Source organism: Cervus canadensis, chromosome 6 (assembly GCF_019320065.1).
Source record: "Cervus canadensis isolate Bull #8, Minnesota chromosome 6, ASM1932006v1, whole genome shotgun sequence".
NCBI lineage: Eukaryota > Metazoa > Chordata > Mammalia > Artiodactyla > Cervidae > Cervus > Cervus canadensis.
This window is the reverse complement of record NC_057391.1, coordinates 55,758,737-55,864,151: the sequence shown is the minus strand read 5'-3', so window position 1 is coordinate 55,864,151 and position 105,415 is coordinate 55,758,737. Positions and strand designations below refer to the sequence as shown.

At 39.4% G+C, this 105,415-nt stretch overlaps 3 protein-coding genes across 11 annotated transcripts; 1 reads left to right on the top strand and 2 right to left on the bottom strand.

The window, feature by feature from the left end:
- Positions 1 to 3,003: 3,003 nt before the first annotated feature.
- LOC122443619 (histidine decarboxylase) lies at positions 3,004 to 27,347 on the bottom strand. Its single transcript, XM_043472019.1, has 12 exons — positions 25,606 to 27,347; positions 22,655 to 22,827; positions 18,867 to 18,980; positions 17,761 to 17,883; positions 14,701 to 14,835; positions 14,302 to 14,445; positions 13,096 to 13,162; positions 12,083 to 12,245; positions 11,900 to 11,990; positions 7,844 to 7,942; positions 4,299 to 4,400; positions 3,004 to 4,165 (listed from the first exon to the last, which is right to left on the bottom strand). The coding sequence occupies exons 1-12, from the start codon at positions 25,634 to 25,636 to the stop codon at positions 3,434 to 3,436; spliced, it is 1,974 nt and encodes a 657-aa protein (XP_043327954.1). The 5' UTR covers positions 25,637 to 27,347; the 3' UTR covers positions 3,004 to 3,433.
- A 14,101-nt stretch (positions 27,348 to 41,448) lies between these two features.
- GABPB1 (GA binding protein transcription factor subunit beta 1) lies at positions 41,449 to 102,870 on the bottom strand. Of its 9 annotated transcripts, none has more exons than XM_043472010.1 (9): positions 102,738 to 102,870; positions 72,061 to 72,168; positions 66,956 to 67,123; positions 65,203 to 65,397; positions 63,117 to 63,264; positions 62,651 to 62,764; positions 50,389 to 50,574; positions 47,482 to 47,597; positions 41,449 to 42,956 (listed from the first exon to the last, which is right to left on the bottom strand). In XM_043472010.1, exons 2-9 carry the CDS (start codon positions 72,166 to 72,168, stop codon positions 42,804 to 42,806), a joined length of 1,188 nt encoding a protein of 395 aa, XP_043327945.1. In that variant the 5' UTR covers positions 102,738 to 102,870; the 3' UTR covers positions 41,449 to 42,803. The 9 variants fall into 9 exon arrangements, with proteins under 9 accessions (XP_043327945.1, XP_043327949.1, XP_043327950.1 ...); XM_043472014.1 differs by having other exon boundaries at positions 63,153 to 63,264; XM_043472015.1 differs by lacking the exon at positions 102,738 to 102,870 and adding an exon at positions 102,677 to 102,699 and having other exon boundaries at positions 47,463 to 47,597.
- LOC122443618 (mitochondrial import receptor subunit TOM6 homolog) lies at positions 75,308 to 75,532 on the top strand. Its single transcript, XM_043472018.1, has one exon. The coding sequence runs from the start codon at positions 75,308 to 75,310 to the stop codon at positions 75,530 to 75,532; it is 225 nt and encodes a 74-aa protein (XP_043327953.1).
- Positions 102,871 to 105,415: the final 2,545 nt, after the last annotated feature.

Below are 105,415 nucleotides of genomic sequence, written 5' to 3'. Positions count from 1 at the left end.
GAGCAAACCCTGGTGGGCCACAGGCCTGAGGACGAGCCGTCCTGTACAAAACAGAACCAGGACCAGGCACCCCTCACCCCCATCCAGAGGATCCTTAAGCAGCCAAGGTCAGCCTAAGCATTTCACTTTGCTTTCAAGCTTACAATAGCCTCTGGATCCTGGAGCAAACCCTGGTGGGCCACAGGCCTGAGGACGAGCCGTCCTGTACAAAACAGAACCAGGACCAGGCACCCCTCACCCCCATCCAGAGGATCCTTAAGCAGCCAAGGTCAGCCTAAGCATTTCACTTTGCTTTCAAGCTTACAATAGCCTCTGGATCCTGGAGCAAACCCTGGTGGGCCACAGGCCTGAGGACGAGCCGTCCTGTACAAAACAGAACCAGGACCAGGCACCCCTCACCCCCATCCAGAGGATCCTTAAGCAGCCAAGGTCAGCCTAAGCATTTCACTTTGCTTTCAAGCTTACAATAGCCTCTGGATCCTGGAGCAAACCATTTTACCAGTTCAACCTCAGCACCAAATCAGGTACAATGGACTTGATGCAGTGTTTTTTCTCATATCAACTTCAAACCTCTGGAAATAGACTTTGGTTGCTAAAAGATAATCACAATTACACCATTGTCATTAATTTGAGAAAAGATGAAATTATTTATATGTATTTAGTCTTAATAAAAAGATAAAAGAGGGTAAAGAATCCATTATGTATTTGAAAAATAAAATACTTTTTCTAGTAATGTGCTCTATGTGGTTTTTATACACTCAGTTGTTCAATAAAATGAGCTGAGAAAAATCAAAAAAAAAAAAAAGACTCCCAGGTGATTCCAGTATGGGCAAAGTTCAGGGACCACCAATTGAGAACAAGGGTAATACGCAAGTATAAACTCTTGACAAAGATTCTTACCCTGACCAAAACTCTACCTAGGCTCCTCCAAGTCCTCTTCTCAACTGGGCCACAACCTTGGCTTATAAAGACTTGAACAAAATAGCAGCAGAGTTTCTAAGAATTCAAGGCCACACCCCTCGGATGATCCTACACCCCGTTAAAGTGCCTGCCTGAGAAACCCAAGGCTGCCGAAGTATTTACCACTTATTCCAGCCAACACTTGAAGATAGGGTCCCTATCTCCCAACCTCTGTGGAAGGGTAGGGGCCTCACTTCGATAAGCACCAGTTAGCAAACCCAGGTGGGCTTTCCATGGACCAAACCCCTCTCCTGTTTTTGGTAATTTTTCACTTCCCTAACCCTACTGAGCCCCTGCAGGCGTCCTCCCTCTAAAGTGTCCAGTGACCTCTGTACAAGTATAGTTAAGCCTAGTTCACACTGAACTCATTTTTCTATAACAAATAGTTATTACTGATTGAAAATCTGTTCTTACCAGGACTTCCCTGGTGGTCCAGTGGTTAAAAATCCGCCTTCCAAAGCAGAGGATCCAGGTTCCATCCCTGGTCAGGGAACTAGATCCCACCCACATGCCACAGGGCAATTAAGTCTGCGCATGGCAACTAGAGAGAAGCTCTTGCACACAACAAAGACCCAGCAGCCAAAATAAAAGCAAAAAATGTATCCTTACCATTTTAATTAGCAGCCACTTTATCTTTAACAGTGTTAATATAACCAATTTCAGAACTACTCCCTACAAAAGTACCATCTGAAATGGAAAGAACTCACCATGGGTAAGCTGCTTGGGAACAAAACTTTTATTTGACTACAGGGTCCAGAAAAAAAAAAAACGAAAATGCACAAGTTCCAAACCTAGAGAGGGAACATTTTTCTGTAATGAAGAATTAGAGAGGTCTGATGGATAGTCAGATTCTGATCAAGGACAACCTTGAACAGTATGGTCTGGTGGGAATAGCATGAAGATAAGGAGGCCTGGGCTTGCCCATTTATAAGTTGTGTGACCTAGCATCTCTATTTCCTCATTTATAAACTGTAAGTCACAGTGTCTGGCTCAAACTGTCTGCATTTTTCCTACCAAGGGCTTCTCCAAACTTGTTCTTACATTAAAGTCAGATCTTTAGCATACTAAAAATCTGTAAGTACATTCATTTAGGCTCCAGCACATGCCCTGGTTAATAAATCAATATTTTAGTGGTCAGAAAAAGAAACCATAAACAAAAAAATGACAACATACAAACTAGGAGAAAATATTTGCAAATAATGCGACTGACAAGAGCTCAATTTCCAAAATATACAGACAGCTGATACAACTCAATAACGAAAAACAAACAACCCAACCTATATAGACATTTCTCCAAAGAAGACATACAGCCAGCCAACAGGTACATGAAAAGATGCTCAACATCACTAATTATTAGAGAAATGCAAATCAAAACTACAGTAAGCTACCACCCACACTGGTCAAAATGGCATCATTAAAAAGTCCACAAACAATAACTGCTGGAGAGGGTATGGAGAAAAAGGAACACTCCTACATGTTGATGGTAATGTAAATTGGTGCATAAAAAGCAGTATGGAGGTTCCTCAAAAAACTAGAGTTGCCATATGACCCAGCAATCCCACTCCCAGGCATATCTTTGGATAAAACTATAATTCAAAAAGATACATACAACTCAATGTTCACAGCAGCACTATTTACAATAGCCAAGAAATAGAAACAATCTAAATGTCCACCAAAAGATGAATGGATAAAGATACAGTGTGTGTGTGTATATATATACACAACAGAATACTACTCAGCCACAAAAAAGAATGAAATACTGTCATTTGCAGCAACATGGATGCAACTAGACATTATCATACTAAATGAAGTAAATCAGAAATAGAAAGACAAATACCATATGATATCACTTATATGTGGAATCTAAAGTATGGCACAAATGAATTTATCTACACAACAAAAACAGATTCACAGACATAGAGAACAGACTTGTGGTTGTCAAGATGGGAGTAGGGGTGGGGGGATGGATTAAGAATCTGGAATTAGCAGATACAAACTATTATATCCAGAATGGATAAATAAAAAAATCCTTCCCTGTCCTACTACATAGCACAGGGAACTATATTCAAAACCCTGTAATAAACCATAATGGAGAAAGAAAAACAAGTATTTCAGTGGTCAATTGAGTGACACAGAATAATTTTTTTCAGAGACAAGCACAATTTATTTCCACATTATGTTTCATGAGACTTCAAAGTCTCAGTGTCAGAAGCTAAACCACAGAAGCTGCCCATCAATGCCCCACCCTAGACCCTTTCTCTCTGACCAGCCTGCTGGAGTCTTCTGGACCATGCTGGCTTAAATTCTCTATTTGAATCCTATCATAGGTCATGAACCTCTATGAGGTTCATGAGAAATCACTGGCTTTTTCCCAAGAAAAATGCACATACATATAAGCACATAAATTCAGAATCAAGTTTAAGAGGTTAGACTCCTTGAAACACATTTATGGACCCAGGCGGAACCCCCTGGTCTAAACCATTGCCTGCAGAGGGCAGCAGGGCAGCTGTAGCCCACACTGAGAGCTGCATTCAGGAAAGTTGGGGACACTGTAGAATTTGATTAGTTTTTTGAAGGCACTCTTCTTCAGCAGCATCATCTCTTCCGGGAACCTAGAAAAGATTCTGACCCGGGAGGAGCCGCCATTCTTCACAGAGCCTTCTGTGGTCAGTTGCTTTTGAGCACTCACAGGCACGCTATTGCAACTGAGGGAACGTACTGCCTTCTTCTTGTTCTGCACAGACAAATAACTGAACAGAAAGGACAGCTTGTGCTCGGTGACGTCTGGAGCCTCTTCAGAGAAGCAGTCATCCGGTGGGTGCTGCAGAGTTTCAAGATGGCGGCTCACAGGACTGGCTCCCACACGCGGAGGCTGCTTGACGATCTTGCTGAAATGGGCTGGGTCATCGCCTGCCCCGTTGACAGGGGGAAAGGACATCTCCTTGGCCAAGGCTTTGGGGCCCCTGGTTTGGAGGATGAGGTTCGCCCCCTGAGGGCTGGGTTGGGAAGTACAATGCTGACTCAGGATGAGAGTGGCAGCATCCTGAATGAGATTCCAGTCTCTCAGGATGTCATCCCTGGTGGTGAACTGGGATGTCACAGTGAAACGGATGATCAATTTGTCCTGGATAGTGGCTGGAATGAGGAAGAGACGGCCGGCTTCAGCTATTTCCTTTAACAAGCTTTCTGTGAGGCAGTTAGGACCCTGTTTGAAGGATAAAGACAAGAGCATACCACATTATTCCCAGTAAGCATCCCCAGAAGCCCAGTATTTACATTTCCAAGAGGCTGAAAGTCACCAAATAACACCCTCCACCTGAGACCGAAGATGGCATTACCTTCAGACGAAAAACCACCAGGCCAAGGTGCCTCTTGGCAGGAATTTCAAAGAAAGGGTCATTTCTGACCAGAGATTCAAAATACTTAGCCATTTCCGTGCCCTAGAATTGTGAACATCAAGAGAACTGAGATTATTAACAGGAAGAGAAGACTGTGCATAAACCTCACCCTGGGAAACAGGTTTAAAGCTATCACACCTTTGAACCATAGAGACCTAAATGACTTCTGCCTGAAATTTCTTCTCCATTTGATTTTGCTCCAAGCTGTAAAACCTCCAGTGGCTCTGTATTTCTTGTCACATTAGCTCCACTTTGAAAACTCATGTCTCAAGGCCCTCTTTCAACCCACCCCCAGAAAGAGAAGGCTTGAGGGATCCTAGTTTCCCAACCAAGGTTTGAACCCGGGCCCTCAGCAGTGAAAGCACAGTGCTAACCATGGACCACCAAGGAATTCCCAGAAGGCACTTGCTTTGCCATCAAGGCAATGGCCCTTCCAGACTGGCCAAGGGGGCTGGCAAGGGCCCACACCCAGCCCACATTCTACAGTCCCAGCCAGGTGCCTCTTGCAGGGTGCACATGCTCAGAGGAAGCAACATTTGTTTCTCCTGCACATAAAGGCACAATGTGGGCTGCTGACAGCCCTGCCCCCGTATCCTAAGTCTCCACCTTCCCCTAACCTCTGGAACATTTTCACCTCAAATGCCCTTTATCCTCTTTTTTTCTGATATTCCACAAAGAATATATTTTTACCTATTATCCTCATGGAGAAGGCTTTAAACCTGTTTAATGGGTACACAGTTTCTGCTGGGGATGAAGGAAAAGTTCTGGAAATAGTAATGACAGTTGCACACTTTGTGAGTGTACTTAATGTCACTGAATTGTGCACATAAAAATGGTTAGAGTTGTCTCTGCTCAATGTTATATGGAAGCCTGGATGAGAGGGGAGTTTGGGGGAGAATGCATACATGTATACATATGACTGAGTCCCTTTGCTATTCACCTGAAACTATTACACCATCATTAATTGGCTCTACCCTAATACAAAATAAGTTTTTTCAAAAAAAGAAAGAAAAAAAATTTTTTTAAGATTAAAGTTTAAGGAATCATGTTATCTATATTTTACCACAATAAAATAATTTTAAAGCTTTGTACCATATTGATCTTTCACTGAAGTTATCATTTTTAATTTCCTATTTTTTTCTTAGAATTATTAACTAAATAAGGCTAAAACTTGCCCTTTATTTTTTTTTTTGCCCTTTCTTTCATTTTTAAAAATTTCCCTACTTAACCAGAAGGATCTTAATAAACTATTTGCTAAGTAATTGCTACTACCTGACTCTCACACTGGCTTCTCTATTTCAAGAGAAGTCAAAAGTATTTAGCCAACAATCCTTTTGATTTGCTACATACCTGATCCAGAACCACTTTCTCTCTCCAAGGCATGGTCTGTTTAAAATTATCTCCAATCTCTGCCTAAGCACTTTTCATTTTCAAGTCCTAAAACTCTCTCTCAGGGGAAGCACTCCACTAAGTGTTTTCTAACTGTTTTATCTTTTGCAATTTACTTTCTAATTCTGTCATCATTTCCCCCTGTACCTCCTTCCCTCCAAACCCATTTCCTTCTTGCCCTACCAATTTGAGAACTTTCTGTGTAAATTTTTCTTAAATCTACATGAGTAAGACCTCTCGGGTACAAATCTAGAGATGACGGCAGGTGGAATAGTGAGGGAAGCTCCTGGGAGAAGCGGAAGTTAATCTCCTTCCATCATTTGGAGAGGAGGGGGTGGTTCAGGAGGGTGACACACAGGTGAAGGTGCAGAGGCACGCTGAGGATGGAGCTGGAATGGGCCAGGGACAAGCCTGAGCTTAGAGGCTGATAACCAGGTCCTTGAAAGCCAGGCTCCAGAGTCTGGCCCTAGAGCAGGAAAAAGGGAGCTGATGGGAATCGGGGACTTTGAGTTGGAAAGAGGCAGCATGAGGGGAGTGGGCCAGCACCTGCAGGTCAACATCCAGTCCTAAGTTGGAAGCAAAAGCATTTTCCTGACAACTTGTAGCCTCCACCACCTCATCCCCTAGCAACTACATTTCAGTCTTGAGTCTGAAGATCAATCTAGAGAGAGCAAAAGTGCTTCATGTCCCTCAATAGGCTGGGTGACAGCGGCTCATTGATCAGCACCCAGTAAACCAACACCTTGATATTAATAACAAATGTAAAATTACCAACAGTAAGCCAGTCATCCTTAGTGATTCAGCCATTTCATTTGGCTTTGTGTTTGTTAAAGGAGGAAGGAATTCCCTAGAGGAAAGGTGGACAGGAAAAGACACACAGAAGATCAAAGGATGACATTTTTGGATTAAGCCTGCTGCTTTTATTCAACAACCTTGTCTTTCTCATGGGCACTTGTAAAAATGAGAGGAAAACACTGCTGACAAAAATTCTTAGTTAAGTTCCACCCCTTCCAGGAAGAATATGACAGAACCTTAGCCATTTTGTCTAGTGCTGCTTGACAAAAATCTCAGACATAACACAGACTGCGCCCACCTGCCTCAGTTTCCTACCTGTGAAGTGCCCCTACAGAGGTGTCACAGTGAGACTGTCATTGCGAAATTTACCGACAAGGTTTAAATGTGGTCTGAACAAATTTAAACTTTTATTTTTAAGTAGTTATAAATTCACAGGTACTTGTAAGAAATCATAGAGAGACCACATGCTCTCTTACTCATTTTATTACAATGATGATAGCCTGCAAATTTATACTATAGTATCATCACCAGCATATTGACATGGACACAATCTATGAATTTTATAGATTGGGAGTTACCAATACTCACCTGTGTGTGTGCTTGCGTGTATTTTGTTCAGTGCAATTTTATCACATGTGCAGGTTTAATACATATGAAGGTTTACAAACAAACAAACAAAAACAAGAATGACAGAGGGACTGTACCTATCTCAGTCACCTCTGGGTCTCTTTCCTAACCCAATAATTTTTTTGTTGAATTGAGTTGAAATAAATTGTACCAAATACACCTTCAGTAAATACCTATTGACATAATGCAGGGAAGTTTGTTCCAGACTTTGTCAGTCTACATGTATAAGCCAGGAGAGCCAGGTTTCTGGCATAACCATGAGAGTGACTAACATTTCCAGACAGCTATAACGATCCAAGTAATTATTTAAAACACAGGCTCCTACCCTGGGGACATGCCGCCTTTTGATTTACTCTCTCTTTCTTTCTCTGCAAACCAGGCTCTCGGGCCATGCCTCCCTGGTGCTCGATAGTAGCAGAAGGGATGGTGAGACACTCAGGTGGGCAGGACAGACACCACCCAGCCCTTGGTGTCACGTTCTGCTCAGTGATCCTCTAGCTAACAAACAGATGGCCACCCTGAATAATCAAGTCCCAGGAGTTCAGGAACAGGCCCAGACATCTGAGTCATACATCACAAGTCCCTAGGGCAGGTCTGCAAAGCAGAAACCAGCCTTCCTCCCCACTAGGCTACAAAGAGAGCCCAGGCTCCGCCCACATCTGCCCACTACATACATGTCTGACATGCGCTTGAAGATTCTTCACCCCAAAGGACCGGATCACGAACCAGAGTTTAATAGAGCGAAAGCGCCGGCTCAAGGGGATCTGCCAGTGCTAGAACAAAGGAACACAGTGCACAGTGGTTAAAGACAGGGACCCCTGCTCCTCCCACACACACCCCCGGGCTTCATCACCTGTTGCCCACACAGCCCTCCAGGGATGCACGCTGTCACCATGACTCCCGAGCCTGTTGGTAAGAAGCCAGGCAATTTACCCGGAGGCCGCTTCATCATGTGACCAAACCCTAGTGAAGTTGGCCCTAAGAGCAGCACAGGTGGACACCAAGTCCATGACCCTGAACCAAGGAGAAGACATTTTGCTTTAAATGCTACTTTAAACGTTTCATCCCAGGCTGAAATTCAAGATAGGGTGAAATACAACTTTCTCTAAAAATAACCTAAGTTACTTGAATTGCAGAAAATAAAGTTTTGTTTCTATTACAAAAATGTAAAGTATGGGGGTCAAGAGCTCAGATGCTTGAGTCTTGAAAACCTGGGTTTCTCCTCCAGCTCTGCCTCTTGCTACCTGTGCCCTTGGGCACTGCTGCCTCACTGGCTCCTCGTGAGACAAGAATGAGCAGCACCTCCAGTGAAGTGGCGTGAAGAGAACCATGGTGAAGAGCTTCACAGGAAACTGTCAGTAGGTGTTGGCTATTTAGATGATAAAATGTGAGCCACCAGTCACAGCTGCATTTCTGCCTAGAACCAAGATGATGGTTATTTAATATTACTGTCCTGTCCTGATCTTCCCTGTGACATCCCCATGTCTTCAGGAGGCAGCATTCCAGTCCTCGGATCTCAAATAAACAAGCACATCTCGGCCTCTGTTAGACTCAAACTGACCCTTTGCTCCTGGTGACCAAGTCCAACAGAGCTTAAAGTTCAAGGTTGCGGGCACCAAAGAGCTGAAAACATTCAAACCAATTCCACACCGATCTCTAGGGTCTGAAAACAGAGCAAAGGGTTTGGAAAATATTTGCAATTGTCCTGATGAGTACTGTGAGTTCAAATGACCTCCTCCTCAAGTGTCAGAAAGCTCTGCCACAACTTATGTTGACTAAAAATAAATATTTGTTCCATCAAATATCTATCTAGTCCTTCACAGAATGGCCTAATCCTCAAACTGTGCACCTCTGCATCCTTCACCCCAGTGCCCGATTCAGGCACAGTTTGGACAAGACCCCTTGGTTGATGGACAATGTTTCTCTGTATCAAGTACTAAGCCTTTGATTTCCAAGCAAAACAGTCTAGTGTTGATGACCAGCTTGGGGACTTTCTCTACCAGCAGAGGGCATCAAAACCTGGCTACAGCACAAAAATCCCTGTGACAGGGAAAGTGTCAACTCTACCCTTTGTTAGATGGACACTCCAGATGTAGACTATTGAATGGATAATAGTGGTCTTCCCTAAAAATATAGTTTTCCAGATGGCTATGACCAATTGACTACAATAATTGACCAGCAAATTAAATGAGAAGCAGAGATGATTTTCATTTTGATTTCTTTACAGTCCGTTCATATCCCTCAGTTGTTCTCTTGTCACTATTCTGAAATCAATCCATGCTGACCCAGGAGGGTGATTCTAGCTGACATTTTCTATTGGAACAGGAAATTTGGACATGGCTCTTCTTTAACTCAAGGTATCCCCAAATCTTTTCTATGTCCTATCAAGGTTTTGCCAGTCTCCCTGCCAAGGACAAGACAATGCCCTCTCCACTAACTGTGGGGAGGAGGAAGCTTCCTGATGTCAGAAGAATCTAGCCCTGATTTTAGGTGGCTCCAAGGTCCCAGGGATGAAGTCCTCAACTCTTCTCTACAAGGTTGCTGCTCTATTTCTGGCTCATCTTAAAGTGGCTGAGCTTTCATTTAAAGTTTCAGTCACCTGGGTGAAAAAGAGCTTGAGGTATGGATCAGGGATCACAACGGACAGCAGCTTCACCTTTCTAGGAACTGCTTCAAGATTTGAAAATCAAAATCCATAAGATTAGAGGTGGGGGAGGAAAAAAATAAAGTAGCACCTTCTGGTTGTAGAAATATTCATAGTAAGATTCCCCTGGATCCGTGCTAAGAAAAGTTCAATTTAACATTTTTATGAGTGATCTGCAAGAGACAGAGCACCATAAAATCTCGAAACTGATGGGAATGAGCCACAAGAAGATCCTGGGATAGGGCTGTGGGCAAAAAACAAAAACACAAAAAGTAATATAAAACGCAAAATGGGCCAAAGTAAGAAAATGCTCTTAAGTTATGATGATCCAACTTTACTTACAGGAAAACAGGCATCATATCATACTCAGGAGAGAAACCCAGAATTTCCTATCCCTAGGAAATCCCTAGGAAATATCCCTAAAGATTTCTGGCCCTTGGGCTGCTGCATTTATTTAAAAAATGCTGAAAACCCACTACACAGGGCAGTAGCAATGAAAGAACCATTATTCTTCTATTTTTATCAACTTCTGGAGGGTCCTGCCCAACCACTGCAAGCTTATTGACTGAAATTCTAATCAAAAAGCTTTGAAAAAAAAATCTAAAGAAATATGAACTGGTCCAAGGGATGGTAACCAATATAATCAAGAGAGGATAGAGTGATTATTTTAGGACTAAAAGGGCTAGATGCTTCAGCCCAAGGCGAGAAGACAGAACCGTCTCTTCACAAAAAATGACTCACAGATAGCAGGCATTGCTCTTTGTGCTTCCCTGAATTCATTCATTCAATCCTCACAGCAAGCTTAAGAAGACAGTACTGTTATTATCACCCTCATTTTATAGATGAGAAAACCTAAATAGTTTAAGTCATTTGCCCAAGTCTACACAGATTAATAAATGGAGAAGCCAAAATTCAAACACAGGTCATCTGTCTTTGGTACTACATACTTAATCTCTTTACTATACAACAAATCTCTGCAGCTTAAAAGAAGAGGTTTTAGAAATGTCATGCCTACCATTTATTGAGCATGTACCACATTTCCAGTAATAAGTGATCTACATGTATGTTTCCATTGCAGCCTCACAATACCCTATGAAACCAGTACCACCATGCCCATTTTGCATATGAGAAAGTCAAGGCTGAGAGAGGTTCACTAAGTTTCCCAAAAGCCCACTGCTTGTATGGAATCTCAGAGCCAGTTCATCTCACTATCCCTCACTTTGGCTATGTTATATGTAATTTACTAGTTTACATCACTGGCTGTGTGCGTGCTAAGTTGCTTCTGTCATGTCCAACTCTGCAACCCCATGGACTGTAGCCCACCAGGCTCCTCTGTCCATGGGATTCTCCAGGCAAAAAAACTGGCGTGGGTTGCCATGTCCTCCTCCAGGGGATCCTCCAGACCCAGGGATCGAACCCACATCTCTTACATCTCCTGCACTGGCAGGGGGGTTCTTTTTCACTAGCATCACCTGGGAAGCTCTTACATCCCTGTCTCCCCTATAATTAAAGGAAGGACCCATCTTCAGACTGAGAAGTAAATCTGAAGCCATTATTTCCCCAAGAGACAGTACAGACTGAGGATGTGGGCAGCATCAAGAGACAGGTGCAGCTACTGGGCAGGCAGGAATGCTTGGAGGCATCCACAACTTCAGGAAGGGTACCCATTGCCCCATCCCCACCGTGTAGTTTCCCACAGTGCCTCGATGGGGACAAAAGGAGGACAGTGCTGTAAGCAAGGAGCCTCTTTTCCTGCCTGTGGAAATTCTCCACACTGCCCTGCTGCTGGGGAGTAAGCAGAAAAGATTACCCAGGACAGAGGCAGAAGGGAATTGGGAGAATTTTTTAATGCCACAAATACGTAGGAAACTTGCACCCTGCCTCAAAGGTTGGTCACATTTTCTAGGGTTTTTTATACAGTTTTCTGGGTTTCATTCTGTATGCCCAGGCAGTTTGAATGTGAAGGTACACAGCAACAATACTATGGGATGGGCTCAGAATGTGAGGGAAGGAGGCGCTCGGGGGGTCAGGGGCAGCCAGTTTTCCATCTCAGAGGCCACCAGGCTGTCCACGCCCGACCACTCACCATGAAGTCGGTGGCCACGCCCGAGTCGGCGTGCCTGAGGTAGACGGGGTCTACGCTGAAGGTCTGCTGCAGCTTGTACTTGTCCTTGACCCTGTGGGGTTCCAAATGGGCATCAGTGGGCTCAGGGCTCTCTGGAGGAAGCGAGGCCTTCCCACAGGCTGGGAGCCCGGCTGCCACACTCACCAGAAGCCGGTACAGTCAAAGTGCACCATCATCCACTTGGAAGGGTTAAAGGTGAAGGAATCGGCATACTCGATGCCCTTCAGAAAGCCCCGGAACTCGGGGCACAGGAAGGCAGTGCCTGCGTAGGCGGCGTCAACGTGGAGCCACAGCCCCTCACGGGCACCTGAGGAGGCAAACGTCACCTGCTGGGGGTGGCAGTGCAGGCGGGTGTTGGTTGTCACCAGCCAGCTAAAAGGCATCTTTCACCTGGCCCAGCTGCGAGGGAAGGACTGGGCAAGGATGCCCGGGGCAGAATGAGACACAGCGGCACGTGGGCACAGGGGGAGGGTGTCAGGGCAAGGCGTGGGGCTCAGGGAGGCACGGCCACCCCTATGGGGAAAGCCTACAAGCCTCACCCTGGCCTTTCCTCTCCCTGACCAGAGGGGCGACACCCTCTTGGGCTCCACTCAGAGCTTTCTGGAACAGAAACCAACTTACCACTGGCCCAGAGAACAAGGTTAATGCATCTAATACAAACATTAGAGAGGGAGGGGCTCTCTTTTCTACTGGGCTTCTCACTCGAGAATTCTGAACAATCACATTTGGGCTTCTTTTCTGCCTTTATTCCCCGTCCACCCCCACCCCCACTCAGGGGATTACTCCACCCTACCCTTTTCATTTTCTTAGCCGAGACTAGAAAATACTCCACTATGCCTCATTTACCCTGTGTTTTGGATACACCCTGCTTTAAGCAGATTTCAACATACAAGGGAGAGGGTTGAGAGACCTGAGGACCTCCCACTGCTGCCTCAAGGATAGGATGCAAGGGAGGTCAGCTCGGTCCCCCACTGGGAGAAGCGGTGACCTGGCTGCCTGGGAGAAGGCACTCGTGACCTCTGGTGACTCCTCCCACGCTCTGTGCATTGACCAAGGAGAGACAGGAGAATGCCACTGAGCTGGCTTCAGGCTCTTACTCTAGGGAACATGTTAAAACCCATCACTTGTCTTCCTAGCCAGACAGGGCAGACACTTACAGATGGGGCCCAGCTCTGACAGGCAGTCAAATGCACAGACCCCGGTGGTCCCCAGCGTCGCACAGACCTGGGAGAAAACAAAGGCAGTTAACATGGGAAGATAGGCTTGTGTGACACTTTCAGCCTGAAAAAAGATTTTGTCAGAGACATTATCTACCCCATGCATCCGACTGGAACAGGGGGTATTTCATACTATATTTTAACACGACCCACAGTAAGAAATTATGCACTGAAGAACTGATTCTTTTGAATTGTGGTGCTGGAGAAGACTCTTGAGTCCCTTGGACTGCAAGGAGATCAAACGAGTCAATCCTAAAGGAAATCAACACTGAATATTCATTGAAAGGACTGAGGCCAAAGCTCCAATACTTTGGTCAACTAATGTGTAGAGCTAACTAACTGGAAAAGACCCTGATGCTGGGGAAGATTGAGGACAGAAGGAGAAGAAGGTGACAGAAGATGAGATGGTTGGATGGCATCACCAACTCAATGGACATGAGCTTGAGCAAACACAGGGAGATAGTGAAGAACAGGGAAGCCTGGCATGCTGCAGTCCACGGGATCACAAGAGGTCGGACACAACTTAGCAACTGAACAACAACAGTAAGAAATATCTTTTATAGAGCCACCTAGGACATATACACATGTGTATTTGAAATAAAAGTTTTACCACACAATGCATATTCTCAATACAGGAAGGTACTCTCATATTTTCTATTCTATTTCTTGTTTTTCACTTTTAATGCTGGTTATGACCCACACACAGAGAAGGCAATGGCAACCCACTCCAGTACTCTTGCCTGGAAAATCCCATGGACGGACCTGATAGGCTGCAGTCCACGGGGTCGCTGAGTCGGACACCATTGGGCAACTTTACTTTCACTTTTTACTTTCATGCATTGGAGAAGGAAATGGAAACCCACTCCAGTGTTCTTGCCTGGAGAATCCCAGGGATGGGGGGAGCCTGGTGGGCTGCCATCTATGGGGTCGCACAGAGTCAGACACGACTGAAGCGACTTAGCAGCAGCAGCAGCAGCATGACCCACACAACTTATTTCCTAACATACCAACTCATACTTTGTAAAACAATGTATTTGAAGATCTTTTGGCTCTTATTTGCAGCCTGTTACTTACCTGAATTCTGCCAAAATTCCTTCCTCACCTTCCAACTCTACTGTTCTAAGCTGAGAATGTGGTCTGACTTACAAAAACAGGCACCAGGCCCCGTTCCCTGTCCTCCTTGATGGCTTTCTGAAGAGCTTCCCCTCGGAGCGAGAAGTTCTCATCCACAGGCAGAAATTTCATCTTGACCAGGGAAATCAGACCAGCCTTTTCCACCGAGGAGTGGGCCTAGAAGGACCACGGAAACCTGTTAGCAGAGTCATCCAAGCATGAACACTCCCAGAAACCACTGAAATCAGGTGAAGGGAAGCAAATACAGTAACTGATGTTTGTCTTCCCCCACGGTTCCTTGGAAAATCTCCCAGGCCTGAGTAGCCCTGAACCCAGTGAGCTTCTATCTACAGAAACAGGGAAATCACTCAAGGATTAAGACTCCAGAAGCCAAGCCCTGCCTGAAGGTTTGGCCTGTGTTGGGCAACTCACCTGGTCGGAGGCATAGGCCACAAGCCGGGCATTCAAGAAGGACTCGTCCGCCTCAGGTTCAGAGGCTTTCATTTCCAGGATTTTGTTCTTTCTTGCTGCCAGCAAGGCGATCAAGGTGGACTCACTGACTGTGCTCTGCAGTGGAAGAAGGGTTCACAGTGGTAGCCTCTCCAAGTGTTCTCTTGGCAAATTCCCCAGCTTCATGGGTGGGTGTGTGTGTGTGTGTGTGTGTGTGTGTGTGTGTGCGCACAGCTCCTGCCTAAGGGGCTGCCCTCCCCCCCAGCTCACATGCCTGTTCTCTATCTCCATTCACAACCTCCTATGCATTCCTGGGACACCTCCCTCTCCTATAACTTTTAAATTTTCAACAACACCTTTATAGGCCACAGGGACTAAAAAGAGAATGTCCAGAGAATGCTTGATACATGTCTGCTTGTAGATATCTGTTCCCTGTGTTTTAAAAAAAAAAAATTTTTTTTTTTTATGTATTCACTTGGCCAAAAATTTCACTCGGATCTTCCCATACCATCTTATGGAAAAACTCAAACTTTCTGGCCAACCCAGTATTAGGTGTGAAAACGGAGTTTGTTTCCACAGGGATATCCTAGAGAGGGAGGGTCCTGGCCCATGTGCAAGAGGACTTGGGCCTCAGTGTTGCTGCCGATGACTCTTGTGACCTTAAGCTAGTACCACCCCTCCAGAAGGCTCTTTTCCATTTATAAAATGGACAGCAACTCTTTAGCTGCTTCCCAGAGGGGACTATCATTATCCAAAATAGATTAGGTAGGATTTTGCTCTGGCCATGACTTTGGGAATCCTGGGGGCCACCTCAGCAACCTCACAAGAATCTTGATGTTTCTTGTCATTCATTTGGTCAGTCTTTGGTGTCCTGGCTTCTTGAAATCTTCAGGTGACCTACAGATGACCCTGCTGAAAAGCCTGGCAGACTGTGTCACAGAGAGTGGTATAGACCAGATCCCATAAGATATTCAGTGGCTGAAAATTACTCCACAATAAGGAAGCCAGCAGAATAGTAATAATAATATAATGATTCCACCTTCTATCCATACAGCAATTCATAGTTTACAAAGCACTTTCTGCCCTCCCACTTGCTCCTCATCAGACCTGCGTCACATGATTACTGTCTACATATGAGAACAGTGATGCTCAGGGAGATGACAGGACTAAAGCAAGTTCATAGAGCTGATGAATACAGGAGAAAGCACTGTTTGGATTTAGACAGGCCTGGGGTTTGAATCCTCATTCTTTCACTCACCAGCTGTATGACCTGGAGCAAAGTTTTAACTTCTCTGAGCTTCGGTGCTCTTGTTTCAACATCTGGGATGATGTTTAAATGCCACTATTTACCTACAGGGTTCTTGAGATAATTAGGTGAAAAGCAAGAGCATGCCCAGCAGACATTTAGCATGTTCTTCCAGATATAGTATCTGAAGCTATAACTATCTGCTAACAACCCAGAAGGTCTACAACATGCAGTAACTTGTCTTTCTTGTGAGGGTCAGATTTAATCAGCTCAAGACTGGAAGGAGATGCGACTTCCCTGCTGGTCCTAGTGCTTAAAAATCCACCTACCTACCAACGCAGGGGACACAGGTCTGAGCCCTGGTCCAGGAAGATTCCAACTAAGCCCGTGTGTCACAACTGCTGAGCCCAAGGGCCACAACTACTGAAGCCCGCACACCCTAGAACCTGTGTGCTACAACAAGAGAAGCCACCACAATGAGAAGCCCAAGCACCACAGCTAGAAAGTAGCCTCCACTCACCACAACTAGAGAAAGCCCATGTGCAGCAACAAAGACCCAGTGCAGTCAAAAATTTACAAATAAATAAATAAATAATTTTTTTAAAAGACTAGAGTGAGAGAGGGAGTCACTTAGCTAGCAAATGGGCGCAGCAAACATCCCAGTTCTCATCTCAGGGCAGCACAGCTATTTTTATTTAATAGATGAATTCACTGAATCCTAACATCCACCTTTTGAGGGAATAAAAATTATGATTATTATTTCTCTACCTAATCATAAAATCAAGAAAAATGACACATTACAGAATTCAAGAATTTGGGGCTTCTCAAAGGTCTTAGAACCAAACCCTCATGAATGTCAAGGGTTTACAGATGCAGAAGTACCTAGCAATGTGCACAGTCTATGGGAGGCACCCAGCAAGCTCCTCTGTGCTGCAACTGATCTTGACAAAAAAATTAATATTTGAAGAACTATCATTTGACAGATATTCAAAAGACAAGATTAGAGGGTAAGATAAATTGATTGTTAATTTCTCTCACTGATAAGGATCTCCTGGACCTAGGAGGGTGGGAAAGAAGTCCCTGCTTGCCTTCTCTTTTCCACTTACCATAAGGTGTACCACGGGGCAAGAGAGGGGAGTTGTCAGATTATAAACTAAGAAACTTGAATCAGGTGATCCCCGAAATGTGATCATGTGTTGACATTTTGTGTGTGTGTGAGTGAATGATAAGTCGCCTCAGTCGTGTCCGACTCTTTGCGACGCCACGGACTGTAGCCTGCCAGCCTCCTCTGTCCATGGGATTCTCCAGGCAAGGAAACCGGAGTGTATTGCTGTGCCCTCCTAGAGGGGATCTTCCAGACCCAGGGATCAAACCAGCATCTCCTGCATTTCCTGCACTGGCTGGCAGGTTCTTTACCACTAGCGCCACCTGGGAAACCCTCTTGACATTTTGTGCTGTGCTGTGCTAAGTCATTCAGTCATGTCCAGCTCAGAAGCCCTGTTGACATTTTAATCATTTTCCCAAAAAAGCTAAAAGAGTGGAGAGAGTGGTGGCTGCATTTAAAGGCAACAGAAGTCAAGACGGTAGTGACAGCAATGGAGGGAGCAAGGACTGTGGTGGGGTTGTAACGTCTGTGATGGTGTCGGTCATGACAGTGGTAGTGAGAATGGTCACAGCGGTGGCAGCGATGGTGGTGGTGTGAGTGACACGGCAGAAATTCCATGGAAAACATGAGAACTGCCTGGGCAAGTTTGGCTTTTCTTTTCCTACTTAGTCCCTATGCTATGAGGAGGCACCTGCAAGACGCCTCCCCCCTGGCTGCCGGGGTGGTGGTGCAGGAAGTGCTCCGGGAGTCCCAGCATTTTTGCCAGCCAGTCCATGACGTTCATCTCCAGCTCCGTGCACGCAGGACTGGAAGCCTGAAAAAGGGAAAGCAACTTCATCTGGATTGCTTCGGGGCACCAAGATGCCCCCACCGGCCCCCAAACACATCTGTCTCTGCCTTGACCTTCCCTGGGCCTACCCTATCTTGTCCCTGGAGAAGGGAGAAGGGACCGCTTTCAGGTCCTGTGTCCTATCCCTGCCCCATCCTCTGCCAGACCAAAAGGGGAAAAGAAACCGGGGCTTTGGTTCATGCCATCCTCAATGAGGTAAATTCTCCTGTGACTCCAAAACCTTATGGACAAACAGGCCCAGAAACTTCCATTTGGCTTCCATTTGCTTCCATTTGGCTCCCTAAGTCCCTAAAATATCCAACTGAAAAGCATTCTAAAGGCCAGGGGGAAGTTTTAGGACTAAGAAAGAAACCACTTCCTCCTGGAAAAGATAGCAATTCTCCCAGCTTTCAACCCACTGCACCCACACACCCCTACACACACACACACACACACACACACACACACACACATACGCACACACACACACACCCTATAATAGTCAAGGCTTAAAATACAGAGCTGTTCTAGGATTCTGGCACAATTTAAAGCTGATTGGTGCTTAAGAGCTTATTAAGGGAAGTCTTGGGAATATCCGTAACCCCTCAAAGACAGTGTCATCATTAAGTATCAAAGTGCTTAGATAATGTCACGAACTGGTAATAACCAGATGTCAGTCCAGATCTCATCTCTATCTCTATGAGCTGTGTGGTCTCAGGGAGATAAGTTACTTAAGCCTTAATTTCTTAATTGGTTCCTACAAAATGGGGCCAATACTCATAGTTCCATAGGGTTAAAGAATAAGGTGAGATCATTTATATAAAGCTTAAGCTCAAAGAATGTAGCTATTGTAAATATTTAACTTGAAACCCTGTTCAGAAGCCAGGACAAAATATGTCTGTCCCAGGATGTCCCTTCCTGCTATGCCCTCTTTACCACTGGTTATAGCCACAGCCACTGTTACTCACCCAGGTGAATCCCAAGCAGTTGATGGCATCAGCCAGCATGTCTCCCAGCAGTGATGGCCAAGAGGTGAGAGCTGGGTAGTAAGCATGCATATGGGGGCTTTGCCAGTGTACCACCTGGAGGCAGAGCACAGACACAGGTGGCACCAGGGGGCAGGTCCTGGGGCTTTCCTCCTCCAGAGACCCTCCCTGGCAAGGGGAAGCACCCACTCTAGAGATTGGCTGACACTTTTAAGAGAACCAAACAAGTGACACAAATCCATAAAAATAAGACATATTCACAGTTCTTGCTGCCCACATTTCTCCTATTCTAAGCTTGTTCATCAGTGAAGCATTTGCACATATGCAAAGACCAGAAGGGAATATACAAGATGAAAATCGCTATGGGAATCAGAGTTGTGGATTCTGTGTACTCTTTGCATTAGTCTCCAATGCTTAGCCCCCACAGCACTCCTATCCAGTAATAAAAGGAAGGGGAGATTGTGCTCTGTAGCAGCAGGTGGCTTATCTCATCCAGTCATTTGCAAAAGGCATCCCTAGCTCCCTGGGCAGGCAGCTCCTGCAGAGGTCAGTGTGCATGGGCTCAAAGCTGTCCTGAGTGGGATGTTTCGAAAGAACAGCATGTATATTATCTATGGTGAAACAGATCACCAGCCCAGGTGGGATGCATGAGACAAGTGCTCGGGCCTGGTGCACTGGGAAGACCCAGAGGAATCAGGTGGAGAGGGAGGTGGGAGGGGGGATCGGGTGGGGAATACGTGTAACTCCATGGCTGATTCATGTCAATGTATGACAAAACCCACTGAAATGTTGTGAAGTAATTAGACTCCAACTAATAAAAAAAATAAAAAATAAAAAAAATAAAATAAAATGCTATTAGCATCAGAAAAAAAAAAGTTAATCAAAAAAAAAAAAAAAAAAAAGCTGTCCTGAGCTTTCCAGTAGAGATGAAGAGAGGAGACCAGAGGACAGAAATTCCAAAGATATGGGACCCTGCTTCCAGATTAACCCTTGAGCCCACAGTTGGACTAACCAGATGAAAGGAGGAGCCAGTGGACTAAAGGAGTCCCTACAACAAATCTCAGAAACATTTTTTATGGCTCATCGGCCCCCTCTGGCTTCATCTCACCAATCTACAAACATGACCCATTCATATCTGTGATCACGTCATTGAGCAAAGCTGTGTTCCCAAAAGGAAGGCACTTATACAGACACCATGTTCCAAAACCTATTAATTCTTAGAAACCTACTAAAAGTGCATTTCCTCCATGATCCCTTCCCCAGCCCACATTGATCCCTTCCCCAAGCCCATGGAACGTTCTCATTCTAGATATTTTACCCTACTGAGAGCCCATGAGATAACATTGTTGTATATTACTGAGTTATTTCATGTGCACAAATCCCTTTAATCCTTCAAGAGCAAGGACAGTGTTCTGGAGAGTGTGTATAGCAGACAGAGCACAAGATTTAAGCCCAAGGACACAGGTTCCAGTGCTACCCGTTGGCTGTAACAAGCTCTATGACCTTGTAGATTTACTGTGAAGCTAATGAACTTAAGCATCAAGGTCCTATGTTTGCATGGGTCTCTTTCAAGATTAATTCTTCATTTTTTTTCTTTAAGGGGGCCCCAAATTTTGCATCCAATTAAGACCTCATAAAACCAGGATCCTCCCCTGTACCTCTCTCTCTCTCAACCTCAGTTTCTCACCATAAAATAAATCCCATCTCCTGGGGTTCTTGTGTGAATTAGCTTGGGAAGAAATTTGTAAAATGTTAAGCACTGATGTTAATGGTAAGCTAATCACATGGTGATAAACCCATCACATCCTGACTTGACTCTTAGGTCATAGACCTCTTCTTCTGAATTCCACCAGGTAGAAGGTATCATAGGTAATAACAACATCTTCCACTTTCTATGCTTTATCTTATTTCTCACAGTACTCCTATTAGGAGTTTCTACCATCATCCCTGTTTTACAGATGACAACTGGGGCTGGCAGAGAGAGACAACATCCCCATGATTGCATACATCTGGTAGGGACAGATGGCAGAAATGAGGACTGCCTGACTCCGGAGCCCAACACCTAAGCAGGATGGCACTCTGCCTTCTCCCACTGCCTCCCCCTTGGTTTCTCTAACCAAGGTTGGAATTAAGGCAAAAAGAGTTTTTCTTCTTCTTGTGTTTAGGAGGGAGAAATTGACTCAGTTTTCAATGAGGCACTGACCCATATGAGAAAGCAAAGGGCCAACTGCTTTCAGGCCAACTCTCAGAGGCTGGTGCAGCCTGAGAGATGAGATGAAAGATTGGGTCTTCATTATCAATGTGCTTAGTGACAGTATTTTGGAAACCTCAGAGAAGGGCTTCCACCTCCTGGCCTTATCAAGAGGCAATTGTCTGTTCTAATAAGATACATGAGATCAGATAAGCTAGAAGAATGCTTATCAAAACAGACAGACCTCTAGGTCCAGAAATGAACCTCTTTAACCACACCCCCAGCAACTGCTGGAATTTCTTTCAGTCAAATGAATCAGCTCATTTCCACCTCTTCTGACAGTTGCTTTCGGTCTCACTAGCAAATTACGGTTGGTGCCTCCGCCGATTACATTTTACAGAATGAAATCCATGAGATAATCTTATCAGGAAGCTAGCCTTCCTGGTAGAGCTTTGCTGATATAGAAATTTTCAAATGAGGCTTGTGAAATAGGCTGAATGGTCAGAGACAAGCATTTGCCTTTGTACAAATTTGCTATCACTTTCTGTGTTTGAAGACTCTCTTGCCCCTGCTTCCAGGTATACTTCTGGCACATCTAAGTCCCAAGCTCTTTGGGGGTGACGGGAGCAAGTATCAAGTCATGCTGGGGAAGGGCGGCTGGACACGTGGGGATCAAGACACCAGCACCCCTCGCAGGGAGAACTGTCACTTTGGAAAGACAACTAACCTGTCCAAGCCTCAGTTTGGGGATAAAACCAGTCCACAATGTAGCTAGTATGGTGCCTGGCACACGGCGTGGAGCACAGTAAAAGGCAGCCCCTCGGTGGGAGGAGCACAGTGCACAGCTCCTCACCTGGCTTCGGGGTACCATCACAGCCCACGGTGGCCCCAGCACAAGCCCCAGGCAGCAGCCAGCCTGTCAGTTCCCCGGCCCCCGTCACACTGTCACCAGACTGTGCCCGTTGTCACTGAGAGTATAGATGACTCAAGGGGAGCTCCTCCCTACTCCTGAAAAGCAGATCCATCAGGAGATCTCCTTTGGTCAGGAAAGATATGGTTCCCACTTCAGAGGGGAAAGTGACCAGGACTCACTTGGCTTCCTGGCCCTGCAACCTGACAATCAGAATGCCCTCAGAGGGGGGTGTTCTTGGCTTCCCTCATTCCCTGTGGCAAGTATCAGGATTCCATAGGAGAACCCCCAGCTCTGCCAACGGGAGCACCAGGAATCAACTCCCACCGCCCCTCTCCACCCTGCTCCCCACAGTCATCCTTCCCCCTCTGGCCCAATTTTCACCGCTCACCTCATCCCATCAGATCTCCACCCTTCTGTCAGACAGGCCCTAGGATGCAGTTCTTACTCCCTCCTGCTCCCCACCCAACTCTACAGGTCAGTCCTGGCACCAGAAACCTAATTTCAGTCTAAGTCCCTGCCCTCCATGTGCCCAGGAGACAGGCTGGGATGTTGGTGTTCTAGGGGCTGGGGGTCATCTCACGTTTACCCAAAGCAGGGTTTCCAGGCCTAGTGCCCACCCTCCTTCAGCCTGACATCCAGAATCACCCTGAGGTGACTACATCTCACCCCAGGCATGATGATTCGCTCAATGTCCCCGAAGATGCTGTCCCAGCTGTCGGGCTCCACGGGCGCACTCTCAGGCAGCTGGGCTCGCAGGTAGCCAGGCCTCACGTCCGGAGTCACCCGCCGTTCCCGCACGGTGGTCAGGTACTGGCAGATGTAGTCCACCATCTCCTTTCCTAAAAGAGAGGCAGAGAGGCCAGCCTCATGTCCCCTGACTGGGCCTGGCTAACCCATGCCCATCACCCTTGGGTTAGGGCCAGAGACTTGGTGAGGAAGGAGATGGATTCATGGGCTGAGTCAGGGAGGGTCTGACCCCCAGCACACAGCTTATCTTCAATTAAAAAATTAAGAAGTGTGCAAAGGAGTAAATGAATGATGCAGAGAGTATGTGACTATATAAATGAATAAGAGGAAAAATTTCCAAGGCCTCAAACTCTAAAACCAAGGTAAAAAAGTAAGAGTGTTAGTTGCTCAGTTGTGTCCGACTCTATGCAACCCTGGGCTTCCCTGATGGCTCAGCTGGAAAAGAATCCGCCTGCAATGCAGAAGACCTGGGTTTGACCCCTGGGTTGGGAAGGTCCCCCTGGAGAAGGGAATGGCTACCCACTCCAGTATTCTGGCCTGGAGAATTCCATGGACTGCATAGTCCATGGGGTGACAAAGAGTCGGACATGACTGAGTGACTCTCACTTTGCAACCCTATGGACTATATATAGCCTGCCAGACTCCTCTGTCCATGGGATTTCCCAGGGAAGAACACTGGAGTGGGTTGCCATTTCACCAAGGTAAAGTATTTATTTTTCCTCCCCTTCCCTTCTCCATATCAACCTTGAACAGCTCTCCCACCTTTGTTTTTCTTTTCAGAAAACAGAGTATTTATTCATCACCTTACAGGTTCAGTATAAACACTGTGGCTCTTTCTAACCAGAAATTACACACACACACACACACATACACCCTATACTCTTTGTTGGCACAAATGGCAAGCTTCCACACCAGGTTCTGATAAAAGATTTAAAAATTCTATTAGTTCACCATTTCCATTCCTCACATTTTTGGACCTGTGAACATCTTTGAGAATCTGATTAAAACTGTAGATTTATACACATATGATTTTGTATATAATTTCTGAGGTGCATGGACTCCCCAAAGTACAACCACAGGCCCAGACGAAGAACGCTGCACTAGTGTGAAATCTTGGGGAAATGCATGACTATGTCTTAATCAACTTATCTCCCTCAATTCTGTCTCCACCAACACCTCAGCGCCTGGAACAGTTTTCAGATGCTCAAAAAATTTTGTCAAATGAATGAATAAAATAAGGAAGAAAACTCAGACCTTATAAAGCTAATGTGGGATACAATTAAGCAAAGCAACAATTATTACGAAAGATTCTCCTTTACATGTTTTCCAAATAATCTAGAAATAAATTTTATGTATTTCATACATAGATAGATTTTATGTCTTAAGAGTCAAATCATGTGCCCTTTTTCTTATATCTACTTCCAGTGAATAACCAAGAATAAAATCTGTAATAGGAAAATGTGGTACATTGATTGAATATTATACATGTTCTAAATCTTCTGAAAATTCTACCCTAAGACTTCACTGTAGTCTTTCCTTTCCCTACTTTTTTCTTAACTGCAATCATACCTACCCAAACGTTTGATCCCTGAACAAGTGTGATATGTTCAAGAAGTATACTTCATTCAATGAGGATTTAACAGGGAAAAAAATAAATATATAAGGAAGAAAAACACCCAAGTCAAATACTCGAAGTCACTGCAAATTATCTATTCTTTCTTCCTTCATTTCTGCAGAAAAGGGTCTCTATCTTCAGAGCCTCTGTCTCTTTCTCTCTGTCATTGTTTCTCTCCCTCTCCATCTCTCTCAATATCTATCACTCCTCCTTAGGACTCCCTAGGCTCCTTTCTCCCTGCAAAAGAGAGAGAGAGAGAGAGACAAGGAAAGAGAATCTGATGGCTTCCCAATGCATCAGCTCACGAAAAATTCTTATGAACAGAACTAGCCCCTGTGAAAACTCCCAGTACCCTTCTCTCTTCTTTGTGCTCTCCTCCAACCTTCCCACAGCCTGATGCCTCTTCACGACTGCAGCAGCATCCCCCCAGTGCTCTGAGAGCCTTGGACCTAGCCCTCCACTTGTCCAGGGACTGTATGGAATGTTTTTGTGTTCCACACACAGGATAAATGTCCACAGGAACCTGTTCTCGGCTGAATGCCTTTGGAAAGCAATGGAATAAGCTAATGTCCACTGAAATGCAAAGACATATCTACTTAGTGAGTTATATCTGGGTAGACGAGAGGAAAAGTTGAATTTTAATATAAGACCATGATTTACCGCAAAATAACCTACTAGTGGGGATGAGGATATAAACACTTACAAAAGAGAAATTATAAGCAACTCCCTATTTCCCCTCTTAGGACAGCCATGCCTGAAAAACAGGATAACCATCTGGTTTTGCTCATCACACAAGGTCTGAGACACAGTAGGTGCTCTTTAAATATGGAATGAATGACTAAATGAAAGAACTCTCCAGGCAGTCGCACAGAAACAAACAGGAAGAAAGATGAGATTTTTGCAGTGACTGCAGAATACTAAGAGGAATTCTTTTCTCTTTCAGAAAATGAATGATTCCCCTTTTTCCCATTTAGTGGGTCAGAAATTCAAATGCCCTATTCTGTGGGAAAGTGGAAAGAAAGAGCGTGGCTCAGCAGTGTGGACATCCATAAGTCAGTGCCTGACAGGGATGATGAACAAGAGGCTGGGAAAAGTTTTAAACTCTTATCCCACATTCCCGTCTCAGGAAAAATTTTGCAGAAGCCAACTCTCAAGAGTCAGCTCTAATGCTCCAGTCAAAAGACACCCCAACGCCTAAGTAGCAGTTTCTAGAAGAGTGGCCACGGGGAAAAGGCCCAGGGACACCCGTGCTCACCTCTCTCTCTGTACTCTTCAGGCTCCATCATATCCCTCACGCTCAGGGCTGGCTCCTTCTTGCAGAGGACACGGTAGAGGATGCGCTCCTGGGTAGCCCTCTGTGCGCCCTTTATTTAAAGGGTTCTCCTCTCTTCCCCCCTTAGCTCCACCCCTCAATGTCTCTTCCTCTAGGTTTAATTAATTCCATGCCTTCTTCCCCCAGTCCTTGTTGGGAGCAGAGACCACAATTTTAGCCGGTTCAGAAATCTAGGATAAAAGGCATGTCTAATTAAACAGGGCACTTAGCAGGCAGCCTCCAGGTGGATATGGTAAAGAGCCCTCTTTTCTTTCTGCCCCTGGATTCACACAATGGAGCATGAACCTCACACAAAGCTCCCAGCTCTGTAGCCCAGAATGAAGCCAAGTGGTGCTGCAAAGGTTGTTAGTATCATTCTTGCCACTGGGTCCCCATCTGAGGCCAGGAGGGAGAAACAGCACTTACAGAGATGCTGTTCTGCTGGCCACACGGATGCTCAGGAACAGGCAGATGTTATCATCTAATACAATGGATTTTTTTTTCTATTATTACTACATAATACTTATTGCTGTAGAGATAAGAAAACAGATAAGCAAAAAAAACAAAAATGGAAACGTCACTGAGATTTAACACTTGAAGTACTTAAAAGGCTGTGTGCTTGGAAAGGGACATGTGGAAACTACTGTGGGGGAGGGGAACACTACTTCTGGAGCTTGATTTCTGAGTAAAAAGAGATCAAATGCGTTCAGGTTGTCAAAGAGAACAGACCATTTGTTTGCCATCTCCATCTTCCCTGTCCCCCGGGTGGAGTTTAATGGTTACTCCTCCCATGGCAAGGCCCCTCACGCTCCTCTTTCCAGCTCTCTGACTGCTTGTCTCCTCTGTCTGGCCCTTAAGTGTGGGCATGCTTCAAGGGATTGCCATCCCCTCATCCTTATCCTTATGATAAGGCCATCATAAAGTGGCCTTATCCATTTCTATGACTTCCCCCCCATTTCTATGGCTTTAAATGTGAACAGCTGAGGGACTTCCTGGTGGTCCAGTGGCTAAGACTCCACACCCCCAATGCAGAGGGCCGGGAGTTTGATCCCTGGTCAGGGAACCAGATCCCACATGCCACAACTAAGAGTTCGCATGCCTTAACGAAGATGGACGATCCCACGTGCTACAACTAAGACTCAGTGTAGCCAAATTAAAAATAAATAAACAAATATTACCAAGTGATATTCTTATAGATAAAAACCCCATGTCAAATTCATACCATGAGGCCTTCCCAGGCTTCTGAGTTTGAAACCCTTACATTTAACTGCCTATCAGAAAAATCTTGCAGAGCTTTTAGGCACAGCAAACTTAACATGTTACAAAACTGAATTTTAGTCTTTCCCTAAAAAACCTGCTTCTTGTTCAGTCTTCCCCATCTCACTTCATCCATCCATCTATTCAACAGAATATAATAAAAGGGAATGAGCTATTGATAACAGCTACAACATGGATAAACCTTGAAAACACTACATTAAGTGAAAGAAGGTAGTTATACAGAACTACATATTATATACCATTTACATGTAATGTCCACAACAGTCAAATTTGTAGAGACAAAAGGTAGAGTACCAGCCACCAGAGGTTGACAGCTTAGGGAAATAGGGTTTGGCGGTTTTATGTTTTTTTGTTTTTTTTTGAGAAAGGGATGATTTTTTGGAAAGATTAAAATGTTTTAAAAATTTTGTAATGGTTACACAAATCTGTGAATATACTAAATGCATTGAATTGTATACTTTAAATGGGATTTACCATGACAAAGGAGACAAGAATATACAAGGGAGAAAAGACAGTCTCTCCAATAAATGGTGCTGGGAAACCTGGACAGCTACATGTAAAAGATGAAATTAGAATATTCTCTTATACCTTTTGTGTTAGTCACTCAGCTGTGTCCTCTTTGCGACCCCATGGATGACAGCCCTCCAGGCTCCTCTGTCCATGGAATTCTCCAGGCAAAAATACTGGAGTGGGTTGCCATTCCCTCCTCCAGAGTACCTTCCCAACCCAGGGATCGAACCTGGGTTTCCCCTGCACTGCAGGTAGATTCTTTACCATCTGAGCCACGAGGGAAGCCCACAGGAATAAACTCAGAATGGATTAAAGACCTAAATGTAAGACCAGAAACCATAAAACTCACACAAGAAAACATAGATGGAACACTCTCTGACATAAATTTTAGCCATATTTCTTTGGATCTGTCTCTTAAAGCAAAGGGAATAAAAGGAAAAAACAAACAAATGGAAACTAATTAAACTTAAAAGCTTTTGCACAGCATAGGAAACCATCAACAAAATGAAAAGATACCTACTGAATGGGAGAAAGTATTTGCAAATGATTTGATCAATAATAGATTAATGTCCAAAATATATAACTCAACACCAAAAAAAAAAAAAAAAGATATAAAAATGGGCAGAAGACCTGAATAGACATTTTCCCAGAGAAGACACTGAGATGGCCAATAGGCACAGGAAAAGATGCTTCATTTCATTATGCAAATCAAAACCACAAAGCAGTATCACCTCACACCAATCAGAATTATTATCATCAAAAAGTCCACAAATAAAAAATGCTGGAGATGGTATGGAGAAAAGGGACCTCTTCTATACTATTGATGAGAATGCAAATTGGTGCAGCCACTATGGAAAACAGTATGGGATTCTTTTAAAAAAAAAACAAAAAAAAACCCTAAAAAGAAAGCTACCATATGACCCAGCAATTCCACTCCTACACATAAATCTGGAAAAAATGAAAACTCTATTTTAAAAAGATATATGTATCTCAGTGTTCACAGAAGCACTATTTGCGATAGACAAGACATGGAAACAATCCAAGTGCCCATCAACAGATAACCTGGTTCAAGGTGGAATATTACTCAGCCATAAAAGAATGAAAATTTGGCATTTGCAGCAACATGGATGGACCTAGAGAATATTATGCTTAGTGAAATAAGTTGGAGAAAGACAAATACTACATGATATCACTTACATGTAGAATAAAAAAAATAAGCTAGTAAATATAACAAAAAAGGAAAAATAAGTAGGAGGGTTTAAAGTATGCTGCTGCTGCTAAGTTGCTTCAGTCGTGTCCAACTCTGTGCAGCCCCGTAGACGGCAGCCCACCAGGCTCCTCTGTCCCTGGGATTCTCCAGGCAAGAATACTGGAGTGGGTTGCCATTTCCTTCTCCAACGCATGCATGCATGCTAAGTCGCTTCAGTCATGTGTAACTCTATGCAACCCTATGGACAGCAGCCCACCAGGCTCCTCTGTCCACAGGATTCTCTAGGCAAGAATACTGGAGTGGGTTACCATAATAAAGCATGATGAAGCACAAGGAAGTGGAGGAGCAGGAGGATAAAAACCTCAGGAACATAAGTTCTTTGATGAATAAATGTCCTAGTAGATTTGGATCCAGTGATATTGTCAACAATATAAATTTTTCACAGGAGTAGGAAAAACAGTAATATTGACAGTGATAATAGCTGATGTTTATTAAGCACATGAAAACTGAGTTAGGAAGTTTCAATGACAAACTGCAAGTTATTTTTCTCTTCAAGTGTTGCTTCTGCTCCTTCTCTTTCATTCTTCTGCAACTCCAGCTATGCCTATGTTAAACTTTTTAACCAGAATCTGTGTATGTATACATACATATACTACATAATATGTGTTATATAAATTATATATTTTATATTGTTTTGTTTCCCATCTTCTTTTCCCTCTGAGTTTCAGTGTGGCAATTATCCTCTGATCTAACTTTGACTTTTCTCTTCAGATGTATCTAATGTGATGATAAACCTGCTTATTGATTTTCCTGATGTCAGTTATTGTATATTTTTCAGTTGTAGAATTTCCATTTGGTATATTTTTCCCCATAATTCTTATATTCAACAGAGGACACACCCAGGACATATAAAGAACATGCAAAAATCAACTTTAAAAGACAGTATACCCAATACAAAAATAGATAACAAATTTGAACAGGTACTTCTTCAAAGAGGATATCTAAACAATCAATAAATGTACAAAAGATGTTCAATCTCACTGGAGATCAGGGAAATGAAAACTAAAACCACAATGGCATATTACCCTAAAACCCAAAGGGCTAAAATGAGAAAGACAGCAAATATTAAGAGCAATTGGGAAAAAAAGAGCAATTGGAGCTCATACACTCAGGTCAGGGCATAAATTGAAACATGTATCCTGGAAAATATTCTCTCATATTATCTTCCATAGCTAAACATATATATATATATATGTATATATGCTAAAAGAAAGTGCTCACTTTCAGGTAATTAACCGACAAAAATACTCTTATATGATCAACGTAAGAATGTGCAAGAATGCTCACAGAAGCAATTTTCATAACAGGTAAACACTGGATTCAAATGGTCATCAATGCTATGGGTAAATACATTTGGATATGCCAAGAGTACATACAGTATGCTTCCATTATGTGAAGTACAAGCTTATGCAAAACAAATACTTGATGTTACGAGACAAGATAGTAGCTACCCTTTACAAAGAGTGCCTGGAAGGAGACTCAGAGTCTCCTGGGATCCTAGTTTTGTTTCATTTTCTTATCTGGATGCTGGTTACATGGGGGCACTTAATTTGTGAAAATTCATTGAGCTGAAACTTAGGTTTTCTTTATTTTTCTCTATGTGTGTTACACTTAAAACTTACGAATCACATTTTATTAGGGCTCTGGCCCATAGTTGGTGGTTGTATTCTTTACATGTGTGCTAGCAGGTAAATTCTTTTTCTTCTAGCATGCCACCTCAAAATGGGTATTTACTCTGTTTTGTTGGAATCTATGAGGTTCTATTAATTAATGAGTTTTTGTGGGGACTTCCCTGACGTCTCATGGTTAAGACTCAGTGCTTCTATTGCAAGGGGCATGGGTTAGATCCCTGGTTAGGGAACTAAAATCCCACATGCCATGTGGTGTGGCCAAAAAAAGAAAAAAATTAATGAGATGTTGTAAAAGACAGTTATTGAAAGCAGTATATAGGACGCAAGGTGTTATTATTAATATTTATCAGTGTTTTAAGAGGCAACCTCTTGTCCCATGGTCTCCTCCTTTTCCACTGGGATTAGGTATGTAGCCTAGAGTCCTTTCCCACTATTCTCATTTTTTTCCATGTACTTGTATTGGCATGGAAATACTGGCATTTCTTACTGCCCTTAGTAGCTACGTAAAGTATGCAAAAATAAATTAATTTTTAAAACCTACAAAAATGGTTGGTTTGTTACAGTTTTCAATCTCTTACCAAATTTTAAAATTTCAACTATCATTTTATTGAACATAATAAACATAGTTTTTTTTAATTGCTGCTGAATGATATAAAAGAAGATATGACTATATGTCCTTGGAGAGTAAGACTCAACACCAGAGATATCAATTTCCCCCAAATTAATTTACAAATTTTAACACAACCCCAGTGAAAACACCAACAGGTTCTTGTGGTGTTCTGTTTTGAATTCAGTAGCCATTTTTACAATTAATAAGGAAAAATGAATAAACTAGAATAATGAGGAAAACTCTATAAGAGTAACAAGAACGTTCTGCTCTTATGAAGAAGGTATTAAAATACTTTATGAAGCTTTAATAAGTAAAACTATACAATACTGGTATATGAAGAGACAAAAAGAACAAATAATTAAAGACATATAATAAACATGGCATCTCAGATCAGGAAGGTGCTTAAACAAGGGGTAGTCATCCAGAAAAAAAAAATGAGTTGTACCCAGTCCTCTCACCATGTACCGTGATAAGTTCCAAAAGAATTTAAAATGTAAATGTAAAAAATAAAAGCATAAAATTACATGAAACCATTGCTATAATCGTTATAGCAATGTTATAAGTGTTATAATATATAACACTTTCATGTGTGTTAAGTTGCCTAATCGAGGTAACACTTTCATGTATCCTAAGTTGCTTCAGTCATGTCCAACTCTTTGCAACCCCATGGACTATAGCCCACCAGGCTCCTCTGTCCATGGAATTCTCCAGGCAAGAATACTGGTGTGGGTTGCTATGTCCTCTTCCAGGCCCAGGGATCAAACCTACATCTCTTGTGTCTCCTGCATTGGCATTCTTTATCACTAGCACCACCTGGGTAGATGCATATGTCTGAGGTCATCAAATTATTAATATATACATTAAATATATAATGCATTTTTGATATGTCAATTACATGCCAACAAAGCAGTTTAAAAAAGGAAGATGAGGGGCTTCCCTGGTGACTCGGTGGTAAAGAATCCACTTGCCAAAACAGAAGACACAGGTTTGATCCCTGATCCAGGAAGATCCCACATGCTACAGAGCAACTAAGCCCATGAGCCACAACAATTGAGCCCGTGCTCTAAAGCCCAGAGCCACGACTACTGAAGCCCTGCACAGCCAATAAATTAAAAAAAAAAAAGATGAAAATTACATGAAGAAAATTTAGATGCTTTTCCGGTTAACCTCAGAGTGAATAATATGTTTCTAGCTATGGCTCAAAAGCCAGAAATTATACATTCAACTGTATTTAAACAAAAACACCCATAAGGAAAGTCAAAAGACACTGAAAAACGGAGGAAAACTACTTGCAACTCATAATACAAGAGCAAGAAGAAAAAGACCAACACTGATAGAAAAGATTGGGCAAAGAATAGTAAGAGAAATTAGCATAAAGAAAAATACAAAACCCATAACTGAGAAAATCAACTTAAATCTATACTCAGCTACTACATTATACTTATCAGAATAACACACTGTTTGCTAATATAGTCTGTGGGCAGGCCGACAGCAAAACAGGTGCTCCCATAGAAAGAGGTGGCAGGGCAATCTGGAAATATCTGTAACACTGCAAACGTACTTGCCCTTGACCCACCTCTTCCACTTTAAGATACCCCTGTGCAGCTGTGAAATGACAAGCATACAAGGGGCTTCTTTGCAGCTGAGTAGGTAGTAGCAGAAGACTGGAAACAACGTAACTGTCCATGACTAGGAAACTAACTAAGGCACTGTACAGTGCAACTCTACAGAAAAAGGAGCAGGCTCCAAGGGCTGAGGGAAACAGCACAGTGCACAACAGAGGGCACCATTTGTGAAAAAAATGGGGACAATGAGAATGGAGCATATATTTGCTTTTATGCGACTCCCTACAAAAAGTAAAATTGAAATTATTAATAAGTAGTTAATAATGGTAGTTACCTGGAATAGGAGTTGAGCAGATGGGCCTGGAGGTGAGAAGAGGATCTTGCACAGCTGTCTTTTATAACTTTTATTTTTACAGTATTTATTTACTTTCTCATTTAATGAGCATTTACTACCTATTTTAATTAAACTAAATTTTTAAAATAACGTGATGATAATAAAATGTAACTTTCTTGGGACTTCCCTGGTGGTCCAGTGGTTAATAATCTACCTTCGACTGCAGGGGATGTGGGTTCGATCCCTGGCCAAGGAACTAAGGTCCCACATGCCCTGGGGCAACTAAGGCCGAGCACCTAAGCCCACACGGCCTAGAGCTCCATCTCACTCGCCACACTCATCCTCACAGTGTACGCCTCCTTGTAACTCTGAGCATAGACTCATCACGCACATACCTCACATTTAGACATGGGACATTTAAAAATTTAATCATACTGCACTCTAGGGAAAGAATTGTTTAACATTCTAATGGCTGCATTATATTCTACCATATGCATATACTGGAACCTTCCACCAATCCTGTATCTGGACAATTAAGTTTGGGGAATTTTGTTTGTTGCTATTAATAAGATTAAAGTAGAACAATTTTGCACAGTGAGATATTTCTCTCAATAAATTCCTAGAAGTAGAATTGCTGAGTAAAAGTTTTGGTGGGTTTTGCAAAATGCCTTCCAGGAAGAGTAAGTGTATCAATGTTTCCCCATCTCTCCACACATAGGAACAGTGCGTTCTGTTATTTTAGATGTGAACAGATTATATAAAATAAAAGTTATAGTAATAACTTGTTAATTTTATACAACTTGCTGTTTGGAATGTTTTAAATTCTGCTTAAGAGAACTGAGATGTGATGTCTTCCACATTTGGTCTATCCTTTTCACTTTTAATTGAATTTAGGAAAGTAAGAAGCTTAGTGGTGTGTGCCTTAAAGCCAGGCAACAACAGAAATAAGAGCCTAGAACTCCCAACTTCACTGAGAAACTCCACAAAGATATATTATGCTTGTCTGATGAACGGGGGAAGTGTGAACTGCAAATAAAGTGGTGAAACTGCCACCAAGGAAACAAGATTTTACTGGAAACAAAGGAAATAGCAGGACTGAAGACAGAGAGCTGTGCCTCCAAGGAACTGCTTAGAACTGAGGAACTGGTTTCACTTTCAGCCATGTAATGAAAGGGGATTGCTGTGCCCACAGTAATGGTATTTTGCCCCCTGAAGAAGCACTGGGCACAGATGTGATACAGATGTAGGCTAAGGCCAGTCTAAAAGAGGTTACATGATAGGAGGGAAAAGGAAGTCCAGCTTCCTCCAGGAAGCAACTAGTTGTACAAAGAGCAATCAGGCTTAGTTGCTCACTGGGGAAGGTAGCATAAGGATGGAGTGGACAGACAAACACTGCCTTAGGACAGCAGAAAATCACACCTTTGTGTCCAGCCTTGCAGTTTTAATACATACGATTTGGTTCCATCTTCACAACCTAGTGAAAGCCATCTTCTCTCTCATCCTTGAGAAACTTAGTCTCAAGGAAATTGAAACACTTGGCTAAAATTACATGAAATAATCATCTAAGGGACCAGGATCTGAACCCAGGATTATCTGCTCCAATATCTATAGTCTTTCTATCACAACAGGCTGCTTCTCTCAACTTTGGTAACTACAGCTTTTAAGACACCAGAGCTTTAGGGTCAGGGCTAGTGAAATTTTAATTTTTGGATGTTTTGCTATAAATGCTTCTGAATGTTTAAGTACACATCACATGCAATAATTCAAACATTCATTGTCCTTTCAAATACAATTCAAAACACAACTGTAAAATATCAAAAGAAAAATGTAGTGCAAGAATGGGAAAAAATTACCTTGAGTAGTATATTACATCCTCTAAAAACAGTAAGTGTGTAAATGAAATTTTTTCTAATTATCTGGAAAAGTGTACATAATAAAAAGGAGATAGTATTCAACTAAAAGAGAAAAAGATTCAAGCTGTAAATTAAAACTTCATTCCACCTTATATATAGGCTCCTTGAGTATTACACTGATACAATACTCTAACTCAGCCTGGCATTGGGGTTGCACATAATACTTAGTAAACATGTACTGATTGAGACAATTTTAAAAAGGTTTTTTTAAGTCAGACACTGGGGGAAACTATTTACCTCCAGCAAAAGATTAGTTTCCAGAAAAAATAGTAAATTTCAACAAATCAATAAGAAAAATACACAGTAAATAACAGGCCATGAATTAGCAATTCACAGAAAAATAAATGCTAATGGACAAGAAACAACAGGGAAAAAATGTTCAGCCTCACTAATAATAGGGAATTACAAATAATGAGAACAATTTCAGACCAATGTACACTGGCAAAATAGTGTAATAAAATCATGTGTTTGTTAGATGTGGGGAAGTGAGAATTCTTGTCTCTATTCAGAGCCACTCTGGAAAGCAATTGGACAATGTCTGGTAAAACTGCTGACCCATCATCTAACAATTTCATTTTCTGGAAAACCTAGCACATACATGTACAAAGATAACAAACATATGAGGATATTCATCACAGTACTATTTACAACAGCCAAAAATAGTGATATATTTATACATAAAACAAAGAAAAAATACACATGGTATACAGTAAGTCCCCTACATACGAATAAGTTCCAAGAGCAACTTCAGTCCAATTTGTTTCTAAGTTCAACAAAGTTAGCCAAGGTACCCAACTAACACAATAGGCTATATAGTACTGTACTGTAATAGGTTTATAATACTTTCACACAGATCATATGAATATAGAAAACAAACAGAAAATAAAGCATTTTTAATCTTACAGTATAGTTCCTTGAAAAGTATAGTAGTACAGTACAATAGCTGGCATACAGGGGCTGGCATGAATGTTTGCATCTTTGAAAGTTTGCATCTTGAAGATTCATGTGTACGGGACTTACTATATCCTTATTTAATTTTATATAACAGTCAAAATGAATGATTAGATATTCAGGTATGAATTAATGTCTAAAATGTTAACAAACTGAAAAAGTTGATAGGCAGAATGACGTATAAAATGATAACTTTAACAAAGTTTAAGAACCACAGAAAACTCTACCCTATGTTTATGAAATTTGGCATGAAGAAAAAGCATGAAAATGTAGGTAGAACAAAACATCTCAACCTCAGGATAGTGGCTGTCTTCTAGGAGAGGAATGAGATGAAAAGGGGAGATAAAAGGACTTCAACCACATCTGTAAGATTCAATTTCTTAACTGAAAAGGTTTGAAGCAAAAAAGGTAATTTTTAAGATTTATTAAACCTTGGTGTAGGTATGTGGATGTTTGTTAAATTATTCTCTATGCCCTTCTATATGTTTTGAAGCCTTTATTAAAACAAAAAATGAGTACTGAATTTTATCTAACAAAAGTAGTAAGCATTCTTAGCATACTTTAGCGTTTGATGCCAAGAGTCTATTATTATACACAGAGGAAAAGTTTGGAAGTAGTCACTTCTCTGGCACACTGAAATATCTTATAAAAAGAGAATACAGGTTCATTTAGGTGAAAACTTTCTTAATGTATGTTATTTTTCTATAGCAAAATATGCAAAAGCAAATTAAACTTAATTCTTGAGAATATAAGGATGGCAAGTATAGGATAAATATGAAAAATAGTAATACAAAAGTTAATGCTTTATTGACTTTAATCTGGCATACAAGAAAAATATTTTCTTACAGAAAAACAAAGAAGACACTAAAATTCATAAAATTCAAAATCATAATCCATGTAATTATAATCCATAAGACTAGAATTGTATTTATTTATATACATAGAAAACATATTAGCCATGCACATGAGATCAAAACCACTCAAATGAAAACCTGCGTAAGCAGTTAACAGAGAATACTGGGCAGAGTCACAGAGATCAGGTCAGAATGTTTCCAGGAGGAAAACAGCAGTTGTGGGGAGAATTACAATACTTATCTAAAAATGAAGAGCCCCAAGAACCATATCCAAACTATTTGACTATTATTAAAGTGAAATCTTTTTAAAGGAGCTCAGGGTATCAAAATGATGTAAAAAACTCTAAGACTATCTATATACTTGGAAAACAGTTTCAATAAGTCACAAAAATATTGATATCAAAATTCTGATTTGGAATCAGAGGTATATTTTCCATTATAAATTATACAGAGTAATCTGAGAATGAATCCAGAGCCTACGTCAAACTGAGTCCATGTGCCCTGAGATGTTCTCACCTAACATAGAGAAAGCAAATAGCAAACATCATTCAAAACGACAAGAGACTAGTTATCTATAATGAAATCCAACTACAGTAAATATGACTTAATGAAATAACAAATATATTAGTTAGTTCATTCCTCAGTTGATCTGACATGATGGAAGGAGATATTTACTCAATAGAAGCTAGGTGAATAGAAAATTTTTTTTCTCTATTTGCTATATAAGCCTGAGTACTGATGCCTTGGGAACCCATCCATATGGATATAAAGGTTCCTACAATTGTTTTGTGATTTTATCTGAAAAGGGTTTTCTTCTTGATACATTTTGGTTTTTCAGGTATTAAGACACAAAGAAATTTTACAGATTTTTATCTGGAAGAAACTTTGTATGGAGTAATAAAAAAAAAAAATAATCATATCAGCATAAAGCATCCGTGAATATGTCTGTCAACTCATCAGTTCCTGTTATGTGCAAGGGTTTCTTCTAGTTTTCAATAAATAGTATCATAAATGACTATGTTGAAGAAACATACTAGCACAGATTTTCCTTAGCAATATGTTTTGAATATATTTTATATACAGATCTTTTTGCTAAAAAACATGTAGTCCAAATTAAACGGGATTTCAGATTTATTTCCTTTGGTCTTCAGCTGTTATTTTGAATGTCACAGAAGAAATCTCTCCAAGTCCCAACCCTCAACCATCATAAACAAATCCAGAGCTAGAGTAAATGAAAAACTATCTTGCTGTTGATATTAGGAAAGATCAACATTAGAAAATAACTTCTAATAAAAATAAATCACATCACAAGCCCTTTGGGGAAGTAATTGAGAAAGAAATAAAATAACAAGAAATGAAAATTAGTTGAGAAGTGCAGTCTCTGCATACACCAGTTGTCAGAAGAGGCTTCCTGAAATCACCACAGATCTAGAATTTATAATCTCAGAGTTCTAGCAACCCTGCACAGTGAAGTCTTAATTAAGTAATTAGGCAATCAAGACATGTAATGAACTCAGTGTCTAACCAGTACTATTCCAGATGCATGGGAAAGAAACTAATGCATTACCAGGAATTAATTCATCAGGCCCTCACCTTTAGGACATTAGGGCTTCATTCTGCAAGGGTCTGAGTCTCTCACAGAACCCTAGTTGAGAAGGGCTGCTCAAGAAGGTATCCACTCATTTAAAATCAGTATCTGATGCCTTTCATGAAAATATAAACAGAAACACCCTTAACCCAATGCAAAAATTAATATCACCATGCATCTTTGTTTCTCACACAAATACTGCAAATGTGTATTGTTTTCTAAAAAAGAAAATAAGGAAGGTGTTCATTTACACATAAGTGGAAATAATTAGCTATCAATGTGGCAACTTGATGACCATTAACTATAAATCCATCATTATGTACTAGAAACACATTAAATGTGGATTTCTGAAAATTATTATTGTTAATATTTTATTCTCAGTTCTTTTAAACCTCTGCCCATAAGACCACTGAGAATAAGTAGAATACAAAGCTTTTCCAGCCCACCTAAAAACAGAAGCTAAAAAGAGAAAAGAAAAAGCATACCCTTTTTTAGTTATAAATTCTTGTCTAAGTTTTTATTTTATAGTACAGTGAATCAGGCATAGATGATTGAGCAATTAAACAAGTCCAACATAACAGATTCTGAAAAAAGTGGACTTCCCCCAAAGTCACAGCCTCCTGTACAATATTGTGAACCTCTGTCCATAGTTCTTCGAGCACTGTCTACCACATCTAATCCCTTGAATCTATTGGTCATCTCCAGTGTAAAATTATAAGGGATTAGATTTAGGTCAGACCTGAATGGTCTAGTGGTTTTCCCTACTTTCTTCAATTTAAGCCTGAATTTTGCAATAAGCAGCTCATGATCTGAGCTACAGTCAATTCCCAGTCTTGTTCTTGTTGACTGTACAGAGTTTCTCCATCTTCGGCTGCAAAGAATATAATCAATCTGATTTTGGTATTGACCATCTTGTGATGTCCATGCGTAGTCATCTTTTGGGTTGTTGGGAATGGGTGTTCCCTATGACTAGTGCGTTCTCTTGACAAAACTATTAGCCTTCGCCCTGCTTCATTTTGTACTCCAAGGCCAAACTTTCCTGTTAATCCAGGTATCTCTTGACGTCCTACTTTTGCATTCCAATCTTCTATGATGAAAAGACTTCTTTTTTTTGATGTTAGTTCTAGAAGGTGTTATAGGTCTTCATGGGTCAACTTCAGCTTCTTTGCATCAGTGGTTGGAGGCATAGACTTGGATTACTGTGATGTTCGTTTGCCTTGGAAATAAACCGAGATCATTCTGGCATTTTTGAGGTTGCACCCAAGTACAGCATTTTGGACTCTTGTTGACTATGAGGGCTACTCCATTTGTTCTAAGGGATTCTTACCCACAGTAGTAGATATAATAGTCACTTGAATTAAATTCACCCATTCCCATTCACTTTAGCTCACTTTTTCCTAAGATGTTAATGTCCAATCTTGTCATTTCCTGCTTGACCACGTCCAGAAACAGTAAGGACCTAAGAGAAGCAGAAGAAATTTAAAAGAGATGACAAGAATACAGAGAAGAACTATTTTAAAAAGGTCTAAATGACCCAGATTACCACAATGGCATGCTCACTCACCTAGAACTGGATATCCTGGAGTGTGAAGTCAAATGAGCCTTAGGAAGCATTACCAGGAACAAAGTTAGTGGAGGTGATGGAATTCCAGCTGAGCTAATTAAACCCTAAAAGATGATACTGTTAAAGTGTTGCACTCAATAAGTCAGCAAAGTTGGAAAACTCAGCAGTGGCCACAGTACTGGAAAAGGTCAGTTTTTCTTACAATTCCAAAGAAGTGCAATGCCAAACAATGTTCAAACTACAGTACAATTGCACTCATTTCACATGCTAGTAAGATTATGCTCAAAACCCTTCAAGCTAGGCTTCAACAATACATGAATTGAGAACTTCTAGATGTACAAGTTGGGTTTCAAAGAGGCAGAAGAACCAGAGATCAAATTGCCAACATTCATTGCATCAAGGAGAAAGCAAGGGAGCTCCAGAAAAATGTCTACTGCTGCTTCACTGACTACACTAAAGCCTTTGACTGTGTAGATCACAACAAACTGTGGAAAACTCTTAGAGAGATGGGAGTACCAGACCACCTTACCTGTCTCCTGAGAAACCTGCATGCAGGTCAAGAAGTAACAGTTAGAATCGGACATGGAACAAACTGGTTCAAAATTGGGAAAGGCATACAATAAGGCTATACACTGTCACCCTGCGTATTCAACTTATATGGAGAGTTCAGTTCAGTCACTCAGTTGTGTCCAACTCTTTGCAACCCCATGAATTGCAGCACACCAGGCTTCCCTGTCCATCAGCTCCTGGAGCTTGCTCAAACTCATGTCCATCAAGTGTATGTAGAGTACATCATGCAAAATGCTAGGCTGGATGATTCAGAAGCTGGAATAAAGACTGCCAAGAGAAATATCAACCTCAAATATGGAGATGATACCACTCTAATGGCAGAAAGTGAAGAGGAACTAAAGAGCCTCTTGATGAGGGTGAAAGAGAAGAGTGAAAAAGCTGGCTGGAAACTCAACATGAAAAAAACTAAACTAAGAAAAAAATTAAGATGGTATCCAGTCACATCCCTTTATGGCAAATAGAAGGGGGAAAAGTGGAAGCAGTGACAGACTTTGTTTCCTTGGGCTCCAAAATCACTGCAGATGGTGGCTGCAGCCATGAAATTAAAAGATGCTCACTCCTTGGAAGGAAAGTTATGAACAACCTAGACAACATATTAAAAAGCAGAGACATCACTTTGCCAACAAAGGTCCGTATAGTCAAAGCTATGGTTTTTCCAGTAGTCACATATGGATGAGACAGTTGGACCATAAAGAACACTGAGCGTCAAAGAATTGATGCTTTCAAATTGTGGTGTAGAAGACTCCTGATAGTCCTTGAATTGCAACAAGATCAAACCAATCAATTCTAAAGGAAATCAACCCTGAATATTCACTGGAAAGACTGATGCTAAAGCTGAAGCTCCAATAGTTTGGATGAGAAGAGCCAACTCACTGGAAAAGATCCTGATGCTGGGAAAGACTGAAGGCAAAAGGAGAATAGGGCGGCAGAGGATGTGATGGTTAGATAGCATCACTCACTCAAAGGACATGACTTTGAGCACACTCCAGGGGACAGGGGAAGACCTGGTGTGCTGTAGTTATGGAGTCACAAAGAGCTGGACATGACTTAGTGACTCAACAGCAAGGGTGGAATATTGCCATAATACACAGAACAAAGTTTTTAATGTGTGAAAAAATGTGGTCAAAAATATAAGTCTACACTGAACATATGTGGAAAAGATATTTAATTGTAAAATAGAAAAGTAGGCCAGAGTACAGTTTTAAGGGTAACTGCTTCTTTATACAGTATAGGTAATCTAGAAGGGTCTTAGGGTTAAACATTTTCATAAAGCAATAAAACATTAAAAAATAAACCAAGAAAAGAGCTTGAAGTTATGTTTTACAAAAAAAGCAACAGTATGTCAGAGTTTAATGTCCATACATTTGTGGAATTCAACAATACTGTGATGAGAGCCAGTCACAGCACAGACTTACAGCTTTCACAGGGAGAAGTAAAAGTTATGTTAGACATATCTATAGCATCACTGTAGTACAAAAAGTTCTTGTTCTACATACAAAAGCATTTTTTTTTTTTCTGTAAGAATAATTTCCTGGGGGGGAAATGAGTCCATGAAGTATTTCAGAAACCCATATGTTTTGAGTTTTCCAAAAACATTATCTTAAAATCCAGTGCCTTAAAGTGCTTTCATGTGGAAATCATGATGGAAGGCACAGAATAGTTTCACGTCCCCACTACGAAATTTTCAAAAAAGCATAAATTTTGCAGTTTGCAAATTCAAGGTATCTTGTAAGCTGCTCCTTCCAAGAACATTGTCATTCCAATAAAACCAGCTGCTAGCTTACTTAGTTTCAAGGACCTACAGACTAAAAGGGTTTCTTTCTTTCCTAGTAACTTTCATCATCTTTGTGGGAAAAATAATACCTATGCAAGTGATGCATTCCAAAATTATAAAACATGCAGAATATGTACAAACAGAAAGTTTTAAAAAATATTTGCTTCATATACATGTAAATCTACTTGGGTATAGCTGAAATTGAACAAATATAAAAATCTGCTTTCTAAAAAATGTTTTCAGAGAATCTGAGACAACTTAAAGCTGTACAAAGATTTCCTGGTAGAAATCTTCTCTTCATATAGAAGTTTATACCGACAGGAGTAATTCCAGCATCAGTCCACCACATAATTATTACACATTTGGTCTAATCAACAACGATCACCCTTAAAACTGTTCCATTTCTGAGAAATTAAGGTTTGTACTAATATCAAAAAGAATTCACAAAAACGGTGGCTTATTGTGTTTTTGGATCTCTTCAACAATCTTTATCAACTCATTTGGAACTGTAAAAAAAAAAACAACTATTTACAGAATTCAGTTTTAAATACATTTCACAACTTCTAAAGTTTTATGTTACAAGAACTCAGAGCTCATGGCTTAAGTCCAATTATCCATCTGCAGTCTCTTCAATTATCCTGTCTTCCCATGACTGCACCTTATTGTGTACAGTTCAAGATTGTATTCTTTCTTGAGCAAAAGTAAACTCAAACTATATGTTCATTTCAATTAAACAGCTTCTTTATTAGTCTGAAGACGTGTCATAGCTTCTAATTTCTGTCTGTAGGCCTCTGCTTCCTGTTCTTTCTTTAGAAGTTGCTGTCGGTATTTCTGTGCTTCTCGATTAGCTTCATCCAGCTGTTTCTGAAGAGCTTCTCTCTCCTAATTAAAAAAAAAAGTGTTTTTTTTTTCATAACTGCACAAATACATTAACACATTCAAGCATATATCCTACAAATAAAGAAATCTATAGTAGTTAAAAGTAGCTATCTATTGCTATTTCTGAGACATCTTGCCTTTTCAACCAATTCCCTTATAATTAAAGCCCTCATTTTGAGCTTCTCACTATGAGATAAAGATTAGTTTCTGACCTCAAGGAAATTATTTGCTAATTAGAAATAAAACTACCATGATGAACCCAAACTGGGTACCTGTACTTTTATACCAACTATAAAACTAGTGAAAAACTTAAATAGGGAAATATATAGCCATACCTCTTTACATCTTTATCTGTGATGTTAAAAAGCTACTAATTATAAAAGAAATAGTATTTATTGAAAACCCATTATGTATGTTGATTAACAAGGTGATTTCCAATAATAAGTCTCTAAGATAGATATTATGCCCATTTTATAGATGAGAAAAATGATGCTCAGAGATGATGTAGCTTTCCCATAACACAATAATAAGGAGTCAGGTTTATGAGGTTCTACTATTACTTTGTTTTAAGACTATCATTTCCTATGATAGCAAGCAAGATTCCTCACCTTCAAAATGAAGAGGGCTGGTCTAGATTAGTATTTCCTAAATTATACCATTTTACAAACCATTAAAATATTAATTTCTCTATTGTGATTCATTATATATTGTAAAACACGTGTATTAAGTTCGTGAATAAACTGAGGGCGAAACACAAATCTGGTCCAATGAAAATGATATTCTTTCTCCTCCTCCTAACTCTGCCCTTATACAGTTGTCTAAGGGAAAACATTTCAACTCCTTTCCCATACCTCCAGTAAGTATATGGACAAAAACTCAACTTGCACAGGCCCAAGCTCAATCTCATCTCAGAAGCACAAGCCCTCTGAATGAGGTGGGGGACAACAGCAGAACTAATAGTCATAAAATTAGGCCAGGTTCACACTTAACCAGAGAAAACTGAAGGTAAAGGCAAGGGGTTGGCATCTTGCTGGGAAAGAGGATACTATAAGGGTCTCTTCCACTCTCTCCTTGACCCATGTCCATTGGGAACACCAAAAGTTTCCCTTCCCTTCACCATTCACATGGTCCATAAGAAGGAACATGTATAATAGTCCTGCCTTCCTGTGATCCACTGCCTTCCTTACACTGGGAATGAAGCTAGATCCAACATTAGTTTTTCCCATGAGTCCACCAAAAGTTGGAGTGATTGATTACACATGTAGTCTCCAAATTGTCCAATTACATAAAATGTACAGTAGAAGAAAGATGTGTCCGTCATCTCCAAGTTAAGAAATGCCTAAGCCCTACCCTGCTACTCTTTTCTCCTTACTACAGGCAAGATGCCAACCTCATATAAGCAATGGACACCGGTCCCTGGCAGTGAACTGCAGGACTTTAGAAAGGGTACCACTTTGCTCTGGTAGGAGAACACACAGCTGAGCATTTAAATGTTTTACCATTTTACCTGTCCTAATAAGATCCTTTGCCAGTCAAAGTTTTGAATATGGATTAAAAACTTACCCTGATTTGGTAGGAAATATTAGAAAAGATAAACTTCAAGGTACCTTATAAAATTAGCTATTTATTCACATTTAGACAGAGCAAGAGACTCACAATTATTTCAGTCTATGAAACCAATAAGGAAGATATTTGTCTTACACTACAACTTCATGCCCAACAATATATTAATTAGGCAACAGAATAATGGAACAAAGGCTTTGAATTTGCTTTCTTATTTCCAAATATTCTCAAATTTTGCTTCAACTATTAGAATTATCTTTTAACAGTTTTATATGTGATTTTTTAATATTCAAATTTATTTTACTTTACCTATTATAAAGCAAAAAATCATAATAGTGACTTATCTTCTACCATACCTCAGTGTAACTTTTAGAAGATAAAAATAATAGCAAGTTACTAAGCATTTACTATGTGCTCACCACTGTACTAGTCCTTCACATGCATTCTCATTTGAACCTTACAACAATTTAATAATGTAGGAGTTATTATTGTCCCCTTCTTACGGATGGGGAAACCAAGCCTTGAAAGGTTAAAAAACTTGACCAATCACACTCAGAAAATTATCATTCAAACCTAAATTTGATTCCAGACTCATATTCTTAACCATTAAATGTTTTTTTAAAAAAGAAACTGAGGCAGGGTGTGTGAGCTGTCTGCTTGTGTGTAAACATACTCTAACTGCCATGGGCCAAACATGATCCTATTTTTATAAATAAAGTTCTACAGAAATACAGCCATACCCACTCATTACCAAACTGTCTGTGGCTGCTTTTCCACTTGAAGGCTGAACAGAAGGCAAAACACACCCTATGGAATGTTTAGCAGCATCCCCGGCCTCTACCCCCTAAATGTCAGTGGCATTTCCCTCATTGTGACAACCTGAAATGTATCCAGATATTGTCAAATGTCCCCTGGAGTCAAAACTGGTCCAGTTAAGAACCACTGCTTTAGAGAAACTTTTGAGGTTTTTGGCCAAGCAATCACTTAGAAAGGAATATAAAAGTATACCCCTAAGATAACTCACTGGTCACCTATGAAAATAAAATCCGAAGAACTACTGCATGTACTCTAAGCAAACGGCTTACTGAGAACATTGGAGGTCTCTCTTCATTCTGTATCCCCTGTCCACCTCTACCATCTCTGCTCACTCTATGCTTCAAGGTCTCTCTGCAGCAGCTCTAAGATTATGCAGCTTTGGCCTGAACATTTCCGGTAATGGCAAATAAGATTTCTATTGCCAGATAACTCTAATTACTAAAATTGAGCTGAAACTCTAACTTCCTTAAGTTCTTTATATCAAGGTAAAATTCCATCTCCCTGAAGTGCTGTCTCCTTGGTTCTAGTTAATCTATATACCTCAACTCATACTTCCTTGTTATTTGTAATTATTCTCCCTGGTTTCTGAAAAGACTGTAGGTGGAATTAGGGTGAACTTTGAAGAAAACAGCAACTCTCCCTGATCATTAGGTAAATAAAAAATACAAGCTGCATATTCACTGTTTTAAAAATGGTGAACTCACATAAATCAACTGTACTCCAATTAAAAGAAATGTTGAACTGAGTCAGTTTATGTTCAATAAAAATTCAAGTAATTTAAAAGTGTTTTATTAAATAGTTAAAGCAAATTACATGACAAAATCTTTTTCATTTTATATGCCAGAAAAAAAAAGATCAACTGATTTATCTGTAAAAGATATTAAAGATTAAATAATAAGTATACTGACACCATTCAATGAAATAAATGGTTAATTTATAAGAACTTTAGTGTATTACTCTAAATTTTGAAGAAATAAAACAACACACCCTCAATAATTAAACATTACTAAACATCTGGCTAAACCATGAATTAAATTCTTCTTAACTCAGTAATACATACTTTGAGATTGTGGCCACTAGTCTTATATGTAAATGAATTTGGGCAAGAATATTTTCTAACTGTCCTCAGAATTATGTTTCCTTTAGGTGACATTTTTTTAAATACTTTTTTCTATAATAACAAGAACCTTAACAAAGAATTCCAAAATACTCACTAATGTTTACTATTCACATATATTAGATAATATGAATGTGAATATAACAATAGGCTGACTTTTTCAACTCTCATAAAACCCCCAAAATGCAGATATTATTATCTTAAATTCAAATGTGGGAGAAAATAAAACAAGTGCAGAAAGGTAAGATAACTTGCCTCAAAGCTAATAGGAGGGGCAAGAAGTGGGATTCAAATCCAGCTCATTTAATTTCAAATCCAAACTTCTTGTCTTTACATTGCAGTTGCTCTTTCAAAGTTATTCAAGGATGATCTTATTTTCATTTTGATGTTAGTTAATTATAAAATTGGGGGAACAATTCTATTTACAGTAATGTGAGAAAAAAATCTATGAGGTAACTATTGTATAGTTATATTTACAAACTAGTTTACAATTTCAAACTAGACTGGCAGAGGTAAAAAAAAAGGTGACCCTATCAACAGCTAGTCTACATTTAATTTCCTTAATGGACTCAACAGTGAAATAAGTGGTTATCTATGGCTTTTTCAAAAAAATAACTCAGTTGACAAACTCCAACATTCTTTAAGAGGATCCTCCAGGCCAAACAGACATTTGCATTTCATTTTTGAAAGAAAAAAATGTTTAGTCAATACATAGTGACATTCCCTTTAGTGATTGTGAGAATGATGTATGTAAATTTAATAGAAAATAAAGGATGAAGTGCAAAAACCAAAGACATTCCAATGTTACCATGATGAAAGACTGTTACAAACAGATTCTTCACTCATTCATTCATTCATTCAATATTTATTTATTGAAGGCTTGCTATATGAATAAGGCAAAAAAAAATTAGACAAAAAGTACTCATTCTATATCAAAACAATTCTGTCAGCAATAAATATAGACCAAAAAAAAGCAGATGAAATTTATTTTGGATGACTGCAGCAAAACACACCGGGTAAAAGACTCCTTACTTCTATTTCTGCAGACTCCACCCGGTTTTCAATTATTTCGATACATTGTCTTTTGGCTGGTGGTTCTTCACTTATAACAGTTTCTTCAGCAATGTCCGTTGCTGGTACTGTTAATACTAAAATGAAAAAATTTACTCATTACTTCATTTTCAGATAGGTTTAGAAGAATTAAAACTAGTGTTGATGCAACTCATCTAAGATAAATATATTCCAAAAACACTAATTTCATAACACTGAGTTCCTTTTTATGAGAAATGTCCATATTTTTGTCTTCAACTTCTTGCCTTTTTACTGAAAACTATCATTTAAAGCACCTATTTTTTAATTTTATAGATAATATATTCATTCATATGGCTCAACATCAAAATAATACTTAACAAGCATATTTTGCTAACAGATAATTGCTTTTATTGGTTTCTTATGCATTGTTCTTGTGTTCATTCACGTAAAAACAAATATGAATTTGCAATTCTCTTTCTTCCACGAAAGTATCTGCTGTTTTCACTTCATTTATCTAGGTACCTTTCATCAATACTTACAGAGCTTTCTTTAATTTAGCTGCATTATATTCCACTATGTGGATACACTATTATGAACACTGTCTGCTCATAAGCTTTGCTCTTCCATTGGGTTGTTGGACTTTGCCCCAATTTTTTGTATCTATTTATACAAATGTAAATATACTGAGAGGGACAGGCTGTCCTTGCTTTGCATAACAGAGCAAGAACGTAAATATGAGTGTGCAAGCTTAAACTACGCAAAACAATCTTACTAATCATTGGGGAGAATACAACTGTCCCACAGCTTCTAACATCAAAACATTAAAAACTCTCCTACTGTCATTTATAAATGTAAACAAATGAAAAATAGTAAAACTATTATTAATTAAAAACATTACAAATATTGAGAATTAAAGTATTTCTTTTAACTCATATCAAACAACATTTAAAAATTCACTCAAAAAGAACTGAGAACTTGACATTTGTTTCACTGGACTGTCTACATAGTCTATATAGTCATATGCTATTTATAATTTTAAATTATGAAGGCTTTAAATGTTTATATTAATATTCAGTAAGTTCCCCTCATTGCTCTTCCTCCTCCTCCATCAGTATAAATTTCATAATCGGTTTGGCAAGTTCCAGAAAAAGACCTATTGGTTTTTATTATGGCCTAAATTGCGTCCCCCTCAAAATTCAAATGTTTAAGTCCTAATCCTCAGTACCTCAGAATGCCTTTGGAGACAGGGCCTTTAAAAAGGTTAAACAGGTAAAATTAGATCATTTGAATGGGTCCTAATACAGTATGATTGCTATCCTTGTAAGAGGTTAGGTCACAGACAACATACACAGACTGAGGGGTGACTCTGTAAGGACACAACAAGAAGGCAACCATTTGTAAGCCAAGGAGAAAGGCCTCGGGAAAAAACCAGCACCTTGATCTTGGACTTTCAGCCTTCAGTACTGTGAGAAGATAAATTTCTGTTAAGTCACCCAGACTGTGATAGTTTGTTGTGGCAGTTCTATTAAATTAATACAGCCTTTCCCCCCTATCCCATTACATTTATCAATTAGGTCAGGAAGAATTGAGAGCTTTATGACAGTGAGTCATTTTATCCAAAAACATGCGTTTCTTTCCATTTGTTCATCAGTGCGATTAGTCTGTGTGTATAATATCAAGTTTTGGAAACAATGTTGTGTTTGCTTAAAACAAAGACTCTGAAAGCTGCTTCTTTTCTATATAGTTAGGATTATTCCTTAAAGCTTGTCAAAGTACTTGGTCTTCATCCAAATCCTGGAGCACCTGCAGGAGAGAAAAGCCTCCCAGGCTTCACAGGTCAAGCGTTTCCTCCTCCACTGCTAAAGCAACAAAATCTTCCCTTGAGATCTGGTCTCTCTGCAGGGCCATACCTCCCTGCCACTCTCAACCAAACCTGGTTTAGGAGGACTTCTCCCTCCAGTCCTTCCCTTCCCCCACTTCCTTCATGGCCATGAAGAGGCTTAGTGCCTACAATCCTGAGTCATTTTCCAGAAGGTTAGTGTGTGCACATACTTTTCTTTTAGGTCAGGGCAGGGACTGGGAAGTACTGGGCACAGGGTGATGCTTGCTCAGATAGGAGCTTTCTGCACCTTCTCTTTCTGCTTCCTTCAGCTTTCCTGTCTAGTCTATTTTAACCCTACGTGCAGCACTGCCCACTCAGACTCGGCCCTGTCTTGCTGGAAGTGTTTATTTATTGCTGATTTTTGAGCTCAACTCCTTTTCTTGATGTACGACTATGGGTTTCCCTGAGGGTTCTCCTGCCCTGGCTTAGATCTTAAGATGTTTTTGGCAATCACTTAAAATATGGAATTTTGTGGTTTTCTCAGCCTTTTAGTTTGATTAAAATGTACCTGGGGCTTATGTTTCATCCATTTTATTACTACTTTCTTATTACTCAAAATGAAAAAAAATGGGACAATTATCAACAAAGCTGCTAAAAGTTGCCACCGTGTCCAACTTCTTTTAGAGTAGCCTTTTCTCACATAGTGTTTTTACAAGCTCATACAATATCTGAACTGTATTAAATGGCCTAGGAAAGTACTGTCCTATACTGATATTGAAATATTTACTTAAGCTCGTTTTCCAATTAGAATATTTTGGGGCCAGTTCCTCTTTCTACCTAATATACACTCAGAGAAAGCAAGTTAACTTTAATAGTAGCCTAAATTGGACATAACTTAGTGAATGAACAACAAAGAAAATACAATTAGGCAATTAAGTCTGTTGTAAAATGTTACAAAAACATACTTTAAGGCAAAAATAAATGTTTTGAAAAACATGAAAAAAAAAAAAGAAAGAAAGAAAAACATGACACAATTTCATGAGAATTAAGAATAAACACCATTTATGTAAATGCCTTCTACCAACCTTGTTGTCCATCTGGCATGGTCACAATGATAGGCTGACCTATTCCACTTGTTGGAATGGAGTGCAAATTTCCAAGCTGAATTCCATCTGTAACTATTGTGATGACTTGCTGACCCCCTGAACTAACTACTTGTTGAATTGCACCATCCACAGATTCTGCAGTAACTACTTCCTCCGTAGCCACTACTGGAAAAAAAAAATATATATGTGAAAATCAATGAACATATACAGAAGCATGAGAAGTTTGTTTTTGCTCTGCTAGTTTTGCTGTCCTTGCTTCTTTCTTATGAGTGAGCTACCCACTCAGCTGTGTCTGACTCTTTGCGACCACATGGACTGTAGCCTGCTAGGCTCCTCTGTCTGTGGGATTCTCCAGGCAAGAATACTGGAATGGGTTGCCATGCCCTCCTCCAGGGTATCTTCCCAAACCAGTGATCAAACCCAGGTCTCCTGCATGGCAGGCAGATTCTTCACAATCTGAGCCCCCAGGGAAGCCATCTTTCTTATACAGGAGAGCTTTTACATGGTTTTTAAATTCAGTCTCTAGTGGTGCTGTAGATACCTATATAAACAGCTGATTACAAGTTCCACAATTTACAATAAGGGAGTTTCAGCTATCTATGCATACATGTGTTTAAATAAACTGCCTTCATTTAGTTCTGTGAGGTACAAAATTTATAAGATCTCCTAAGGTCACAGATATGACAAAGTACTTTTACCATCTTAATAAAATTCTAAAATCCAAAAATTAAAATACTGTATGTGGTGATACTCCATCTAAATTTACAAATGAGCTGATATACATTTCCCATCCAACAAAACATGGAGTTCTGTACTTCTCAAGCAGACAGAATAAACAGCATTCCCTTTTTGGATTGTGTGAGCAAGGGCTGCCTTTATAGTAAGTGGCACACAGATCCGGTACTGTTGGATATCAAATAATACATTAACATTTACATAAGTAAAATTCAAAACTATGCTCTCAGTATTTTACGAAAGGTTCAGACAGGATTCTGGCAGCTGAAAACAGCAGCACTCCAGATCTTGCCTAGGTAAAGAAATTGCCAAAATCCTTTCCCACAGGCAATTCTGTATCCAACTACTGATCCCAAAATATATACACAGAAACATTCACAGTAACTTTACTCATGTTAGTCAAAAACTTGAAACAAATCAGATATCCGTCAAAAGTAGAATGAATAAACAAACTATGGTAGATTCTCACACTGGAATACTACATAGCAATTAAAGTGACTAAAATACAAAACATGGGTAAATCTGACAAAAAAACATACTGGGTAGTATAAATCAGACACAGCAGACATAATGAGTACTGTCCATTTATAAGCTGAGCAATGAGATTAGACAAGAATATTTACCTTGTGACAATTCATTAAACACCGGTGAAATGTTTTTGAGAAAAATGTTCAAATGAATCTACAGAGTTCAAAGTCATAAAGAACAAGCAAGGGGGACTTCCCTGGTGGTCCTGTGGCTAAGACTCCGTGCTCCCAACAAAGGGAGTTAGATCTGATCAAGGAACTAAATCCCATGTGCCACAACTAAGATCCTCCATAGCCAAATAAATAAAATTTTTTAAGTATAAAAAAGAAAAAAAACAAGCAATACAGTAGGACTATCCTAGTTTGGGGGAGACTCAAAAGACAAAATAATTGAATACAGGGTGTGAACTTTGACTGGATCCCAGATGAAAACAAACCATTATAAAGGACATTTTGGGGTTGAGGAAACTTGAATATGAATCACATGTCAGATAATATTACTAAATTAATGTTTATGTTTTTAGAAAATATAATAGAATGGTGAATATGTAGGAGGTGTCCTTGTTCTTGGTAGATACATGCTGAAGAATTTAAGGATGAAGTGCCATGATGCCTGTAACTTACTTTCAGATAATTTGGCAAAATAAAAGCATGTGTCTGTGTGTGAACATGCAGTGGTGGCAAGATGTTAACAGGTATGAATACAGGTACAAGGTATAAAGTTCATCCTCCAATTTTTCTATGAAAAAAAGTTTTAATATAACTAATCCTGAAAAAGGAAATGACAAAAAAATACTATTTCTAAATGATATGGTTCTCTGAAATGTGTTATTTGAGGTAACACTTTACCAAAAGTGTAATTAAATAAAATAATTCTCTCCTAAAGTCATGCTACCCTTCAGATACACATTTACTCTGAAACATGTTAAGCTGCTACCAACTTCCAGCTGAACAACATGGATATCAACCACCACAGGATTCACAAAATACACCCTTATGCCTTAATTAAACAAACTCCTTTTTTTAAACAAAAAAAGGTAAGATAGGTACTGGGACCCTAGTTTTCAAGGATGAACTCATGGCAAGAGATAAGGCTGTAATTCTGCGACTCTGTTACTTGGGTAATCAGATATCACAATACAAACCACAGATGATACTCAAAATGCAAACAATCTTTATGTTTTCAGTTCTCTCATTTTTGTTTGTCTTAAACTATAATTACACTTTATCACCAAGCACTTAAGAAAATTTCAGGAAGATAATTATAAAATGAAATGTAGGGCACAAAACAGTAATATACTTGATAGAATAACTACTGAGGCTTTCAAACACAGTAACTATTGCTTTGATTTTTCTTTTAAATATCCATATGAAAAAGAAAGGTTCACTCTGGATGAATGGTACCTGCAAGTAGCAAATATTTCTAAAACATAATCATACGTAAGAAATTTCTGAGATCACACATAATCAAGACACAACTCGAACTTTCATCTTTGTATTCTTTGTGATGACTGTCATTAAGATAACAGAGTTCTGGCCTTTCATCTAAAAAGCTTTCTTTTTAAGTTGTACTTTGGTGAGGAATTAAGAAAAAATTGTAAGGAAACCAATTATGTAAGAAAACAAAGTACCCCCTGAGTAATCCTAAGAACAACCTAACAGTGAAGTGTTGAAACATGTAAGAATAAAAGAGAAAACCTAAAAACTTTACAAAGAATGTTACTTAAAAAAAAAAAAAATTATACATCCACAGATATATCCAAATACAAAACCCCTAGATAGAACAAAATAACTAATAAACATTCATTGCTAGTTTAAAAGTCAGGCTGTAATATACAGAGAGGCTAGATAACATGCAGCATCTTTGAAAATATTTGAGACCTCTTGTTCAACATAACTTTTGAATTTTAATGCCATAAAATTCAACTAAAATAATGAAAAAACTGTCTTTGAGGTATTTTTAAAAGACTGAAAATTCTATGTATATAAACATTTCAACAATAAAATAGAAACTATGCTTACTGAAGAAAAGTGTAACATTTCAAAAGTATTATCGCCTGGATTCAAACATAAAATTTAAAAAAAAAAAAAAAACAGGCAAAAACAAAACAATATTATGAGCCCCACTAACTTATCCCTGAAAGCCAATTCACTATTAGGAGAAAGGAGGGAAACAGCCACCAGACTCATTACACCTTTGGAAAAACCACTGTATTAACAATTAGTCAAAGTTGCACTAAAGACAAAAAGAAGGGTAGTCACAGATATCCGTTTAATCAAGGGATTATAAAGCTGGGCCACAAGAAAAAAAACAAGTCTAAGCAATGCAACATCAATATAAGACTGCAAACAAGAGCCATAAAATAGTGTTTTAAGAGAGCTAATTTCAAAAGGACTAAAACTACACTATATATGTAAGGCCTACATCTAACAATTTTAACTTCCAATTCTATATCCAAATAAAGTGTAAGTAAAAGTCATTCAGTCATGTCTGACTCTTTGTGACCCCATGGACTATGGAATTCTCCAGGCCAGAATACCAGAGTGGGTGGCCTTTCCCTTTTCCAGGGGATCTTCCCAACCCAGGAATGGGACCCAGGTCTCCCGCATTGCAGGCAGATTCTTTACCAGCTGAGCCACAAGGGAAGACAAAGAATACTGGAGTGGGTAGCCTATCCCTTTTCCAGTGGATCTTCTTGACCCAGGAATCAAACCAGGGTCTCCTGCATTACAGGTGGATTCTTTACCAACTGAGCTATGATCCAAATAACTCTCAACTCTATTCACTTCTTATTATCTCTTGGCCAAATCTTAATCCATGCTACCATTATTTCTTCCCCAGGTGACTGCAACAGACTCCTAACTAAACTCCCTTTAGTTTCATGCACAGGAAAATATGCTAAGAGAACATCTGAAATATGTATGTTTCAGGAAGATGTTTGCTTTTTCCAAAATTAGTGAAATGAGAGCATAAGAAAAAAATAAAGAAGCACATTTTAATGAAACCTCTGCACAACTTCCCAGTCAAGTGAAATGGTCAATTGTGTCTAAACATATAGAACTCATACATTATTTCCTGATGGTAAATCTCTTACCTGGCTAGGTAACTACTGTGACAAATCAAATAAAGCAAAAGAACCTAAATACTAAAGAGAAAAAATGAATCAAAACTAGACTGCAAATCAGATTTATTGGGTATAAGAAGATGAAATATCAGACAAAAGAAAAATATAATTCTTAAAATTATCAAGCACCATGATGGTAACTTCCAGCAAATATAATAGAAACCTTCTTAACTTAGAGGTGAGTTAAAAGATGAAAAATAAACACTTTCCCTTAGTTTAAATAGATATCCACATTTAGTCCCCTGACAGAGTGTATATACATATACATTTTTTATAAAGAGGTCAGTAATATTTTCTTTAAATCAAAATTTTATCAAAGCTTACTAATCAGCACCTGCTAAGATACAATTTCATAGTAGTAGCTATAATCTATAAAATTTTTCTAATCTGTTTGGGCAGAAATCAGAATACCAAGTAACAGTGTGTACAAATAAAGAAAAACTTATAAGAGGCACATGAGTTACAGATAAATAAACGTACTGAATCTATAGACTATGACAGTGAATAATTAATGTTTTATATTTAAAGTGCTCAACATGATAACATCCTTCTCATGTCAATTTGAGACGTATGATTTTGACAATCAGTATCAGATTTTTGTTTTAATTATATCCCAATTACCTGAAGCTTGCTCCTTACTAAATCAATTCTTAAAAATTTTAAGTAGCAGTATCAGTGACTCAGTTCAGTTGCTCAGTCATGTTCAACTCCTTGCAGCCCCATGGACTGCAGCATGCCTGACCTCCCTGTCTATCGCCAACTCCGGGAGTTTATTCAAACTCATGTCCATTGAGTCGGTGATGCCATCCAACCAGCTCATCCTCTGTCATCCATTTCACCTCCCTCCTTCAATCTTTCCCAGAATCAGGGCCTTTTTAAATGAGTCAGTTCTTTGCATCAGGTGGCCAAAGTATTGGAGTTTCAGCTTCAGCATCAGTCCTTCCAATGAATATTCCTGACTGATTTCCTTTAGGATGGACTGGTTGGATCTCCTTGCAGTCCAAGAATACACAGAAGAACTATACAAAAAAGATCTTCACGACCCAGATAATCACGATGATATGATCACTCACCTAGAGCCAGACATCCTGGAATGTGAAGTCAAGTGGGCCTTAGGAAGCATCACTACAAACAAAGCTAGTGGAGGTGATGGAATTCCAGTTGATCTATTTCAAATCCTAAAAGATGATGCTGTGAAAATGCTGCACTCAGTATGCCAGCAAATCTGGAAAACTCAGCAGTGGCTACAGGACTGGAAAAGGTCATTTTTCATTCCAATCCTAAATAAAGGCAATGCTAAGAATGCTCAAACTACCGCACAATTGTACTCATCTCACACGCTAGTCAGGTAATGCTCAAAATTCTCAAAACCAGGCTTCAACAGTATGTGAACCGTGAACTTCCAGATGCCCAAGCTGGATTTAGAGAAGGCAGAGGAACCAGAGATCAAATTGCCAATATCCTCTGGATCATCAAAAAAGCAAGAGTTCCAGAAAAACATCTACTTCTACTTTATTAACTACACCAAAGCCTTTGACTGTGTGGATCACAACAAAATTCTTAAAGAGATGGGAATATCAGACCACCTGACCTGCCTCTTGAGAAATCAGTAGGCAGGTCAGGAAGCAACAGTTAGAACTGGACATGGAACAGACTGGTTCCAAATCAGGAAAGGAGTACGTCAAGGCTATATATTCACCCTGCTTATTTAACTTATATGCTGAGTATATCATGAGAAATGCTGGGCTGGATGAAGCACAAGCTGGAATTAAGATTGCTGGGAGAAGTATCAATAAACTCAGATATGCAGATAACACCACTCTTATGGCAGAAAGTGAAGAAGAACTAAAGAGCCTCTTGATGAAAGTGAAAGAGGAGAGTGAAAAAGCTGGCTTAAAACTCAACATTCAGAAAACTAAGATCATGGCATCTGGTCCCATCACTTCATGGCAAATAGATGGTGGAGACAGTGGCTGACTTTTATCTTTTTGGGCTCCAAAATCACTGCAGATGGTCACTGTAGTCATGAAGTTAAAAGATGCTTGCTCCTTGGAAGAGAAGTTGTGACCAACCTAGACAGCATATTATAAAAGCCGAGACACTACTTTACCAACAAAGGTCCATCTAGTCAAAGCTATGGTTTCTCCAGTAGTCATGTATGGATATGAGAGTTGGACTATAAAGAAAGCTGAGCACCGAACTGATGCTTTTGAACTATGGTGTTGGAGAAGACTCTTGAGAGTCCCTTGCACTGCAAGGAGATCCAACCAGTCCATCCTAAAGGAAATCAGTCCTGAATTTTCATTAGAAGGACTGATGCTGAAGCTGAAACTCCAATACTTTGGCCACCTGATGCAAAGAACTGACTCATTTAAAAAGACCCTGATGCTGGGAAAGATTGAAGGTGGGAGGAGAAGGGGACGACAGAGGATGAGATAGCTGGATGGCATCACCAACTCAATGGACATGAGTTTGAGTAAACTCTGGGAGTTGGTGATAGACAGGGAGGCCAGGCATGCTGCAGTCCATGGGGTTGCAAAGAGTCGGACATGATTGAACGACTGAACTGAACTATTGCTCCATGTCCAGTTCTAACTGTTGCTTCCTGACCTGCATACAGATTTCTCAGGAGGTCTGGTATTCCTCAGGTGGTCTGGTATTCCCATCTCTTGAAATATTTTCCACAGTTTGTGGTGATCCACACAGTCAATGGCTTTGGTGAAGTCAAAAAAGCAGATGTTTTTCTGGAACTCTCTTGCTTTTTCGATGATCCAACAGATGTTGGCAATTTGATCGCTGGTTCCTCTGCCTTTTCCAAATTCAGCTTGAATATCTGGAAGTTCACAGTTCACATACTGTTGAAGCCTGGCTTTGAGAATTTTGAGCATTACCTGACTAGCATGTGAGATGAGTGCAATTGTGCGGTAGTTTGGGCATTCTTGGCATTGCCTTTCTTTAGGATTGGAATGAAAAATGACCTTTTCCAGTCCTGTAGCCACTGCTGAGTTTTCCAGATTTGCTGGCATACTGAGTGCAGCACTTTCACAGCATCATCTTTTAGGATTTGAAATAGATCAACTGGAAGTCCATCACCTCCACTAGCTTTGTTTGTAGTGATGCTTCCTAAGGCCCACTTGACTTAGCATTCCAGGATGTCTGGCTCTAAGTGAGTGATCACACCATCATGATTATCTGGGTCATGAAGACCTTTTTTTATAGTTCTTTTGTATAGTTTTTCTTTCATCTTCTCATACCAAAGTAGCAGTATACTCAACTATTAAAGCTATTAAGAAAGCCATTCCTCTCACCTACATCTTCTCCTTAGTAGAGATTCACCTATGCACCACATAAATAGTTGAATAAATATTAAATTACACATAAAAATGAAATAAATACAGCATACATATTATTTAAGCACATCTTTGCTGTAGTACACTCACAATCTTTAGATAGTTATATCCAACTTAGTAGTAGTAAGAAATAATCTGTTAAAATTTGTGTCAAATTCTTAAATTTTGGTGTGCCATCAGAGTCACTTTTGAGAACACATTAAAAATATAGATATCAGGGCCTCAACCTAACCCTACTGAATCAGAATCCACTGGGAAAGAACTGGGGCAAATGAATTATTGAGAAGGTGACTCTCATTCACACAAAATTTAAGAAAAGCTGCTCTTATGATATTATCATATTAATTCAAACTACATAACTGAGAGGAGTTTAAATTAGTAGAAAACTTGAATCACAGAATATTTAAAGGAATAACGCCTTCTAATCATTGGGTACATAAATTAACAAGATCATTTCCAACTATTTCCAAGCAAAAATTCTACTAGTTTTAATAACAGAAAATGACAACTATTATACTAATATTTGAGCTGCCTGATATTTCTCCTGAATTATTACATTCCAACATTACGAAGGATGTGTTACTTATTTTTTTGATTTAAAAAAAAAAATTTTGAACCCCCCACGGGGCACGTGGGATCTTAATTCCCCAACCAAGGACCAAACTCACGTCCCCTGCATTAGAACGGCAGAGTCTTAACCACCGGACCACCAAGGAAGTTCCTATAAAGGATGTTTTAAACAAGTATTTTGTAAACTGTGGATGCATACTTTTTGCTGTTGTTTAGTCGCCAAGTCATTTCCAACTCTTTTGCGACCCCATGGACCGTAGCCCACCAGGCTCCTCTGTCCATGGGACTTCCCAGGCAAGAATACTGGAGTGGGTTGCCATTTCCTTCTCCAGTTGATCTTCCCATCCCAGAGATTGAACCCTCATATCCTGCTTGGCAGACAATTTCTTTACCACTGAGCCCCCAGGGAAGCCCTGATACTTTTAAAGGCTAGAAATTTTTTCACTGATTTATTTCCAAAATGAGCTAGTTTTATGTATCAAAAGACAGTTGTATCCTTCCTTAAGAAGTTAAAAATAAATAACTTAGCATTTTGATTGATGTATCACTTTCTTATGCGTTTGCTGAGTGAGTAGTCCCTTATATTAACTCAGGATGTAATGAAGTATTTCTGAAAACTTGAAGCTGAAAACTAAGCCTCATGGTCAATGACAGTATATTAATTCAGATGACTATTGTGACAACAAAATGACATAATGCAAATAATGCAAGTAAAGCACCCAGCACGATGACAAGCTCATAGCAAGAACCCTGTACATATTAACCATCGAAAGTGAAAGTGTTCGTCGCTTAGTTGTGTCTGACTCTTTGCAACCCTGTGGTCTGTAGCCCACCAGGTTCCTCTCTCTATGGGATTCTCCAGGCAAGAATACCGGAGTGGGTAACCGTTCCCTTCTCCAGGGGATCTTCCCAACCCAGGGATCGAACCCAGGTCTCCTGCATTACAGGCAGATGCCAAATTAAATTTATGACTTACATCAATTGCTTCACCATCTTTTTCTGGCCTCACCTTTACCAAGATAGAGCTAGTAATTGTTTAATATAACTGTGAAAATTAGCATAGGTCTATGGACTCAGGAACTGAAACAAAAATTCTCAAAAAACCAATTTAATAAAAATGAACATTAGCACCAAACTCAGTAAGGTATAATGAGACTTATCGAATTATATTTTTGTACTTCTATTAGACAAAGAATTATGAAAATTATGCATGGAAATTAAAAATTTAATCAAATAAGTTAAATGCTTAGCAAAATTAAGGTTTATGAGGAAAGAACAAAACTGGAAATATTTACATAAAAATACTAGTAAGGAAGTAATTTAGTAACAGACTCTAATCAAACATTGGCAATCCGAAGTTATATTTGCTTGTAACATCAAGAAGACAGAGATATCATTGGGTTTCACAGTGAAAGCATTATACTAGACTGATTTCCTTTATGATGTTCCCATTCAAGTAACATTAAGATTTGTTTTATACATCAAAGATGCTTCTAACATAATCATGAAAGAATGTTTTAAAGCCATAGTTCAAAGGAAACAGCATGGTTTCCTAGACTATCATAAGCACCAATTTTCTATATATAGGACCATATATGCCAGCTAGCCTCCATTTCAAATGCAGTTCACTTGCTGCTACAGTCTGGTTATACAGTATCAGAACACATGTTTACTGTACTACTTAGCACCAGGAAAAGGAAAGAGTCTGAGCAGTACCAATTAGTGACCTGAGGGTTCTTATATTTTGTTCTTCAGCCATTTAAAAAGGGCAAAAAGGAAGACATTTATTTCAACAGACTGTTTCAACAGATATACCTCAGAAGTAAAAGTAGTGATAATTACAAATATTTATTCTTATCACAAACCAAATTATAACCTGAAGAAACTGCAGAGAGGAAACAGTGTATTGAGTAGTCTCAGACACACAACTTAGGAATAAGTCAGACCTTGAGCATGAACTTCCTTTCATCACTAAACAGCCATGCTACTTTGTGCAAAACTATTTAACCTTCACAAAACCTCAATTTCATCATATATAAATGGAAGTATTAATTAATTTCCCAGATCCTGAGATGTCCTTGAAAAATCATATAACATTGCTAAATTAGGATGAGTCTGGTAACTGATATCAACAGAAACTAGACAATCAAGAGGCAGAGAAATAACTTGGCTGAGCATTTGCAAACCAACCTGTGAGAAGATATTTCTTTATGTGATTACACACCTCAGCTGAGTTGTTTACACTGGTGTCAACGTACTCACCTGAACTTAAACTTAATTCAAACTCTTAAAATATCTTCAGAAAGATCCCAGTATGATGTAGCAGTGAAATGAAAAATTATTGTGTTCACAGAAGATTGTAAGTCACATGCAAAAAAAGTCAACTATTGTTACCAATTCTCTCAGACTAGACCACACATAACATGTTCAAAGGTTGAAGAAAAGTTATGACCAATTCATGGAGCCAAACGTCTAAATGCCAAAACTTCCAGCTGACTTTGAAGAAAGGATTCATTTACAGCGATATGTACTTTAATAAAGGCAAAAAAATTTACAAGTTTAATCAAACAGAAACCCACCAATGAAATTAACTTTCTTTGATATGCTTTTGCAGTTACAAAGGTTCTGAAGAGATCCTTTGGCATAGGTCATAAAAGCCACATGTCAATAGGATGATGCACATAGCTACTAATGGGCAAAAGGGATTCAGAAAAATCTTCAGATTCCCAAATACAAAGGTTTAGATTCAAACACTGATTACAATGCTAAAGAAGCCGGAGAATGAAGAAATGTTTACTATCACTAGTCAGGGGTGGAGGTGTGGGGAGAAGGGAAGAGAAGGAGGTAGGGAAGGAGAGAAAGAGAAAGGAGAGATAGGTACTCCCTCCCCTAAAAATACATCGTCCACTCATCACCTTAAAGACACAAATTCAGTAATATCTACCTTCAATCTTTTCGGTGAAGATTAAATGAGATGGTAAGTAAAATGTTTGCCACAGTGCAAAGCACACACCAAACTAAACTGAACTGAACTTAAAGCAGACACAGTAAACATGCAGGGAACTGTTGTTGTTGTTATTATTGGTCACATTTTTAAAAAACATTAATTTAAATAATGAATAACAACAAATTATTCTTTACTTTCATAAGTACTGTCCAAATATAGTGGCTTAAGCTACAGTAAGAAAAATAATTTTGTGGAGTTTTTTTAATTCTCTAATTAAAAAAAAAATTTCACTTACATAATTACAGCAAGAACTAGTTTGGTTATGTATCGGGTTGGCTAGAAAGTTCTTTTGAGTTTTTCCATAACAGCTTGTGGAAAACCCAAATGAACTTTTTGGCCAACCGAATATAATAAGGTAAACCTTATAATATAATATAAGGTAAACCTTATCTAAACTGGCTATTAATATTGTCTGTAATCATTTAACCCCAGGGTACCCTATAACGGTGGTTGTTGATATGCTATTTCCTAGTTTTGTCAGTCATTAAGATTTTACATCATTCTAATATAACTGCCAAAAATTAAAAGTTATGAGAAAGACAGCAAGTTCACATATATTTATATACTTTTTACACAAAGTCACAGACTAGTAAAACAAAGTTAAATTGGGTAAGCAGATGTTTCCCGTGAACCATACAAGTCTGTTTCTAATTTTAATTAATTTTAATTGATTGCCAAAATTTTATATCCTTTTAAAACCCAGATTTTCAGCTTCCCATGAAAAAAACAGAACCTGGCAACACTTGACTGAGCATCTTAATAAAATTAGCTAGAGCTGAACAGGATGTGCAGCCTCACCCTGCCTGACTTCTCAGATGCCCATAAACTCAACCCTATCCCCTTTCGCCTTTTAAATGTTCTTCCTGGCCTTTGTCAATGTTTGAATCTCCAATTTCTGATGTACACATTTTGACTTATTTTTCTAACCTGGAGTTTCAGAAGAATTGGACAATGGAGCAGATGCTTCAGCTAAGGCAGCTAATGTAGCTAATACTGATGTAGAGGAGTTTCCAAACTGAACAGCAGATACACCCGTTTCATCTACAAGAAACGAGAAAACAGGTTTGAATCTTTAAGGAATTTAATCTAGTGCATTTTTCTGACAAACTACTTTACTTTATTCAACTATTAAATGAAGCTTAGATAATATTAGTTTTGTGAAAACAAGCTTGGATAGCATTAGCTTTTGAAAGGTCATATTGTAGTATGTTTTGCAATATCACCTTTCTTTAGATTATTTTTCTCATAAAAATTTGATTTTTGCCAATTATAAGAAAGAAAACCAAGGTGGCTAATATAATCTTACCCTTATTCTCCAACAGTCCTTTCTTAAAAGGATGTATACCTACTAAAGCATAAAATCCCAACAGCTATCCTATATGCATCTCAATACCTGTTGCCTTGGATGAATTTTCTGAAGATACCAGACCTGTTAGGTTCACCACCCCTCCAGGTCCAATGATAAACTGCGGTGTTGCAGCATGTATCGTCACAGTGTCGGGACTCTCTGGGTTTGTGTTGATTTGGTTCTGCATAGCAATCTAGGCGACAAATTACCAGAGCTGTTTTTCAGAATTACAACCAGAACATACAGCACAGACTTTTAATATCATACAAACACAAATATAAAGGAACATTCTGTAATCTAAGAAGAATTATATAGTACAAATGGAAAGCTTTGTTTATGGTCTATTGGAAGTACAGAAGTAAATCACAGGTATGGATTTATATCCTAAGTTTCCTGATTAGGTAAAGCAGCAAAATCCCCTGTGAGGAGAAATTAGTATCTGAGAGACGTTTACAGGACACAGTTGAGGGAATTCCCTGGTGGACCAGTGCTTAGGACTCTGTGCTTTCAATGCTAAGGGTGTAGGTTCAACTCTTGGCTAGGGAACTAAGATCTTGCAAGCTGTGCAGAAGGGAAAGAAAAAAAAATATATATATATATAATATATATATGTGTATTACAATTGAAAGATATTCTGCTGCCCTGTAGTTAGAGAAAACAAATTACTTAAATCAAAATTATGTTCTCTACTATGTTTGGCAATATATAACACTACCTATATAAAGCACTTCCTTCCCAATTGTTCTCCATCCCCAATTCTAGGCCCCAAACTGCAGTTAGAAGAAAAAAAATTGAAAGAAGCACAGCATGTGTTTATTTCCCTGAATATACAACATATTTTAAGTAACTAGCTGAACGTCAATAGACTCATATGGTCTTATAGAAGAGTTCTACTGGGAAGAAGAACAAGAAGCAATAAGTAAAGAAGATAATTTACATCAATGTTGTCTAGCTAAAGAGAAGAGAAGTAATGCTGGTTATTAGGAAAACTTGTCCAAAAGCCATAAATAACTGTGTTCATAAACAGACTTTTTTGAGGATGGTGAAAAAATAAAAGAAACCAATCAGAATGATACAGACTACTATTACTCACCAAGGAGACATTATTATGATTACTTAAAAAAAACTTCAGTGGGAGGACAACAGAGTTGAAAAATGATATGGTATCCAAACATTCAATAAAACAATTAATAGAATAAAATGTCTAGAAGGGAAATTTAGAACCTTAAAAACACCGAAAGTCATCACTTTATCTAATCTTCTAATGTTACATGCAAAGACTATGGTCTTATAATTAGGAAAATAAACAGTAATGAACAAAAAGGAAGTGAAAGAGGAATAGGTCTGTCCAAAATAATGTCCAAAATGAAAAACTATAAGCTAAATAATACCCTGAGGAAACCAGGGTCGAAAAAGACACATCTATCCCATTGTTCATTGCAGCACTATTTTCAATAGATAGAACATGGAAGCAAGCAAGATGGCCATCGACAGATGAATAGATAAATAAGTTGTGGTACATATACACAATGGAATATCACTCAGCCATAAAAAGGAACACATCTGAGTCAGTTCTGATGAGGTGGATGAACCTAGAACCTATTATACAGAGTGAAGTGAGTCAGAAAGAGAAAGATAAATATTGTATTCTAACACACATATATGGAATCTAAAAAAATGGTTCTGAAGAATTTATTTACAGGGCAGCAGTGGAGAAACAGACATAGAGAATAGACTTATAGACATGGGGAGAGGGGAAGAGAGGGTGAGATGTATGGAAAGAGTACCATGGAAACTTACATTACCATACGTAAAATAGATAGCCAACAGGAATTTGCTGTGTGGCTCAGGAAACTCAAACAGGGGCTCTGTATCAGCCTAGGGGGTGGGATGGGCAGGGAGGTGGGAGGGAGGTTCAGAAGGGAGGGGATATATGTATATACCTATGGTTGATTCATGTTGAGGTTTGAGAGAAAACAACAAAATTCTGTAAACAACTATCCTTCAATTAAAAAATAAATTAAAAAAAAAACCTATAAGCTAAATAGTTAAATCATCCGTATGACAGAGATCTTTATTATTTTCTTTTTTATACTCTATTTTATTTTCTTAAGTTAAAGCCGAAAGTTACCTGTAGTATCTCTGCTAAATCTTCATTTCCATTGTCTATTGAAATATCAAACGCCGTTTTACAAAATTTACTTTGCGTGTGTACATCAGCACCGTATTTGATTAAAAGCTCCACCACCTCTTGATGATTGTGTTCCGTGGCCCAATGTAAAGCTGTCATCTTCAACATGTCCTTTGCATTAACATCAGCACCATGCTATAAAAATATTCCAAAATAAGAATATTCTAAAATACGAAATATAAAAAAGTCCTGATATGAAAATATTAACCACTGTGCTTTAAACCAAGAATTTGCTACTAACATGATTAACTCTTATTTCTGTGTGCTGAATAATCTACCTGTTCCCAGAATCACCATACATCTGCTAATTTAGTCAGTTTCCTATTTGGGAAGGCTTTCCCAATTGCCTTCTTTCTGATTTCTCAGGAATACAGCAATTATTTTTTAAGCTACCCAGTCATGAGCACGAAGGACTAAAATGGCATAAGGAGTGAAAGAAAACTATATGGCTTCCTCCAAAACCCACCAGCCCCTTATTTACACAAAAATATCCTTTGCTTTCAAAACCAGTGCAATATAATGAATTAACAGGGATCTTTCTAGAGGTACACTATTCATAATGGTAGTCACTAGATATATGTAGTCTGAATACAGACGCTGTGTGCATAAATACACAGGAATTCAAAGACATCACACCAAAAAAAGGATGCGAAACATCTCAGTAATAATTTTATACTGATTCATACTGAAATAATTTTTTATATATACTGAGTTAAATAAAATATAATATGAAAAACTCTTTTTTACTTTTTAAATGTAGCTAAGAGAAAATCTAGAGTTACATATGGTTCGTATTTATGGCTTACACTCTATGTTTTTTAGATAAGCTGATCTAGAGGCTAGAATAAAAAGGATTAAGAATATCTACATCTAACACTCTCTGTTTCAAAGAATTTTCTCTCTGGCATTTAGATAATTAAAGAAAAAGCCCTGTCCATACTATTTGTCTGTTTGTTAATTATCCAAACTAACATTCCCTTCAATGTACATTTAAAATGTGTTGAGTAAGACAAAGTTATGGGTCGCTGACCATAGCAAAGACTAAGATCTAAGAAATCAACTGACTTAACTTTAAAATAATTTTCATTTAAATGAATGCTTACACACAAAAAGTGAGATAACGGGGGTAGAAAAGGCAGACATTCAATCAAACTGAGACAGGCTGGGACCTTAGACCCTTTGCTGCAGTGCCTACACCTGGACAAGTAACTCCTCTAGCTACAGAATACAAAGGAACTATAGGGACTAAAAATAACTGCATGTGCGATTGGGGCAAATTATGAACATTAAATACAAAAACACCAAAATCCCAACTGCCACTTCTGAGGTGTTGGGAGCAAAACCTGGGTACTATACACAGCTCCACCAAAGGGGGAGGGCAGACCACTCAAGCAACCCCTCCTACCTAAATGGCTGGACTGGCCCCTACCCTCACCCTATTTAAGGGACCAGCTTCTCCCTCCTCAGAGAATGAGCAAGAGAACCTATTCCCTATTTTCACTCCCTCATGCTGAAGCACAAGCCCTGTCTGAATTTCTTGTCTGGTCTCTTACTAATTTCTATTGATTAAGGAGTCCAAGGACCCTGGCCAGTAACAAAACTAGTTCCCTTCTCCCTCTTACAAAACCACTATGGTTTTATAAACCTTTGTGGGCTGACTTTCAAAAGCAAAGTACAAAAAGAGAACACATACCTTAAGCAAAACTTCCACTATGCTGGCGTGGCCCTCAGAGGCAGCCATATGCAATGGTGTTCGGTCCACTTTGGTTCTGGCATCTCTACTTACACCAGCTCGGAGTAGTACTTCTGTGGTGGAATAATGTCCATACTGTGCTGCCAGATGAAGTGGAGAAGTTCCCAGCTACACCACAAGAAAAAAAAAAAAAATCCACATGTATAGTCATTTTTAAATATACTTCTTTTTCTACCTTCTATTTTATATATTGTGTCCACAGAGCAAACAGATTATCTTTTTATCAAATGTTAACAATAGTAACTCAAAACTGAAAAGGAGTAATTTTTGCTGATCAGTCTCTTCAAAGGAACCTTCAAGAAGTCCCATTCGTTTCTCAGCAAGGAAGAAAAGTCAATATTTCATTTAATTCAAACATGCTTTATTTTTTTATCAGATAAATAGTCTAAACAAAATTAATTTCATCAGCAATTAAGAGTTTGAGAAATTTTTGAGTACTAGGATGTTTTCCCTATACTATTCACACAAAAACTTCTTTTCATCTAAGAAACTCATATCAATTAAATGTTAGTGTACATTTTTACATTCAACTGTTTCACAGGAATTAAAGCACCTCAGTAATCTTTTTAAAGGAGTTCATACAGTCATTTTTCAAGGGAAAAATCTGATCTGAGGTGCATTGCCAAAGGTGAATTAAGACAGATCCAAAATTCACAGCAGAAACTACCACAATATTGTCAATCAACTATATGTGCCGATAAAATTTTTTTAAAAAAGAACCAAATCAGAGCCCAGTTCTCCTGAAATTGATTCCATGTGGCCCAGTCACTATATTAACACAACATTCATACAGGGGAAATACATACTAATATGTGAAGGAGAGCCTTATCAGAGGTATATTCTTAATAGATGATAATTAGAATTATATTATAGCCTAAGCATTTAGCAGCACAGAAAGTCCCTACAACTCTATGATTATCAAGGCATTCATTTTAAAGAACCAAGAGAGTTCACTAGAATACGTGATTTGCTAAGACCACTACAGTAATAATAGCAACTAAGGCTTTTGTTTCCATAGCAAGCACTATCCTAAGGCCTTTACACTTATTATCTCATTCAATCTCCTTATAACATAGGTACTATTACTATCCTCATTTGGGAGTAAAAGAAACTAAGCACAAAGGTTATTGATATGCCTGAAGTCACACAGCAAGAGTCAATACAAAGCGAGGCATGTGCTCTTAATACATGGTAAAAATGGAAATCACTTACCCTTGGAATACTTATTTCATTACTATTAAAAGCCTTGTATTTTTAAGGAATGGTCATTCCAGCAGATCAAAGAAGATTCTTAAAGAGTCCTTTCTTTCTCCATATTCTGTTTCTTAAACTGGCCCTTTCTATACTCTCAAATTCTAATATTTAATAAGTATCTCAGCAGCCCATTTAGCAGCCATGAGCTCTACTTAGTATGATATAAGGCTTATTTTATTTCTTCTTCTAGAGACCTTACCTTTTTGGTTGATGATACAAAAAATACATACATATATTCATACATATATGTAGTTTGAAGGGAAAAAATTAGGTAAACACCATCACAGTCTAGAAATAAAACATTACCAAAATTTAAAATCTTCCTACATGCCACTCCCTAAAAAACCCTTCCCTCAATCCCTGAAGTTGGAGTAAACATTGTTTTACTTTGCTTTTTTTTTTATTACTATATATCTCTAAGCAATATACTTCGGTTTTGCCTGCTGAGCTTTATTTAAATAGAATCGCATTTGATGTATTTCCCTGAGACTTGCCTTCTTTTGCTCAACATCATAAGATTCACCCATGTTGATGAATTTAAGTGTGGTTCACTAGTTTTCTCTGCTTTGTAACTTTCTACCAAGTGAATAAGCCACAATTAATTTAACCAATCTATTGCTGAACATTAAAATTTCCAGTTTTTTGTTATTATGAATAATGCTGCTATTAAAAATAGTCTTATAAAAAAAAATAGTTTTATACATGTCTCAAGTATATGAACAAGAGTTTCCTTTGGGAATATTCTTTGAAGTTCAACAGCTATTCCTTAGGGCAGGTACATATTCAGACTTACAAGGTACTGCCAAATTGTCCTCCAAAATGTTTGTATCAATATATGAATCTCCTCACCAATAGCTGGTACTGCCAGACTTCTTAATTTTGTTTTTGCTAATCTGGTGAATATGCAATAGTATTTCATGATTTTACTTTGCATTTACCCAATATTAATGTAGCTGAGCATCTTTTCATGTTTATTGGTCATTTAAACTTTTGCTTTAGTAAAGTACCATATCAAGCCATTTGCCCTATCTTTGTCATTACTGTCATGAGAATTTCTATGTACTGTTGACATTAATTTTTCTTAAGGTTTTTTTGTGTTTCTTCAAGGTTTATTTTTTTAATTGACCTATAATTGATATACAGTATTAGTTTCAGGTATATAGCATATGGTTCAGTATTTCTATAAATAGTACTTCATTAAAAGTTATTATAAAATAATGGCTACAATTCCCTGTGCTATACAATATGTCTTTGTTGCATATGTATTTTATATACAGTAGTCTGCTTCTCTTAATCCTATATCCTATTTTGTCCCTCCTGGCTTCTCTCTCCCCACTAGTTTGTTTTCTATATCTGTGAGTCCAGTTTCTGTTCTGATATATACATTTGTTTATTTTTAGATTCCACAAACAAGTGGGATCATACAGTACTTGCCTTTCTCTGACTTATATTGCTACAAATGGCAGAATTTCATTCTCTTTTATAGCTGAGTAATATTCCACATCTTTATCCATTTTTGTGTTGGTAGACACTCAGATTTCTTTTATATCTTGGCTATTATAAATAGCACTGCTATGAACATTGGGGTGCATGCAGCTCTTCAAATTGAGAGTTTTCATTTTTTCCAGATAAGATACTCAGGAGTGAAACTGCTAGATCATATGATAGTTCTATTTTTAATTCTTTGTGGAATCTCCACACCATTTTCCATAGTGGCTGCACCAGTTTACATCCCCATCAACAGCGCACAAGAATTTCCTTTTCTCCACATTCTTGCCAACATTTGTTATGCATAGATTTTTTTCGATGACAGCCATTCTCACAGGTGTGAGGTGATCCCTCACTGATGTTTCGAGGCTTTTTTTGTCTTGATGTACTACAGGATCACTATGATGTGTCTACATGTGTACTGATTGTTTTTATTAATCCTGCTGGAGGTTTGCTGTGTTACTTGAATCTGTGAGCTACCATCTTTCACCAGTCTTGGAAAATCTAAACCATTATCTTTTAAAAATAATTTCAGCCCTATTCTTACTCTCCTTGTAGATTTATGATCAGATATATGTTAGACTTTCTCACACACTAGCCTTCATGACTCCTGACATCTTTCATATTTTCTATTTTTCTCTGTGCTGCACTGTGGATGATTTTTTTTTCTACCTTTCAATTTACTAATTCTCTCTTCAGCTGCTCCTCATCTGTTACTAAAATCTTGTCTACAGTCCTTATAAGTCTGCTTAATGCTATCAGTTGTTCCAGTGGGTTATTATCCAAATTGCTTTGTGTCCCTGTGTCTTCAATTATTTTTGACCATTCATTTTCCATGGAATTTCATTTGTGGATATAAAGCCTGGGATGAATAGGTTCCTCCAGAAAGAATATTCATTTGCTCACATTGGAAACCTGGGGGAACTTCTAGTCCAAAGACCACCTTAAATTCATTTTTCACTTCATGGTTTTGCAGAATACATAAGTATTTGTGAGTTAAGGCCACAAATATTTGACTCCAAATTTATATCAACAAAAATTTTCCTCTCTCCATTTGATACTTGGATCAGGCTGCTTCATTTGTCTTGCAGTATCCAACAACAGGGGCGAGGGCAGGCAGGAGGAAGGCGGGGGTGTTTCTGGTTACCCTTACCATGAAGGTACATCTCTCTGGGATTCCAGTATTATGGGGAAAGGATCTCTATAAGACTTCTCTCTGTGAGCAGTCTCAGGTCTTCCTCTAAAGTCACCTATGCCAGGGAGGTGGGAAAACCAACAGGCAAATAAATGTACTGAGTCAGAAAATGTTCTAAGATTGAAATTTCTCTGGCTCTGGCCTTCGCTTGGTTTTTCAGGTTGATAATCCCTGTCTAACTCATTGGTGCACTAACAATTTTTTTTTTCATATTCAGTCAAAAAATATTTATCTTTTAAAGACAGGCGCTGAAATCTATGGATGAAACAAAATGGTTCCTGAAATTTACTTTAAAATAATACAAAATAAAGAAAGAAAGTGGGACTATAGAGAAAACAAGACTCATTTGATTTGATAATTTTTGAAGGGTATGCAGGGGTTAATGTGTTTGAAATTTTCCATAATAAAAAAATTTGTTCCGAATAAAATATAAAAAAGAACATGGAACAAGTAAGCTAAAAACAACAAAATCAAAACTCTGGAATTTTTAGTTGTTACCAGTGGGAGAATTAATCCAGATTCTTAACCCTCCATACTACCAAGACCATCCCTTTTGATTTACCTACAGAATTTAATAGTTATGGTTTTTATCTTCTTCACAATTGCCTTCTATAGTTACTAAGAACTCCTTCCCATTCCTTTCTTCCTTCTGGGTCACGTTTGTAATAGTTTCACAAGTATCAATTGAAATGCAAACATTTTTACTTTTTAGAATCAATTATAACATTAACACCAAATTTGTTTTTTCTGAATTATAAATCCTACCTGTGCTATTTATAAGGCCTTTAAATTAAATCTCAAGCAGCTACATTTTACATTCATCCTACATTACTGAAATCCATAATTTAAGGAAAAATCCATGGTTGGACAGAATATTTGGATAAGGTTGTCCAATATTTTTTTAAAAAAACTATATGAACCATTCTCTTTAAAAAGCTAGCTATAATTCTAAAACTGCAAACAAATTTTTGCAGTTTTAGAATTAAAAAAAATTACTTTTCACCATTTATAAACACAATACTGACTAAACTTTTAACTGGAAAAACAAAAAGTAAGAACAAGAAGAAAGGAAAAAAAAAAACACCACAACATTAAAATCATTCTTTACCCAGTCTGTAGTAAAAGGAGCTCCATTAGCCATCAAAATACGAACTTCATCATCTTGACCTGCTCGTGCCGCTTCTAAAAGCTTCTTTCCCAAATCTACCAGGGACATCTAAACAAAACACAGATGAATTTAACATCTCCATTTATATATTATGACATGACTTCTTTCCCCTTCTATCTTTATTAATAAGTCATTTCTCAATTATCTCTTTAAAAGGTTGTGATACAGTTAATCTGAAACTACAGATCACACAAAAGTAATTTTTATTTGAACTTTGGAAGCAGATTTTTATTAAACTTTTACCTAGGGCAATAAAATTAGTTTGAATTCTCTGAACATAGCTGGTAAAAAAAAAAAAAAAATAGAAGAGGTAAGAGGCAGAGAAAGCTTGTCTAGAATTTAAAAGTAGCAACAAACTGTTTTCACTGGAGGAGTTGCAGCAACAAAATTATCTCACAAATATAAACAGAAGTAAAGTAAATACATTACCCTCTTTAACTGGTAAAAATTTAAAATAAAGCTACCATAACTTTCTTTTGTAACAGTAAATGTGCTCAGAATTTGAAAATAAGTATGTTCAATCCTTGTATAGGCATTTGCATGTATGTTCTTTCAGAAAAGGCACAATTTACATTTAATGAAAATAAGGAAAAGAGAGTCTAATAGTATTATCAATAGAGTATGTGTCTCACTAAGCATCTATAAAGTAAGTATGCCCTGTACCTGAAATCCTGAATACAAGATACACAAGTAATCTGGAAAAAACTAATGTCACAGTCTAGGGAGTATGTATCTGCTTCACCTAGTATAATCTGCTCCAGTACTTACATATTGAAATACACATATTATTATAAACTGCTTTCCTTCTACTTCCCTTTATCTTGAAATTAAGGAAATACAGTCTACGGCCATACCACCCTGAACGCGCCCGATCTCGTCTGATCTCGGAAGCTAAGCAGGGTTGGGCCTGGTTAGTACTTGGATGGGAGGAAATACAATGATTTTTAAATTGTACAGATAATATTAACCATAGCTTTCATTTCAGGCTAGGAGAGTGGGCAAAACAAAATATTTATTATAAAAGCAAAACTAATGAATATAATAATATTGAAAAATCAACAGAAGAACATACATGTGAGGTCAAGTAAGACCAAAATCAAAGATGCTCTAATTTTTTTGTCAAGATAGTAAAAGTTAAGATGATAAAAATACTAAAATATAGCAATTTCACTCCAACTTCTCATCAGACAGGAACCATGAACACCACAGTAGAATAATTCCAACCCTTAGAGGAACTCAATTCTGTTAGGACAACAAAATTGACCAAGGGGACCATAGCTCCACATCAAGCATCAGTTTACTTATTTCATTATCTATATATTAAATCCTCAGAGATAAAGAGTTAGATTTATATAAAATCACTTAAAGACTTAGCAGGAAAGATTGCTTTTTTGCTTTGGCAAAGTGACAAATATCTTTCCCACAAGCAAATGGAGAAGCCTAATTCAAGTCATTAAGTTTTAATGAAGGTTTAAAATATTTACTGAAAATATGTATATGGTACTGAATGCCATTTAGTTTAAAACTCTCTTCTTGAGAAGCAAACAAAACAAAACCCACTGCAAAAAACTTCCTCTTGAATTTCTTTACTAATTCTAAAACAGCTTATCATAATCTGATATAAACCATTTTTAAACTCCAATTAAAATGTATGTTAAGATCTATACAGCAACTTCAAAATGTCTATAAACTAGCTACTTTTTGTTCAAAAGTACCTGCTGAGAGGGCCATCTAGTGGTAACAGAAATTACTACAAGTAATTAATTTGAAAAAAGTCTATTTTGTTTAGAATTTCTGTAATTCATAGTTCAGCAGTAGCCACAGGACTGGAAAAGGTCAGTTTTCATTCCAAACCCAAAGAAAGGCAATGTCAAAGAATATTCAAACTACCACACAATTGCACTCATCTCACACGTTAGCAAAGTAACGCTCAAAATTCCACAAGTCAGACTTCAACAGTACGTGAACCAAGAACTTCCAGATGTTCAAGCTGGATTTAGAAAAGGCACAGGAACCAGAGATCAAATTGCCAACATCCACTGGATCATAGAAAAAGCAAGAGAATTTCAGAAAAACATCTATTTCTGCTTCATTGACTACACTAAAGCCTTTGACTATGTGTATCACAACAAACTGGAATATTCTTCAAGAGACAGGATAGATGTCAGACCACCTTACCTGCCACCTGAGAAACCTGTATAAAGGTCAAGAAATAACAGTTATAACCAGACATGGAAAAACAGACTGGTTCCAAATTGGGAAAGGAGTATGTCAAGGCTGTATATTGTCACCCTGCTTATTTAACTCATATGCAGGGTACATCATGTGAAATGCCAAGCTGGATGAAGCACAAGCTGGAATCAAGATTGCCAGGAGAAATATCAATAACCTCAGATATGCAGATGACACCACCCATATGGCAGAAAGCAAAGAGAAACTAAAGAGCCTCTTGATGAAAGTGAAAGAGGAGAGTGAAAAAGCTGGCTTAAAACTCAACATTTAGAAAACTAAGATCATGGCATCCAGTCCCATCACTTCATGGCAAACAGATGGGGAAACAATGGAAACTGTGACAGACTATTTTCCTGGCCTCCAAAATCACTGCAGATGGTGACTGCAGCCATGAAATTAAAAGATGCTTGCTCCTTGGAGGAAAAGCTATGACCAACCTAGATAGCATAGTAAAAACCTGAGACGTTACTTTGCCAACAAAGGTCCGTCCAGTCAGAGCTCTGGTTTCTCCAGTGGTCATGTGTGAATGTGAGAACTGGACCATAAAGAAGGCTGAGAACCAAAGAATTGATGCTTTTGAACTGTGATGCAGAGAAGACTCTTACGAGTCCCTTGCACTGCAAGGAGATCCAACCAGTCCATCCTAAAGGAAATCAGTCCTGCATATTCATTGGAAAGACTGATGCTGAAGCTCAAACTCCAATACTTTGGCCACCTCATGTGAAGAACTGACTCATTTGAAAAGACCCTGATGCTGGGAAAGATTGAAGGCAGGAGGAGAAGGGGACGACAGAGAATGAGATGGTTGGATGGTATCACCAACTCAACTGACATGAGTTTGAAAGTGATGGACAGGGAAGCCTGGTGTGCTGTAGTCCATGGGATAGCAAAGAGTCGGACACGACTGAGCGACTCAACTTAACTCAGAGTTCTTACGGAGAGCGGAGGTGCTGCTATGGCTTTCAGTGGGGCCGGTGTGACCGCTGTGGGCTCAGAAAATGAAGCTCCCCAAATTCCAGACAATGTGGGAGACTGGCTCGAGGGTGTCTACCGCTTTGGCACCGACAGGAATGACTTCCAGAGGAACTTGATTCTCAATGTGGGACTCTTTGCTGCAAGAGTGTGGCTGGTCAGAAATTTGAATGACATTGACCTAATGGTACCTCAGCCTGAGGTCTAGCTGTGAAGACACATAGAACCCCTGTGCTGTCCTCGATCCTTCCAAAAACAGCCTCCAATCCATGACCGTCACAAGACTTGCCCTGATGGCAACTGGAGTTTGATTCAGATGGCACCTCCCTTCCTGGACAGACTTCCTTTCTTTGCTGAGTCCGCTCATGACACCCTTCTCTGGCCAGCATGCAGGCTTCAGCTAGTGCTGTCTTCTGTTCTGTAAAATGCTGTACACAGATCCTAAGTTTCCGCAGGGGATGATCTTTGCTCTTATCCTGAGGAATAACCTAATGGTATTTTAACAAATAAAGCGTGTACACAAAAAAAGAAAAGACCCTGATGCTGGGAAAGATTGAAGGCAGGAGGAGAAGGGGATGACAGAGGATGAGATGGTTGGATGGCATCACCGACTTGATGGACATTGAGTATGAGCAAGCTCCGGGAGTTGGTGATGGACAGGGAAGCCCGGCGAGCTGCAGTCCCTTGGGTCGCAAAGAGGCGGAAACCACTGAGTGACTGAACTGAACTGAATTCATAGTTCAAAAAGCTATTGTGAGAATTACAGCATTTACTGGACATGAAAACTCTCCATAAAACTGAAGTATTAGTTCCATGAACTGTTATTAACACTCAAAAAAGAAAATGAATTAAAACACTTAGATAATGTAAGCCTACTACAATATACTTAATAATAAACTTTGTCTCACTCAAAATTTTAGAATAAAATTTGCAATGTCACCCACATGCTCAATGAGTACAATTATAAACCCAATAAAATTCTTCTAGTTTTTCACCAAGAAATTTAACACTATATGTACATCTAAAGCTTTTGAAATTTTCACACTTTGACCTAGTAATTCCACTCACAGAAATCACAAGAAAACTATTTGAAATATCAATGTATATATAGTAGTGTTATTTAAAATAGGAAAACACTGAAATGCCTTACTACAAACAATAGTTAAATTAATATATATCATAAATATTGTAGTCTTTATATTTTTTTACTTTTTTATGGATAATTTTGAGTATATATAAAAACAGACACAAGAGTATAATAAAATTCCACACAACCACCATGGAGCTTAAATACAGATTTTGCCCAGCCCATTTCCCACCCACACTCATAAATAAAAGATACTGTAATAGAGGAAAACAAATCTGACTCCATATTGGATCTGTTTCTTTTACCTTAACCTTACCTTGTATTCTATTGCTTTTGCTACAAGTTAAGAACACTGCCTATAGGGACTTCCCTGGCAGTCCAGTGGTTAGGACTCTGCACTTCCACTGCAAGTGGCATGGGTTTGATCCCTAGTCAGGGAACTAAGGTCCCACATGCCTTACAACGTAGCGAAAAAAAAGAAAAATATACAGGATAGCCAGTTCTCAAGGCTCTGACCTTTAAAGGTGTAACAGTTTTCTATTCAAATAGAGACCAAAAAATGCAGACTATATTAATAGCTCTTCTCCCCACCTTTGGGCATCTCTACACAACTTTCTACCATAGTGCTGTAGGTCAATTACGCTTCAAAAACAAACTCAAGGACACAGATTTGTTGTAACAGGAGGCAGGGGTGAGGAGAGTGGGGTTGGATGAAAATAATAAAAAGGTACAAACTTCCAGTTACAAGAAGTTGTAAGTAAGCACTGGGGTGTAATGTGCAACATGATTAATATAATCAACACTGCTGTGTGTGCTTAGTCGCTCAGTCGTGTCCAACTCTTGCGATCTGATAAGACTGCAGACACCAGGCTCCTCTGTCCATGGGATTCTCCAAGCAAGAATATTGGACTGGGTTGCCATTTCCTTCTCCAACACTGCTGTATGTTATATATAAAAGTTGTTAAGGGAATAAATCCTAAGAGTTCTCACCACAAAATTTTGTATTTATATGAGACGGTGGACGTTCACTAAATTTACTGTGGTGATCATGATGTATGTAAATCAAATCATTATGCTGTTCACCTTGAAATTTATACAATGCAGTATATCAATTATATCTTAATAAAACTGGAAAAAATGAATACATATATAAACATGTATATGTTTAAATATATATATATGACATTCTTTTAGAAAAACTGCATGCAATGAATTTTCCATTATGAGACTGGATAGACTTTCCTTCTAAAAACTATAGGAAGATATAGCTTTGGTCCTTGTAAGACTTCACAAACTGATTTGGAGATGAAGCATCCATAAATTCTACTTTGGACTCTACTTCATCTTTGCAATTCACTGTCCCTTTACCTCATTCAACTACTAGTCTCTTTTTAAATCACATGTATTTATCCCAGAAAGAGACTGAGGCTTGAAAATGAGTATGAGCATAGAATGGAGATAAGGCTAGAACTCTATTAGACCTGGACCAATACACAGTTTTGAATTAACCAGGAAAGCATAACTTACCTGTTTACTATAAAGTGAAACCAACCAACTGCTGGCTGTTGTAAGGCACAAGAGTGAAACATCAATATCCAACAATAAGAATGCATACACTTTGATCTTTTCTTTCCAAGATTTCTATTTCCTTCCTTCCTCTCCACTACCTCTACTCCTGTACACTCATAGCTTCATACTTTAAACATCACAATAGCCTCTTAGCTGACCTAACTGTGGTTTCTCCAGCCTGCTGCCAGGCAATCTCCCTAAAATACAATTTCATTCAATTTAAATATTTCTATATGTGAGTCTCTGGGGGGCTTCCGCCAATACATGAAACACAAGAGACTCAGCTTCTATCCCTGGGTTGGGAAGGTCCCCTGGAGTTAGCAAATGGCAACACGTTCTAGTATTCTTGCCTGGAAAATGCCATGGACAAAGAAGTCTAGCAGCCTACAGTCCATGGGGGTGCAAAGAGTCGGATACAACTTAGAGACTAAACACACAAACGTATGTGAGTCTCTACCCTCAAAGAATTCATCATCTAGTAGAAAAGACATACATTTCATGACCTCCTTCTCTAAAATTCTCATCAGTACAATCATTTTGAAGAACAATTCATCAGTATCTAGTCCAGCTGAAGAAGCACCTGCCCACTGATTCAGAGATTTCACTGCTAGGAAGCTAGCCTATTTCCTTGTATACTCTACAGCATGTGTACAAAGAGAGCAACATGTATGAGAACGTGTATAGAAATACTTTTTGTAATAGAAAAAAATGAATAAGAAACTACAAGCGATTTAAGTGTCAACAGAAAAATATTTCAAGAGTTTTTATTACAAAAATGTTCAAATATAGGAAAGTATATGTATATGTGTATATATGTGTGTGTGTGTGTGTGTGTGTGTATGTACACAAACACACTTATCCATGTGCCCATCACCCCCATGCTAAATTAAAAGTTGGCCATCTTGCTTCATCCTGCTCCCTTCTAAAAACAAATGTACTTTAAAGCTGACAAACACTATATCTGGTTGTTACACCTCTAAATTAGTTTTGGTGGTGGTTTAGTCGCTAAGTCGTGTCCAACTCTTGGCAATCCCAGGGACTGTAGCCTGCCAGATTCCTCTGTCCATGGGATTTTCCGGACAAGAATACTGGTGTGGGTTGCCATTTCCTTCTCCAAAATTAGTTTTATTCTAAATAAATTCATGCATCCCCATGTTCACTGCAGCATTATTTACAACAGCTAGGACATGGAAGCAAACTAAACATCCATCAACAGAAAGCATAACGATACTGTATATGTGTCAAGTTTTATCATATTACTTCAAGACCAGCCAGAACTCTGTGGATTTGCTCTGACACCATATGAATATTCAATTATCATTGAACCTTTTAACTAACACTTTCAGCATCCATTAATGATCCTGGCCCAAGTCAATTATTCCATAACAGATTGTAACAAATTATGATTTCCAATTCTATAATTCTTTCTGTATTTATTATCTGACACTCCTCATTAACTATAATATAGTTTCTACTAAAAAGGCAGTTCAAATGTTTACTGATTTTCAGAGTAAAGAACAAGTATAAATGCCATTTCCATTTATTCTGGGGTTTTTTTGTTTGTTTCTATACATTACTCTCCTTATTCTTTTTCATCTTAATCTGTCTCAATTTTGGACAAGAGCTTCTTCAGGTTGGCTTTTGTGTCTGTGAAAGTTTTCCCACTTCTGACAGAACATGTTCCAGTTGCACTATGTGTGTTTCCCGACACAATCCTGGAATCAGTCATTTCTTGAGGAGCTCTGGATCCTAAGTAGAAGTTTTTTAAAGACCAAAACTGGAGCAAGAGCAGTACTCATTTTTACCAAAGGGACACACTTTTTCTAGGTCTTTTCAATGGACAGAGCTAAGAAAGAAATATACATTGGGGTAGAATTAAGAAATAAACATTTTAAATCATAAATTCATACTGACATTTATAATTCAATTTAACACTGTCAGGTTTTTTGCTTTGTTTCTTTGAATTGAAAGCTAGTATCTCTATTGCCTCCTAATACATAAACATAAAGTGCCTCAGCAGTAAAGAATCTGCCTGCCAATACAGGAGCCGCAGACTCAGTCCCCAGGTCAGGGAGATCCCCTGGAGAAGGAAATGGCAACCCACTACAATATTCCTGCCAGGGTAATCCATGGACAGAGTAACCAGGCAGGCTATAGTCCATGGAGTCACAAGTCAGACACAACTGAACCGACTGAGCAGGCACACACATAAGCATAAAGCTTACGGATTTTACCCTACAACATATATCAAATGCTGTCAAAATAAAAATATCAATAATTCCTAGGCACACATCCAGAGAAAACCATGATGTGAAACAATACACACATAATAGATTATTCAGTCATAAAAAAGGAGTGAAATAATGCCATATGCAACAACATGAATGGACCCAGAGATTATATAGAGTGAAGTAAGTCAGAAAAAGACAAATATCATGTGATATCACTTATATGTAGAATCTGAAAAAAAAAAAAGGTATAAATCAAATTTTGTTTTATAGCGACACAGTACTCAGCTATGTGAAAATACTATTTTATTTTTAATTAAAAAAAATGAGTAACGTTTTCCTCTGTAGCAATCAAGTCAAAATTTCAACCTACAGTATAAGTTTGTGTATCAACTACTTCAACCTCATACATTCATTTCATCCAGTTTTCTAACCTCCCACTTAATAATCTCCAACAGACATCAGAATCTAATAGTTCTTCCTCATTCCATACAAGCCCACCTTATTCCAGACCTCATGATATTTCCCATTTGCAATGGTCACAACCCTTTGCTCCAAATCCCAGATTTCAACCAACCCATTTCAAACATTCCTCTTCCCCAATAAGCTTTTTCTTAAATGAGCTAACTCCTCAACAATTCTACCTTTCCATTTTTATCAGAAATTTATACCATAATCTGTACACTTCCTCTTCGTTCATTAAACAAACATTTACTTAGCACACAGTATCTTCCAAAAGAAAGGCAAACAAAAACAGTCAAGTCCCTAACCCCACAGAGCTTGTGTAGTAAAGGGAGAGCCTGTCAATTAGTTAATCAATCAACTAGTTAAAGTAGTAGTAGTGATAACTGCTATGAAGAAAATATAAGGCAGGGTACGAACATGGAGAGTATTAGATTAGGGACAGAGAACTGCCATTTAAGAAAAGTCTAAGGTCAGGCCTCCTTGAGGAGGTGACATCTGAGTAGAGACACAAATGAAGGAAGAGGCAAGGCAAGGAAGGATCCCAGAGAAAAGCACCATGATGGATATAATGATCTTTTAGCAACTCAACATCTAGGGAATTCTCCTCATCAGTCTTGAAAGGCAGAAACCTCCACCTATTACTGAAACTAGATAACTGCTTTCCCAGCTTTCCTTGCAACTGGGATACAGTCATATGATCTCCTCTCCAAAAGAGAAGTATCTAAGCTGGAATTTAACTTAGATGGTAGTGCCATTAAAAAAGCAGGAAGTACACGGAATCCATTATGACAAGAGCAGCAGCAGATTCCAATGACAGTAACGACAGCAGTTTCTTTCTGTGATGTATTCCTTTCCTATAAAATTCACCAGAGGTGGTTTCTGGTGCTTAAAGCTAAGAATTCTGACTGTTCCTGGTGATTCAGAGAGAGGCCAAGCACTGGGTTGGCCAAAAAGTTCGCTCAAGTTTTTCTATAAGATGTTACATGAAAGCCCAAATGAACTTTTTAGCCAACCCAATATAAGGGCCTTGAGATAAAAGTAGAAGAATAGGATATGCAATCACAAAGGTATGAATAGGCCACTTCATGTAGGGCCTTATAGGCACTACTAGGGAGTCTGGATTGTATTCAGTTTACTAGGAAAATGTTAAAATGTTTTAAACTTAAGGGTTGTGATGTGATTGAATTAGTTTTTAAAAAAACTACACATGTTCGGATGTGAGAGTTGGACCATAAAGAAGGCTGAGAGTCAAAGAATTCGAACTGTGGTGCTGGAGAAGACTCCTGAGAGACCCTTGGAGAGCAAGGAGATGAAACCAGTCAATCCTAATGGAAATCAACCCTGGATACTCATTGGAAGGACTGATGCTGAAGCTCCAATGCTTTGGCCACTTGACTGATGCAAAGACTCAACTCAGTGGAAAAGACACTGGTGGCTGGGAAAGGGGAGGAGGAGAAGGGGTCAACAGAGGAGGAGATGGTTGGATGGCATCATCAACTCAATGCACATGAGTTTGAGCAAACTCCAGGAGATAGTGAAGGACAGGAAAGCCTGGCGTGTTGCAGTCCATGGAGTCACAAAGAGACACAACTGAGTGACTGAACAACAACTCATGTTATTATGTGGGAAATACACAGTGGCTGGGAAGAACTGAGACAGGAATACCAGGTATGAAAATATTTCAGGCTGATAGTGCTGTGTGCTAGGATGATACCTGTGGGATCATTTGGACATTTCTACCTTTAAGTACTATCTACCTAGGTTTAAATCTAGCATCTTATTGTATGCTTTCCACTGTTCTCTGTTCAGTTTCTGTTCTTTCTTGTCTTCTTTCAGATTGATTTTTTTTTAAACATTCTATTTCATCTACTGATTTGGAAGTTATATTCTTTCTTTAGTGGTTCCCTAGATACCATGCCATGCATTAAAGTCTAAAGTTAATCAAAATCTTTAGTTCCCCCTTCCCCAAAAACCTACAGAGTTTAGAAGACCCAACCAACACATCAATCAAACTCAATGGGGGGACTCTGTTTGGATTCAGTTTGAAGAAACTAAATGTAAATTTTTGAAAGTCACTTTTTTAGGGCACTGAAAAACTACTTGCATGATACCATTAATGATGGATACTTGCCACTACACATTTTTCTAAATCCACAGAAGGCACGCAGCCAAGAATGAACCATGATGTAAACTATGGACTCTGGGTGAGCATGACGTGTTAGTGCATGCACAGTTGTAACAGTGTACTACTCTGGTGGGGGACACCGGCAGTGGCAGAGGTTACACACGTATGGGGAAGGAAGATGGTATGTGAGAAACCTTTTTATTTTCCCCTCAATTTTGCTGTGAAGCTAAAACTGCCCTAAATTTAAAATAAATTAAAAGATCATTTGGAGATTTGAAACACTGCTTAAATGTGTATTGATATTAATATTGATAATAAGAAACTGTCTGGATCTGACAATATTTAGTTTAAGTTTATAACATTTTAGGATTAAAAACAATATATTTACAGATTAAATGATGTGATACTTGAAATTTGTTATAAATTGAGGGATGTATGTGGAACCAGATTAGCCATGAGTTGATCACTGTTGAAGTTAGGTAATGAATATGTGGGGTTCATCATACTCTTCTTTCCTTTTATATCTTTAAAGTTTTCCACATTTTTTTTTAAATTTACCCTCCTTCTAGACAAGGACTCCAGAATATAGAATCCCATTCATTTCCGCTCTGCTTCTGTCTTGTTTTTTAATCCATAAGATAATTTCTACTGTACTATACAGTCCTTATTCCTTTTCATTTTCTAAATATACATCACTTTCTTTTTCAGCCCTTCATACCTTTTATTTTGACCATGTGGGGTTCATTCTACCTCATGTATATACTTCAGGACTGCACTAAGGTGCACTAACCATTTAAATTAAAATTTAGTTTAATTTTAGAAAATTAAACTAGCCACATTTCACACTAGCCACATTTCAAGAGTTCGCCAGTCCTATGTAACTTATAACTACAATACTGAACAGCACAAAGAATATTTCTATCATCACAAAAACTTCCAATGAATGAAGCTGGTTTAAATTATCTTTAATCAAAGTTGGTAACAATCTGTTTTTGTTTAAAATATCTTTATTTCCACCATCATTCTTCAAAGATATTTTCACTGGGCATAAAATTCTAGGTTGACAGGCTTTTTCCTTTGTTTTTTTTTGTTTTTTTTTTCATTTCATATTGCAGATATTATTTCCCTATCTTTTGATTTATATTGTTCAGAAGTCATCTGTTAGCCTAATTCTTCCTACTTCAATAGTTATCTTTTCCTTCAGCTACTTTTTAAATTTTTCTTAATGTCATTGGTTTCCTGCAATTTCATTGACGTGTCTAGGTGTGAATTGAAGATGGCAGTGCAGAAGGACGTGCACTCATCTTCTGCAAGAACTCCAAAATTACAACTCTCTGCTGAACAACTGTCAAAAGGAAAATATTGGATCCCACCAAAAAAAGATACCCCACATCCAAGGGCAAAGGACAAGCCTTTGGAAATCAACATTTAGAATCAAACCCCATACCCGCCAGAGTCTCTCAGGGGGCTCACACAAACCTACTGTGCACCAGGACCCACCCAGAGACCCCAGAGACTGAGCCAGAACTGTGTTTGAGAGTCTCCTGTGGAGATATGGGTCAGCAGTGGCCTGCCGCAGGGGCAGGGGCTCTGGGTGCATCATACCTGGGTAAGGCATAAGCCCTCATGGAAGAGGTCACTATTAACCCTACCACAGAGATGCCAAGACTTACATAGGACTGAGGAAACAGACTCTTGGAGGGCACAAACAAAACCTTGTGCATAACAGGACCCAGGAGAAAGGAGCAGTGACCCCACAAGAGACTGACCCAGACTTGCCCATGAGTGTCCAGGAGTCTCCGGCAGAGGCATGGGCCGGCGGTGGCCTGCTGCAGGGTCGGAGGCACTGAGTGCATGTATGGGATCTTTTGAATGAGGTCACCATTATCTTCATTACCTCAACCATAGTTTGGTCTCAGGACAAACAACAAGGACGGAACACAGCCCCTCCCGTCAACAGAAAATTAAAGATTTACTGAGCATGGCCATCAAAGCAAGACCCAGATTCGCCCACAGCCTGTCCCTCCCATCAGAATGCTTCCATAAGCCTCTTATCTTTATCCATCAGAGGGCAGACAGAATGAAAACCACAATCACAGAAAACTAATCAAACTAATTCATGGACCACAGCCTTTTCTAACTCAATGAAACTATGAGCCATGCCATGTAGGGCCACCCAAGATGGACAGGTCATGGTGGAGAGTTCTGACAAAATGTGGTCCACTGGAGAAGGGAAGGGCAAACCACTTCAGTAACCCTGCCTTGAGAACCCCATCAACAGCATGAAAAGGCAAAAAGATATGACATTGAAAGATGAACTCCCCAGGTCAGTAGGTGCCCAATGTGCCATTGGAGACGAGTGGAGAAATAACTCCAGAAATGAAGAGACGGAGCCAAAGCAAAAATACCCAGTTGTGGATGTGACTGGGGACGGAAGTAAAGTCCGATGCTGTAAAGAACAATACTGCATAGGAGTCTGGAATGTTAGGTCCCTGAATCAAGGTAAATTAGAAGTGGTCAAACAGGAGATGGCAAGAGTGAACATTGACATTTTAGGAATCAGTGAACTAAAATGGACTGGAATGGGTGAATTTACCTCAGATGACCATTGTATCTACCACTGTAGGCAAGAATCCCTTAGAAGTGGAGTAGCCACAGTCAACAGAGAGTCTGAAGTGCAGTACTTGGATGCAATCTCAAAACGACAGAATGACCTCTGCTCGTTTCCGAGGCAAACCATCCAATACCACAGTAACCCAAGTCTATGCCCTGACCAGCAATGCTCAAGAAGCTAAAGTTGAATGGTACTATGAAGATCTACAAGACCTTCTAGAACTAACACCCAGAAAGGATGTCCTTTTCACTGTAGGGGACTAGAATGCAAAAGCAGGAAGTCAAGAGAGACCTGGATTAACAGGCAAATTGGGCCTTGGAGTACAAAACAAAGCAGTACAAAGGCAAACAGTTTTGCCAAGAGAACACACTGGTCATAGCAAACTCCCCCTTCCTACAACACGAGAGAAGATTCTACACATGGACATCACCAGATGGTCAACACCGAAATCAGATTGATTATACTCTTTGCAGCCAAAGATGGAGAAGCTCTATACGGTCAGCAAAAACAAGACCAGGAGCTGACTGTGGCTCAGATCATGAACTCCTTATTGCCAAATTCAGACTTAAATTGAAGAAAAGTAGGGAAAACCACCAGACCATTCAGGTATGACCTAAATCAAATCCTTTACGATTATACAGTGGAAGTGACAAATAGATTCAAGGGATTAGATCTAATAGACAGAGTGCCTGAAGAACTATAGATGGAGGTGCGTGACACTGTACAGGAGGCAGTGATCAAGAGCATCCCCAAGAAAAACAAATGCAAAAAGGCAAAATGGTTGTCTGAGGAAGTCTTACAAACAGCTGAGAAAAGAAGAGAAGCTAAAGACAAAGGAGAAAAGGAAAGATATACCCCTCTGAATGCAGAGTTCCAAAGAATAGCAAGGAGAGATAAAAAAGCCCTCCTCACTGATCAGTGCAAATATATAGAAGAAAACAATAGAATGGGAAAAACTAGAGATGTCTTCAAGAAAATTAGAGATACCAAAGGAACATTTCGTGCAAAGATGCACACGATAAAGGACAGAAATGGTATGGACCTAACAGAAGATACTAAGAAGAGGTGGCAAGAATACACAGAAGAATTATACAAAAAAGATCTTCACGACCCAGATAACCATGATGGTGTGATCACTCACCTAGAGCCAGACATCCTGGAATGCGAAGGCAAGTGGGCCTTAGGAAGCATCACTACGAACAAAGCTAGTGGAGGTGATGGAATTCCAGTTGAGCTATTTAAAATCCTAAAAGATGATGCTGTGAAAGTGCTGCACTCAACATGCCAGCAAATTTAAAAAACTCAGCAGTGGCCACAGGACTGGAAAAGCTCAGTTTTCATTCCAATTCCAAAGAAAGACAATGCCAAAGAATGTTCAGCTACCACACAATTGTACTCATCTCACAGGCTAGCAAAGTAATGCTCACAATTCTCCAAAATTCTCCAAGCCACCTTCAACTTCCAGTGATGTTCAAGGTGAATTTAGAAAGTTAGAGGAATCAGAGATCAAATTGTCAATATCTATTGGATCATAGAAAAAGCAAGAGAGTTCCAAAAAAACATCTACTGCTTTATTGACTATGCCAAAGCCTTTGACTGTGTGGATCACAATAAACTGTGGAAAATTCTTCAAGAGATGGGAATACCAGACCACCTGACCTGCCTCCTGCGAAATGTGATGAAGGTCAAGAAGCAAGTTAGAACTGGACATGGAACAACAGACTGGTTCCAAAGAGGGAAAGGAATGTGTCAGTGCTGTATATTGTCACCATTTGTTTAACTTATATGCAGAGTACATCATGAGAAACGCTGGGCTGGATGTAGCAGAAGCTGGAATCAAGACTGCTGGGAGAAATACCAATAACCTCAGATAAGCAGATGACACCACCCTTACGGCAGAAAGCAAACAAGAACTAAAGAGCCTCTTGATGAAAGTGAAAGAGGAGAGTGAAAAAGTTGGCTTAAAACTCAACATTCAGAAAAGTAAGATCATGGCATCCGGTCCTATCACTTCATGGCAAATAGATGGGGAAACAATGGAAACAGTGAAAGACTTTATTTTGGGGGGCTCCGAAATCACTGCAGATGGTGACTGCAGCCATGAAATTAAGACACTTGCTCCTTGGAAGGAAAGCTATGATCAACCTAGACAGCATATTAAAATGCAGAGACATTATTTTGTCAACAAAGGTCCATCTAGTCAAAGCTATGCTTTTTCCAATAGGCATCTCTGGATGTGAGAGTTGGACTTTAAAGAAAGCTGAATGCTGATGAATTCACGCTTTTGAACTGTGGTGTTGGAGAAGACTCTTGAGAGTCCCTTGGACTGCAAGGAGATCCAACCAGTCTACCCTAAAGAACATCAGTCCTGAATATTCATTGGAAGGACTGATGCTGAAGCTGAAACTCCAATACTTTGGCCACCTGATGTGAAGAACTCACTAGAAAAGACCCTGATGGTGGGAAAGATTGAAGGCGGGAGGTGAAGGGGCCAACAGAGGATAATATGGTTAGATGGCATTACTGACTTGATGGACATGAGTTTGACTAAGCTCTGGGAGTTGATGATGGACAGGAAAGCCTGGGATGCTGCGGTACATGGGGTCACAAAGAGTTGGACATGACTGAGCAACTGAACTGAACTGAGGTGTGAATTTATTTTCACTCTAATATGGATTCACTGGGATTCTTGAATCCTAGTTTGGTATCTTTCATTGTTTCTGGAAAACATCAGTAATCACCTCTCTAAATGACCTATTTTTCTTCTCTTCTTCTGGAATTCCAATTAAGACTTTCTCACACTATCCTCCATATCTCTTACCCTGTCATCTGTATTTTCCATCATTCTATCTTTTCTACCTTGAAGCTACATCTTCGATAATGCTGTCTGATCTATATTCTAGTCCAAAAATTTTCCTGATGAGTCTAATCTGCTGCAAACTGCACCATTAAGTTTTTAATTCATTTACTGTATTTATTTCCAGTAGTTGTTATTTGATATTTTCAAATCTACAATGCCATTTTTTTCTGCTTCTTCTCTTCAGATGTGTTATTTCTGTGAACACAGTAATTATGCTTGTTTAAAAGGAGTACGTCAAGGCTGTATATTGTCACCCTGCTTATTTAACTTCTATGCAGAGTACATCATGAGAAACGCTGGGCTGGAAGAAGCACAAACTGGAATCAAGATTGCCAGGAGAAACAGCAATAGGCAGATGACACCACCCTTATGGCAGACAGTGAAGAGGAACTAAAAAGCCTCTTGATGAAAGTGAAACAGGAGAGTGAAAAAGTTGGCTTAAAGCTCAACATTCAGAAAACTAAGTTCATGGTATCTGGTCCCATCACTTCATGGGAAATAGATGGGGAAACAGTGGAAACAGTGGCTGACTTTATTTTTGGGGGCTCCAAAATCACTGCAGATGGTGATTGCAGCCATGAAATTATTAATAGACGCTTACTTCCTGGAAGGAAAGTTATGACCAACCTAGATAGCATATTGAAAAGCAGAGACATTACTTTGCCAACAAAGGTCCGTCTGGTCAAGGCTATGGTTTTTCCAGTGGTCATGTATGGATATGAGAGTTGGACTGTGAAGAAAGCTGAGTGCCAAAGAACTGATGCTTTTGAACTGTGGTGTTGGAGAAGACTCTTGAGAGTCTCTTGCACTGCAAGGAGATCCAACCAGTCCATCCTAAAGGAGATCAGTCCTGGGTGTTCATTGGAAGGACTGATGCTGAAGCTGAAACTCCAATACTTTGGCCACCTCATGCAAAGAGTTGACTCATTGGAAGAGACCCTGATGCTGGGAGGGATTGGGGGCAGGAGGAGAAGGGGATGACAGAGGATGAGATGGTTGGATGGCATCACCGACTCAATGGGCATGGGTGCGAGTAAACTCCGGGAGTTGGTGATGGACAGGGAGGCCTGGCGTGCTGTGATTCATGGGGTCGCAAAGAGTCAGACACGACTGAGCGACTGAACTGAACTGAACTGAATCTATATCTTCTAATTCTAATATACGATGCCTATGACAATCTTCTTCTGCTGTCTCTCATTTCCACTGGTTCTTGCTCATGTTTGTCTGCGTGTATGGTTGGTTATCTTTGACTATGTGCCTGACAGTGTCCTTCAAAAATTATTTTGGGGAGGCCTAACATGAAGGAACATTACTCAAAGGAACATTTGTATTTGCTTCTGCAAAACACCAAAGGGATAATACCAGTCAGGGACCAATCCAAATTAAGGTGCCCTTACCTCACTAGGCTGGGGCCACAATTTTGTATTTTTTTTTTTCCTCCTGTTCTGCTCAGTACCAAGACAACTTGCCCTGAAGTACTTTGATATCTGATGGGAAGTAGGCAATGGATTAAAGAGGGTCAAGGATTTGCTCTGGTTCATCCTTCCCTCTCAGGAGTAGACATATAGGTTCAAGCCTAACAAGGACAGATCTCTTATATGACTCTTACATAGGTAAGCTCTGAGTCTTGATTTCTGTCCATCTCATCCCACAAGGCCAATGAACAGAAACCCTAAATTTCTTGATATCAGCAAACATACTCAGGGGAAAAGTGGCTTCAGTTCTCTAGGTATTCTGCTAACCTCCCTTGGTTTGGGCTTTCTTCCAGAATCTGACTTACTAGATTCCACTATCTCCCCAGTTCTTCAAAGATCTTAAGGTAGTGCTTTATATGTCTTATGCAACATTTTCAGTTGTTCCCAAAAAGAGGGCTGGTTTAAATAATCTATCCCACCATTACCCAGATGCCAAGATACATTTCAAAGTAAAGTTTACACACCTCCCTGATGTTGTGTTAGTCGTTCAGTCGTGTCCAACTCTTTGGGACACCATGGACCATTCCCACTATGCTCCTCTGTCCATGGAATTCTCCAGGTAAGTATACTGGAGTGGGTTGCCATTTCCTTCTCCACTTCCTGATGTATCAGAAGTTAATGTACAAAAAAAAAAAAAAAAAAAAAGAGGAGTCAAAGATAAAAACTAAGCTTTTACCCTGAACAACTTGGTGAAAAATAGGATTATTTACTGAAATAAAGGTGCCAAAGTGGGATAGGGAGGGTCAGGTGTTAAGGAGGTTGGCCACAGACTGTTAAGTTTGAGATGCTTTAGCTAGATTTTAGGTTTCTTATGGTTAGAGACAAGACTTTCTTTTAGTGTCATTTGAACGCATAACCACTTTAGAATAGTGCAACATACAAAGTGGCTATTTAACTAGGCAAGAGTTTCTCCACATTTAGCAGCATCCCTACTCTCCACCCTAAGACACCAGTAGCAACCCCCCAACCCTGTTTCACAACATCAAAAAAATTTCTCTAGCTTTCGCAAAATCACTCCAATTGAGAACCACTAATTAAATGCTTCTTAAAGTTAATTTCTATACACCATGCTATCACCATCCTTTCCACCACAGTCCACTCAACTGGACACAAAGATATATAAGAGGTAAGAGTCAATCCAAGCCAAAACTGTAACCAAGCCCAATTCAGCATTTCTCAAATTGGGTTTCCCAGAGCTCCAAAGGTCTGCAGTACTGAGAAAAACAGGGAGTGAAGGGGTAAGTACAGGTTAGAAGCTACCAAACAGTTTCACCCTCATTCAAACAAGACCATCTCTGGGGACTCCCCTGGAAGTCTAGTGGTTAAGACTCTACGCTTCCACTGCAAGGCGCAAGGATTCAATCCTTGGTTGGGGAATTAAGATCTTGCATGCCAGATCCCACATGTCACATGCAATTTAAAAAAAAACAAACAAAAAACTCCAACTGTTACATGCTCCTATATAACATTATATTTTTAAAAGAAAACTACTGCCAGTATAACATCTTCTCATCAGATATAAAATGGTTAAAATTTTAAATCTCAAGCAAGAATTACTTAACAGCTCTTTTTTATTGCTAGTCCACACCCAAATCCTTGTTAACAAAAACCCAGAAAAGCACTACTGATACATTTGCAAGTCCTGGCATGTTATGTGCTTTATATATGCTCCCCTTTTATTTTTTTGACAGTAGCCAAATAGAAATCAAGTAAAACTCATATGGATAAATCAGGGCCTCCAAAATCAGATTCTGAACTATAACTCATCCAAGAAAGTTTAAATTCAAAATTATACAGCAAGAGTTTGTTCTAAGCAGCACCCATGCATTTCATGACTCCTTTCCTCCATTAGGTTAAACCTCTTATCTTACAGTTACTCCTCAATGCACCAAATTTAAAAAAAAAAAAAAAATTATGCTCTATTACAAACTTCCCTAACTCAGTTTTAATATTGTTTTAAATATTACAATACAATTTCAACTACCCTAAAGATCACTTCTTGATTCCAGCTTGTGCTTTATCCAGCCCAGCGTTTCTCATGATGTACTCTGCATATAAGTTAAACAAGCAGGGTGACAATATACAGCCTTGACATACTCCTTTTCCTATTTGGAACCAGTCTGTTGTTTCATGTCCAGTTCTAACTGTTGCTTCCTGACCTGCATACAGATTTCTCAAGAGGCAGGTCAGGTGGTCTGGTATTCCCACTTCTTATTTAACTTATATGCAGAGTACATCATAAGAAACACTGGGCTGGATGAAGCAGAAGCTGGAATCAAGATTGCCGAAAGAAATAGAAATAACCTCAGATATGCAGATGACACCACCCTTATGGCACAAAGAGACGAAGAACTAAAGAGCCTCTTGATGAAACTGAAAGGGGCGAGTGAAAAAATTAGCTTAAAGCTCAATTCAGAAAACTAAGATCATGGCATCCGGTCCCATCACTTCATGGAAAATAGGTGGGGAAACAGTGGCTGACTTTATTTTTTTGGGCTCCAAAATCACTTCAGATAGTGACCGCAGCCATGAAATTAAAAGACACTTGCTCCTTGGAAAAAAAGTTATGACCAACCTAGACAGCATATTAAAAAGCCAAGACATTACTTTACCAACAAAGGTCCATCTAGTCAAAGCTATGGTTTTTCCAGCAGTCATCTATGGATGTGAGAGTTGGACTATAAAGAAAGCTCAGTGCTAAAGAATTGATGCTTTTGAACTGTGGTGTTGGAGAAGACTCTTGAGAGTCCCTTGGACTGCAAGACGATCCAACCAGTCCATCCTAAAGGAGACCAGTCTTGAGTGTTCATTGGAAGGATGAATGCTGAAGCTGGAACTCCAATACCTTAGCCACCTGATGCGAAGAGCTGACTCAATGGAAAAGACCCTGATCCTGGGAAAGACTGAAGGCAGGAGGAGAAGGGGACGACAGAGGATGAGATGGTTGGATGGCATCATCAACTCAACGGACATGAGTTTGGGTAAACTCCAGGAGTTGGTGATGGGACAGGGAGGCCTGGCGTGCTGTGGTCCATGGAGTAACAAGAGTTGGACACGACTGAGGGACTGAACTGAACTGAAAGATCACTTTCTTATTAAAAAGCCCTTTTTATAGCTTTGAATTTCAGGCACCAAAAGATATAATTAAATTGAAACTATGCTAATAAATTTCCTATTTCCCACATAACCTATTAGATATACATTCTCTGTTACTCTATCTACATTCTACCTGTGCATACCAATGTCCCTATTATGACATCACTACAAAGCTGCTTTCAAAAAAAACAGAATATAAATATCTGTAATTGAAGGATAAAAAATGTTTATTGATGACTATTTACTATTCATGTTTAAGACAACCTCGAGTTCTGTATCTAAATAACATAAATTATACAAACACACACAGGATTTCCCAGGTGGCTCAGTGGTAAAGAATTTGCCTGCCAACGCAGGAGCCTCATGAGATGTGGGTTTGATCTTTGGGTCGGGAAGATATCCTGAAGGAGAAAAATGGCAACCCACTCCAGTATTCTTGCTGGAATAATACCATGAACAGAGGAGTCTGGTAGGCTATGGTCCATGGGGTCGCAGAGAGTGAAACACAACTGAGCGCTAAGCAACCACACACATATACACACAAAATCACAGAAGAGTAAAAGCATTCATCAACTGGCATGACCAGAACTTCTCGTGCACATGCCAAAACCTAGTCTTCCCCTTGTATCGCTGATAACACTATCACCCTCTTTTCCTCCCAAATTAGAGAATCTGTGAGCTATCCTCAACTTCTCCCTCTCCCTCTTGTCTCTACATAGAGCAGATCATCAAGTCTTATAGGGGCTACTTCACTTCTCCTTTGCTCTTCTGTTTTCAATAGTTCAAAAATTCAAAGCATAGAAATGTATGCATTAAAAAAAAAAAAAGAAATGTATGCATTGAAGTCTCAATAGAAGCATTTATGCTATTCCCGTCTTCCCCCCAGCCACAATTATTCACCTTTACTAGTTTCATGGATATCCTTCCGAGGTTTCTATGTTACCAAAAGATTGCATTACTATAATACACTTTCTGCACTTGCTTCTCTTAACGCATCCTGAAGATCTTTTCCTATTAGTTCATAGAGAGTTTCCTCAATTTCTGTAAAGCTGCTTAGTATGCTGTTGTATGGATATATCTCAGTTTACTGTAGGTGGACTTTATTGCTATTATAAACTACACGCAATTAATAACTTTGTAAATGCATCATTTCATTTCATAGAACTGTAAGATAAATTCCCTGAAGTTGGGCTGCTGGGACAGGGATAAATACAACTGTAATTATGATAGATACCAAACTGCCTTCAAGTCATTTTTTTTAGTTTTCTTTTTTTTCCAAGTCATTTTAAAACTAGTCCTTTACTCCCCATTCTCTTTAACATTGCATTCTCATGTCTGTATTCATCCATTTATCCAGTTTTACTCTTCATTACATTCATTACCACCTGACATTTGTTTACTGCGCCTTCTCTCCCCCAACACTGAATGTCAGCTCCAAGAAAACAGAGACTTTGTCTTCTGTTTTGTTCATTACTGAAACACCAGAGATTGGAACAGTGCCTGGCACAGAGTACTGCTAGGCTGAATAGGCTTTGACAAGCAAGGAAAAGGAAGAGGAAGAACACATGGAGTTAGGCCTAAGCATCGTATACTATAGAGGAAATACTATCTTGGTGACGTTAAAAAGTAAAGAATAAGGTTAAAGAAGCAGAGTGTAAAACAAAAAGACTTGAAAGCCAGAAAGTAGAGTTTGGACTTTATCCTGCAGACAATTGAGAGTCATTCTGTTTTAAGCAAACGATGATCCATTCAAACATTTATTCAGCACAAGTTCAATTCACTTTGCTTGGCACAGTGGAAAGTGCAAAGGTCAACAGTACATGGTCCCTCTTCAGGCTGCTTAAGTTTAGCAGCAATGGGCTCAAAAAATTTTTTAGGAAAATTATTCTGGCAGCCATATGCAAGATGGATTGGAAGCAAGTTAGAAAGGGCAGGACTTCCCTGGTGGTCCACTGGCTGATTGCAAGCTCCCAATGCAGGGGGCCTGGGTTCAATCCCTGATTAGGGAACTAGATTCTACATGCCACAACTAAGACTCAGTGCAGCCAAATAACTAAGCAAATATTTTTAAATAAATAAATAAAGTCAGAAAGGGCAAATAATAGGCAATGCAGAATCCCAGAAATAGAGATCCAGGAAAAATTAACCTAAAGAATAATGCTGACTGATGTATATAAGAAATAAAGGAGAAATCTATCACAGACGACTTCAAGATTTAAGCATGATGATAATAAAACAAAGAAAAATAAAGTAGTGGAAGTTGGGTAATAATAAACCAAAAAGTGAATGAAATTCCTTAAGCCTCGAAGGAAATACTTGGTAAACCAACTGGAGATATCAACCTGAGGAGTACACACTTATGGGTCTTCAACATATAAAACATCCATGAAGAAGAGACAAAGAGAGGTGAGCAGAGAGCCAAGTACTGAGTGGAATGACAGTGTAAGAGGATCATGAAACAACAACACAAATTCACAAATGAAGCAATCAGAAAAGGAAAATCAAGGACTAACATGAAAGGCGAGGAAAGGAAAGGTTAGGAAGCCTAAGTGGAAGTCAACAGTCACACACACATACACTGACTGAAAAAAACCCGGATGAAACCAATACCATTGGGAAGGATGTCCCTTGAAGCAACAGTCTGAATATGTCACATTCACATGTAATGTCATTACAAAAATTGCAGTAAATTAGGGAAGAAGTAGCACAAGAGCTGAGGGCAGCAATTTTAACTGTCTTAAAATTTTTGAAATAAAGAAATGAGGAAGATAGCTAAAAAGAACAGTAGTTAATAGTTAAAGTCATTTCTTTTCCTCCTAAAACATAGAAGTCTGTATATTCTGCACTATTTGAAGATAAGGAGAAATCCCTGCAGTTAACAATCAAAGTGATCAAAGGAAAGTTAATATGGCAGCAAGATTCCTAGAAAAGCAACATTCCTCTTCTATTCTGTTTACAAAATAAGGTGACAGGATAGATCTGTCATGGTGACAACATGCAAGCTTGCATTCTATACTCTTTTTCAATTAAGTATAAGTTGTGGTATCTCTTGAGAGAGAGGAAGAAGATATCAAATAGCAAAATATCAGATTAATAAAATGACTGCCAAGTAGCAAGGGTTCACTGGATTTGTACAGCATAAGTTTATAGTGGCCAAGAAATTTTCATAATTACCTACCTTCCCCCACAAATACACTGCGACCTATGAGGAAAAACAGGAACTACACAGGCAGGAAGATTTGACAACAGGAGCCCAGTAAAATATGAAAGGAGTGACTGATGTCAGTTCAGGCTATATAGAATGCATACAGGAATAAACTAAGGGAGAGAAATTGAGAGTCCCTATGAACAGAACAGATAAAGGAACGTAAGGAACATAGGTGGAATAATTGCAAAGATCAAAAGTTCATGAGTCAATTAGGATGTAAGAAATTTTTTTAGATCGTTCACTTATACAAGTATACTGTTTGCTACATGTAAAAATTTGTGTCTCCCCAACCTTCAATTTTATGTTGAACTCCTAATGCCCAAAGCGATGGTATCAGGAAGGAGTCTTTGGAAGGTGAAGTCTGATCATGAATGAGATAAATGTCCTCATAAAAAGAGACCTGAGAAGGTTCCCTTTGCAACTTCCACCATAAAAGGATACAACAGAGAAGTCTGCAATCTGAAAGAGGGCCCTTACCAGAGCCCAATGATGTGGCACCTTGATCTTGAACCTCCTATATATGCTTTAATATTAAAAATGTTGTAATATTAAAATAAAATAGGACTTAAAATTAATTCCACAGGTTCCTTAATTGCAATTCCAAAAGCCAAAAAAAACTGTGAAACCCAAAATAACTTATTTGGCAGTTAACACCTTACCTAAACTGACATGAAGTTATTTATAGTCTTTATTTACCCCATTTGCTGTAAACGTTCATACATTTTGCAGCAGAAACAGTAACTTGTTTGAAGAAGGTTACTGCACTAACTGCTGAAAGGCTACATTAACACTCCCTTAACTACATACAAAAAACTCTCCCCAGGTGGCTCAGATGGTAAAGAATTTGCCTGCAATGGGGAGACCTGGGTTCGATCCCTGGGATGGAAAGATCTCCTGGAGGAAGACATGGCAACCTACTCCAGTATTCCTACCTGGAGAATCCCCATGGACAGAGATGTCTGGCAGGCTACAGTCCATGGGGTCACAAGGAGTCGGATGCAACTAAAAGCACACAGCACATTAGACCCTGAGGGTTTTAGTAGACCACAATTCTACAATAATTGCTAAGATTTATTTAACTATTAGGGCTTCGCAGGTAGCTCAGTTGGTAAAGAATCCACCTGCAATGCAGGAGACCCCAGTTCGATTCCTGGGTCAGGAAGGTCCCCTGGAAGAGGGATAGGCTACCCACTCCAGTATCCTTAGGTTTCTATGGTGGCTCAGATGGTAAACAAACCACATGCAACGCGGGAGACCTGAGCTGGGAAGATCCTCTGCAGGAGGGCATGGCAACCCACTCCAGTATTCTTGCCTGGAGAATCCCCATGGACAGAGAAGCCTGGTTGGCTACAGCTCGTAGAGTTGCAAAGAGTCGTACACGACTGACGAACTAAGCGTAGCACTGAGCTATTAAGTATGTGTCAGACACTTTCTTATCACTTTCTTTGCTGTAACTCATTTAATCCTTCCAAGCACCCTGAGTTACGTATTGCAATTATTTGAATTGCACAAGGAAGGAAAGTAAAGCAGATTAGGCAAGTTGCCTAAACTCACAGAGCTAGAAGAGTGACTAAGTTGGAATGAATACAACATTTAAAATATTACACACAAGGTGAAAAAAAACATAACATACAGAACTGATGGTAGGGTGGCAAGAATCAGTGGCATTTCTCTCTATTCAATTAATTAATATTAGAGTGGTAAGGAATCAAACAAATACAGAATACTTCATGCACTTTCAAATATTCGTTCATGCGCAATCCCTTTGTCAACTTGCATAAATTGCAGTGTAAAATTCAAACTCAGCTTATGCTAGTATCTTTAATTTTTATTGAAACATAACCTTTAATCCTTTTAATCTCAAGAGATACATAATAATACAAATTCACTATATAAGTTAGAAAATTTGTGTAAGTAAAAAGAAAATAGTCTTCTATAAAATTACACACAGAAATAATCACTTAACAATTTGGCAGTTTCCTTCCAGATGTCAATATATCTGCTATTTAATTAAAATAAAATCACATTTTTAAAGTTACTTTTTTTATTTAACATACACCAAGACATAATTTCATGTTTTTACATTCTTATGGCTCAGCAGTAAAGACTCTACCTTGCATTCATTGCAAGAGAAGCAAGTTTGACCCCTGGGTCAGGAAGATCCTCTGAAGAAGGAAATGGCAACCCACTCCAGTATTCTTGCCTGAGAAATCTCACGGATAGAGGAGGCTGGCGGGCTATAGTTCATTGGGTCGCAAATGAGTTGGACACAGCTTAGTGACTAAACAACAAAGCATTAAAAAAAATGGCTAGGTAGTACCCCCACTGTAGGAAGGTATCGTAACAATCACCGTGAAACATCTAAGTTGTTTACAATTTTACAGCATGGAGTCACCCACTCTGGAGTCAAACTGCTTATAATCAAGTCTGTGCTCTGCCAGTTACTGATTCTGCTAACTTGGACAAGCTACCTAATAATTTCTCTATACCTCAATTTTCTCTTATGAAAAATGGGGACAGCATTACTTACTATATATGATTAATGTGGGGAAGGGATCAAATGTGTTAATATACAGCTTTTATTATCAATGCTGCAACTGGTTGTAAACAGCTACCAATTTATCGGTTTTATTACACCAAAATAAATACCAAAACAAATTCACTTAAAATTTCCACATTAGAAGGTATGCCCATTTTTCAGGCTTTTAATATGCCAAACTACAGCTGGGTTTAAAAAACCCTCATTAAATAGTTGTCTCATTTAATACTCATTTTTCCTTATCCAAGAAAATGAAAACTATGATCCAGTTAAGCTAACTTGTTTCAATTAGCTTTTGCTCTTCCACTTCTGCACCTGCAAACCTACACATATTTGTAAACTCTCAGTCCATAGGGAACTTAAGGTTAAGGAAACCTGGCTGAAATCCTAATTCGGCTCATCATTTCCCTTCTCTTGAATCCCTAACTTGAACGCCCATCAGTGGAAGGGGACCGCCTACCACCAGAAACCACCAATTATACTCTCCTTTTGAGGAATTTTTCTTCGAGGAATGTTGAAATTGGCCTCCTCCTAATTTCTACCCCTTGCTCCTACTTCTTTCTGGTCAAGTCAAACCTTGTTGTTCTATGTGAGCTTCTCTTTTGGGGGCCAAAGATCACAGTTTTTCAACTTTTCCTCCTTTCCATTTCCTCCACAATTAAAATTCTCTGGCCATGCTCTATAGTTGGGTGGTTTTTAAACTTGATTGTTTATCATCTAAGGAATGTGAGAAAAACAGAGTGGGCCAGTTCCTATCCTACTTAAGGTTGGGCCTCCATAGGTCTTTTTAATGAGCGCTCCAGCTGATTCTGATACAGAGTTTCAGAACTGATCCAAGATCCCACTTATGATAGTATGTTATTTGAAATAATACCCCAGGTGTAACACAACCAGTACAAAGCAGGGCTGACACCTTGCTCTTCAAAATGTTATTTACTTTTTAAAAATTTTTAAGTGTTCATTCATATAAAACGTACAATCAGTTAAAATGATCAAGTCTTTTCCACACTATTTATGCATTAGCATCTTGGGCCCTAACAGCCAACCTTTATAATCATTCCCATTAAAAGGTTAAGAGAGCTAGGGCTACGAATTTTAATTTTAAATGGGCCATTTAATTTCTAAATGAACCAATGGTCCTGCAGGTGGATTTACTTTCAGTGAGGAAATCACTTCATGGTCAAGCCTCTAATACTATGGACATACTCAGCCCAAATAAAACTGCATTAGCCCGCCAACGTCTGAACAGGACAGTTGGTTGCACCAAAGTATCTTCTCTGTGCAGACCACTGTTGCCAACATTGTGAAGTAACACATAGGCCCTAATACTAACACTAATAAACTGACTGAGAGAGCCTCATGGAACAAACGTCTTCAGAAAAAGTTAAATGTACTAATTATAGTTGTCCTGAGGTAGACACATCAGTGCTACAGAAACATGATTACTAGTGGGAAAGCTCAGGGACCAAAGAAATGACTCACTAGAAAACTAAGTTGCCCTGAACTTAAAGGTTTTGTTTCAGTTTGCTTTTTGGTATTTGCAGAGAGAAGAAATGGAGCTTATCCACACTCAACCTGCTTGCAAAGGGGTACGGCACCCTCATAATTAATTCATGAGTCAAAATTTTCTCGCAGTGACTCCTGAACCCCTCATAACTTGTTTGTTTTACCTGATATTTCTAACTTAAGGTACTCAAGGGCCAAAAAAAGTCCATTCTATAGACGATGAGCTCATCATAAATATATCTAGAGTTGAGGGTGGGGAGTACAACTCAAAATCCAATCTGATATTTTCATGTGAATAGCAAACATCAAAAATATACCTGGCATTTTCTAGCAATTACATGAAGACAGACCAGATGCTTCCTGTTGATGGAACAGGAGAGAACTACAGACTGGCAGAATCAGACTAAAGTTCACAAAACAACCAGAAGCTTCATTTCAGAACCATTAAACCAAAGCAGGTACGACTTTTAATAAGTATTCACACATTTACAACTGTCCTCCAGCCTAGAACACCCAGACTGATTCAGAAATAGATAACTCATGAACTCTTAAGTTACAGAGTTAACTCTACATCTGTATATGCATTACAATGTAAAAGCAGTTTCACCAAAGGTTTCACTGCAGGACTCCTTTTTAATCTGGCACTCCGATAGTGCTTTGAAGTGTTCAACTTCAGAGATTACATTTACACACAAGCTTTCACAAGCAAATTTAACATGGGGTTCGTGTTTTACTTGTGTACATCATTAAAAATAAGTTGTGGAATTAAAAATTAAGTTTAATCACTTAAAATTTTTTCAAATATTCTGAGTCTCTAAAATCATATGCAGATTATGCAATCTTTATTCATGATGTTTATGCATCTAAACCCCAAATTGAAAAAGCTAGAGCTCAAGAAAAAAAGCACAGGAAACAACCCTCTTATCCGTATTTTTAAAATGTGTCTTTTACAATAATATCTTGATTTGATTTGAATGGTAAGAGCAGGATAGAAATGACACATTTTTCAGCTTTTGAAAAAAGGCATGAGTATACAGTGGAGTTTACCAGCGGTTACATGATGTGATACCACAACAAACTGAACACAGAAGTAGATTCACGAATCCAGCTATCTTCTGTTAAACTAGCCATTCAAAAGACAAAAATGCAAAACAAAGTCACTCTTGCCTAAAACATCACTGGCGTTAACATGCAACAGACTTTTATTTTGTTATCTTGGGGGAAAATAAATACTCCAAAAGAGAAAAAGTTAAGAAAAAAGACAAAGCCATCTTTCGTTTCCTTAAATTCAAAATCTGAGCCTGAAAGTGGAAGTGGCAAGGTCGATGGTTACATGTCACTGAGAAGAAATTTAAAGCAAGCTGAAGTGGGTCTCTGTGTGAAAAAAGACTATCTGCAAAAAACTCCTGGCCACTAACTTCTGCATAATAAACTACAGTGCTTTAACTCTGGGATGGCAAGTTACTGCACTCATTACACCAAACCATTTTCCAGATAAAAAACTGTAGTTTACAAAAGTAACTTGCCTGAATCGAGACAGCAAATCAGTGTCCAGAGAGAACACTTAAGGTATTTCCACATTACCAAGCCCCCTTCAGAAGTACTGTGGTTTCTGCCCCTCCTTTGAACAGATGTCTCCTCGCCACAGTCCAATCAGGTTTAAAGCAAGAGTATGTGTACTGAAAACAGGCTTCAAGTGGTAAAACACACACAAAGCAGGCCTGTATCATTCCTTTGGTTTCAGTTTTCACGATGCACCCTCGAGGCTAGGCACGCTGGTTCAACATGGTAGGAGAGCTTCAACGAAACACACTAAAAACACACTGATCGTGCCGAGACAGAAATGACCTGGCAAAATTCTCAACTTCGTCCCGGAGGCCGTGCACCCGCAGATGCCGGCGGGCAAATCCCAAGAGCAGAAGTCCCCAGCATCCAAAGCAGCTGGCTTCCTCCCCTCAGGAACTCGAATCCCCGAGGCCGAGGCAGTCGCCGCGGCGGACCCGCACGGGACCAGCTGGGAGCTCCCGTTAACCCTGTCCGGGCCGGCCAAGCCGGCTGCTCCCGCCGCGGCCCGGGCGCCTCCAGGCCCCGCGGCCCAACAGCACAGCGCGCCGGAGGCCGGCCGTCCCCACCGACCCTTCCCCGCTCCGGCTGGGCGGCCCAGACAAAGAGAGCGGCGGCTCCCGGGGCGGCAGCGCCAAGGCCGTAACGCGCCAGCCTGCCTCACCCGCCCACCGCCTGCCACTCGGCGGCCGCAGTTCCCGCAGCCCGGGCCTGACCCCATCCCGCTCCGGGGCCGCCGCTCGGGACCGGCCCGGCGGAGAGCCGCAGGGAGGCCGTGGTGCGCCGGGGCCGACGAGGGGGCGGCGGCCGCCACCATGTCTGCCCGCCCCTCCCAGAAGCGGGGTGCCAGCGGACAAAGCGCGGCGGCGGCGCGGGCGGAGCGGGGACCCAGGCCCACCCCGCCGACCCCCGCGGAATAAGCGGGGCCAGGAGCCCCGGAAACCCGGCGCCTTAATGCAATAAACAGGAAATCGCGGGGATGATCTGGGTTCCGGGGGAAGTGGAATTATTTTTTACCAGCGAAGAGATCAACTTCCACATCCGGTGGTAACAGGGCCCTACACAGACCCGCACTGACCTGGAAAAGCTTCGGGAGCGGCGACGGGGGAGCAGCAGGAGGTGGTTCGGGGACCCGAGGCGCCTCGTACCCTGCCGGGCTGACGCGGCCCCGCTAAACACAAAGCGCTTCAGCTGCACAGGGCGCTATTTTCCGAAAATGCCGCGTCTGGTCGGCGCCCAAAATCCCCACCGAAAAGTCCCCCGTGCTGCGCGCGGAGGGACACATGGTGTGCGAGTGAGTCAAAGCTCCCAGCATCCCTCCCAGACCCGGCCCTCGTCAACTCTTCCCCTGAGCCTTTCCGCCCCTGCCCTAGTTAGCAGATTTCTCTCCCACCCACTCTCCGATCCCTTTCCGGCGGGAGAAATAGGGCGAAAGGGTCTGATTTTTGTTTTTAACGAAGAGGAGGGAAATAAGCCATTTCTACAGCTTCAGCTACACAAAGAAACCGGCGGAATGATCCCTCTCGGAGACCGCAAGTCCCGGCTCGCCCGGCGCCTGCGCGGCACGGGGGTGGGAGCTGCGGCCGGCCATGTGCGCGGCGGAGCAGCGGGCCGGCCACGCAGGCTGCCCGCTTGTTTCTGCGGGGCTAGGAGTGGGAGGCTGAAGTGCGTGTGCTAACTTTCTCTCTCCGGCATGAGCGCTAAGATGAAAACATACATGTTCCTGTAGCTCCCTCCCTCCTTTTTAAACATTGTGGTGGTTCCTTATATTTTGTAGACCCTAATAACTGCTCGCTGAATTCCCTTGAATTACTGTCAACTCAGAGGTAGAAGTCTTGTTTTTCCGGGGTTGGGATGTTAAGGTTTTTGTTGCATTTTATTAAGAAAGTAGCAAAAGTTTATTTGAGGGAGCTTGCCTGGCATCCCAGTGGTTAGCACTTTGCACGCTTTGGCTGTAGGGCGGAGGTTCGATCCTTGGTCAGGTAAATAAGATCCTGCATGCTCCGGCCACCCCCCCTCCCAAAAAAAAGTTTATTTGAGAATGGTGATTTGCAAAGTAAGAGTCTTATAAGTTTAATTTACTTACGATGGTTAGCTAAGAAACCCATAATATAGATAATCTTCTTAACAGATGAGCCAGGGAGCGACTTTTCAATCTTCTAACCTTAACAATTTTTGGCATCCTACATCTATGAATTGAGAATATGTGAGAGAGCACCAGGATTTTAATTTAAAAGAGTTTACAAGTGAAATACATATTGCCCACTGATTTAGGGTGGCCTCAGGTATTGATGTAGAAATTTGTCTTTGTGTAACTTAACAAAAATGTTGTGCCTAAAATAAAATGAATGACATGGGAGACGTATTCTGTTTTTCTTTCTGTTTAATATTTTCAGTGCTGCTTTGGATCCTCACATGCTCTTCTTTAACATTGATTTATCTGAGTAAACCTCCAGTTAATGGTTGCAATAGAATCTTTGCACTCCTTGATCTTATGCTACAGAATGCGAACAAGTAGACATCATCAGGAGTATGAGGGTAAACTGCTGAATGCTGTGAAATTTCATACCGGAGGAATCCCTTATTTACCTGTGAAGGAGGCATGGCATGTTGCAGGAAAAGCAGTTAGCTTTAGTAAGGGATTTGGGGAGACTTTCCAGACAGAAGTAATGAATGCAAAGGTTAGGACACAAACACTAGAAATGGTTGAGTGCGCGGAAGATAGTGCTTTTTCAGAAATGCCTAGAGATGTGTCTGAAGAGGTCTAGTCATAAAAACCTTGAGTGCCATGTGCAGAAGAGCTGAGAGCTTTTGAGAGCTAAGAGGAAGATATTGAAAGATTTTAAGTAGAAGCATAGTAAATCAGATTTATATTTTAGATCACCATTAGGTAAGTCAGAGGCAGAGAGAACAGTCTGTGAGAGATTAATGACTTGGACTGAGATGGTGGCAAGCAGGGATGAAGAGTATGTCCAAAGATGTTGCTGAGAGCTTGGTGATCTGGTTGACTGGATAGGGAATGATAGAGGGCCATGTCAAAGATGACTCCTAAGTGTCTTGGGGGAGCAGTCTGAAGGATATCTTCATGGAGATTAGAAACAAGGGAAGAGGAATACATATTAGGGGAGGAAGATGGTTCTGTTTTGACCATGTAAAATTTGAAGTGCTTATGAGTCAACCAAGCAAGTATATCTAGTAGGTAGTTAGGTATTCTTTCATTTAAGTTGTTTTGAGAAAAACTGACTGGCACTGTTCTGCTCATTTGAGCAGATTAAGCAGGGAAAAGACCAACAGATTTCTTGCTCCTGTTTCTGTGGAGGGAACAGACTATAAAGTTTTATAAAAAAAGAAGAGGAAAGATAATATCACAATATCTTTCATGAAGAAAATGAAAGGGTATTTGGATGAAGCATTTCTCTGGGAGAGAGAGCAGGCAGAATTTTGGAGACTGTTCAGAAATGGCCTCTCTCAGAGTTCCCTGATAGCCTAGTAGCTAGGCTTTACTGAGTGGGCCCAGGTTCAGTCCCTGGTTGGCGAACTGAGATCTTGCAGGCTGCATGGCCTCTGAGAAAATACTCTTTTGAGCTAAGACTATAGTGGGAATAAGTTAGTTGAGGCCCGTTTTCGAGATCAAAGGAATAGTAAGGCAAAAATCCTAAGGTGAGAAAGCAAGAAAGGCAGTGTGGCTCAAGTCTAGAGGGCAAAGAAAGGAATAGTAGAAGATGAAGTTTACATCCTTAGTAAGTTTCAGAGCTT

Bases quoted from the DNA above. Each gene is read 5' to 3' on its own strand.
- LOC122443619 (XM_043472019.1), bottom strand. From the start codon at position 25,636: ATGATGGAGCCTGAAGAGTACAGAGAGAGAG. The intron at 14,836-17,760 runs GTGCCTCCTCAT...CTTCCACTGCAG, and splicing joins AGGGGGGAGGCGTCTTGCAG to AGCACAGTCAGTGAGTCCAC. The intron at 7,943-11,899 runs GTGAGTGGTCGG...CCTTTGTTCTAG, and splicing joins GCGTGGCCACCGACTTCATG to CACTGGCAGATCCCCTTGAG.
- GABPB1 (XM_043472010.1), bottom strand. From the start codon at position 72,168: ATGTCCCTGGTAGATTTGGGAAAGAAGCTTTTAGAAGCGGCACGAGCA. The intron at 63,265-65,202 runs GTAACTTTCGGC...TTTGTCGCCTAG, and splicing joins ATTTAGCAGAGATACTACAG to ATTGCTATGCAGAACCAAAT. The intron at 62,765-63,116 runs GTATTGAGATGC...CGTTTCTTGTAG, and splicing joins AAATTCATCCAAGGCAACAG to ATGAAACGGGTGTATCTGCT.
- LOC122443618 (XM_043472018.1), top strand. From the start codon at position 75,308: ATGGCTTTCAGTGGGGCCGGTGTGACCGCTGTGGGCTCAGAAAATGAA.